General features: G+C 50.0%; 1 protein-coding gene and 1 pseudogene across 1 annotated transcript; one reads left to right on the forward strand and one right to left on the reverse strand.

Annotated features, from left to right (window-relative positions):
- The first annotated feature begins 26,648 nt into the window (after window positions 1–26,648).
- On the forward strand, window positions 26,649–67,727 carry FA2H (fatty acid 2-hydroxylase). Its single transcript, XM_075326198.1, has 7 exons — window positions 26,649–26,936; window positions 55,797–55,883; window positions 59,513–59,655; window positions 64,106–64,212; window positions 65,333–65,505; window positions 65,788–66,040; window positions 67,266–67,727. The coding sequence occupies exons 1-7, from the start codon at window positions 26,679–26,681 to the stop codon at window positions 67,340–67,342; spliced, it is 1,098 nt and encodes a 365-aa protein (XP_075182313.1). The 5' UTR covers window positions 26,649–26,678; the 3' UTR covers window positions 67,343–67,727.
- A 29,093-nt stretch (window positions 67,728–96,820) lies between these two features.
- The window catches only part of LOC142254857 (fatty acyl-CoA hydrolase precursor, medium chain-like), a 47,769-nt pseudogene continuing 410 nt past the window's right edge, over window positions 96,821–144,179 (reverse strand).

Consider the following 144,179-nt stretch of genomic DNA (forward strand, 5'->3'; position numbering starts at 1 on the left):
GTGGCACCCGTGGAGATGAGCGGCGCCCCTGAAGATGAGCGGTACCCGTGGAGATGAGTGATGCCCATGGAGATGAGTGGCACCCGTGGAGATGAGCGGCGCCCCTGAAGATGAGCGGTACCCGTGGAGATGAGTGATGCCCATGGAGATGAGTGGCACCCGTGGAGATGAGCGGCGCCACTGAAGATGAGCGGTACCCGTGGAGATGAGCGAGGCAGTGGCCGTGGAGATGAGCGCTGCCCGTGGAGATGAGCGGTACCCCTGGAGATGAATGGCGCCCGTGGAGATGAGTGATGCCCATGGAGATGAGCGGCGCCCCTGAAGATGAGCGGTACCCGTGGAGATGAGCAAGGCAGTGGCCGTGGAGATGAGTGATGCCCCTGGAGATGAGTGATGCCCCTGGAGATGAGTGATGCCCGTGGAGATGAGCGATGCCCGTGGAGATGAGCGACGCCCCTGCAGATGAGCGACGCCCCTGGAGATGAGTGATGCCCCTGGAGATGAGCGGCGCCCGTGGAGATGAGTGATGCCCCTGGAGATGAGCGATGTCCCTGGAGATGAGCGATGCCCCTGGAGATGAGCGATGCCCCTGGAGATGAGTGATGCCCGTGGAGATGAGCGATGCCCCTGGAGATGAGCGATGCCCCTGGAGATGAGCGATGCCCCTGGAGATGAGCGATGCCCCTGGAGATGAGTGACGCCCCTGGAGATGAGTGATGCCCCTGGAGATGAGTGACGCCCCTGCAGATGAGCGACGCGACGCCCTTGGAGATGAGTGATGCCCCTGGAGATGAGCGATGCCCCTGGAGATGAGCGATGCCCCTGGAGATGAGCGATGCCCCTGGAGATGAGCGATGCCCCTGGAGATGAGCGACGCCCCTGCAGATGAGCGACGCCCCTGCAGATGAGCGACGCCCCTGCAGATGAGCGACGCCCCTGGAGATGAGCGGCGCCCCTGGAGATGAGCGACGCCCCTGGAGATGAGCGACGCCCCTGGAGATGAGCGACGCCCCTGGAGATGAGCGACGCCCCTGGAGATGAGCGACGCCCCTGGAGATGAGCGACGCCCCTGGAGATGAGCGACGCCCCTGGAGATGAGCGACGCCCCTGGAGATGAGCGACGCCCCTGGAGATGAGCGACGCCCCTGGAGATGAGCGGCGCCCCTGGAGATGAGCGGCGCCCCTGGAGATGAGCGACGCCCCTGGAGATGAGCGACGCCCCTGGAGATGAGCGGCGCCCGTGGAGATGAGTGATGCCCCTGCAGATGAGCGATGCCCCTGGAGATGAGCGACGCCCCTGCAGATGAGCAACGCGACGCCCTTGGAGATGAGCGGCACCCGTGGAGATGGGCGGCACCCGTGGAGATGAGCGGCACCCGTGGAGATGAGCGGCACCCGTGGAGATGAGCGGCACCCGTGATGCCGCTGCGCTGGAACAAACGGAGTGGTGCGTGGACTTTATTGAGGTTCAGGTCCGGTTTCCGCTCTCAGGCGGTATTTTTCTTTCTGTCCTGCTGGGATCATCTCTCAGCGCAGCGTTATGATTTACGCTCTGCAGTTCCTCAGTTTCCCATCCCCCCCTGTATCTTCCTGGGGACGGCGGCCGCACTCCGGACTGTTCATCGCTGTCTCCACAACTTGTGATATTGGGAAATTCACGTCCTGAGTGACGGAGGCAGCAAGAATCACAGCGTCACCAGCAGAAGGCGGCAGCCACTGCTCTGCTGAAGGGTTCATTATAAAGACACCGGCCTCATCCGGCTCCCGATCCCGAACACAGAGGAAAAAGCGGAGGCCAAAGATCTCAGGATGACAGAAAGGAGAAACGTCTCCAACCGCTCTGCAATCACAGAAGACAGAAGGTGAAAGATACTGCTGCCTACAGTGCGCAGAACAGTGAGCGCAGCTCTGGAGTATAATACAGGAGGTAACTCAGGATCAGTAATGTAATGTATGTACACAGTGACTGCAGCAGCAGAATAGTGAGTGCAGCTCTGGAGTATAATACAGGAGGTAACTCAGGATCAATAATGTATGTGTGAAGCCCCACAGGTGTAGTGTCGGTGCATTACCTTCAGGGACTCCACTCGGCTGGATCTGGTCACAGGTAGGAGTTCTTCTTCTTGTCGTGACGCCACTCTCAGAATTGCGGTCAGTGGGGACCGCCACTGCAGATTTTAGGGACGCCTGGGGCTGATGATATGTGCAGTTAGTTGGAATAGCCTCCTGAGAGTGAGGCAAGCCCCAGGGCCCTGTGTAGGTGCGTAGTACCACAAGGCGCAGAATAACTCCACACAGGCAGAATGTCTTTCAGGGTTTTTACTCACTTCAGGTGGCAGGGTGAGTAACCCGGGCGTAGCTGGGATGAACCAGGCGGGAACCAGGTGTCCTTCAGGCTGACTTGTGAGGGTGACTACTAACTCGCCTTCCTTAGCCCTTGGTGGTTTGGGGTAACCCCGACTTTTAGTCCCTATGGGGGTCACCCAGGGAAGTTGCTGAAGCCTCACTCCCCTTCGTTTGCCGTGTGCTTGTTGCCTGGGCCAGATCACTCCAGCTTCTTGCCTCCTGTGAGCTATGGGCCCTAACTGTGGCTACGTGGCTGCGGCTTTTGTGGTGTTGTGGCGTGGGCTTTGAGAGCCCCACACCGGCAGGTTTAGCAAAAGAAAGCTGGATCTATCTCCGCTTCGGGATCTGCCGCCCGTTTGGGCCTGGTGCTCTCTAGCAGTCTCCTTACTTCCCACTCCGTTGCTCTCTCTCTAGCTGAAGATGGATTTCGGGTAGCACTCCTAGTTGACCGTTCTCCCCCGTCAGTAGCCACTGCGCGGGCGCTGTTAGACAGCAACAGCCCCACAGGTCTGCTCCTCACTGAGCCCTATGGAGTTCTGCTCTAACTGACTCACTGCCCCTCCTCTCCTGTTCTTGCCTACGCCACCTAGCAACCAGACTCTCTTACCACACCCCTTGAGAGGAGATGGAGGCTCTACCCCCTCCACTATTCCAGTGAAGGTCAAGGCTTTTCCCCCTCCTGGGATCCCCAGGGGTCCTCTCATGGGTACATGTGTGAGAGCTGATTACTATGCGCCTGTGTACCACACCCCTGTCAGCCTTCTGGATTACCTGTATTGTACTGTCCCCAGCATGGGTGCAGTACTCAGTGGTGCCTGACCAGGTCAGGGGCGCCACATTCCCCCTTAGTTATCACCAGCACGTCCTCGGGCTGCAAGACAACATTTTAAAATGCATAAAACATTAAAACATGTAAAACATTTTAAAAGCACCAGGTACCATACATCACCACCCTCCACCCACAAGTCCGTTAACCCACCCAAAACCCTTTCACGTTGGCCGCGGCTTCAGCCACTTCTGGCAGGATGTAGAGGCGGCTTACATGGGCTGGTGGTTTCAGGGTATACCTGGCCTGGTGGATCCGCGCCTTCAGCCTCTTCTGGCAGGATGCAGAGGCGGCCTCCACAGTTGGTGCTGACCAGGTACCCTCTTTGTGGTGGAGAGCCAGGCCCCATAAACAGGCATGCTCTCTGGTCGCAGGTGAGCCAAGGCCCTATATACGGACGGGCTCCTCCTGGTTGCAGACGAGCCAAGCCCCTAAACAGGCTGACTCTGGTGGTGGTGGTGCCCCCTGGTGTAACTATTTACACTGCGAGAGTTTGTGGCTATAGCCAGTTCATAGCCTTAAGGTTTATGGTTTTCTCACAATAGTTTTTGTGGGCACATTACTTGAACTTGAGAACGTTGCAAAACAAACTTTTTCAAAACTTTAACTGATAACTTCTTTCTTTACTTTACTCCTCCATTTCACCAGGGCTTGGGCCTGTAGGGCTGCGGCACCTGTTGCTTTCTTGGCCTCTTTCTTCATCTGTTGTTGTCTCATCTGCAGGTTCCTTGTCTCTGCTTTCTCTATCTTCATCTGTTTCCTTTCCTGTATCTGTTTCTCTTTCCTGTAGCATGGGGTGGCTGTAAGGTTTGCTGGTACATAGTGCTACGTCAAGCGCGTACAGTCCTCTTTCGCCTTGATGCATGGTAAACTGTACTGAATCCCCCATCTTTAGGTTTCTGCCAGGGTGTCCTCTAGGCAGATGAGCGCTCACATCTCTTCGGTTGACAAATATCCCTTCCTTCACACCAGGTGCTACAATGAATCCATATCCACTTTTCAAATTGAAATCCTCCACTACTCCTCTGCAAAGGGGTCCTCTGACCTGGGCTTTGGCTCTTCTCAGGAACCTTTTCTCCTGTAGGTCTCTGGCTGTGACTTCTCTCTGCTCTGGAGACTGTGGTGCAGGGGACAGCGTTGTTCTGTTGCGACGCCTGGTCTTGCGGGCTGGGTTCTGCTGGGCTGTTACCTCAATGCCTGCAGGGCCCCAGGTGAGGTTTCTGGGCTGGTCTTCATCAGCAGACGGTGTCAAGTCCTCCTCATCCCAACGGGAATAGGGCAACATCTCCGGCTCTGAGTATTGCTCCACTGCCGGTGGCTCCGGAGTCAGCTCCTCAGCTTCCTGGCCTCCTCTCCCCCTTAGTTCTTCTTGGCACTCCTTTGGTGGCAGTGCTGGGGATGGGCTTTCTTCAGCAGGCCCAGGCGGGGGACTCTTTGGCGTGGTTGCTGCAGGGGTTGCCGGAACCCTCTTGGGGGTATGCGGAGGGAGCAGATACCGATCCACCATCTCTTGTGGGAACTGGGCCTCTAGGTCAGCCTTCAGCTTCCAGTATTCGGGGTCCTCTCCTATCAGGGACTTCCTAGCAGGGACCTCTTTGGACTGGGGAGCGGTGTCTGCTCTGGCCTTGCAGGCCGGGGTAAATGGTGATGCAATCTCTTTGCGGGCCGCGCCCTGTATGGCGGCGGCCTGGTCTTGGCGGGCCGCGCCCGGCATGGCGGCGGCCTGGTCTTGGCGGGCCGCGCCCGGCATGGCGGCGGCCTGGTCTTGGCGGGCCGCGCCCTGTATGGCGGCGGCCTGGATCGGCGTCGCAGCTGCGATGGGATCTGTGCAGGCTGGGCTGGGCGTCGCTGCAGGGACCGGGTCTTGGTGGGCCGAGCAGGGCATCGCTGCGGCGGCCGGGGCTTGGCGGGCCGAGCAGGGCATCGCTGCGGCGGCCGGGGCTTGACGGGCCGAGCAGGGCATCGCTGCGGCGGCCGGGGCTTGGCGGGCCGAGCAGGGCATCGCTGCGGCGGCCGGGGCTTGGCGGGCCGAGCAGGGCATTGCTGCGGCGGCCGGGGCTTGACGGGCCGAGCAGGGCATCGCTGCGGCGGCCTGGGCTTGGCGGGCCGCACCTGGCGTGGCTGCGGCCTGGCTCAGCGTCGCCGCGCCGGGCGCCTCTTCAGGGACCGCGGGCGTGGCAGCAGGGGTCGGGGCATCCGGGCCGGCAGGGGTAATACTGGACTCACCCATCGGTGGCAGCATCGGGGTCTGAGTCGTCGCCGTCCGGTCTGGCACTCGTCGTGCGGTTCCCCTCTCATAGGCCTGAACCGCGGCAGCCATCTCCAGAAGTTCCATGCGTTCTTCTCTGATCTGCTCCACGACCCGAGTCTCCAGTCGGTCGCAGAACTGGGCCAGCTCCCGATACCACCAGGCAGCGGAGCCCGGTTCTGGGTTTCTGCGGTCAGACGCCATTTCTTCTGCGCCGTCTTCTGCACGATTTCCCAGCTGTGGACTCGTCGTTGCCTCTAGTAGCAAGCTGTTCAGTTTCTGCTCTGCCTCTTTCAGCAGCTCCTCTCCCAGCAGCAGGCTTGTGGCTTCCTTTCTGTCCCGACGTCTCTAGACGCTTCCGCTCTCTTCACAAGCGAGGTCAGAACTCTGCAGGGGATCTCTGGGTAGCCACACCTCTTCGTGGGCGGTAACTTCTCCCAGCGCGGGCTGCTGTTGTTTTTCAGCGCTCTTTTCATGGTGGCAATATGGCGGCGCTTCCAATTTTTCAAGCGGACCGCCCAGGCACATGGTCACCTGTCTGAACAGGTCTAGTCCTTATCCTGTTCGTGACGCCAGATGTGAAGCCCCACAGGTGTAGTGTCGGTGCATTACCTTCAGGGACTCCACTCGGCTGGATCTGGTCACAGGTAGGAGATCTTCTTCTTGTCGTGACGCCACTCTCAGTATTGCGGCCAGTAGGGACCGCCACTGCAGGTTAGGGGACGCCTGGGGCTGATGGTGAGTGCAGTTAGTTGGAATAGCCTCCTGAGAGTGAGGCAAGCCCCAGGGCCCTGTGTAGGTGCGTAGTACCACAAGGCGCAGAATAACTCCACACAGGCAGAATGTCTTTCAGGGTTTTACTCACTTCAGGTGGCAGGGTGAGTAACCCGGGCGTAGCTGGGATGAACCAGGCGGGAACCAGGTGTCCTTCAGGCTGACTTGTGAGGGTGACTACTGACTCGCCTTCCTTAGCCCTTGGTGGTTTGGGGTAACCCCGACTTTTAGTCCCTATGGGGGTCACCCAGGGAAGTTGCTGAAGCCTCACTCCCCTTCGTTTGCCGTGTGCTTGTTGCCTGGGCCAGATCACTCCAGCTTCTTGCCTCCTGTGAGCTATGGGCCCTAACTGTGGCTACGTGGCTGCGGCTTTTGTGGTGTTGTGGCGTGGGCTTTGAGAGCCCCACACCGGCAGGTTTAGCAAAAGAAAGCTGGATCTATCTCCGCTTCGGGATCTGCCGCCCGGTTGGGCCTGGTGCTCTCTAGCAGTCTCCTTACTTCCCACTCCGTTGCTCTCTCTCTAGCTGAAGCTGGCTTTCAGGTAGCACTCCTAGTTGACCGTTCTCCCCCGTCAGTAGCCACTGCGCGGGCGCTGTTAGACAGCATCAACCCCACAGGTCTGCTCCTCACTGAGCCCTATGGAGTAGTGATGTGTCGTTCGCGAACGAGCCGATTCTTTGAGCCGGCTCTTTGAAGTGAACGATATGAGCCGAATCATCAAAGTGAACGAGCCATAAAGAGCCGCTTTTTTTTTTTTTTTTTCACTGCTTCAGGGGGAAGCAGGAGATAAGGAGAAGAGTAAAGTAAACACAAGCTCTGGGCAGGAGCTGACACTTAAAGCTATACACACATAGTGGTTCTTCCTTTCAGTGCCGGAGGCAGGAGGTAATGACCTGGGGTACGGCGGCCGGGCTGCCCCTCCACAGCGGGGCTGTATACTGTGAGCTGGTGCTGTATACTGTGAGCTGGTGCTGTATACTGTGAGCTGGTGCTGTTTGGTACTGTATACTTACTGTGAGCTGGTGCTGTATACTGTGAGCTGGTGCTGTATACTGTGAGCTGGTGCTGTATACTGTGAGCTGGTGCTGTTTGGTACTGTATATACTGTGAGCCGGGGCTGTATACTGTGAGCCGGGGCTGTATACTATGAGCCGGGGCTGTATACTGTGAGCCGGGGCTGTATACTGTGAGCCGGGGCTGTATACTGTGTTCAGTCCCTTTTTTCTATTTCTGTTAACAAATCCTGGTATTTTTAGATGTAAATAGATCTGACATCTGCACACAACCTCTATACATTTGTTTTATGTGCAATACTACCTCAATGACATTTATTGTCACTTAACTGTTAAAAAAGTTGGTATGTAACTAGTGTTGCATTGCCATATTGTGTTCCACTTGCTGGGATTTGTAGTGCTGTGCACCACCAGCAGAGGTTGGACCCATGCTATGTTAGCATTTAAACATTTCTGTTCCAGGTTGTGTTGAAATAAACTGATTTTGCTATTCAGTATCCTATGCTTCCATATTTTGGTGTGCGTACAGTATGTGTGTACAATGTGTGTATGTGTGTGTGTCCTTTGTGTTCAGTATGTACAGTGTGTGTACAATGTGTGTATGTGTGTCCTTTGTGTTCAGTATGTACAGTATGTGTGTACAATGTGTGTATGTGTGTGTGTGTCCTTTGTGTTCAGTATGTACAGTATGTGTACAATGTGTATATGTATGTGTGTCCTTTGTGTTCAGTATGTACAGTGTGTGTACAATGTGTGTATGTGTGTCCTTTGTGTTCAGTATGTACAGTATGTGTGTACAATGTGTGTATGTGTGTGTGTCCTTTGTGTTCAGTATGTACAGTATGTGTACAATGTGTGTATGTATGTGTGTCCTTTGTGTTCAGTATGTACAGTGTTTGTGTACAATGTGTGTATGTATGTGTGTCCTTTGTGTTCAGTATGTACAGTATGTGTGTACAATGTGTGTATGTATGTGTGTCCTTTGTGTTCAGTATGTACAGTGTTTGTGTACAATGTGTGTATGTATGTGTGTCCTTTGTGTTCAGTATGTACAGTGTTTGTGTACAATGTGTGTATGTATGTGTGTCCTTTGTGTTCAGTATGTACAGTATGTGTGTACAATGTGTGTATGTATGTGTGTCCTTTGTGTTCAGTATGTACAGTGTTTGTGTACAATGTGTGTATGTATGTGTGTCCTTTGTGTTCAGTATGTACAGTGTGTGTGTACAATGTGTGTATGTATGTGTGTCCTTTGTGTTCAGTATGTACAGTGTTTGTGTACAATGTGTGTATGTATGTATGTCCTTTGTGTTCAGTATGTACAGTGTGTGTGTACAATGTGTGTATGTATGTGTGTCCTTTGTGTTCAGTATGTACAGTATGTATGTATGTCCTTTGTGTTCAGTATGTACAGTGTGTGTGTACAATGTGTGTATGTGTGTCCTTTGTGTTCAGTATGTACAGTGTGTGTGTACAATGTGTGTATGTATGTGTGTCCTTTGTGTTCAGTATGTACAGTGTGTGTACAATGTGTGTATGTATGTGTGTCCTTTGTGTTCAGTATGTACAGTATGTGTGTACAATGTGTGTATGTATGTGTGTCCTTTGTGTTCAGTATGTACAGTGTGTGTACAATGTGTGTATGTATGTGTGTCCTTTGTGTTCAGTATGTACAGTATGTGTGTACAATGTGTGTACAATGTGTGTATGTGTGTCCTTTGTGTTCAGTATGTACAGTGTGTGTACAATGTGTGTATGTATGTGTGTCCAGTATGTACAGTGTGTGTGTACAATGTGTGTCCTTTGTGTTCAGTATGTACAGTGTGTGTACAATGTGTATGTATGTGTGTCCTTTGTGTTCAGTATGTCCAGTGTGTGTACAATGTGTGTATGTATGTGTGTCCTTTGTGTTCAGTATGTACAGTGTGTGTACAATGTGTGTATGTATGTGTGTCCAGTATGTACAGTGTGTGTACAATGTGTGTATGTATGTGTGTCCTTTGTGTTCAGTATGTACAGTATGTGTACAATGTGTGTATGTGTGTATGTATGTGTGTCCAGTATGTACAGTGTGTGTGTACAATGTGTGTATGTATGTGTGTCCTTTGTGTTCAGTATGTACAGTGTGTGTGTACAATGTGTGTATGTATGTGTGTCCAGTATGTACAGTGTGTGTACAATGTGTGTATGTATGTGTGTCCTTTGTGTTCAGTATGTACAGTATGTGTACAATGTGTGTATGTGTGTATGTATGTGTGTTCAGTATGTACAGTGTGTGTGTACAATGTGTGTATGTATGTATGTCCTTTGTGTTCAGTATGTACAGTGTGTGTGTACAATGTGTGTATGTATGTGTGTCCTTTGTGTTCAGTATGTACAGTATGTATGTATGTCCTTTGTGTTCAGTATGTACAGTGTGTGTGTACAATGTGTGTATGTGTGTCCTTTGTGTTCAGTATGTACAGTGTGTGTGTACAATGTGTGTATGTATGTGTGTCCTTTGTGTTCAGTATGTACAGTGTGTGTACAATGTGTGTCCTTTGTGTTCAGTATGTACAGTGTGTGTGTACAATGTGTGTATGTATGTGTGTCCTTTGTGTTCAGTATGTACAGTGTGTGTGTACAATGTGTGTATGTATGTGTGTCCTTTGTGTTCAGTATGTACAGTGTGTGTGTACAATGTGTGTATGTATGTGTGTCCTTTGTGTTCAGTATGTACAGTATGTGTGTACAATGTGTGTATGTATGTGTCCTTTGTGTTCAGTATGTACAGTGTGTGTGTACAATGTGTGTATGTGTGTCCTTTGTGTTCAGTATGTACAGTGTGTGTACAATGTGTGTCCTTTGTGTTCAGTATGTACAGTGTGTGTGTACAATGTGTGTATGTATGTATGTCCTTTGTGTTCAGTATGTACAGTGTGTGTGTACAATGTGTGTATGTATGTGTGTCCTTTGTGTTCAGTATGTACAGTGTGTGTGTACAATGTGTGTATGTATGTATGTCCTTTGTGTTCAGTATGTACAGTGTGTGTGTACAATGTGTGTATGTATGTGTGTCCTTTGTGTTCAGTATGTCCAGTGTGTGTACAATGTGTGTATGTATGTGTGTCCTTTGTGTTCAGTATGTACAGTGTGTGTACAATGTGTGTATGTATGTGTGTCCAGTATGTACAGTGTGTGTGTACAATGTGTGTATGTGTGTCCTTTGTGTTCAGTATGTACAGTGTGTGTGTACAATGTGTGTATGTATGTGTGTCCTTTGTGTTCAGTATGTACAGTGTGTGTGTACAATGTGTGTATGTATGTGTGTCCTTTGTGTTCAGTATGTACAGTGTGTGTGTACAATGTGTGTATGTATGTGTGTCCTTTGTGTTCAGTATGTACAGTATGTGTGTACAATGTGTGTATGTATGTGTCCTTTGTGTTCAGTATGTACAGTGTGTGTGTACAATGTGTGTATGTATGTATGTCCTTTGTGTTCAGTATGTACAGTGTGTGTACAATGTGTGTATGTATGTGTGTCCAGTATGTACAGTGTGTGTGTACAATGTGTGTATGTGTGTCCTTTGTGTTCAGTATGTACAGTGTGTGTACAATGTGTGTCCTTTGTGTTCAGTATGTACAGTGTGTGTGTACAATGTGTGTATGTATGTATGTCCTTTGTGTTCAGTATGTACAGTGTGTGTGTGTACAATGTGTGTATGTATGTGTGTCCTTTGTGTTCAGTATGTACAGTGTGTGTGTACAATGTGTGTGTGTATGTATGTATGTCCTTTGTGTTCAGTATGTACAGTGTGTGTGTACAATGTGTGTATGTATGTGTGTCCTTTGTGTTCAGTATGTCCAGTGTGTGTACAATGTGTGTATGTATGTGTGTCCTTTGTGTTCAGTATGTACAGTGTGTGTACAATGTGTGTATGTATGTGTGTCCAGTATGTACAGTGTGTGTGTACAATGTGTGTATGTGTGTCCTTTGTGTTCAGTATGTACAGTGTGTGTGTACAATGTGTGTATGTATGTGTGTCCTTTGTGTTCAGTATGTACAGTGTGTGTACAATGTGTGTCCTTTGTGTTCAGTATGTACAGTGTGTGTGTACAATGTGTGTATGTATGTGTGTCCTTTGTGTTCAGTATGTACAGTATGTGTGTACAATGTGTGTATGTATGTGTCCTTTGTGTTCAGTATGTACAGTGTGTGTACAATGTGTGTATGTATGTGTGTCCAGTATGTACAGTGTGTGTGTACAATGTGTGTATGTGTGTCCTTTGTGTTCAGTATGTACAGTGTGTGTACAATGTGTGTCCTTTGTGTTCAGTATGTACAGTGTGTGTGTACAATGTGTGTATGTATGTATGTCCTTTGTGTTCAGTATGTACAGTGTGTGTGTACAATGTGTGTATGTATGTGTGTCCTTTGTGTTCAGTATGTACAGTGTGTGTGTACAATGTGTGTATGTATGTGTGTCCTTTGTGTTCAGTATGTCCAGTGTGTGTACAATGTGTGTATGTATGTGTGTCCTTTGTGTTCAGTATGTACAGTGTGTGTACAATGTGTGTATGTATGTGTGTCCAGTATGTACAGTGTGTGTGTACAATGTGTGTATGTGTGTCCTTTGTGTTCAGTATGTACAGTGTGTGTGTACAATGTGTGTATGTATGTGTGTCCTTTGTGTTCAGTATGTACAGTGTGTGTACAATGTGTGTCCTTTGTGTTCAGTATGTACAGTGTGTGTGTACAATGTGTGTATGTATGTGTGTCCTTTGTGTTCAGTATGTACAGTGTGTGTGTACAATGTGTGTATGTATGTGTGTCCTTTGTGTTCAGTATGTACAGTATGTGTGTACAATGTGTGTATGTATGTGTCCTTTGTGTTCAGTATGTACAGTGTGTGTACAATGTGTGTATGTATGTGTGTCCAGTATGTACAGTGTGTGTGTACAATGTGTGTATGTGTGTCCTTTGTGTTCAGTATGTACAGTGTGTGTACAATGTGTGTCCTTTGTGTTCAGTATGTACAGTGTGTGTGTACAATGTGTGTATGTATGTGTGTCCTTTGTGTTCAGTATGTACAGTGTGTGTGTACAATGTGTGTATGTATGTGTGTCCTTTGTGTTCAGTATGTACAGTGTGTGTGTACAATGTGTGTATGTATGTGTGTCCTTTGTGTTCAGTATGTACAGTGTGTGTGTACAATGTGTGTATGTATGTGTGTCCTTTGTGTTCAGTATGTACAGTATGTGTACAATGTGTGTATGTATGTGTGTCCTTTGTGTTCAGTATGTACAGTGTGTGTACAATGTGTGTATGTATGTGTGTCCTTTGTGTTCAGTATGTACAGTGTGTGTGTACAATGTGTGTATGTATGTGTGTCCTTTGTGTTCAGTATGTACAGTGTGTGTGTACAATGTGTGTATGTATGTGTGTCCTTTGTGTTCAGTATGTACAGTATGTATGTATGTCCTTTGTGTTCAGTATGTACAGTATGTGTACAATGTGTGTATGTGTGTCCTTTGTGTTCAGTATGTACAGTATGTGTGTACAATGTGTGTATGTATGTGTGTCCTTTGTGTTCAGTATGTACAGTGTGTGTGTACAATGTGTGTATGTATGTGTGTCCTTTGTGTTCAGTATGTACAGTGTGTGTGTACAATGTGTGTATGTATGTGTCCTTTGTGTTCAGTATGTACAGTGTGTGTACAATGTGTGTATGTATGTGTGTCCAGTATGTACAGTGTGTGTGTACAATGTGTGTATGTGTGTCCTTTGTGTTCAGTATGTACAGTGTGTGTACAATGTGTGTCCTTTGTGTTCAGTATGTACAGTGTGTGTGTACAATGTGTGTATGTATGTATGTCCTTTGTGTTCAGTATGTACAGTGTGTGTGTACAATGTGTGTATGTATGTGTGTCCTTTGTGTTCAGTATGTACAGTGTGTGTGTACAATGTGTGTATGTATGTGTGTCCTTTGTGTTCAGTATGTCCAGTGTGTGTACAATGTGTGTATGTATGTGTGTCCTTTGTGTTCAGTATGTACAGTGTGTGTACAATGTGTGTATGTATGTGTGTCCAGTATGTACAGTGTGTGTGTACAATGTGTGTATGTGTGTCCTTTGTGTTCAGTATGTACAGTGTGTGTGTACAATGTGTGTATGTATGTGTGTCCTTTGTGTTCAGTATGTACAGTGTGTGTACAATGTGTGTCCTTTGTGTTCAGTATGTACAGTGTGTGTGTACAATGTGTGTATGTATGTGTGTCCTTTGTGTTCAGTATGTACAGTGTGTGTGTACAATGTGTGTATGTATGTGTGTCCTTTGTGTTCAGTATGTACAGTGTGTGTGTACAATGTGTGTATGTATGTGTGTCCTTTGTGTTCAGTATGTACAGTGTGTGTGTACAATGTGTGTATGTATGTGTGTCCTTTGTGTTCAGTATGTCCAGTGTGTGTACAATGTGTGTATGTATGTGTGTCCTTTGTGTTCAGTATGTACAGTGTGTGTACAATGTGTGTATGTATGTGTGTCCAGTATGTACAGTGTGTGTGTACAATGTGTGTATGTGTGTCCTTTGTGTTCAGTATGTACAGTGTGTGTGTACAATGTGTGTATGTATGTGTGTCCTTTGTGTTCAGTATGTACAATGTGTGTACAATGTGTGTCCTTTGTGTTCAGTATGTACAGTGTGTGTGTACAATGTGTGTATGTATGTGTGTCCTTTGTGTTCAGTATGTACAGTATGTGTGTACAATGTGTGTATGTATGTGTCCTTTGTGTTCAGTATGTACAGTGTGTGTACAATGTGTGTATGTATGTGTGTCCAGTATGTACAGTGTGTGTGTACAATGTGTGTATGTGTGTCCTTTGTGTTCAGTATGTACAGTGTGTGTACAATGTGTGTCCTTTGTGTTCAGTATGTACAGTGTGTGTGTACAATGTGTGTATGTATGTGTGTCCTTTGTGTTCAGTATGTACAGTGTGTGTGTACAATGTGTGTATGTATGTGTGTCCTTTGTGTTCAGTATGTACAGTGTGTGTGTACAATGTGTGTATGTATGTGTGTCCTTTGTGTTCAGTATGTACAGTATGTGTACAATGTGTGTATGTATGTGTGTCCTTTGTGTTCAGTATGTACAGTGTGTGTGTACAATGTGTGTATGTATGTGTGTCCTTTGTGTTCAGTATGTACAGTGTGTGTGTACAATGTGTGTATGTATGTGTGTCCTTTGTGTTCAGTATGTACAGTGTGTGTGTACAATGTGTGTATGTATGTGTGTCCTTTGTGTTCAGTATGTACAGTGTGTGTGTACAATGTGTGTATGTATGTGTGTCCTTTGTGTTCAGTATGTACAGTATGTGTACAATGTGTGTATGTATGTGTGTCCTTTGTGTTCAGTATGTACAGTGTGTGTGTTGCACATATAGTGACAGGCAGCACAGTAATTGCAACTCGCCTTTATTTTCAGGAATTATAATCTTTTGTAGGAGCGACACATATCAGAGCACTGACTAATGTAGAAAGGACATGTACAAAAAACACCACATAAAAGAGGAGCGAGGGCCCTGTCCAGAAGAGCTGACAATCTGAGGAAACGGAAACAATAATGCTAAAAACTGTTTTTACTGCTTCACTAGATACATACAAGGCTGTAGAATGAGGTTCCCAATGTACAGGGGAGGTTCTGTATCATCACAAGGTGCAGCAGAGGTTTTTTTTAAAAAAAAGAGCCGTTTTTTGAGCCGAAAGAGCCGATTCTTTTTGGTGAGCCGAGCCGAATGAGCCGGCTCATCAAAAAGAGCCGGACTGCCCATCACTACTATGGAGTTCTGCTCTAACTGACTCACTGCCCCTCCTCTCCTGTTCTTGCCTACGCCACCTAGCAACCAGATTCTCTTACCACACCCCTTGAGAGGAGATGGAGGCTTTTGGCCCCCTCCACTATTCCAGTGAAGGTCAAGGCTTTTCCCCCTCCTGGGATCCCCAGGGGTCCTCTCATGGGTACATGTGTGAGACCTGATTACTATGCGCCTGTGTACCACACCCCGGTCAGCCTTCTGGATTACCTGTATTGTACTGTCCCCAGCATGGGTGCAGTACTCAGTGGTGCCTGACCAGGTCAGGGGCGCCACATATGTACACAGTGACTGCACCAGCAGAATAGTGAGTGCAGCTCTGGAGTATAATACAGGAGGTAACTCAGGATCAGTAATGTATGTACACAGTGACTGCACCAGCAGAATAGTGAGTGCAGCTCTGGAGTATAATACAGGAGGTAACTCAGGATCAGTAATGTATGTACACAGTGACTGCACCAGCAGAATAGTGAGTGCAGCTCTGGAGTATAATACAGGAGGTAACTCAGGATCAGTAATGTATGTACACAGTGACTGCACCAGCAGAATAGTGAGTGCAGCTCTGGAGTATAATACAGGAGGTAACTCAGGATCAGTAATGTATGTACACAGTGACTGCACCAGCAGAATAGTGAGTGCAGCTCTGGAGTATAATGCAGGAGGTAACTCAGGATCAGTAATGTAATGTATGTACACAGTGACTGCACCAGCAGAATAGTGAGTGCAGCTCTGGAGTATAATACAGGAGGTAACTCAGGATCAGTAATGTATGTACACAGTGACTGCACCAGCAGAATAGTGAGTGCAGCTCTGGAGTATAATACAGGATCAGTAATGTATGTACACAGTGACTGCACCAGCAGAATAGTGAGTGCAGCTCTGGAGTATAATACAGGATCAGTAATGTATGTACACAGTGACTGCACCAGCAGAATAGCGAGTGCAGCTCTGGAGTATAATACAGGATATAATATAACTACAGGCTTGGTCCCACCCCTCGGTTCATTTCCGGGGGTCTCACCTGCCGGCTCGGCCGCTCGCAGCCCCCTCTGCGCTCCCTCGGTTGGGCTGTTGCTGGAGAACTTTGATCAGTTGTGTGAGTTGGGTCAGGGTCAGTTCAGTAGTGGGTTTCTCTGCTCGTCGGCGTCGGTTCATCAGACATGGAGGGGTCCCCAGGAATGAAACCCTCCTGTTCTGGGCCAGGGCTTGCCGCTTATTACCATAGCAGGAGGCGTACTGCGGAGAAAGACAATATTGGGCGCTGTGCACACGGGACCCCCGCACCTCAGCACCGCTCAGAATGGATACTGTATTTTTTTGGTCTTTATTGTCACTTGATTACCTGTAATTAGTAATAATAAAGACAGTGGCTCCGGATTTATGAGAAACAGATCACCTTATCTAAGAAAGTCAAGTACGAGAGGGGTCCGATCCATCGCCCCCTGAACTTCAGCCCCCCTTCAGCACCGCGGTCGTGAGGAGTAAACCTGGGCGCCGTTTTAGCCGAACTCCTAAAATGTTCCTTTTCATTGTAATATTCTAGTATTTTGTATCTCCAGAGTAAGTCCACCCGCCTCATCAGGGCTGAATCAGTGCAGGGTCCGGCTCGAGCAGAGCCCATTACTGCTGCCTGAAGCTGCACCACATCCACCACCGCGGAGCCCGGGGGGATCGATGGGAGGAAGGTGGATACTTTATACCACAAATGTGAACCCAAAATAACTGGTTCACGGCAAAAATACATTTGTTACTTTGGAAACAGAGAATTTGTACAAAAACCAAGAGTCGGCGCCGTCCTGTGTCCTCTGCACACAATAACACTTCATTGTTTGGTTTCTCTATTGTTCTGGATTTATTGCTGATCATTTGTTTCCCTCTTCTTTTCTTTTCTCATCTCTTTTGCCAATTGTAGGTGATAATGGACAATCCCTCTAAATGTCTTCATCTCTATGGGCTCCAAAAAGTTGCAAACTTTTGGCCCCTCAGTGATAGATGGGGACTTGGGGATGGGGGGGGAAATGATGGGGATGAGCACCAGGCAGGACGGACCCCTCGTGTCTTTGCTGTAGACTCCCCTCAACTCTGTGTCTCTGATCCCTAAAGTCTGTGCCCTTCTGCCGCACCCGTCTCTGACCCACGATGGCCACCCTTCTGACGCACCCGTCTCTGACCCACGATGGCCACCCTTCTGACGCACCCGTCTCTGACCCACGATGGCCACCCCTCTGCCGCACCCGTCTCTGACCCACGATGGCCACCCTTCTGCCGCACCCGTCTCTGACACCTGGTGTCGCCCTTCTTCAGCACCCATCTCTGACCCACGATGGCCACCCTTCTGCCGCACCCGTCTCTGACACCTGGTGTCGCCCTTCTTCAGCACCCATCTCTGACCCACGATGGCCACCCTTCTGCCGCACCCGTCTCTGACCCACGATGGCCACCCCTCTGCCGCACCCGTCTCTGACACCTGGTATCGCCCTTCTGCCGCACCCGTCTCTGGCCCCTGATGTCGCTCCTCTGCCGTACCAGTCTCCAGCCCTGATTGCCACCCCTCTGCCGAACTTTTATTAAGGCCCTTGATTGTCGCCCCTCTGCCATACCCTCTTATGGCCACTGATGTCGCCCCTCTGCCACACCAGTCTCCGGCCCCCGATGTTGCCCCTCTATGGCACTTGTCTCCAGCCCCCAATGCCCACCCCTCTACCACACCCTCACTGGCCCCTGATGTTGCCCCTCTGTCGCACCCATCTCCAGCCCCCTCTGCCGCACCCGTCTCCGGCCCCTGATGTCGCCCCTCTGCCGCATCCGTCTCTAGGCCCTAATGGCCACCCCTCTGCCGCACCTGACTCCGGCCCCCCAATGTCACCCCTCTGCAACATCTGCCTCTGGCACATGATGTCGCCCCTCATACAAGTCTCTGGCCCCCTATGGCCACCCCTCTCTGGCCCCTGACGTCGCCCCTCTGCCTTACCTGTCTCCAGTCCCTGATTTTGCCCCTCTGCCGCACCCGTCTCCAGCCCCCCTCTGCCGCACCCGTCTCTGGCCCCCTCTGCCGCACCCGTCTCCGGCCCCTGATGTCGTCCCTCTGCCGCACCCGTCTCCGGCTCCTGATGTCGTCCCTCTGCCGCACCCGTCTCCGGCCCCCTCTGCCGCCTCCATCTTTTGCGCTCCCCCACGTGTCGCTGTACACGAGGTCTTTACTCACAGGCAGGAAGGTGGCCATTCAGCTCCGGAGGGGCCGCATCTCGTCTGGTGTGCGGACCTCCCCGTCCCGGGGTTATATATGGAGCCCCCCACCCCGGGCTGTATCAGGTGTCCACTGACATCACTCGCCCGAGATGTGGAAATCTCACCTTACACTGAATGAAGCTGGTGAATTATACAGCGGGGGGGGGGCGCACACCTGGGACCGCCGGGAGGAAACGGGGCATGATGGGGGTCACCGGAGACCGGCTGAGATACAGCAGCTGAGGACATGGTATCACAAAGGAGAGGATTAGATACACGGCTCAGGAGACAATATCACACAGGACAGGATTAGATACACGGCTCAGCAGACAGTATCACACAGGAGAGGATTAGATACACGGCTCAGCAGACAGTATCACACAGGAGAGGATTAGATACACGACTCAGCAGACAGTATCACACAGGAGAGGATTAGATACACGGCTCAGCAGACAGTATCACACAGGATAGGATTAGATACGCAGCTCAGCAGACAGTATCACACAGGAGAGGATTAGATACACAGCTCAGCAGACAGTATCACACAGGAGAGGATTAGATACACGGCTCAGCAGACAGTATCACACAGGAGAGGATTAGATACGCAGCTCAGAAGACAGTATCACACAGGATAGGATTAGATACGCAGCTCAGCAGACTATCACACAGGAGAGGATTAGATACACAGCTCAGCAGACCGTATCACACAGGAGAGGATTAGATACGGCTCAGCAGACAGTATCACACAGGAGAGGATTAGATACACGGCTCAGCAGACAGTATCACACAGGAGAGGATTAGATACGCGGCTCAGCAGACAGTATCACACAGGAGAGGATTAGATACGCGGCTCAGCAGACAGTATCACACAGGAGAGGATTAGATACACGGCTCAGCAGACAGTATCACACAGGAGAGGATTAGATACACGACTCAGCAGACAGTATCACACAGGAGAGGATTAGATACACGGCTCAGCAGACAGTATCACACAGGATAGGATTAGATACGCAGCTCAGCAGACAGTATCACACAGGAGAGGATTAGATACACAGCTCAGCAGACAGTATCACACAGGAGAGGATTAGATACACGGCTCAGCAGACAGTATCACACAGGAGAGGATTAGATACGCAGCTCAGAAGACAGTATCACACAGGATAGGATTAGATACGCAGCTCAGAAGACAGTATCACACAGGATAGGATTAGATACGCAGCTCAGCAGACAGTATCACACAGGAGAGGATTAGATACACAGCTCAGCAGACCGTATCACACAGGAGAGGATTAGATACGGCTCAGCAGACAGTATCACACAGGAGAGGATTAGATACGCGGCTCAGCAGACAGTATCACACAGGAGAGGATTAGATACGCGGCTCAGCAGACAGTATCACACAGGAGAGGATTAGATACACGGCTCAGCAGACAGTATCACACAGGAGAGGATTAGATACGCGGCTCAGCAGACAGTATCACACAGGAGAGGATTAGATACGCGGCTCAGCAGACAGTATCACACAGGAGAGGATTAGATACGCGGCTCAGCAGACAGTATCACACAGGAGAGGATTAGATACGCGGCTCAGCAGACAGTATCACACAGGAGAGGATTAGATACGTGGCTCAGCAGACAGTATCACACAGGAGAGGATTAGATACGCGGCTCAGCAGACAGTATCACACAGGAGAGGATTAGATACGCGGCTCAGCAGACAGTATCACACAGGAGAGGATTAGATACGCGGCTCAGCAGACAGTATCACACAGGAGAGGATTAGATACGCGGCTCAGCAGACAGTATCACACAGGAGAGGATTAGATACACGGCTCAGCAGACAGTATCACACAGGAGAGGATTAGATACACGGCTCAGCAGACAGTATCACACAGGAGAGGATTAGATACGCAGCTCAGCAGACTGTATCACATTGTGACCCATCGCGTCAATGAAGAACAATGGAAATCATCACTCGCTGCCTGCAGAACTTGTGCTTATAGGCTGCTGTCTATCTAAGCAAACAGTGCTGCAGTGTAAAGCATGGTGAAGTGACAAGTGTGAGCCTGTGATTGGTAGAAAGTGTCACTGATCAAAACTTTGCAGAGTAATACTGCAGTGTAAAGCAAGAGGGATGGACAGCATGCTTATGCTGGTGACAATAGTGTCTTTCAGAGGTTTCTATAAAGAGAGTACAATTATGGACTGAATGATAATGGAGTCACATGCAGCATCCGGATGAGCGGATCTGTGACCGCGGCGGGCAAGCGATGAGCGGATCTGTGACCGCGGCGGGCGAGCGATGAGCGGATCTGTGACCGCGGCGGGCGAGCGATGAGTGGATCTGTGACCGCGGCGGGTGAGCGATGAGCGGATCCGTGACAGTGGCGGGCGAGCGATGAGCGGATCCGTGACAGCGGCGGGCGAGCGATGAGCAGATCCGTGACAGCAGCGGGCTAGCGATGAGCGGATCTGTGACAGCAGCGGGCGAGCGATGAGCGGATCCGTGACAGCAGCGGGCTAGCGATGAGCGGATCTGTGACAGCAGCGGGCGAGCGATGAGCGGATCTGTGACAGCGGCGGGTGAGCGATGAGCGGATCTGTGACAGCGGCGGGTGAGCGATGAGCGGATCTGTGACAGCAGCGGGCGAGCGATGAGCGGATCTGTGACAGCGGCGGGTGAGCGATGAGCGGATCTGTGATGGCGGCTGCAGGCAAGCGATGAGCGGCTGGCGGTTACATCATCCAGTAATCCAGAAGATCCCGGAATCTCCCACTGATCGGACCCATTGATGCCGGATTGCTGGACTTTTGCTGATCCATGGACCCGGAGGCCGCGCACTCAGAGGCTTCTTTTTCCTTCGCGCAGAGGAAGGTCACAGCCCACAAAGCCTGGAGAATGGCGGCCTTGTTGGGCTATTTATAAGGAGGAGATCTGGACAATAGACCCCAGTAAAGGTGCCCCCCGCGTCCTGGGCGCCAGCTGGGACTGGCAAGACCATACCCGCATTGTCCTGACAGTACACTGGCCGAGTGTCTCCCCCATCCAGCTCTGTGCTGAGAATACAGGAACCTGCGCCAAAGAGTGGGGTGATCACGGGGCGACGGAACATGAGCCGGGACGGGGGGCAGGAGGGACAAGGGGCAGGAGGGACAGGAGGATGGGGGGCAGGAGGGACAAGGGGCAGGAGCATGGGGGGCAGGAGGGACAAGGGGCAGGAGGGACAGGAGGATGGCGGGCAGGAGGGACAGGAGGATGGGGGGCAGGAGGGACAAGGGGCAGAATAGACAGGAACAAGGGGCAGGATGGACAAGGGGCAGGAGGGACAAGGGGCAGGAGGGACAAGGGGCAGGAGGGACAGGGAGCAGGAGGGACAGGAGGATGGGGGGCAGGAGGGACAAGGGGCAGAATAGACAGGAACAAGGGGCAGGAGGGACAAAGGGCAGGATGGACAAGGGGCAGGAAGGACAAGGGGCAGGAGGGACAGGGGGCAGGAGGGACAAGGGACAGGAGGATGGGGGGCTGGAGGTACAAGGAACAGAGGGAAGGAGGGACAGGGGTCAGGAGGACGGGGAGCAGGAGGGATAAGGGGCAGGAGGGATAGGGGGCAAGAGGGACAAGGGGCAGGAGGACGGGGAGCAGGTGGGACGGGGGATAGGAGGGACAAGGGGCAGAAGGGATGGGGCAGAATAGATAGGGGGCAAGAGGAACGGGGGCAGGAGGGATGGGGATAGGATGGACAAGGGGCAGGACGAATGGGGGCAGAATATATAGGGGACAGGAGCGACGGCAGGATGGAGAGGCGGCAGAATAGACAGGGACAGGAGGGACAAAGGGACAGGAGACATAAGAGATCAGGAGCCACAAGGGGCAGAAGGGACAAAGGGGAAGTAGAGGCAAGGGGTAGGAGTTATGGGACAAGGGGTCAGGAGGGACAAGGGGAGGGAGGGACAAAGGCACAGGAGGGATAGTGGGCAGGATGGACAAGGGGGTAAGAGGGACAAGGGACAGTGGGCAGGAGACATAAGAGAACAGGCGGTACAAAGGGGCAGGAGACATAAGAGAACAGGCGGTACAAAGGGGCAGGAGACATAAGAGGGCAGTAGGGACATGGGGGCAGGAGACAAGAGGGCAGTAGAGACAAAGGGGCTGGAGAGATAAAGGGGAAGGAGGGACAAGAGGCAGGAGGCACAAGGGGTCAGGAGTGACAGGGGACAGGTGGCAGGAGGCACTAGAGGCAGGAGGAACAAAGGTCAGGAGGGAAGGGGGGCAGGAGACACAAAGGGGCAGGAGGGACAAGAGGGCAAGAGGAACAAGGGAGCAGGAGGAACAAGGGAGCAGGAGTTGACAAGGGGGCAGAAGAGACAAGGGGCAGGAGTGACAGGAGGCAGGAGAGACAAGGGGCCAGGAGGGACAAGGCAGCAGGAGACATAAGAGTGCAGTAGGAATGGGGGGCAGGAGGGACAAAGGGGCAGGAGGGACAAGGGGACAGCAGGCACAAGGGTCTGGACGGACAAAAGGGAAGGAGGAACAGGAGGCACAAGGGACAGGAGGGAGTGGAGGGACAAGAGTAAGAAGGCACAAGGGGCAGGAAGGACAAGAGGACAGGAGGCACAATGGGCAAGAGGGACAAGAAGCACAAGGGGCAGGAGGGTCAGGGGGTAAGAGGGACAAATGGGCAAGAGGGACAGGGGGCAAGAGGGACAGTGGGCAGAAGGGACAAGGGGGCAGGAGACACCAGTGAGCTGGAGGAACAGGGGGCAGGGTGGACAGTGGGCACAAGGGGGCAGGAGACACAAGAGGGCAGGAGGGACAGGGTAGGAGGGACAAAGAGGCAGCAGGGACAAGAGGGCAGGAGGGACAAGAGAGCAGGAGGGATAAAGGGGCAGGAGGCACAAAAGGCTGGAGGCACAAGGGGCAGGAGGGACGGGGCAAGAGGCACAAAAGGCAGGAGGGATAGGAGGCACAAGGGGCAAAATTGGCAGGAGGCGCAAGAGGCAGGAGGCACAAGGGGCAGGATGGGCAAGAGACAGGAGGGACAAAAGGGAAGGAGGAGCAGATGGCACAAGGGACAGGAAGGAGTGGAGGGACAAAAGGCAGGGGGTACAAGAGTAAGGAGGCACAAGGGGCAGGAAGGACAGGGGGCAGGAGACACAAAGGGCAAGAGGGACAAGAAGCACAAGGGGCAGGAGGCACAAGTGGCAGGAGAGACAAGGGGACAGCAGGCACAAGAGGAAGAGGGTCCAGGGGGCAGGAAGGACAAAGGGACAGGAAGGGAAGAGACAGGAGACAAAAGGGGTCAAGAGGGACAGAGTCCAGGAGACACAAGAGGGCAGGAGACACAAGAGGGCATGAGGGACAAGGGGCAGGAGGGAAAGGAGGCAGGAGACAAAAGTAGGCAGGAGACATAAAGGGGCATGAGGTACAAGGGGACAGGAGACACAAGGGGTCAGGAGGCACAAGGTGTCAGGAGACAAAAGGGATCAGGAGACAAAAGGGGGCAGGAGGCACAAAGGGGCAGGAGACAAAAGGGGGCATAAGGTACAAGGGGGCAGTAGACACAAGGGGGCAGGAGGGAAGAGGGGGCAGGAGGGACGAGGGGACAGGAGGGACGAGGGGGCAGGAGGGAAGAGGGGGCAGGAGGAACAAGGGGGCAGGAGGAACGAGGGGGCAGGAGGGACGAGGGGGCAGGAGGGACGAGGGGGCAGGAGGGACGAGGGGGCAGGAGGAACGAGGGGGCAGGAGGAACGAGGGGGCAGGAGGGACGAGGGGGCAGGAGGCACAAGGGGCAGGAGACACAAGGGGCAGGAGACACAAGGGGCAGGAGGCACAAGGGGCAGGAGGCACAAGGGGCAGGAGGCACGAGGTGTGTCGAGCCCTGCAGACCCCATAGGAACTAAACACTCTGCTGCTGTCAGTGAATTGGAACTTTCCCATCCTACGTGATCCGAGCAGCAGAAATTACAGACTGAGGCCGTAGCAGAAATGCTGCACACTTCAAGCACAGTGGATGGGATTTTGCGCACACTCCTCCTGAACTGTGTGTTTTTTGTTGCATTTTTTTCCTTTAGGTTTCTATGGGGAGCACGAAAAAATTCTGTTGTGTTTTTAGGTGCAGAATCCGACTGTTTCTGCACTTAAAAAAAAAACAAAAAAAAACCGCAATACTATGTATTTGGTGCAGATAAAAAAAGACACGTGGAAATTACAAGAAATGCGCAGAACGTTTAAGTCTATGTTCAGATTGAGTTTTTTGGAGGGGACAAAAGCAACACTTTTTTCTACAGAATCCTCTTCCGTTTTTGGGGAGTTTTTCTTATCCTGAAGCGAACTTAGAAAAGTTTTTGAATTTTTTGTTTCTTTTCCAGTTTAAATCCAATCATCTTTTCTTTTTGTAGCTTTGTTTTGCAGCTTTTGGATTGGACGGTGCTTTGTTCGGAGCAGGTTGTGATCCAGGCGTTTTCCAGGTGTTTATGATGCCCATGGATCAGGATCACCTGCAGGTTCCTCTATTCTCCACTAGGTGGCGCCACCTGCAGATACATTGTCACGGCTGCTCCAGCTCTGGAAGAACCACAAGTCTCAGACTTCCTATAGGAATGATGGGAGTTTTCTGGCCTGCTGGGCCGAGCTTTCCCGGTGAATCATTACATGACCCAGGTCGGGGCGGTGGGTTTGGCTCCTGTGGCCCCCACCCGGCCCCTCCGGTCAATAGCTGGGCCTTGATCAATTCACGGGGACTTTGGCCACCAGACCACAGATGAGCAGTCACCGCCGCTCCCAACTTTTATTGACTTTTCAGATTTTTTTTTTGTAATAGGGAAAGAAAATCCTGACAATGAACAGTCATCTGCGCTCCAACTACAACCCCCGGCTGTGCTGTGACCGCTGCAGGCTGGGAGTTGTGGTCACCAGCTTGCTGCCCCCGGCACTCGGGCCCCAGTGTATTATTGCTGCCCCCGGCACTCCGCCCCCAGTGTATTGTTGGTGTCCCCAGCACTCGGGCCCCAGTGTATTGTTGCTGCCCCCGGCACTCGGCCCCCAGTGTATTGTTGCTGCCCCCGGCACTCCGCCCCCAGTGTATTGTTGCTGCCCCCGGCACTCGGCCCCCAGTGTATTGTTGCTGCCCCCGGCACTCGGCCCCCAGCGTGTTGTTGCTGCCCCCGGCACTCGGCCCCCAGTGTGTTGTTGCTGCCCCCGGCACTCGGCCCCCAGTGTATTGTTGCTGCCCCCAGCACTCGGCCCCCAGTGTATTGTTGCTGCCCCCGGCACTCGGCCCCCAGTGTATTGTTTGTGCCCCCTCTCACTCGGCCCCCAGTGTATTGTTGCTGCCCCCGGCACTCGGCCCCCAGTGTATTGTTGCTGCCCCCGGCACTCGGCCCCCAGTGTGTTGTTGCTGCCCCCAGCACTCGGCCCCCAGTGTGTTGTTGCTGCCCCCGGCACTCGGCCCCAGTGTGTTGTTGCTGCCCCCAGCACTCGGCCCCCAGTGTATTGTTGCTGCCCCCTGCACTCTGCCCCCAGTATATTGTTTGTGCCCCCTGGCACTCGTCCCCCAGTGTACTGTAGGTGCCCTCTGGCACTCGGCCCCCAGTGTACTGTAGGTGCCCTCTGGCACTCGGCCCCCAGTGTATTGTTGGTGCCCTCTGGCACTCGGCCCCCAGTGTATTGTTGGTGCCCTCTCACTCGGCCCCCAGTGTATTGTTGCTGCCCCCGGCACTCGGCCCCCAGTGTACTGTAGGTGCCCCCTGGTACTCGGCCCCCAGTGTATTGTTGCTGCCCCCTGCACTCGGCCCCCAGTGTACTGTAGGTGCCCCCTGGTACTCGGCCCCCAGAGTATTGTTGGTGCCCCCTGCACTCAGTCCCCAGTATATTGTTTGTGCCCCCTGGCACTCGGCCCCCAGTGTATTGTTGGTGCCCCCCCTGCACTCAGTCCCCAGTATATTGTTTGTGCCCCCTGGCACTCGGCCCCCAGTGTATTGTTGGTGTCCCCCTCTCACTCAGCCCCCAGTGTGTTGTTGGTGCCCCCTGCAATCAGCCCCCGGTATATTGTTGGTGTCCCCCTGGCACTCAGTCCCCAGTATATTGTTGGTGTCCCCCTACTACTAAGCCCCCAGTATATTGTTGGTGCCCCCTGGCACTCGGCCCCCAGTGTGTTGTTGGTGCCCCCTGGCACTTGCCCCTCCAGTCACAGGAGATTCCAGTAGGGGCTTATTGTAGGCAGCTGCAGTGCTTGTCGCGGCCGCCAGAGGGCAATGCTGAGCTGGGTGCGCTTCCCTCAGCCGCCTCATTATGTATTCTGCGCGGCCCCGCCCCCTGCTGAATATTCAGTGTATGCAGATGAGGCGGCGCGGGGTTTGCCGGCGGCTCGGGCGGAGGGGCACTCTGCACGGTCTATGGCTGAGCGCCGGGTAACAGCCGCCGAGCTCCGGGACAAGTGCTCCGCGGGCGCCTGCTGGCTCCTCCGGGGGAGCAGCGTCTACGATGTCTCCAGCTTCGTCAAGCTCCATCCCGGGGGAGAGCGGCTGCTGCAGGACCGGGCCGGCACCGACATCCAGCGGGAGCTGGACGGACCCCCGCACCGGCACTCGGACAACGCGCTGCGCTGGCTACAGCAGTATTATGTGGGGGAGATGGAGGAGCCGGTACCGGAGGTGAGGAGACGGCTGTGTGCACAGGCGGCATCTGTGTATCGCGATAGACCTGTGAGATCTGTCACTCCGGTGTATCGCGATAGACCTGTGAGATCTGTCACTCCGGTGTATCGCGATAGACCTGGGCGTATATGGATATATCACACCTGTGTATCGCGATAGACCTGGGCGTATATGGATATATCACACCTGTGTATCGCGATAGACTTATAGGCATATATGGATATATCACACCTGTGTATCGCGATAGACCTGTGAGATCTGTCACTCCGATGTATTGCGATAGACCTGGGCGTATATGGATATATCACACCTGTGTATCGGGATAGACCTGGGCATATATGGATATATCACACCTGTGTATCGCGATAGACTTATAGGCATATATGGATATATCACACCTGTGTATCGGGATAGACCTGGGCATATATGGATATATCACACCTGTGTATCGGGATAGACCTGGGCGTATATGGATATATCACACCTGTGTATCGCGATAGACTTATAGGCATATATGGATATATCACACCTGTGTATCGGGATAGACCTGGGCGTATATGGATATATCACACCTGTGTATCAGGATAGACCTGGGCATATATGGATATATCACACCTGTGTATCGGGATAGACCTGGGCATATATGGATATATCACACCTGTGTATCGGGATAGACCTGGGCGTATATGGATATATCACACCTGTGTATCGCGATAGACTTATAGGCCTATATGGATATATCACACCTGTGTATCGGGATAGACTTATAGGCATATATGGATATATCACACCTGTGTATCGGGATACTTATAGGCATATATGGATATATCACACCTGTGTATCGGGATAGACCTGGGCGTAGATGGATATATCACACCTGTGTATCGGGATAGACCTGGGCGTAGATGGATATATCACACCTGTGTATCGGGATAGACTTATAGGCATATATGGATATATCACACCTGTGTATCGGGATAGACCTGGACGTAGATGGATATATCACACCTGTGTATCGGGATAGACCTGGGCGTAGATGGATATATCACACCTGTGTATCGGGATAGACCTGGGCGTAGATGGATATATCACACCTGTGTATCGCGATACACCTGGGCGTATATGGATATATCACACCTGTGTATCGGGATAGACCTGGGCGTATATGGATATATCACACCTGTGTATCGGGATAGACCTGGGCGTAGATGGATATATCACACCTGTGTATCGGGATAGACCTGGGCGTAGATGGATATATCACACCTGTGTATCGCGATACACCTGGGCGTATATGGATATATCACACCTGTGTATCGGAATAGACCTGGGCGTATATGGATATATCACACCTGTGTATCGGGATAGACCTGGGCATATATGGATATCACACCTGTGTATCGGGATACTTATAGGCATATATGGATATATCACACCTGTGTATCGGGATAGACCTGGGCATATATGGATATATCACACCTGTGTATCGGGATAGACCTGGGCGTAGATGGATATATCACACCTGTGTATCGGGATAGACCTGGGCGTAGATGGATATATCACACCTGTGTATCGGGATAGACCTGGGCGTAGATGGATATATCACACCTGTGTATCGGGATAGACCTGGGCGTAGATGGATATATCACACCTGTGTATCGGGATAGACCTGGGCGTAGATGGATATATCACACCTGTGTATCGGGATAGACCTGGGCGTAGATGGATATATCACACCTGTGTATCGGGATAGACCTGGGCGTAGATGGATATATCACACCTGTGTATCGGGATAGACCTGGGCGTAGATGGATATATCACACCTGTGTATCGGGATAGACCTGGGCGTATATGGATATATCACACCTGTGTATCGGGATAGACCTGGGCGTAGATGGATATATCACACCTGTGTATCGGGATAGACCTGGGCGTAGATGGATATATCACACCTGTGTATCGGGATAGACCTGGGCGTAGATGGATATATCACACCTGTGTATCGGGATAGACCTGGGCGTATATGGATATATCACACCTGTGTATCGGGATAGACCTGGGCATATATGGATATCACACCTGTGTATCGGGATACTTATAGGCATATATGGATATATCACACCTGTGTATCGGGATAGACCTGGGCATATATGGATATATCACACCTGTGTATCGGGATAGACCTGGGCGTATATGGATATATCACACCTGTGTATCGGGATAGACCTGGGCGTAGATGGATATATCACACCTGTGTATCGGGATAGACCTGGGCGTAGATGGATATATCACACCTGTGTATCGGGATAGACCTGGGCGTAGATGGATATATCACACCTGTGTATCGGGATAGACCTGGGCGTATATGGATATATCACACCTGTGTATCGGGATAGACCTGGGCGTAGATGGATATATCACACCTGTGTATCGGGATAGACCTGGGCGTAGATGGATATATCACACCTGTGTATCGCGATAGACCTGGGCGTATATGGATATATCACACCTGTGTATCGGGATAGACCTGGGCGTATATGGATATATCACACCTGTGTATCGGGATAGACCTGGGCGTATATGGATATATCACACCTGTGTATCGGGATAGACCTGGGCGTATATGGATATATCACACCTGTGTATCGGGATAGACCTGGGCGTATATGGATATATCACACCTGTGTATCGGGATAGACCTGGGCGTATATGGATATATCACACCTGTGTAGAGCGAGAAGTGGGGACCTGTGTGTATGTGTACATCTGTATATATCACACCTGTGTATATAGCTAGAACGCTGGTTACAGCAGTATTATGTGGGGGAGGTGAGCACCTGTATATAGGGGCACCCTGTATATGGGGAGAGGCTCCTGACGTGTGTGTATATATAATTTCTCCCTTGGGCTCCTGCGGTCCTGTCTGGGGGGGCTTGTACCCCCATCCTCTGTGTGTGTGTGTGTGTGGGGGGGGGGTCCTCTTGAGAAGTTTCTGTTTCGGCAGTGACAGGCGTCCCCAGTTGTAGGGCAGGGGTTTATCTGCCGCCCTGGGGTGTAACTGACAGAGCCCAGATTATGGTGATTGTGTCTGTACCCAGCCCTGCATCTAATGGTCGCGTGCATCTCAGCCGCTGCCGCCTCCTGTATCCGGGAACTCGGCTGATTCTCACCTGCGGGGGGAGAGAAGAGGCTACCTATACTGTAAATGGCTCCAACCAATGGGGGGTAACACTTGGGGGAGCTCCGGGGTGGGACACCAGTGGGGGGTAATACTTGAGGGAGCTCTGGGGTGGGACACCAGTGGGGGGTAATACTTGGGGGGGAAGCTCTGGGGTGGGACACCAGTGGGGGGTAACACTTGGGGGAGCTCTGGGGTGGGACACCAGTGGGGGGTAACACTTGGGGGAGCTCTGGGGTGGGTGTAGTTTGGGAGGACTCTACAGTGGACACTGGGGGGCCGGCAGGATATAATAGTAAATCTGTGGAGGGGGGATGCAGCAGACATTGCAGTAATGGAGGTGACGGGTGCGGCTGCGCAGGACGGTGCAGGACTTTGCGCTGTGCACATCAGGGTGGAGCCGTGTCAAGGACAAACGCACCAGATCATGATATGGAGCGCGGAGATCGCCGCGGTCACCGGCCGCCTAAGGCCTCGTTCAGACGCGGCTTTTCTCGTATTGTCGCAGCTTTTATGGAGAGAGCTTCTATCTGTTACAATCTATGGCGCTGTTCACACATCTCTGGGGGGGTCTGGACTGAGTGCTCCGCACCCAAACAATAAATGTCCGGGGAAAATCTGTGCGGTTGCGTATGAGAAAAATCACCCATGTCTGAGAGACATTTCTGAACTGTTTGTGTTTATTGTCAGCAGATTAGATTGTCAGCAGATTAGATTGTCAGCAGATTAGATTGTCAGCAGATTAGATTGTCAGCTCTGCGGTCCGGAGGGGACGAGGCGGCAGCTTTTCTCCTGTGACCTCTTTGTCTCCAGGACACCGTTTCTTCGTTGCCTTTCGATCAGTTTTCCTTCCCTCGTGTCTCCGGTTTTCCCTGTTTTTTCTGGTTCCCGCCTGAGTTTTGCTCCAGAGGAAAGGTTTTCTGTTTGTGGACAAAGGTCGTCCCTCTGATTAGTCACCGCAGTGCCCAGCGCCTCCGCCCAGGACCGTGGCCGCGCCTCCGCCCAGGACCGTGGCCGCGCCTCCGCCCAGGACCGTGGCCGCGCCTCCGCCCAGGACCGTGGCCGCGCCTCCGCCCAGGACCGTGGCCGCGCCTCCGTCACTATTGACCCTTCACCCATGGCAGCGGCGTTGTATCACGGACGTGTTGGGTTCTTGATGGTGACCGCGCTCGGCTCCTCTGATCAGCAGGGGGAGAAGTGATCGGTGCCGCAGGTGCTGGTATCACATGATTCAGGCCGGGTTATGCTGGGACTTGTAGTTGTACAGTGATCCCGGGGGGCAGGGCTCCAGCTCCTGGGCTCCTGTCTGCGGTTTGGGTTCCTGGCTCCGTCCTGTTCAGTCGGGATCGTGTTACTATTATGTGTAAACCTGAAGATTCCCCGGCGCTCGCTCCACATTTCTGCTCATCCTTCTGTTTAGCAAACAATAAAAGTGACAACTTTCTGTCAGATGTCGCTCCGCTGCGGTCACGGCTCATCCCCGGGGGAGAAGGTGCTGCTCAGCTACAGGGGCCGCCGGGGTGCAATAATGGGCCGCCGGGGGAGCAATAATGGGCCGCAGGGGGAGCAATAATGGGCCGCAGGGGGAGCAATAATGGGCCGCAGGGGGTGCAATAATGGGCCGCAGGGGGGGGCACACTAATGGGCCGCAGGGGGAGCAATAAGGGGCCGCAAGGGGAGCAATAAGGGGCTGCAAGGGGAGCAATAAAGGGCCGCAGGGGGAGCAATAATGGGCCGCAGGGGGTGCAATAATGGGCCGCAGGGGGAGCAATAATGGGCCGCAGGGGGAGCAATAAAGGGCCGCAGGGGGAGCAATAATGGGCCGCAGGGGGTGCAATAATGGGCCGCCGGGGTGCAATAATGGGCCGCAGGGGGAGCAATAATGGGCCGCAGGGGGAGCAATAATGGGCCGCAGGGGGAGCAATAATGGGCCGCCGGGGGAGCAATAATGGGCCGCAGGGGGAGCAATAATGGGCCGCAGGGGGAGCAATAAAGGGCCGCAGGGGGAGCAATAATGGGCCGCAGGGGGTGCAATAATGGGCCGCCGGGGTGCAATAATGGGCCGCAGGGGGAGCAATAATGGGCCGCAGGGGGAGCAATAATGGGCCGCAGGGGGAGCAATAATGGGCCGCCGGGGGAGCAATAATGGGCCGCCGGGGTGCAATAATGGGCCGCAGGGGGAGCAATAATGGGCCGCAGGGGGAGCAATAATGGGCCGCAGGGGGAGCAATAATGGGCCGCAGGGGGAGCAATAATGGGCCGCAGGGGGAGCAATAATGGGCCGCAGGGGGAGCAATAATGGGCCATGGTGGACTCACCTGCTCCATTCTGTATATACAAGCAGGCGTCCTCTATATACGGTGTACAGAGCCTGAGTGATGTCACCGCATCCAGTGATGGTCGAAGCAAGAACCTTGTGCCGCCTTCTGCAAACTCCAACCGGTGCTACACGGAAGCGTCGATCGGAGAAGTGCCCACAACAAATAACCATGTAACCCCCTCCCCCCCTGTATTGGGCACCGTCCCAGGGTTTTGTGGGTTCAGTAATTGGAATGTTTAACTCATTCATTGAAACCTGGAGCAGAGGAACCAGAATATCCGGACGAGCGGCCGCTGCCAGGTATCACAAGGCTGCGCCCTCCGCAGGCTCCATTCTGGGGTCAGGGTGTAATTTTGGACCCTTCAAGAAAACAATCAGTGTAGGAGTGGATGGCGGCCCCCGTGTGATGGGGGGGGCCCCCGTGTAATGGGGTCAGGGGAGAAGTGATGGGGGGCCCCGTGTAATGGGGTCAGGGGGAGAAGTGATGGGGGGTCCCGTGTAATGGGGTCAGGGGGAGAAGTGATGGGGGGTCCCGTGTAATGGGGTCAGGGGGAGAAGTGATGGGGGGGCCCCCGTGTAATGGGGTCAGGGGGAGAAGTGATGGGGGGGCCCCCGTGTAATGGGATCAGAGGGAGAAGTGATGGGGGGCCCTGTGTAATGGGGGCTGCACGGAGGCTTAGAGGACATCTCCATTATCGGTGCTTTCCTTTTGGAGGTGACTGGAGTTTGGGACTTGATGTATTTGCCTCGTCCCATCCTGCGGGAGAGGATTATATTCCCAGTGCCCAGTGTTGGTGGTGACTGTTACTGGTGACACCGCGGTGAGCGCTGCCGAGCGTCTGCTTCCAGGATCCCTGATCTCAGCCACATAACCGGCCGGACACCGACCCTGGGGTCACTATGTGACCGGGCGGCCGCTCAGGTGGCACTCGCTCAGGTGGCACTCGCTCAGGTGGCACTCGCTCAGGTGGCACTCGCTCAGGTGGCACTCGCTCAGGTGGCACTCGCTCAGGTGGCACACACACTTGGCATTTAATCAGGCAGCACTCACTGAGATGACGTGCACACTTGGTACATTCTCAGATGGTACTCACTGAGATGTCACTCGCTCAGATGGCGCACTTTGGTGGCACTCACTCACATGATGTGCACACTTGGTACACAGGCGGCAGTCACTGAAATGGCGCGTACAGACGGCACTCGCAGAGGCAGCACACGCATCTTCTCTGGGGATTTTCCCTTTTGCATTATACTTTATAGTATGTCTGTGTCTTCTCCCCTGAATCTGTGTCCTCCGCGCTCCGTCCTTCCGGAGTCTCTGAAAAACGAAGGATCGTCTGCCCTCCAATCTCCGTCGTCCGCTCTGTCCGTCGCCCGCTCTGTCCGTCGCCCGCTCTGTCCGTCGCCCGCTCTGTCCGTCGCCCGCTCTGTCCGTCGCCCGCTCTGTCCGTCCGCCCGCTCTGTCCGTCCGCCCGCTCTGTCCGTCCGCCCGCTCTGTCCGTCCGCCCGCCCTGTCCGTCCGCCCGCCCTGTCCGTCCGCCCGCCCTGTCCGTCCGCCCGCCCTGTCCGTCCGCCCGCCCTGTCCGTCCGCCCGCCCTGTCCGTCCGCCCGCCCTGTCCGTCCGCCCGCCCTGTCCGTCCGCCCGCCCTGTCTGTCCGCCCGCCCTGTCCGTCCGCCCGCCCTGTCCGTCCGCCCGCCCCTGTCCGTCCGCCCCGCCCTGTCCGTCCGCCCGCCCTGTTCGTCCGCCCGCTCTGTCCGTCCGCCCGCTCTGTCCGTCCGTCCGCCCGCTCTGTCCGTCCGTCCGCCCGCTCTGTCCGTCCGTCCGCCCGCTCTGTCCGTCCGCCCGCTCTGTCCGTCCGCCCGCTCTGTCCGTCCGTCCGCCCGCTCCGTCCGTCCGCCCGCTCTGTCCGTCCGCCCGCTCTGTCCGTCCGTCCGCCCGCTCCGTCCGTCCGCCCGCTCTGTCCGTCCGCCCGCTCTGTCCGTCCGCCCGCTCTGTCCGTCCGTCCGCCCGCTCTGTCCGTCCGCCCGCTCTGTCCGTCCGCCCGCTCTGTCCGTCCGCCCGCTCTGTCCGTCCGTCCGCCCGCTCTGTCCGTCCGCCCGCTCTGTCCGTCCGCCCGCTCTGTCCGTCCGCCCGCTCTGTCCGTCCCCCGCTCTCTCCGTCCTCCGCTCTCTCCTCCGTCGTCCGCACGTCTCCACCTTGTGATCACATTCTGGTTCCTCTTACGCTGCGGATCGTGTGACTGCAAAACAGGAACATAAACACCGAATCAGAAAGTGCGGGGGGATCGCTACTTCCCTTCATTTAGCGTCTGTAAAGCGCCGTGGAAACGATTGGCCCCGTGTGACCAAGCCACATATATAAATGTAGGGTCCGCAGTCACCAGATGACGGGACGTGACCACCTCCAATATCTCTGGGGGGACGGAGGGGACTGATGGTGACAATTACATGAGGAGAAGTGACGGGAGTCTCTGGTTTGGCTCGTGGAGCTCCATGATCAGCAGCGCCTACAGGTGGACGGGCAGCTCCTCACCTCCACGGGGCGACGCTGGCGCTGAGACGTCTGTAGAAATGTCACATGAGAGAGACTTCTGTTGGTGCTGTCATTGACTGGCACTGTGGGGGGAAACTTTTGGTTCTTTTGATGATGCTGCTCTAGCACTGTATAGATTGCGCTCTTGTGGTGGCACTCTGGCGCTATATTGATGATGCCACTCTGGCGCACTCGGGGCGGTGCTCTTGGGGGTGGCGCTCTGGCGCTGTAGTGATGATGCCGCTCTGGCGCACTCATGGCGGTGCTTTTGGGGGTGGCGCTCTGGCGCACTCAGGGCGGTGCTCTTGGGGGTGGCGCTCTGGCGCTGTAGCGATGATGCCGCTCTGGCGCTGTAGTGATGATGCCGCTCTGGCGCACTCAGGGCGGTGCTCTTGGGGGTGGCGCTCTGGCGCTGTAGTGATGATGCCGCTCTGGCGCACTCAGGGCGGTGCTCTTGGGGGTGGCGCTCTGGCGCTGTAGTGATGATGCCGCTCTGGCTTACTCAGGGCGGTGCTTTTGGGGGTGGCGCTCTGGCGCTGTAGCGATGATGCCGCTCTGGCGCACTCAGGGCGGTGCTCTTGGGGGTGGCGCTCTGGCGCTGTAGTGATGCCTCCGCTCTGGCGCACTCGGGGCGGTGCTCTTGGGGGTGGCGCTCTGGCGCTGTAGCGATGATGCCGCTCTGGCGCACTCAGGGCGGTGCTCTTGGGGGTGGCGCTCTGGCGCTGTAGTGATGCCGCCGCTTCTGGCGCACTCGGGGCGGCGCTCTTGGGGGTGGCGCTCTGGCGCTGTAGCGATGATGCCGCTCTGGCGCACTCAGGGCGGTGCTCTTGGGGGTGGCGCTCTGGCGTTGTAGCGATGATGCCGCTCTGGCGCACTCAGGGCGGTGCTCTTGGGGGGTGGCGCTCTGGCGCTGTAGTGATGCCGCCGCTCTGGCGCACTCGGGGCGGCGCTCTTGGGGGTGGCGCTCTGGCGCTGTAGCGATGATGCCGCTCTGGCGCACTCAGGGCGGTGCTCTTGGGGGTGGCGCTCTGGCGCTGTAGTGATGCCTCCGCTCTGGCGCACTCGGGGCGGCGCTCTTGGGGGTGGCGCTCTGGCGCTGTAGCGATGATGCCGCTCTGGCGCACTCAGGGCGGTGCTCTTGGGGGTGGCGCTCTGGCGCTGTAGTGATGCCGCCGCTCTGGCGCACTCGGGGCGGCGCTCTTGCACACATTGTAAAATCTCGGTTGCATTTAACCCTTTGCTCTGAATCCTTCATGAGCGAGATGCTGAGAGGCGGTTGGACCGTCACCCGCCCGGCTTAGCGCAGCAGAGTGGATGGGATTAGCGGTGTCGCTGGGTGGAGCTGCGCGGTGCTATGCTGCAGAGCTCGTCAGACCGCCGTGTGGAGGAGATAAGGCGCTCGCTCTTCAGTCCACGGGCAAAGGTTGCAGGTGTGTACGTGATGGGGAGATAAGCGCCCCTAGGTGCGCTCCTGAGGTCACTGCCGGTGCCATCGCTCCGCTCTCAGTGTTTTTCTAATTAACAGTCGACTCCACCCGGACCATTGTATTATTCACATTCCACTTATTCACCTGCACAGGGCAGGTGTCTATTGCTCCCTGTTATCAGCCACGTCAGAAAGCGTCTTCTCTCAGGCTCGCTGGCTGCAGGAATATTTTTGGGGTTCATGTCTTGTCCCTAGATAGGGGTGTTCTCCTCTGGGGCTTTACGACGTCTTTGGCCGTGGCACGGGTCACTCTTCCAATGATTGCCGTACGCCGCTGTTGCATTGCGGCCCGCGAGGTTCCGAGACGGTGCCCGGTGTCTTTCATTGTGACTCGCGGGTCACAATCCATCTCTATTCGCTTGCGTTACGCTGCAATGTAGCGGTGACATGCTGCAATATCTGGCGCATGCGCTGCGTCCGGGTCTCCATTACCGTGTAACCGCGGCCTTGTGAATAGCCCATGGCACAATTATCCGATCCGGACATTTCACTGTTGTGACTCGTTGTCTCCAGAATGGGCCCCGTTGTGCTGATGGAGACGTCTCTGCGCATGCGCAGCGCTCTGCATTTGCTTCTATAGGGGCCGCACGCCTCGTGCCTCTCTCCGCTGTTGCCCTCTCCCTTCTTTCTTGTTTTTTGCCTCCGTCCGCAGAGCGTCTCTCACTTTCCATTATTCGGGTCTATTTTATCATCATTGCTCCTCTCCTGAAATACTCTGTTCTGCTGCCGCTTCCTTTTTCGCAGTAATAATGGCTGCTGTGTCATGTGACTGCGCCCCGCTAAATGACTGCGGAAGGACGTGTCCCGAGGAGCGGAAGGGCCACAATGAATGCCGGATTGTGTTCTCCTGCCGCGGTCTGGGAGACGTCCAGGCCTGTGAGCCCGCCGTTGCCTCCGCTCGCACCGCAGCCGCAGGAACCGCTATTTCCAGTTTCTGTTAGAAATGTCCCCAAACAGATCCCGGGCGATCCAGATCTGCAGAATCCTCAATGCGGGAGTCCACGCGGATCCTGGAAACGCCACCATCCCCCCGAAATGTGCACAGACCCTGGGGGCAAGCGGCTGGATATGGCAATCTGTATAAAGCGGGGTCCTCTGTGGCAGGCGTGTAGTGGGGTGCTCTGTAGCAAGGTCCTCTGTGGCAGGTGTGTAGTGGGGCGCTCTGTAGCAAGGCGCTCTGTGGCAGGCATGTAGTGGGGCGCTCTGTAGCAAGGTCCTCTGTGGCAGGCGTGTAGTGGGGTGCTCTGTAGCAAGGTCCTCTGTGGCAGGCGTGTAGTGGGGTGCTCTGCAGCAAGGCGCCCTGTGGCAGGCATGTAGTGGGGTGCTCTGCAGCAAGGCGCTCTGTGGCAGGTATGTAGTGGGGTGCTCTGTGGCAGGCATGTAGTGGGGCGCTCTGTGGCAGGCGTTCAGTGGGGCTTCTGTAGCAAGGTGCTCTGTGGCAGGTGTGTAGTGGGGTGCTCTGTAGCAAGGTGCCCTGTGGCAGGCGTGTAGTGGGGTGCTCTGTAGCAAGGCGCTCTGTGGCAGGCATGTAGTGGGGTGCTCTGTAGCAAGGCGCCCTGTGGCAGGCATGTAGTGGGGTGCTCTGTAGCAAGGCGCCCTGTGGCAGGCGTGTAGTGGGGTGCTCTGTAGCAAGGCGCTCTGTGGCAGGCATGTAGTGGGGTGCTCTGTAGCAAGGCGCCCTGTGGCAGGCATGTAGTGGGATGCTCTGTAGCAAGGCGCTCTGTGGCAGGCATGTAGTGGGGTGCTCTGTAGCAAGGCGCCCTGTGGCAGGCATGTAGTGGGGTGCTCTGTAGCAAGGTGCCCTGTGGCAGGCGTGTAGTGGGGTGCTCTGTAGCAAGGCGCTCTGTGGCAGGCATGTAGTGGGGTGCTCTGTAGCAAGGCGCCCTGTGGCAGGCATGTAGTGGGGTGCTCTGTAGCAAGGTGCCCTGTGGCAGGCGTGTAGTGGGGTGCTCTGTAGCAAGGCGCTCTGTGGCAGGTATGTAGTGGGGCGCTCTGTAGCAAGGCGCTCTGTGGCAGGCATGTAGTGGGATGCTCTGTAGCAAGGCGCTCTGTGGCAGGCATGTAGTGGGGCGCTCTGTAGCAAGGGACCCTGGGTCAGGCGTGTAGTGGGGTGCTCTGTAGCAAGGCGCTCTGTGGCAGGCGTGTAGTGGGGCGCTCTGTAGCAAGGCGCTCTGTGGCAGGTGTGTAGTGGGGTGCTCTGTAGCAAGGCGCTCTGTGGCAGGTGTGTAGTGCGGCGCTCTGTAGCAAGGTGCCCTGTGGCAGGTGTGTAGTAGGGCGCTCTGTAGCAAGGTGCCCTGTGGCAGGCATGTAGTGGGGCGCTCTGTGGCAGGTGTGTAGTGGGGCGCTCTGTAGCAACGCGCTCTATGGCAGGCATGTAGTGGGGCACTCTGTGGCAGGTGTGTAGTGGGGCGCTCTGTAGCAAGGTGCCCTGTGGCAGGCGTTTAGTGGGGTGCTCTGTAGCAAGGCGCTCTGTGGCAGGTTTGTAGTGGGGCGCTCTGTAGCAAGGCGCTCTGTGGCAGGTGTGTAGTGGGGCGCTCTGTAGCAAGGCGCTCTGTGGCAGGTGTGTAGTGGGGCGCTCTGTAGCAAGGCGCTCTGTGGCAGGTGTGTAGTGGGGCGCTCTGTAGCAAGGCGTTCTATGGCAGGCGTGTAGTGGGGCGCTCTGTAGCAAGGTGCCCTGTGGCAGGTGTGTAGTGGGGCGCTCTGTAGCAAGGTGCCCTGTGGCAGGTGTGTAGTGGGGCGCTCTGTAGCAAGGTGCCCTGTGGCAGGTGTGTAGTGGGGCGCTCTGTAGCAAGGCGCCCTGTGGCAGGTGTGTAGTGGGGCGCTCTGTAGCAAGGCGCTCTATGGCAGGCGTGTAGTGGGGCGCTCTGTAGCAAGGTGCCCTGTGGCAGGTATGTAGTGGGGCGCTCTGTAGCAAGGCGCTCTGTGGCAGGTGTGTAGTGGGGCGCTCTGTAGCAAGGCGCTCTGTGGCAGGCGTGTAGTGGGGCGCTCTGTAGCAAGGCGCCCTGTGGCAGGTGTGTAGTGGGGCGCTCTGTAGCAAGGCGCTCTGTGGCAGGCGTGTAGTGGGGCGCTCTGTAGCAAGGCGCTCTGTGGCAGGTGTGTAGTGGGGCGCTCTGTAGCAAGGCGCCCTGTGGCAGGCGTGTAGTGGGGCGCTCTGTAGCAAGGTGCCCTGTGGCAGGTGTGTAGTGGGGCGCTCTGTAGCAAGGCGCTCTGTGGCAGGTGTGTAGTGGGGCGCTCTGTAGCAAGGCGCTCTGTGGCAGGCGTGTAGTGGGGCGCTCTGTAGCAAGGCGCTCTGTGGCAGGTGTGTAGTGGGGCGCTCTGTAGCAAGGCGCCCTGTGGCAGGCGTGTAGTGGGGCGCTCTGTAGCAAGGCGCCCTGTGGCAGGCGTGTAGTGGGGCGCTCTGTAGCAAGGTGCCCTGTGGCAGGTGTGTAGTGGGGCGCTCTGTAGCAAGGCGCTCTGTGGCAGGTGTGTAGTGGGGCGCTCTGTAGCAAGGCGCTCTGTGGCAGGCGTGTAGTGGGGCGCTCTGTAGCAAGGCGCTCTGTGGCAGGTGTGTAGTGGGGCGCTCTGTAGCAAGGCGCCCTGTGGCAGGCGTGTAGTGGGGCGCTCTGTAGCAAGGTGCCCTGTGGCAGGTGTGTAGTGGGGCGCTCTGTAGCAAGGCGCTCTGTGGCAGGTGTGTAGTGGGGCGCTCTGTAGCAAGGCGCCCTGTGGCAGGTGTGTAGTGGGGCGCTCTGTAGCAAGGCGCTCTGTAGTGTTGGTCTGTGGCAGGTGTACTACAGGATGCTCAGTAGCAAGGCGCTCTGTGGCGCTGTACACAGCAGCATTGCATGGCGCGCGGGTGGGCATGGCGCCGTTATTACATGGGGCACAGGTGGGCATGGCGCCGTTATTACATGGGGCGTGGGTGGGCATGGCGCCGTTATTACATGGGGCACAGGTGGGCATGGCGCCGTTATTACATGGGGCACAGGTGGGCATGGCACCGTTATTACATGGGGCTTAAGTGGGCATGGCACCGTTATTACATGGGGCACAGGTGGGTATGGCACTATTATTACATGGGGCGCAGGTGGGCATGGCACCGTTATTACATGGGGCGCAGGTGGGCATGGCGCCGTTATTACATGGGGCGCAGGTGGGCATGGCGCCGTTATTACATGGGGCGCAGGTGGGCATGGTGCCGTTATTACATGGGGCGCAGGTGGACATGGTGCCGTTATTACATGGGGCGCAGGTGGGCATGGTGCCGTTATTACATGGGGCGCAGGTGGGCATGGTGCCGTTATTACATGGGGCGCAGGTGGGCATGGTGCCGTTATTACATGGGGCGCAGGTGGGCATGGTGCCGTTATTACATGGGGCGCAGGTGGGCATGGCGCCGTTATTACATGGGGCGCAGGTGGGCATGGCGCCGTTATTACATGGGGCGCAGGTGGGCATGGTGCCGTATGGGGCGCAGGTGGGCATGGCGCCGTTATTACATGGGGCGCAGGTGGGCATGGCGCCGTTATTACATGGGACACAGGTGGGCATGGCACCGTTATTACATGGGGCATGGGTGGGCATGGCGCCGTTATTACATGGGGCACAGGTGGGCATGGCACCGTTATTACATGGGGTGTGGGTGGGCATGGCGCCGTTATTACATGGGGCACAGGTGGGCATGGCACCGTTATTACATGGGGCGTGGGTGGGCATGGCGCCGTTATTACATGGGGCATGGGTGGGCATGGCGCCGGTATTACATGGGGCACAGGTGGGCATGACGCCGTTATTACATGGGGCGTGGGTGGGCATGGCACCATTACATGGGGCACAGGTGGGCATGGCGCCGTTATTACATGGGGCTTAGGTGGGCATGGCACCATTATTACATGGGGCACAGGTGGGCATGGCATCGTTAGTACATGGGGCTTAGGTGGGCATGGCACCGTTATTACATGGGGCACAGGTGGGCATGGCACCGTTATTACATGGGGCGCAGGTGGGCATGGCGCCGTTATTACATGGGGCGCAGGTGGGCATGGCGCCGTTATTACATGGGGCGCAGGTGGGCATGGCACCGTTATTACATGGGGCGCAGGTGGGCATGGTGCCGTTATTACATGGGGCGCAGATGGGCATGGCGCCGTTATTACATGGGGCGCAGGTGGGCATGGTGCCGTTATTACATGGGGCGCAGGTGGGCATGGCGCCGTTATTACATGGGGCGCAGGTGGGCATGGTGCCGTTATTACATGGGGCGCAGGTGGGCATGGCACCGTTATTACATGGGGCGCAGGTGGGCATGGTGCCGTTATTACATGGGGCGCAGGTGGGCATGGCGCTGTTATTACATGGGGCGCAGGTGGGCATGGCGACATTATTACATGGGGCGCAGGTGGGCATGGCGACATTATTACATGGGGCGCAGGTGGGCATGCCGATATTATGTGGGACGCTGGTGGGCATGCCGCTGTTGTGCCGACCCTCTTCCCCCAGTGACATGGCATCCGCAGCGGGCGTAGATGGTTAACTATTGATTGCAGAGTAAATAGTCGGTTCTCATCGGCTCCTGGTACAAGGATCACCGGGGCACGTGGCGCTTATCTTCCACAGTCGCTGTTAACCCTTTACACTGGGTCAGGTTCATTAGTGACAGCCATAATAGTGTCCATTAGCCTAAGTGTGCGCGCCGGGGCCTGAGGTAGAGGGATATTCACAGTCAGGCCGGACACCGCACCGCTAAATGTGGAGGGCGATGACCGGGGGGCGCCGGGTGCCGCTTCCTCATCGCGGCATCTTCAGGTTCCCGTCTCCTGGATTTTTTGGTGTATCCATAAAATGAATGTTTGGCCGCCATCCCCGCGCTGACCACCCTGCGCAGCGCGACTCTGCTCTGCCTCCGCGGTGCTCATGTAGATTGTCAGCTCCGGTGCCGCGGAGTCTGAGGTTGGTTGTCGCTCTGGACCCCAGCCCCTTCCGGTGCTATAGCGGTAGTGTGCGCAGTGTGGCCGTCACATATCGGGAGTCCGCCATACATAAGTCATGAAGACAGCGACATCGCGGCTTCATTACACCCAGACGCCGACGACGACAAGGCCCGCACGAGAAATCACAAGTCACCTTGGAGGTCGCGAACCAACAAGAAAGCGCAAAACGTCACCACTGATAATGTAATCTCCGAGCCGGCGGCGGGGTGACACCGGCCATTGTGTGCCAGCGACATTCCCTAATGGTACACGATGGGGGATAGTGCTCAGAGGACTCGCAGCGGAGGCTTAGATACAGCTCAGAGGACGGTATCACTCCTGACCGGATAGGGTACAGCAGCTCAGCACCTGGCACCCGAATCTGGTATTGATTGCCAGGAGGAGCAATTGTGTCACATCATCAATAAAGCAACAGCCGATAAACTGAGTAATGACACATCCCCACTGCACGTCATAACCGTTATATTGGTACATATGGGGCGGTATTATAGCGGTTATATTCTTGTATATAGGAGCAGTATTATAGTAGTTATATTCTTGTACATAGGGGCAGTATTATAGTAGTTATATTCTTGTACATAGGAGCAGTATTATAGTAGTTATATTCTTGTACATAGGGGCAGTATTATAGTAGTTATATTCTTGTACATAGGGGGCAGTATTATAGTAGTTATATTCTTGTACATAGGGGGGCAGTATTATAGTAGTTATATTCTTGTATATAGGAGCAGTATTATAGTAGTTATATTCTTGTACATAGGGGGCAGTATTATAGCAGTTATATTCTTGTACATAGGGGCAGTATTATAGTAGTTATATTCTTGTATATAGGAGCAGTATTATAGTAGTTATATTCTTGTACATAGGGGGCAGTATTATAGCAGTTATATTCTTGTATATAGGAGCAGTATTATAGTAGTTATATTCTTGTACATAGGGGGCAGTATTATAGTAGTTATATTCTTGCACATAGGGGCAGTATTATAGCAGTTATATTCTTGTATATAGGAGCAGTATTATAGTAGTTATATTCTTGTACATAGGGGGCAGTATTATAGCAGTTATATTCTTGTACATAGGGGCAGTATTATAGTAGTTATATTCTTGTACATAGGAGCAGTATTATAGCAGTTATATTCTTGTACATAGGGGCAGTATTATAGCAGTTATATTCTTGTATATAGGAGCAGTATTATAGTAGTTATATTCTTGTACATAGGAGCAGTATTATAGTAGTTATATTCTTGTACATAGGGGCAGTATTATAGCAGTTATATTCTTGTATATAGGAGCAGTATTATAGTAGTTATATTCTTGTACATAGGGGGCAGTATTATAGCAGTTATATTCTTGTACATAGGGGCAGTATTATAGTAGTTATATTCTTGTATATAGGAGCAGTATTATAGTAGTTATATTCTTGTACATAGGGGGCAGTATTATAGTAGTTATATTCTTGTACATAGGGGGCAGTATTATAGTAGTTATATTCTTGTACATAGGGGGCAGTATTATAGTAGTTATATTCTTGTATATAGGAGCAGTATTATAGTAGTTATATTCTTGTACATAGGGGCAGTATTATAGTAGTTATATTCTTGTACATAGGGGGCAGTATTATAGCAGTTATATTCTTGTACATAGGGGCAGTATTATAGCAGTTATATTCTTGTATATAGGAGCAGTATTATAGTAGTTATATTCTTGTACATAGGAGCAGTATTATAGTAGTTATATTCTTGTACATAGGGGCAGTATTATAGCAGTTATATTCTTGTATATAGGAGCAGTATTATAGTAGTTATATTCTTGTACATAGGGGGCAGTATTATAGCAGTTATATTCTTGTACATAGGGGCAGTATTATAGTAGTTATATTCTTGTATATAGGAGCAGTATTATAGTAGTTATATTCTTGTACATAGGGGGCAGTATTATAGTAGTTATATTCTTGTACATAGGGGGCAGTATTATAGTAGTTATATTCTTGTACATAGGGGGCAGTATTATAGTTGTTATATTCTTGTACATAGGGGCAGTATTATAGTAGTTATATTCTTGTGCATAGGGAGCAGTATTATAGTAGTTATATTCTTGTACATAGGAGCAGTATTATAGTAGTTATATTCTTGTATATAGGAGCAGTATTATAGTAGTTATATTCTTGTACATAGGGGCAGTATTATAGTAGTTATATTCTTGTATATAGGAGCAGTATTATAGTAGTTATATTCTTGTACATAGGGGCAGTATTATAGTAGTTATATTCTTGTACATAGGGGCAGTATTATAGTAGATATATTCTTGTACATAGGAGCAGTATTATAGAACAAAAAGATAAGGTGACAGATGGAAAATCAATGCAAGATAGAGGGCCACTCAAAATAGCAATGAATAAATATAGAGAACTGAGTTTTATATGGCCAAGCATAATTCCAGAAGGAAAATTAATAACTAGTACACCCATATAGATAAACAGGTATTTATTACAAAATTCCACATACAAAGCAGGGGTACTGTTAATAAAAAACAGGTTATCAAATATAAGAAGGTGAAGGGTTAAAGAACAATCAGAGATCACCCTTCCAAGGGCCCGGACAGCGTTAATCAAGTATTCTGCATAGGTGAATGTACCGCACACCCCAAAGGGAAAAGTCACATTGTCGGGGCATTTCTCCCCCTCTTTACTGGACCCTGGACACGGCTACTGCATAGGAACCTGATATGGGTAAGCTGTTGCTCTAACCCCTGCACAACCCATGGGCTTTTCCCTGTGCCTCTAGACATAATTGGTAGGCCATACAATGTGACTTTTCCCTTTGGGGTGTGCGGTACATTCACCTATGCAGAATACTTGATTAACGCTGTCCGGGCCCTTGGAAGGGTGATCTCTGATTGTTCTTTAACCCTTCACCTTCTTATATTTGATAACCTGTTTTTTATTAACAGTACCCCTGCTTTGTATGTGGAATTTTGTAATAAATACCTGTTTATCTATATGGGTGTACTAGTTATTAATTTTCCTTCTGGAATTATGCTTGGCCATATAAAACTCAGTTCTCTATATTTATTCATAGGAGCAGTATTATAGTAGATATATTCTTGTATATAGGTGGCAGTATTATAGTAGTTATGTTCTTGTATATAGAGGGCAGTATTATAGTAGTTATATTCTTGTACATAGGGGCAGTATTATAGTAGTTATATTCCTGTACATAGGGGCAGTATTATAGTAGTTATATTCTTGTACATAGGGGCAGTATTATAGTAGTTATATTCTTGTATATAGGGGCAGTATTATAGTAGTTATATTCTTGTATATAGGGGCAGTATTATAGTAGTTATATTCTTGTATATAGGGGCAGTATTATAGTAGTTATATTCTTGTACATAGGAGCAGTATTATAGTAGTTATATTCTTGTACATAGGAGCAGTATTATAGTAGTTATATTTCTGTATATAGGGGGCAGTATTATAGTAGTTATATTCTTGTATATAGGGGCAGTATTATAGTAGTTATATTTCTGTATATAGGGGGGCAGTATTATAGTAGTTATATTCTTGTACATAGGGGCAGTATTATAGTAGTTATATTCTTGTACATAGGAGCAGTATTATAGTAGTTATATTTCTGTATATAGGGGGCAGTATTATAGTAGTTATATTCTTGTATATAGGGGCAGTATTATAGTAGTTATATTTCTGTATATAGGGGGGCAGTATTATAGTAGTTATATTCTTGTATATAGGAGCAGTATTATAGTAGTTATATTCTTGTACATAGGGGCAGTATTATAGTAGTTATATTCTTGTATATAGGGGCAGTATTATAGTAGTTATATTCTTGTACATAGGAGCAGTATTATAGTAGTTATATTCTTGTATATAGGGGCAGTATTATAGTAGTTATATTCTTGTACATAGGGGCAGTATTATAGTAGTTATATTCTTGTACACAGGGGCAGTATTATAGTAGTTATATGCTTGTACATAGGGGCAGTATTATAGTAGTTATATTCTTGTACATAGGAGCAGTATTATAGTAGTTATATTTCTGTACATAGGGGCGGTATTATAGTAGTTATATTCTTGTACATAGGGGGCAGTATTATAGTAGTTATATTCTTGTATATAGGGGCAGTATTATAGTAGTTATATTTCTGTATATAGGGGGGCAGTATTATAGTAGTTATATTCTTGTATATAGGAGCAGTATTATAGTTTTTATATTCTTGTACATAGGGGCAGTATTATAGTAGTTATATTCTTGTACATAGGGGCAGTATTATAGTAGTTATATGCTTGTACATAGGGGCAGTATTATAGTAGTTATATTCTTGTACATAGGGGCAGTATTATAGTAGTTATATTCTTGTATATAGGGGCAGTATTATAGTAGTTATATTTCTGTATATAGGGGGGCAGTATTATAGTAGTTATATTCTTGTATATAGGAGCAGTATTATAGTTTTTATATTCTTGTACATAGGGGCAGTATTATAGTAGTTATATTCTTGTACACAGGGGCAGTATTATAGTAGTTATATGCTTGTACATAGGGGGCAGTATTATAGTAGTTATATTCTTGTACATAGGGGGCAGTATTATAGTAGTTATATTCTTGTATATAGGGGCAGTATTATAGTAGTTATATTTCTGTATATAGGGGGGCAGTATTATAGTAGTTATATTCTTGTATATAGGAGCAGTATTATAGTTTTTATATTCTTGTACATAGGGGCAGTATTATAGTAGTTATATTCTTGTACATAGGGGCAGTATTATAGTAGTTATATTCTTGTATATAGGGGCAGTATTATAGTAGTTATATTCTTGTACATAGGAGCAGTATTATAGTAGTTATATTCTTGTACATAGGGGCAGTATTATAGTAGTTATATTCTTGTATATAGGGGCAGTATTATAGTAGTTATATTCTTGTACATAGGGACAGTATTATAGTAGTTATATTCTTGTATATAGGGGCAGTATTAAAGTAGTTATATTCTTGTACATAGGGACAGTATTATAGTAGTTATATTCTTGTATATAGGGGCAGTATTATAGTAGTTATATTCTTGTACATAGGGACAGTATTCTAGTAGTTATATTCTTGTATATAGGGGCAGTATTATAGTAGTTATATTCTTGTACATAGGGACAGTATTATAGTAGTTATATTCTTGTATATAGGGGCAGTATTATAGTAGTTATATTCTTGTACATAGGAGCAGTATTATAGTAGTTATATTCTTGTACATAGGGGCAGTATTATAGTAGTTATATTCTTGTATATAGGGGCAGTATTATAGTAGTTATATTCTTGTACATAGGGACAGTATTATAGTAGTTATATTCTTGTATATAGGGGCAGTATTATAGTAGTTATATTCCTGTACATAGGGGCAGTATTATAGTAGTTATATTCTTGTACACAGGGGCAGTATTATAGTAGTTATATGCTTGTACATAGGGGCAGTATTATAGTAGTTATATTCTTGTACATAGGAGCAGTATTATAGTAGTTATATTTCTGTATATAGGGGGCAGTATTATAGTAGTTATATTCTTGTATATAGGGGCAGTATTATAGTAGTTATATTTCTGTATATAGGGGGGCAGTATTATAGTAGTTATATTCTTGTATATAGGAGCAGTATTATAGTAGTTATATTCTTGTACATAGGGGCAGTATTATAGTAGTTATATTCTTGTACATAGGGGCAGTATTATAGTAGTTATATTCTTGTACATAGGGGCAGTATTATAGTAGTTATGTTCTTGTATATAGGGGCAGTATTATAGTAGTTATATTCTTGTACATAGGGGCAGTATTATAGTAGTTATATTCTTGTACATAGGAGCAGTATTATAGTAGTTATATTCTTGTACATAGGAGCAGTATTATAGTAGTTATATTCCTGTACATGGGGTATTATTATAGTGTTTCTCCCACAGTGGACATTATGAGTTTGGTGTTTTATCCGGTGACACTCGGGGTCTTTCAGAATAACGTTGTGTCCCTTTTTCCTGTGGACTCCTCTGGTGACAGTGGGGTGAGATGACTGTGATCTGTGTGGTGGACACCGGTGGTCTGGCTCCGCGTCTCTCCCCACGTACGCTCTGGGATGTGAATGTCCGTGGGCCGCAGTCATTAGCGCTCTCTGTGCCGCTCTGTGCTCGGGGACTCGCGGGTGGGAGCAGGAATCTTATGAATGCCAGGACTGAGGGCAGAGCGAGTGGAGGGGACGCACATTGCTGACCGCGTCATTGCATTAACCATTCTGCTTGCGGTTCCTGTGTGTCCCGCTCGCTGCTCCGGTGCTGACGGTCTATTGGACTCTGGGTCTCCCTCCACAAACATTTGTGCTCTGATAAACTTTCATTCAGAAGCAGATACAAAATATTTCTCCCCATGTCCCCGGGTGTAAGATCAATGCCAGGAGGCTGCAGCAGCTGAAGACACAAACGCATAATGGCTGTCACCAGCCTCCTGCGAGACCTCGCCGAGAGCACGGGTCATTATTCCTCGGTCCTGCCTCGGTTGCCCCCGCCTCGGTCGTGCCTCGGTTGCCCCTGCCTCGGTCCTGCCTCTGTTGCCCCCGTCTCAGTCCTACCTCGGTCGTGCCTCGGTTGCCCCTTCCTCGGTCGTTCCTCGGTTGCCCCTTCCTCGGTCGTTCCTCGGTTGCCCCTTCCTCGGTCGTTCCTCGGTTGCCCCTTCCTCGGTCGTTCCTCGGTTGCCCCTTCCTCGGTCGTTCCTCGGTTGCCCCTTCCTCGGTCGTTCCTCGGTTGCCCCTTCCTCGGTCGTTCCTCGGTTGCCCCTTCCTCGGTCGTTCCTCGGTTGCCCCTTCCTCGGTCGTTCCTCGGTTGCCCCTTCCTCGGTCGTTCCTCGGTTGCCCCTTCCTCGGTCGTTCCTCGGTTGCCCCTTCCTCGGTCGTTCCTCGGTTGCCCCTTCCTCGGTCGTTCCTCGGTTGCCCCTTCCTCGGTCGTTCCTCGGTTGCCCCTTCCTCGGTCGTTCCTCGGTTGCCCCTTCCTCGGTCGTTCCTCGGTTGCCCCTTCCTCGGTCGTTCCTCGGTTGCCCCTTCCTCGGTCGTTCCTCGGTTGCCCCTTCCTCGGTCGTTCCTCGGTTGCCCCTTCCTCGGTCCTTCCTCGGTTGCCCCTTCCTCGGTCCTTCCTCGGTTGCCCCTTCCTCGGTCCTTCCTCGGTTGCCCCTTCCTCGGTCCTTCCTCGGTTGCCCCTTCCTCGGTCCTTCCTCGGTTGCCCCTTCCTCGGTCCTTCCTCGGTTGCCCCTTCCTCGGTCCTTCCTCGGTTGCCCCTTCCTCGGTCCTTCCTCGGTTGCCCCTTCCTCGGTCCTTCCTCGGTTGCCCCTTCCTCGGTCCTTCCTCGGTTGCCCCTTCCTCGGTCCTTCCTCGGTTGCCCCTTCCTCGGTCCTTCCTCGGTTGCCCCTTCCTCGGTCCTTCCTCGGTTGCCCCTTCCTCGGTTGCCCCTTCCTCGGTTGCCCCTTCCTCGGTTGCCCCTTCCTCGGTTGCCCCTTCCTCGGTTGCCCCTTCCTCGGTTGCCCCTTCCTCGGTTGCCCCTTCCTCGGTTGCCCCTTCCTCGGTTGCCCCTTCCTCGGTTGCCCCTTCCTCGGTTGCCCCTTCCTCGGTTGCCCCTTCCTCGGTTGCCCCTTCCTCGGTCCTTCCTCGGTTGCCCCTTCCTCGGTCCTTCCTCGGTTGCCCCTTCCTCGGTCCTTCCTCGGTTGCCCCTTCCTCGGTCCTTCCTCGGTTGCCCCTTCCTCGGTCCTTCCTCGGTTGCCCCTTCCTCGGTCCTTCCTCGGTTGCCCCTTCCTCGGTCCTTCCTCGGTTGCCCCTTCCTCGGTCCTTCCTCGGTTGCCCCTTCCTCGGTCCTTCCTCGGTTGCCCCTTCCTCGGTCCTTCCTCGGTTGCCCCTTCCTCGGTCCTTCCTCGGTTGCCCCTTCCTCGGTCCTTCCTCGGTTGCCCCTTCCTCGGTCCTTCCTCGGTTGCCCCCTCCTCGGTCATGCCTCGGTTGCCCCCGTCTCGGTCCTGCCACGGTCCTTCCTCGGTTGCCCCTTTCCACGGTCCTTCCTCGGTTGCCCCTTTCCTCGGTCCTTCCTCGGTTGCCCCTTTCCTCGGTCCTTCCTCGGTTGCCCCTTTCCTCGGTCCTTCCTCGGTCCTTCCTCGGTTGCCCCTGCCTCGGTCCTTCCTCGGTTGCCCTGCTTCAGTTGGGCCTCATGGAGAAGGAAAAGATTCTGGTCTGAACAGATAAGGCAGAATAGGCCGGACTCCGGGTCCTGCTCTTTATTTCTGCCTTGGTGCAGCGCCACCTTGTGGCTGCAATATCATGAAGATGGCTGTAGTGTGTTTCGATAAATCACTGCACATGTTGGAGGTTGTTGTCCCGGCCGTCTTACACTCCCCACGCCGAGGATTGGCGGTGGTTTTGGCCTCTCCCTCATCCTCCGATCGCTGTGATTCTGCAGCTGCAGTTTTGCTGCCAGAGCTGTCGTTCCCCATCAGGTGAGTGCAGCTCTGGATGAGACTTCAGACCTGATCTCCTTTATGATCACCGGTAATCTGGGAATTGTATTATAGATTTGTCTTTTTCCCGTGGATCGTGTCTGGACATTTTCGTGTTGTCCGTCAGTGTGAACGATGACAAGCGGGACATTGTCTGTGTCGGGGTCGGGCTCATGTGAATTCTCCCCGTTTTGAGGCTGCTCCAGTCGGTTCCCGTACGGAACAAGTGTCCATGTGCAGAACAGATTGGTACAAAGACAAGACTCCTACTGTTCAGCGCACAGTATCCGTCACAGCGCGTGCCAGCACCGCACACCACCGCGTGGAGAGGGAGAGCGCACCCGCACAGAGCGTGGAGAGGGAGAGCGCACCCGCACAGAGCGTGGAGAGGGAGAGTGCACCCGCACAGAGCGTGGAGAGGGAGAGCGCACCCGCACAGAGCGTGGAGAGGGAGAGTGCACCCGCACAGAGCGTGGAGAGGGAGAGTGCACCCGCACAGAGCGTGGAGAGGGAGAGTGCACCCGCACAGAGCGTGGAGAGGGAGAGTGCACCCGCACAGAGCGTGGAGAGGGAGAGCGCACCCGCACAGAGCGTGGAGAGGGAGAGCGCACCCGCACAGAGCGTGGAGAGGGAGAGCGCACCCGCACAGAGCGTGGAGAGGGAGAGCGCACCCGCACAGAGCGTGGAGAGGGAGAGCGCACCCGCACAGAGCGTGGAGAGGGAGAGCGCACCCGCACAGAGCGTGGAGAGGGAGAGCGCACCCGCACAGAGCGTGGAGAGGGAGAGCGCACCCGCACAGAGCGTGGAGAGGGAGAGCGCACCCGCACAGAGCGTGGAGAGGGAGAGCGCACCCGCACAGAGCGTGGAGAGGGAGAGCGCACCCGCACAGAGCGTGGAGAGGGAGAGCGCACCCGCACAGAGCGTGGAGAGGGAGAGCGCACCCGCACAGAGCGTGGAGAGGGAGAGGGAGAGCGCACCCGCACAGAGCGTGGAGAGGGAGAGCGCACCCGCACAGAGCGTGGAGAGGGAGAGCGCACCCGCACAGAGCGTGGAGAGGGAGAGCGCACCCGCACAGAGCGTGGAGAGGGAGAGCGCACCCGCACAGAGCGTGGAGAGGGAGAGCGCACCCGCACAGAGCGTGGAGAGGGAGAGCGCACCCGCACAGAGCGTGGAGAGGGAGAGCGCACCCGCACAGAGCGTGGAGAGGGAGAGCGCACCCGCACAGAGCGTGGAGAGGGAGAGCGCACCCGCACAGAGCGTGGAGAGGGAGAGCGCACCAGCACAGAGCGTGGAGAGGGAGAGCGCACCCGCACAGAGCGTGGAGAGGGAGAGCGCACCCGCACAGAGCGTGGAGAGGGAGAGCGCACCCGCACAGAGCGTGGAGAGGGAGAGCGCACCCGCACAGAGCGTGGAGAGGGAGAGCGCACCCGCACAGAGCGTGGAGAGGGAGAGCGCACCCGCACAGAGCGTGGAGAGGGAGAGCGCACCCGCACAGAGCGTGGAGAGGGAGAGCGCACCCGCACAGAGCGTGGAGAGGGAGAGCGCACCCGCACAGAGCGTGGAGAGGGAGAGCGCACCCGCACAGAGCGTGGAGAGGGAGAGCGCACCCGCACAGAGCGTGGAGAGGGAGAGCGCACCCGCACAGAGCGTGGAGAGGGAGAGCGCACCCGCACAGAGCGTGGAGAGGGAGAGGGAGAGCGCACCCAGAGAGGGAGAGTGCCGCCCGCCCGGAGCGTGGAGAGGGAGGGTGCCGCCTGCCCGGAGCGTGGAGAGGGAGAGTGCCTGCCGCCCGCCCGCCCGGAGCGTGGAGAGGGAGAGGGAGAGTGCCGCCCGCCCGGAGCGTGGAGAGGGAGAGGGAGAGTGCCGCCCGCCCGGAGCGTGGAGAGGGAGAGTGCCGCCCGCCCGGAGCGTGGAGAGGGAGAGTGCCGCCCGCCCGGAGCGTGGAGAGGGAGAGTGCCGCCCGGAGCGTGGAGAGGGAGAGTGCCGCCCGCCCGCCCGGAGCGTGGAGAGGAAGAGTGCCGCCCGCCCGGAGCGTGGAGAGGGAGAGTGCCGCCCGCCCGGAGCGTGGAGAGGGAGAGTGCCGCCCGGAGCGTGGAGAGGGAGAGTGCCGCCCGGAGCGTGGAGAGGGAGAGTGCCGCCCGCCCGCCCGGAGCGTGGAGAGGGAGAGTGCCGTCCGCCCGGAGCGTGGAGAGGGAGAGTGCCGCCCGGAGCGTGGAGAGGGAGAGTGCCGCCCGCCCGCCCGGAGCGTGGAGAGGAAGAGTGCCGCCCGGAGCGTGGAGAGGGAGAGTGCCGCCCGCCCGCCCGGAGCGTGGAGAGGGAGAGTGCCGCCCGCCCGGAGCAGGTTTATGTCATATATAGATTTTATTATTCTGATTGCGTCAAAAATCAGATTATTAATTTGATGCAAATTAAACGGCAGAAACTCGTATAATGAAAAAGTGCAAATGTGCAAGAAACCAGAGCGTACAGCAGAATAGTGAGCACAGCTCTGGAGTGTAATACAGGAGGTAACTGAGGATTAGTAATGTAATGTATGTACACAGTGACTGCACCAGCAGAATAGTGAGTGCAGCTCTGGAGTATAATACAGGAGGTAGCTCAGGATCAGTAATGTAATGTACACAGTGACTGCACCAGCAGAATAGTGAGTGCAGCTCTGGAGTATAATACAGGAGGTAGCTCAGGATCAGTAGTGTAATGTATGTACACAGTGACTGCACCAGCAGAATAGTGAGTGCAGCTCTGGAGTATAATACATTACATTACATTACTGATCCTGAGTTACCTCCTGTATTATACTCCAGAGCTGCACTCACTATTCTGCTGGTGCAGTCACTGTGTACATACATTACATTACTAATCCTGAGTTACCTCCTGTATTATACTCCAGAGCTGCACTCACTATTCTGCTGGTGCAGTCACTGTGTACATACATTACATTACTGATCCTGCGTTACCTCCTGTATGTACACAGTGACTGCACCAGCAGAATAGTGAGCGCAGCTCTGGAGTATAATACAGAAGGTAACTCCGGATCAGTAATGTATGTACACAGTGACTGCACCAGCAGAAAACACAGTAATGTGTTTTCTGTATGAAGCTGATGCTCCCTATACTCTGTAGTGCGGGGCTTCTTGTGGTCCTGTAATTCCGGGGTCCTTAGTGATCTTTTGTGTAGCTGTTTTTCACCTGCCGGAGCTGCATTCTGTGCAGTATACGCTCAGTACAGTCGTTGTCCGTTCTCCTGCTCGGTGGCGTCGTCGTCTCCTGCTCGGTGGCGTCGTCGTCTCCTGCTCGGTGGCGTCGTCGTCTCCTGCTCGGTGGCGTCGTCGTCTCCTGCTCGGTGGCGTCGTCGTCTCCTGCTCGGTGGCGTCGTCGTCTCCTGCTCGGTGGCGTCGTCGTCTCCTGCTCGGTGGCGTCGTCGTCTCCTGCTCGGTGGCGTCGTCGTCTCCTGCTCGGTGGCGTCGTCGTCTCCTGCTCGGTGGCGTCGTCGTCTCCTGCTCGGTGGCGTCGTCGTCTCCTGCTCGGTGGCGTCGTCGTCTCCTGCTCGGTGGCGTCGTCGTCTCCTGCTCGGTGGCGTCGTCGTCTCCTGCTCGGTGGCGTCGTCGTCTCCTGCTCGTGGGCGTCGTCGTCTCCTGCTCGTGGGCGGCGTCGTCTCCTGCTCGTGGGCGGCGTCGTCTCCTGCTCGGCGGCGGCGTCGTCTCCTGCTCGGCGGCGGCGTCGTCTCCTGCTCGGCGGCGGCGTCGTCTCCTGCTCGGCGGCGGCGTCGTCTCCTGCTCGGCGGCGGCGTCGTCTCCTGCTCGGCGTCGTCGTCGTCTCCTGCTCGGCGGCGTCGTCGTCTCCTGCTCGGCGGCGTCGTCGTCTCCTGCTCGTGGGCGTCGTCGTCTCCTGCTCGGCGGCGTCGTCGTCTCCTGCTCGGCGGCGGCGTCTCCTGCTCGGCGGCGGCGTCGTCTCCTGCTCGGCGGCGTCGTCGTCTCCTGCTCGGCGGCGTCGTCGTCTCCTGCTCGGCGGCGGCGTCGTCTCCTGCTCGGCGGCGTCGTCGTCTCCTGCTCGGCGGCGGCGTCGTCTCCTGCTCGGCGGCGGCGTCGTCTCCTGCTCGGCGGCGGCGTCGTCTCCTGCTCGGCGGCGGCGTCGTCTCCTGCTCGGCGGCGGCGTCGTCTCCTGCTCGGCGGCGTCGTCGTCTCCTGCTCGGCGGCGGCGTCGTCTCCTGCTCGGCGGCGGCGGCGTCTCCTGCTCGGCGGCGTCGTCGTCTCCTGCTCGGCGGCGGCGTCGTCTCCTGCTCGGCGGCGTCGTCGTCTCCTGCTCGGCGTCGTCGTCGTCTCCTGCTCGGCGGCGTCGTCGTCTCCTGCTCGGCGGCGTCGTCGTCTCCTGCTCGGCGGCGTCGTCGTCTCCTGCTCGGCGGCGTCGTCGTCTCCTGCTCGGCGGTGTCGTCGTCTCCTGCTCGGCGGCGAACAAAAGCCGCAGCATCAGAATACTATGGAGGCTCGGGCTACAAGCAGGCTGATAGCGACCTATTCGTCTTCTGCTGGATCGCTGTGACGTTCTTTGTTCCGGTCAAATTTCGATGCAGGCTCCAATGTCTGGTCTGAGGCCACCACTAGAGGGCGCTCACTACATACAAGTCCATTGGGAGATGCATGAGTCCATGCAGAGAGCTCCCCCTAGTGGTGGCTGCAAACACACACAATTCATGATGCTCTGTACCAGAAAAAATGAGATCTATACAGTGACGAGGACCATAAAGCGAAAACACACGTCAGGAGGTGAACCATGGGGACTCTCCGTCCATTCTACCAGTGCAGGTGACGCCCCAACTATTATTAATACTTCAACATTTTGTTTTATTCTTCTTTTCCAGGAGTTGAGAGAGCGAAGGAATCACTACACCAAGAAGACGCCTCACTACTCGGACGGGATTCAGTTCACAACATTCAACCCAGAAACGGTGAGAAATCCCATAAATGTAGATATCTGTCGGCTCATTCTATAGTTTTCTATAAGTGTCTTTTTTTTTTTTTTTTTTTTTACCCGGTGTAAACGCCGCCGTTCTCCTGAATCCGGCGATGTTTTTCTTTTCTTTTTGCGCCTCTGCGTTCCTGAGATATGGCCGCCTCTTCTCTGTAGATGAATCTAGTCTCTTTTGACAACTGGGTGTGGTGTCTTAGGGTCACGCCTACTTGGCTAAAAAAAAAAAGCCTAGATTCGTATCCAGGGAAGACGAGACTGTATCTCAGGAACGGAGAGGAGCAGGAATAAAAGAAAGATATCGCCGGATTCAGGAGAACGGTGGCGTTTACATCACGTACTGTAACCGTCGCTGCAGATTTAACCTTTTACAATCCATAGGGTGAAATACGCTGCATTTATTGATATTGGGGAGGGGGGACCTTGGCGTGGGAGCGAAGCCATCAACATCTGACGTCTGGGCTGTCGGGAAGTTGCCGTCCGGGCAGCAGAGCGGCAGCGATCATCACAGGACATGTGAGAACTGATCCTCAGACTCACCTGCCGATAACGGGAAGGGTTAATGTCGCCTGCGCCCGGCAGATGGTTCCTGTGGAGTCTAAGGGTCAGGATGGAGGATTAGATACGAGGCGGCTGCAGACGAGGTGTATAGGGTTACGGGCACGTCAGAGCATCACAGGGGAACACACAGATTTGCTCTGCAGCCTGCAAATGTCTTACCGAATACAGAATCCCAGGTATTGTCCGCTGTTATCAGCCAAATATAAGGCTTGTGCTCCCTCTGCCTGCCCAGGAGGCGGGCACTGTGCACGAGACACCCGGGCATTGTACGTGCCTCACCTGCCGCTCCCAGGGTTTGTCGGGCGGCTCCCCATTCACGTGATTGTATCATCGGACGCTGAACTGAACCCAGAGTATTCATCACCCTCGAGAATCCGGATTCTGCAGCTTAAGAGCTGAAATCTCCCAGCATCCTCTGCTCGACTGCACCAGCAGAATAGTGAGTGCAGCTCTGGAGTATAATACAGGAGGTAACTCAGGATCAGTAATGTATGTACACAGTGACTGCACCAGCAGAATAGTGAGTGCAGCTCTGGAGTATAATACAGGAGGTAACTCAGGATCAGTAATGTATGTACACAGTGACTGCACCAGCAGAATAGTGAGTGCAGCTCTGGGGTATAATACAGGAAGTAACTCAGGATCAGTAATGTAATGTATGTACACAGTGACTGCACCAGCAGAATAGTGAGTGCAGCTCTGGAGTATAATACAGGAGGTAACTCAGGATCAGTAATGTATGTACACAGTGACTGCACCAGCAGAATAGTGAGTGCAGCTCTGGAGTATAATACAGGAGGTAACTCAGATCAGTAATGTAATGTATGTACACAGTGACTGCACCAGCAGAATAGTGAGTGCAGCTCTGGAGTATAATACAGGAAGTAACTCAGGATCAGTAATGTATGTACACAGTGACTGCACCAGCAGAATAGTGAGTGCAGCTCTGGAGTATAATACAGGAGGTAACTCAGATCAGTAATGTAATGTATGTACACAGTGACTGCACCAGCAGAATAGTGAGTGCAGCTCTGGAGTATAATACAGGAGGTAACTCAGGATCAGTAATGTATGTACACAGTGACTGCACCAGCAGAATAGTGAGTGCAGCTCTGGAGTATAATACAGGAGGTAACTCAGATCAGTAATGTAATGTATGTACACAGTGACTGCACCAGCAGAATATTCATCACCCTCCTGTTCTGTGTCGCTCCCGAACTTGTTGTTTATGTCCCTGAAAAGCCCAAAGATGAAAAAAATCTTCATTATTGTATATGGGAATATTTTCTCTTAAAGCTTCTCTCAGTCCGGATTCTGCAGCTTAAGGCCATGTGTCCACGCTGTGGAAAATGCGCGGATTTTGCCGCGGATTTCTCGCGGAAAAGCCGCGGATTTCCCGAAAATGTGCAGCAGCGGCACTTCCCAGCCATTTCTATGGCATTTTGGAAATGCTGTGCCCATGCTGCGGATTTTTCCGCAGCGGATTTGGTGCAGATTTTGATCCGGAAAAATCTGCAACATGTCAATTATTGTTGCGGATTTTGATCCGGATTTTGGCTTTAAAATTGGGGGGAAAAAAATAAAAAATCTGCGGCAAATCCGCACCTTTGAAAAGGTGCGGATTTTGCGGGAAAGCCGCGGATTTTGATGCAGAAAAATCCGCAACAACATTCTCCCGTGGACACATAGCCTAAGAGCTGAAATCTCCCAGCATCCTCTGCTCGACTGCACTAGCAGAATAGTGAGTACAGCTCTGGAGGATAATACAGGAGGTAACTCAGGATCAGTAATGTATGTACACAGTGACTGCACCAGCAGAATAGTGAGTGCAGCTCTGGAGGATAATACAGGAGGTAACTCAGGATCAGTAATGTATGTATGTACACAGTGACTGCACCAGCAGAATAGTGAGTGCAGCTCTGGAGTATAATACAGGAGGTAACTCAGGATCAGTAATGTATGTACACAGTGACTGCACCAGCAGAATAGTGAGTGCAGCTCTGGAGGATAATACAGGAGGTAACTCAGGATCAGTAATGTATGTACACAGTGACTGCACCAGCAGAATAGTGAGTGCAGCTCTGGAGTATAATACAGGAGGTAACTCAGGATCAGTAATGTAATGTATGTACACAGTGACTGCACCAGCAGAATAGTGAGTGCAGCTCTGGAGTATAATACAGGAGGTAACTCAGGATCAGTAATGTAATGTATGTACACAGTGACTGCACCAGCAGAATAGTGAGTGCAGCTCTGGGGTATAATACAGGAGGTAACTCAGGATCAGTAATGTAATGTATGTACACAGTGACTGCACCAGCAGAATAGTGAGTGCAGCTCTGGGGTATAATACAGGAGGTAACTCAGGATCAGTAATGTAATGTATGTACACAGTGACTGCACCAGCAGAATAGTGAGTGCAGCTCTGGAGTATAATACAGGAGGTAACTCAGGATCAGTAATGTAATGTATGTACACAGTGACTGCACCAGCAGAATAGTGAGTGCAGCTCTGGGGTATAATACAGGAGGTAACTCAGGATCAGTAATGTAATGTATGTACACAGTGACTGCACCAGCAGAATAGTGAGTGCAGCTCTGGGGTATAATACAGGAGGTAACTCAGGATCAGTAATGTAATGTATGTACACAGTGACTGCACCAGCAGAATAGTGAGTGCAGCTCTGGAGTATAATGCAGGAGGTAACTCAGGATCAGTAATGTATGTACACAATGACTGCACCAGCAGAATAGTGAGTGCAGCTCTGGAGTACAGGATGTAGCTCCGGCTGAGTAACTTGCATTGGATGCTATTAATTCTGTCACGTTGCTGCCATTATGAGGGAGCAGTCATGAATGACTGTAATTGTCACTTGCTGGCTATAAATGGAGTGATACTTGGCAGGGGCAGGCGGATGTTGGGCTGGTCCCTGCAGGGTGTAGCAGTCTCCTCCGTGCGGTTCCTCCTGCAGATGACACAATCCCGCTTTTCCCGCTGTCGTTTCTCGGCCTCTGACGTGTGAGTGACCGGAGCCTCTTTCTCTTTCAGGACCCGGTGGATTGGGAGAAGCCGCTGCTGTGGCAGGTCGGGCACCTGCGGGAGAAGTATGACGAGTGGGTCCATCAGCCGGTGGACCGGCCCATCCGACTCTTCCAATCAGACTTTGTGGAGTGGTGTTCAAAGACGTCCTGGTGAGCGCTGCTCCTGCACGGGCTCCTCCCCGAATTACAGTACAGACCAAATGTTTGGACACACCTTCTCATTCAAAGAGTTTTCTTTATTTTCATGACTCTGAAAATTGTAGATTCACATTGAAGGCATCAAGACTGTGAATTATCACATGTGGAATGAAATACTTAACAAAAAAGTGTGAAACAACTGACAATATAGCTTATATTCTAGGTTCTTCACAGTCGCCACCTTTTGCTTTGATTACTGCTTTGCACACTCTTGGCGTTCTCTTGATGATCTTCAGGAGGTAGTCACCGGAAATGGTTTTCCAACAGTCTTGAAGGAGTTCCCAGAGATGCTTAGCACTTCTTGGCCCTTTTGCCTTCACTCTGGGTCCAGCTCACCCCAAACCATCTCGATTGGGTTCAGGTTTGGTGAGTGTGGAGGCCAGGTCATCTGGCGTAGCACCCCATCACTCTCCTTCTTAGTCACATAGCCCGTACACAGCCTGGAGGTGTGTTTGGGGTCATTGTCCTGTTGAGAAATAAATGATGGTCCATCTAAACGCAAACCGGATGGAACAGCACGCCGCTGCAAGATGCTGTGGTAGCCATGCTGGTTCTGTATGCCTTCAATTTTGAATAACTCCCCAACAGTGTCAGCAGCAAAGCCCCCCACACCATCACACCTCCTCCTCCATGCTTCACGGTGGGAACCAGCCATGTAGAGTCCATCCGTTCACCTTTTCTACAAAGACACGGTGATTGGATCCAAAGATCTCAAATTTGGACTCATCAGACCAAAGCACAGATTTCCACTGGTCTAATGTCCATTCCTTGTGTTCTTTAGCCCAAACAAGTCTCTTCTCCTTGTTGCCTGTCCTTAGCAGTGGTTTCCTAGCAGCTATTTTACCATGAAGGCTGCTGCACAAAGTCTCCTCTTAACAGTTGTTCTAGAGATGTGTCTGCTGCTAGACCTCTGTGTGGCATTGACCTGGTCTCTAATCTGAGCTGCTGTTAACCTGCGATTTCTGAGGCTGGTGACTCGGATAAACTTATCCTCCGCAGCAGAGGTGACTCTTGGTCTTCCTTTCCTGGGGCGGTCCTCATGTGAGCCAGTTTCTTTGTAGCGTTTGATGGTTTTGCCACTGCACTTGTGGACACTTTCAAAGTTTTCCCAATTGTTCGGACTGACTGACCTTCATTTCTTTAAGTAATGATGGCCACTTGATTTTCTTTACTTAGCTGCTTTTTTCTTGCCATAATACAAATTCTAACAGTGTATTCATTAGGACTATCAGCTGTATCCACCAGACTCCTGCACAACACAACTGATGGTCCCAACCCCATTTATAAGAAATCCCACTTATTAAGCCTGACAGGGCACACCTGTGAAGTGAAGACCATTTCCGGTGACAAGAGAATGCCAAGAGTGTGCAAAGCAGTAATCAAAGCAAAAGGCGGCGACTGTGAAGAACCTAGAATATAAGACAGATTGTCAGTTGTTTCACACTTTTTTGTTACGTATTTCATTCCACATGTGATAATTCATAGTTTTGATGCCTTCAATGTGAAGTCATGGAAATAAAGAAAACTCTTTGAATGAGACGATGTGTCCAAACCTTTGGTCTGTACTGTATATTGGGCGATATTTACACATACCAGGTTTTTACTACAGGCAAAGCCTGCTCTGTGGGGTGAAGAAGCTGCTGACAAACAGGTTTTGCTGCAGATTATATCGCTCATTTGTCCTCAGCACAGGCTACGTAAGGTGGGATTTATTCACCAAAAACACAAAGTTGTGGGGGTGTTTTTCTTTCTATGGGTGAAAAAAAACCTAAACACCGAACGAAATAACGTGCTGCAGATTTATAACACCCCCTGTCTTCAGATTGTCAGGAAAAAGTGTGTGTGTGTGTGTACTGCTGTGTGTGTGTGTACTGCTGTGTGTGTGTGTACTGCTGTGTGTGTGTACTGCTGTGTGTGTGTGTACTGCTGTGTGTGTGTACTGCTGTGTGTGTGTGTGTGTGTGTACTGCTGTGTGTGTGTGTGTGTACTGCTGTGTGTGTGTGTACTGCTGTGTGTGTGTGTGTGTACTGCTGTGTGTGTGTGTGTGTGTACTGCTGTGTGTGTGTGTGTGTGTGTGTACTGCTGTGTGTGTGTACTGCTGTGTGTGTGTACTGCTGTGTGTGTGTGTGTGTACTGCTGTGTGTGTGTGTACTGCTGTGTGTGTGTGTGTGTGTACTGCTGTGTGTGTGTGTGTGTGTGTGTGTGTGTGTGTGTACTGCTGTGTGTGTGTGTGTGTACTGCTGTGTGTGTGTGTGTGTGTGTACTGCTGTGTGTGTGTGTGTACTGCTGTGTGTGTGTGTGTGTGTGTGTACTGCTGTGTGTGTACTGCTGTGTGTGTGTGTGTGTACTGCTCTGTGTGTGTGTGTGTGTGTACTGCTGTGTGTGTGTGTACTGCTGTGTGTGTGTGTACTGCTGTGTGTGTGTGTACTGCTGTGTGTGTGTACTGCTGTGTGTGTGTGTGTGTACTGCTGTGTGTGTGTGTGTGTGTGTGTGTGTGTACTGCTGTGTGTGTGTGTGTGTGTGTACTGCTGTGTGTGTGTGTACTGCTGTGTGTGTGTGTACTGCTGTGTGTGTGTGTACTGCTGTGTGTGTGTGTACTGCTGTGTGTGTGTACTGCTGTGTGTGTGTGTGTGTACTGCTGTGTGTGTGTGTACTGCTGTGTGTGTGTGTGTGTGTACTGCTGTGTGTGTGTGTGTGTGTGTGTGTGTGTGTGTGTACTGCTGTGTGTGTGTGTGTGTACTGCTGTGTGTGTGTGTGTACTGCTGTGTGTGTGTGTGTGTGTGTGTACTGCTGTGTGTGTACTGCTGTGTGTGTGTGTGTGTACTGCTCTGTGTGTGTGTGTGTGTGTACTGCTGTGTGTGTGTGTACTGCTGTGTGTGTGTGTACTGCTGTGTGTGTGTGTACTGCTGTGTGTGTGTACTGCTGTGTGTGTGTGTGTGTACTGCTGTGTGTGTGTGTGTGTGTGTGTGTGTGTACTGCTGTGTGTGTGTGTGTGTGTGTACTGCTGTGTGTGTGTGTACTGCTGTGTGTGTGTGTACTGCTGTGTGTGTGTGTACTGCTGTGTGTGTGTGTACTGCTGTGTGTGTGTGTGTGTACTGCTGTGTGTGTGTGTGTGTGTGTGTGTGTGTGTACTGCTGTGTGTGTGTGTGTGTGTACTGCTGTGTGTGTGTGTGTGTGTACTGCTGTGTGTGTGTGTGTGTGTACTGCTGTGTGTGTGTGTGTGTGTACTGCTGTGTGTGTGTGTGTACTGCTGTGTGTGTGTGTACTGCTGTGTGTGTGTGTGTGTGTGTACTGCTGTGTGTGTGTGTGTGTGTGTACTGCTGTGTGTGTGTGTGTGTACTGCTGTGTGTGTGTGTGTGTGTGTGTACTGCTGTGTGTGTGTGTGTGTGTACTGCTGTGTGTGTACTGCTGTGTGTGTGTACTGCTGTGTGTGTGTGTGTGTGTGTACTGCTGTGTGTGTGTGTACTGCTGTGTGTGTGTGTACTGCTGTGTGTGTGTACTGCTGTGTGTGTGTGTGTGTACTGCTGTGTGTGTGTGTGTGTGTACTGCTGTGTGTGTGTGTGTGTGTACTGCTGTGTGTGTGTGTGTGTGTGTACTGCTGTGTGTGTGTGTGTGTGTGTGTACTGCTGTGTGTGTGTGTGTGTGTACTGCTGTGTGTGTGTGTGTACTGCTGTGTGTGTGTGTGTGTGTGTGTGTGTACTGCTGTGTGTGTGTGTGTGTGTGTACTGCTGTGTGTGTGTGTGTGTGTGTACTGCTGTGTGTGTGTGTGTGTGTGTGTGTGTACTGCTGTGTGTGTGTGTGTGTGTGTGTGTGTGTACTGCTGTGTGTGTGTGTGTGTGTGTGTGTGTGTGTGTGTGTACTGCTGTGTGTGTGTGTGTGCTGCTGTGTGTTTGTTTAGGGGTCCTCCGTGTGTGTGCAGGAGTCCGGGCACCAGTGAGGAGTGATATCTGATGCTCCCTGTATAAACTTTGTAGTGTAAATGTCACGGATCTGACAGAGATTAATTACTGAGCTGTTGTGTGACAAACAGAGACCTGAGACAGCAGAGACGCTTCACGGCCGAGTAACTCTGTCACTTCCGCTGCTTATTTTCCCATAGACACTGTCCTGATCTGGCGCTCCCTAGTGCCCCCCGAGCGGTGCAGGGGCGGCCCGTTACCTGTCCCCGAGCGGTGCAGGGGCGGCCCGTTACCTGTCCCCGAGCGGTGCAGGGGCGGCCCGTTACCTGTCCCCGAGCGGTGCAGAGGCGGCCCGTTACCTGTCCCCGAGCGGTGCAGAGGCGGCCCCCGCAGTGTCCGCACCATTATTTCTGTTTATGTTCTGCATGTTGCAATGGTGGCGCGGTGCTGCAGGTACTGGGTATGTGGCGATTGATGTAATAATTGCTTTTGCTCTCCTTCAGGTACATTGTCTTGGCCGTGTGGGCGCCGGTCGTTGTATATTTAACCTGGTATTGTCTGACAGAGCTCGCACAAGGCGAAACCCAGCTCTTCTCTACATTCACACAAGGTACGAAATGCAGATGCCAACCTGCACGTTACTATAATGGCCAGATTTACAGATTATACTCAAGTGACCCGATCCCCAGAGAACGGCCGGATTATAGACAGGACACACAAAATACAGTCACTGATAATATAGAAGATATACCCCAGAGCTGCACTCACTATTCTGCTGGTGCAGTCACTGTGTATATACATTACATTACTGATCCTGAGTTACCTCCTGTATTATACTCCAGAGCTGCACTCACTATTCTTCTGGTGCAGTCACTGTGTACATACATTATATTACTGATCCTGAGTTACCTCCTGTATTATACTCCAGAGCTGCACTCACTATTCTGCTGGTGCAGTCACTGTGTATATACATTACATTACTGATCCTGAGTTACCTCCTGTATTATACCCCAGAGCTGCACTCACTATTCTGCTGGTGCAGTCACTGTGTACATACATTATATTACTGATCCTGAATTACCTCCTGTATTATACTCCAGAGCTGCACTCACTATTCTGCTGGTGTAGTCACTGTGTACATACATTATATTACTGATCCTGAGTTACCTCCTGTATTATACTCCAGAGCTGCACTCACTATTCTGCTGGTGCAGTCACTGTGTACATACATTATATTTACTGATCCTGAGTTACCTCCAGTATTATACTCCAGAGCTGCAGTCACTATTCTGCTGTGTACATACATTACTAATCCTGAGTCACCTCCTGTATTCTACTCCAGAGCTGCACTCACTATTCTGCTGGAGCAGTCAGTGTATATACATTACATTACTGATCCTGAGTTACCTCCTGTATTATACTCCAGAGCTGCACTCACTATTCTGCTGGAGCAGTCACTGTGTACATACATCACACCAGCAGAATAGTGAGTGCAGCTCTGGAGTATAATACAAGATAAGTAATTGTGTTCGGTGACTTTTTTTCATGTGTGTTGTGCAGTGTGAAAAGAAAGCGCCATAGATAAATGTGTGAGATTCATGTTGTGTTTCTTTAAAATATAAGTAAGTGATGAATTTCCAGTGTAGATTGTTTGCTTGCTTGTTTGCTTGCTTGTTTTTTGCTCAGCGCTGCAGGATCTGATACTGTTGCCGCCATCTTTGTTTTGTCAGATTACTCCATCCCCGTCCCCACTGTCACCTTCTTCCCGCTCTTCGCGGTGGGGGCGCTGGTGTGGACGCTCATGGAATATGGAATCCACCGGTATATATTCCACATGAACCCCCCCGCCAGCAACTACTTCCTCATCACCCTGCATTTTATGCTTCACGGACAGCACCATAAGGTGAGAAGGGCGGGGGTGACGCCGGGCTCCATCGCTGGGGGTCTGCATGGCATGTACTCAGGGGGATTCTAGTTGCAGGAAACCTGGTGGGGGGGGGCTGTACAATTTTCACAATACTTCCTATATTAACGCTTCATTTTTTTAATATCTCTGCTTGTTGTCATTTAAAGGGATATTCCCATATCGTACATTTGCCAGCTGGGCGGCCCGGCCCTGTGGCGGCTGGCCCGGCCCGCGGTGGTCTCCTGGCACATCCTGACGGCTCTCTCTCCTCTCTTCCAGTCGCCCTTCGACAGCTCGCGTCTGGTCTTCCCGCCGCTGCCGGCCTCGTTTGTCATCATCCCGCTGTACCTGGTCCTGCAGGTGGTCCTACCCCCGGTGGTGGGGCTCTCCCTCTTTGTCGGGGGGCTGTTTGGATACGTGGCCTATGACATGACCCACTACTATCTGCACTACGGCTCCCCCTCTAAGGGCTCCTACCTTGCCTGGCTCAAGTCCTACCACGTGCGCCATCACTTCGAGCACCAGAAATCAGGTGAGGACCCGTGCACTGCGCCAAACTACCGCAATATGGAGGGTTTAAGAAACCGGATCCTCTGCAAACAAAAGACGTTACCAGCAGATAGACGTGTGCAGAGTATTGTGGGGCGATGGCGGCCACCGGGGCGCGGCTGCGACAACAACGTGGGCATCAATTAAGTGGTTGTTACCAGGAGACACAATCAGAGGCGCGGGACGGTTTACCCAGCGCTAATCCGGGGATTGTACAGACGGATCACTAAATATCGGGTCATAGAAATAAGTAGTATAACAGGTGCCAGCCCCGCGGATAGAGGGGCGAGCTTCCAACACACCAATAAACTAACCTCTTACCCTGCTGTCACATGCTGAGATACACCCTGTATTATACCCAGAGCTGCACTCACTATTCTCCTGGTGCACTCACTGTGTACATACATTACATTACTGATCCTGAGTTACCTCCTGTATTATACCCAGAGCTGCACTCACTATTCTCCTGGTGCACTCACTGTGTACATACATTACTCATCCTGAGTTACCTCCTGCATTATACTCCAGAGCTGCACTCACTATTCTGCTGGTGCAGTCACTGTGTACATACATTACTGATCCTGAGTTACCTCCTGTATTATCCTCCAGAGCTGCACTCACTATTCTGCTGGTGCAGTCACTGTCTACATACATTACATTACTGATCCTGAGTTACCTCCTGTATTATACTCCAGAGCTGCACTCACTATTCTGCTGGTGCAGTCACTGTGTACATACATTACATTACTGATCCTGAGTTACCTCCTGTATTATCCTCCAGAGCTGCACTCACTATTCTGCTGGTGCAGTCACTGTGTACACACATTACTGATCCTGTATTATACTCCAGAGCTGCACTCACTATTCTGCTGATGCAGTCACTGTGTACACACATTACTGATCCTGTATTATACTCCAGAGCTGCACTCACTATTCTGCTGGTGCAGTCACTGTGTACATACATTACATTACTGATCCTGAGTTACCTCCTGTATTATACTCCAGAGCTGCACTCACTATTCTGCTGGTACAGTCACTGTACATACATTACATTACTGATCCTGTATTATACTCCAGAGCTGCACTCACTATTCTGCTGATGCAGTCACTGTGTACACACATTACTGATCCTGTATTATACTCCAGAGCTGCACTCCGTATTCTGCACTGACTTTTCCTCGCTCACCGTCCGTTTTCTTCCCCTCTAGGATTCGGCATCACCAGTACCTTATGGGATCGTCCATTTAACACCCTGATCCCGGAAGACGCCATTAAAGATTACTAGTGTCTGCAGAGCATCGCGTTCGCCGTGTCGCCTGCTGACCGCGGAGGACCTCGCTGGGGGAGGAGAAAACTCTTCTATTTCACTCATTTATATATTTTGTAATTATTTTCGTCTCCGTTTTTCTCGTTTTTTTTCCTTTGATCCCGTGGAAGCGTTTCAGCAGGAATTTAATTATTTATTTAAGTCTAAACTTAAAAAAACAAATCTGAAAAAGCGGGAAAGTGACCGGTTACCGGACGTCCGACCTCCTCCGGCGGTCACCACGCGGCAAAACAATGGACTCCTGACCAAAATGGCGCTGACCGTTATCATGTGACACGTCCGCTGTAAAATCTGTAATATGTACAAATGCCTGAAAAATAAACTAACTACTTTTTTAAAGAAATGCAAAAAAACCCCATTTTCTTACTGTTTTTAGCTTCAGTTCGGCCAAATATTGGTGTCAGGAGGAGGCAGCGCTGCAGTGTAAAGCATGGCACATTCAGTCTCCGGTCTCCTCAGACTTTAAGAGACGACGCTGCTCAGTTTAGTCACTGATCAATTATATTCTGAGCAGAGATCTGATGGAGCTGAGCAGCAGTGTAAAGCATGGGGAATGTAAAGCAGCTCAAACCTTTAAAAAGACAAAAGGTGTTTTTGTTTTCTTGTTCTGGTTTTTATTTTTTAATTCAAAGACACCTTACAGCTGAGAACAAAAGAAAATTAACAAGACGAAAAGGAAGACGTTAATCAGACAATGAGGGATTCTCCAAACCAGAATTTCTGGATATGGAGGTGAGAGGCGGGTTTATTTATATTCCTGAGAACAGTAACAACATGGATACTAGAACCGCCGGTATGTTTACGTGGTGTAGACTGGATAATACTGCCCCTATATACAAGAATATAACTATTATAATACTGCCCCTATGTACAAGAATATAACTACTATAATACTGCCCCCTATATACAAGAATATAACTACTATAATACTGCCCCCTATGTACAAGAATATAACTATTTTATAATACTGCTCCTATGTACAGGAATATATCTACTATAAAACTGCCCCCTATGTACAAGAATATAACTACTATAATACTGCCCCCTATGTACAAGAATATAACTACTATAATACTGCCCCTATGTACAAGAATATATCTACTATAATACTGCCCCTATGTACAAAAATATAACTACTATAATACTGCCCCTATGTACAAGAATATAACTACTATAATACTGCCCCTATGTACAAGAATATAACTACTATAATACTGCTTCCTATATACAAGAATATAATTACTATAATACTGCCCCCTATGTACAAGAATATAACTACTATAATACTGCCCCTATGTACAGGAATATAACTACTATAATACTGCCCCTATGTACAAGAATATAATTACTATAATACTGCCCCTATGTACAAGAATATAACTACTATAATACTGCTTCCTATATACAAGAATATAATTACTATAATACTGCCCCCTATGTACAAGAATATAACTACTATAATACTGCCCCTATGTACAGGAATATAACTACTATAATACTGCCCCTATGTACAAGAATATAATTACTATAATACTGCCCCTATGTACAAGAATATAACTGCTATAATACTGCCCCTATATACAAGAATATATCTACTATAATACTGCTCCTATGTACAAGAATATAACTACTATAATACTGCTCCTATGTACAAGAATATAACTACTATAATACTGCCCCCTATGTACAAGAATATAACTACTATAATACTGCCCCTATGTACAAGAATATAACTACTATAATACTGCCCCCTATGTACAAGAATATAACTACTATAATACTGCTTCCTATATACAAGAATATAACTACTATAATTCTGCCCCTATGTACAAGAATATATCTACTATAATACTGCCCCTATGTACAAGAATATAACTACTATAATACTGCCCCTATGTACAAGAATATAACTACTATAATACTGCCCCCTATGTACAAGAATATAACTACTATAATACTGCCCCCTATGTACAAGAATATAACTACTATAATACTGCCCCTATGTACAAGAATATAATTACTATAATACTGCCCCTATGTACAAGAATATAACTGCTATAATACTGCCCCTATATACAAGAATATATCTACTATAATACTGCCCCTATGTACAGGAATATAACTACTATAATACTGCTTCCTATATACAAGAATATATCTACTATAATACTGCCCCCTATGTACAAGAATATAACTACTATAATACTGCCCCCTATGTACAAGAATATAACTACTATAATACTGCCCCTATGTACAAGAATATAATTACTATAATACTGCCCCTATGTACAAGAATATAACTGCTATAATACTGCCCCTATATACAAGAATATATCTACTATAATACTACCCCCTATGTACAGGAATATAACTACTATAATACTGCTTCCTATATACAAGAATATAACTACTATAATACTGCTCCTATGTACAAGAATATAACTACTATAATACTGCCCCCTATGTACAAGAATATAACTACTATAATACTGCCCCCTATGTACAGGAATATAACTACTATAATACTGCTTCCTATGTACAAGAATATATCTACTATAATACTGACCCCTATGTACAAGAATATAACTACTATAATACTGCCCCCTATGTACAGGAATATAACTACTATAATACTGCTCCTATGTACAGGAATATAACCGCTATAATACTGCCCCCTATGTACAGGAATATAGCCGCTATAATGCTGCCCCTATGTACAGGAATATAACCGCTATAATACTGCCCCCTATGTACAGGAATATAGCCGCTATAATGCTGCCCCTATGTACAGGAATATAACCGCTATAATACTGCCCCCTATGTACAGGAATATAGCCGCTATAATGCTGCCCCTATGTACAGGAATATAGCCGCTATAATGCTGCCCCTATGTACAGGAATATAACCGCTATAACACTGGCTCGTGGTGAATGATCAGTGCTCGCTCGGGTTATCGGGTCACTCCAGTTCGCAGTTCACTTTGTTTTCTCTGTAGATAAAGTGTAAACTTTGTGCAGGAAGAGAACAGGTTGGAGCCGGTGATATAATGGTTGTCGGACTGGTTTGCGGTCCCCTGTTGTCAGGCACTCTGCTGCTGGATCTGCACCAACCGGTCACACTTAATAGTAAATTGCTTGTGACCTGTAGAGCATTGCGGGTCATTGTGTCCAGTAATGGGTCGTGGCATGAGCAGAATGTTACATGGAGAATTGGGGGTCCACCAGACCACAGACCACCCCCAGTTTGGCTCAGGACGGGTGGAGGTGCCCTTTCATGCAATTTTAATAAACCTGTATATATGGCAGTAAAGACCTAGCCGCCATGATTGCTCCTGACTTTACACTGCAGCTTTGCTCCCCGATCTGTGTAATATTCCTCGGCTGCTCCTGGTTTATGGCCGCAGTCGCTCGGTGATCACCGGCGGTGACGACGATTCCGGGGACTCTTGTGCATGTTGTAAGCTGCAGATTAGATAGAAGAACGCCGAGGTCATCACTTCTGGTTTATGATTGTACAGAATTAATGTCTCATTATAAACATGGATCACTATTTAGTAATAAATACCAAACTAATCTCCCCCCTCCTCCAGAGCGAAATTCATAAAGCTGGATCTGACTCAGAAACACTTATACTCTGACCTTCGATATGTGAGCCTCCAACCAAAGTGCGAGATCTGGCTCCGGGGGCATCATCTGTGTCTCTGCGGGACCGAGGGCATAGTCTGTGGCTCTGGGGGACTGGAGGCATAGTCGGTGGCTCTGGGGGACTGGAGGCATAGTCGGTGGCTCTGGGGGACTGGAGGCATAGTCGGTGGCTCTGGGGGACCGGGGGCAGAGTCGGTGGCTCTGGGGGACCGGGGGCAGAGTCGGTGGCTCTGGGGGACCGGGGGCAGAGTCGGTGGCTCTGGGGGACTGGAGGCATACTCGGTGGCTCTGCTGGACGGGGGGCATAGTCGGTGGCTCTGCTGGACGGGGGGCATAGTCGGTGGCTCTGGGGGACCGGGGGCATAGTCGGTGGCTCTGGGGGACCGGGGGCAGAGTCGGTGGCTCTGGGGGACCGGGGGCAGAGTCGGTGGCTCTGGGGGACCGGGGGCAGAGTCGGTGGCTCTGGGGGACCGGGGGCAGAGTCGGTGGCTCTGGGGGACCGGGGGCAGAGTCGGTGGCTCTGGGGGACCGGGGGCAGAGTCGGTGGCTCTGGGGGACCGGGGGCAGAGTCGGTGGCTCTGGGGGACCGGGGGCAGAGTCGGTGGCTCTGGGGGACCGGGGGCAGAGTCGGTGGCTCTGGGGGACCGGGGGCAGAGTCGGTGGCTCTGGGGGACCGGGGGCAGAGTCGGTGGCTCTGGGGGGACCGGGGGCAGAGTCGGTGGCTCTGGGGGACCGGGGGCAGAGTCGGTGGCTCTGCTGGATCGGGGGCTCTGGGGGACCAGCCGTGTCATCACACAGATGCAATGACCTCAGTTATAGGGACCCTGACAGCTCACCTTCACATATGGAAGAGGTAGATAAGCAGCGCATGAAATCTGTGCAAAAAATCAGAATATAACTAGTATTGAAGTCAAATGTAAATCAGGCTTTACAAGCACTCGGGGGTCCACGCATGCGGTCGCTTCATCAACTACATTGACCCCCCCAGTGCACTTAAAGCCTGATTTCCATTTGGCTTCTATGTTAGCATTTTCTACATGAAGGGATTTCTAGTGCTGCTTAGGGCTGGAGGGATTTCCAGAAATCACAAATCATATCCATGGAGAACTTTCCGGTGGATGTTGGTTTGACCTTTTGGGCGCCTCGGTGATGCTTATGGCTCTTAGTTTGACCTTTTGGGCGCCTCGGTGATGCTGATGGCTCTTAGTTTGACCTTTTGGGCGCCTCGGTGATGCTGATGGCTCTTAGTTTGACCTTTTGGGCGCCTCGGTGATGCTGATGGATCTTAGTTTGACCTTTGGGCGCCTGGTGCTGGTGGCTCTGCAGAGCTCCATCCTGAAGAGAGCAGTGACCTCCACTCCATTCATTGTCTATGAGACTGCTGCAGTCCCATAGACAATGAATGTGGGGGTCGAGCATTGCGCCTCGACTACATTCCAGATGAGGCTGGTGGGGGCAGCTGTTCCTGATGTAATATTGTATGCACGGTTCCTGGAGTTGTGGATTCGTCTTCCGTCAATCTTATCCTGTAGATCTAATTGGATCTTTTGATTGATCCATTCTAGTCGGATTTTCATCACTGATCATTAGCGCCCACCAGGGGTTATAATGGCCATGCTTGGCCCCACTGCGCCCAGCCGCCAATCTCTGCATTCACGGGTGCACAATGGAGACGGCACCGGATTTGCGATATTTCGGGCTCCATCTGATGGAGAATGGGAAAGAACAAGCCTCAAGCTGTGCTGGGATGTTTGGCGCATCGTTCAAGGTCGGCGGCCCGGCCATTGCTCCGGGGACTCATAAATCTCGGCAGCGAGAGATGGTAAATAATTAGCCGGCGCTGTCACCTGCTCAGCCCATTACCGGTGGAGGGAGAGAACTTCGAACGTTTGCAGGTAAAATCCTTCCAGTTTATGGAGACGGCAGCTATAAAGTCCTGAGCCGCATACCTGAGCGCGGAGAGACCTCGCCACCGCCTAATAACCCCTTAAATACCAAAAACACAACTATAATATTCAGCAAATCCTATCCGTTCCTGGGAAAGCTGAGTGACCACCTGTAACGCCAGCATTACAGCACCCGAGACCCCTGTATGACTGGAGCAGCAGTGAGCATGTGCGACCACCATGGCTGTGGGCGGGGAATGGAGCAGTGGTCGCACATGCTCAGTACTGCTGCACTCACACAGAGGACTTTAAGACTCCCTGTGCTCGTGAGTGATGAGGGTCTCACTGGTCAGACCCCTGTGATTATGGATCCAGATTATAGATGGTTAATATTTGGGAGCTCCTGCACGGGTCAAAAGGTTGAAATAAATATAGCAGTTTGTATGTTACCGCAATAATGGCCGCACCGGCTGATAGAACCGCTGCAGCCGATCACTCCGTGCCCGTACTGCCTCCCTGCTCACCTATGGACACGAGCACTCTCCGTGGAAAGAAGGCCACGGGTTACGTGTATGGACTATCGCCTGAGCCATAAATACGGCTTATCTCGTCACATGATTATCACCACCATCATCCACTCAATAACCCCCAATAAAACGCAGCTCTGATCAATAGGAGACCGGGAAATGCAACCTCACGGTTACATCATTTTTATCCACTTTTTTTTTTTTGTGACTTTTCAGTCTTTTTTTTTTATATTTATTTATATATATATATATATATATATATATATATATATATATATATAAAAAAAACAAAACGTTTGCAGTTTTCATTCCAAGAAGTCACAATCAGCCGTTATATTCCCGGCTTTGCCGTATAGACAGGGACAGAATAATAGGTGTCATGTCACAGGGTAAGGGAGCTAATGGCCGGTGTATTGTACTGCTGGGGAATAGATAAGGGAGGATAACGCTATATACTGTATACACAAGGCTCCATGGGCAACTCCCTGACCTGCACCCCATCCCAGCGCCCCCTGACACACACCCCCACAGCCGAGGACGTGACATTGAAATAGCAACAACATCCTGCAGGTTTTGTGACATTACAGTCAAGTCCTATCACTACAATGGAGCTGAGCTGCAATACCGGCCCTGACCCATGCACAGGGATGGCGCTGTCATCTGGACTCTACAATGAGAAGTTCCAGCAGAAATCAGAGCGCAGCTCTGGATGGGGCCGGAGAAGAAGATGACTGAATAAAGATCAGTGTAAAATAATAGAAAAGCGGTTATCACCGGCCGTGTGCGAATGCCAGTGCGGTGAAAATAGGGGATTTATGCCTTACCATGGGGCGGTTAATATTGATCCGTGGGCGATCACCGCACAACCCACGGAGCTACGAGGGGCGAGTGATTCACTGACCAAACACCGGTGATGAAACCCTGCGACACGACACTACCTGTCATCAGCCGAGTCACTGATGACTGTACACCTTGCCATTGATCCAGGTGGCTCAGTGAGGTGTGCACACCGCTAAAAGGACAAGGGAAAAAAAAACAAAACACACCCCCTATGAGTAAATGTGACGGAGTGACCGGCTTGTGTCCCTTTCTCCATAGTCACAATCTACAGGCGAGGTTACAGCCCTATGAGGCCCGGGCTCCGGGGAGTGCCGGGATTTTCCACTTATGTAAATACATAATGAAAATCCATCCGGACCTGACACCGACAGCTGAGGGTTTGTGACAGTTGTATCCAGTTTACACAATCCTCCGCCTGCTGCTATTAGATACATTGTTAATGGTAATGACTGTTTACAGCATGAGCGAAACTGACCGGAGGCCACGAAAGTGAACAGGGGCCGCCAAAGTGGACACGGGACTGCCAAAGTGGACACGGGACTGCCAAAGTGGACACGGGACTGCCAAAGTGGACACGGGGCCGCCAAAGTGGACAAGGGGCCGCCAAAGTGGACAAGGGGCCGCCAAAGTGGACAAGGGGCCGCACAACTGGACAAGGGGCCGCCAAAGTGGACAAGGGGCCGCACAACTGGACAAGGGGCCGCACAACTGGACAAGGGGCCGCACAACTGGGCAAGGGGCCGCACAACTGGGCAAGGGGCCGCACAACTGGACAAGGGGCCGCACAACTGGACAAGGGGCCGCACAACTGGACAAGGGGCCGCACAACTGGACAAGGGGCCGCACAACTGGACAAGGGGCCGCACAACTGGACAAGGGGCCGCACAACTGGACAAGGGGCCGCACAACTGGACAAGGGGCCGCACAACTGGACAAGGGGCCGCACAACTGGACAAGGGGCCGCACAACTGGACAAGAGGCAGCCAAACTGGACAAGAGGCAGCCAAACTGGATAAAAGCAAGCCAAACTGTCCTGGGGCCAAGAAACTGTCCAGGGGAAGTTAAACTGGTCAGGGGACAGCAAAACTGGTCATGGGACAGCGAAAATGGTCAAGGGATGTGATCCCGCCAGCGTCAGAGCAGCGCTTGCAACAACATAGCAAAGAGCTTGTAAGCGCTCCTCCTTCTACTGACCACCTCTGATTACTGCTCGTTGCCTAGGTATACAGCGCTCAGCTATATCCGTCAGTCCCATAGACAATGAATGGTGCAGATGTTGAGCATGCGCACCCCTCTACATTCAGGACAGGGCCAATTCCTCAGGTGCAAAGCCCCATTCTCAAGATCGTTGGGGGTCCCAGCAGTCAGACCACCAGCACCCAGTGCATTTTCCCATATCTCACGCGCTGTTCTGCTCTTTGGACCAACAGGTATTGTAAATGACTGATGACGGGCTAAAAAAAAAACCATATAATAAACTCTGATGACTTTTAGGAATATGAGGATATAAATAGAAACCACCCGCACCCCGCACCCCGCACCCCCACCCAGGACGATCCCAGGATAAGTATAGCTGGGTGTCACTACATGGCGGCCCCGTGCTGTGCTGGAGGCTGCTGGTCGGGGCTGAATCACACACGGCTCCAGCACCTTCAGCTCAATAGCGAAACTGCTAATTATTTACCAGGAAAACAGCAAAGTCTTCATAAAATGATTCATTAGTTCGGGTCATATATAACTACAGCCGGTCCCTTCCACAAATAGAGGATCGCAGGAAAATACACAAACTAATGTCAGTCTGCTGCATGGAAAGCCAGAGAAAATTATCATGGCGCAGATCCAAGAGAGCAACGGGCTCCGTCAGTCAGAATGAGGCCTGGTCTCTGGTAGGGAACCCCGGAGGCACAGGTAAGATTCGGTACACCGCCCGAGCCCTGTGCCTCACAATCCAGGAGACGGGCAGATATCCAATATCTGCTCCAGCAACACTCAGGCCTGATGGTGACTGACAGCCCCCGGCCGCCAGCAGCATCGTACATCCAATGCGTAGGATATAAGCTCATCCACTACGCTGGCTCTATACATACATACATACAGTGAGGTCTAGATATACAGTGCCTTGCAAAAGTATTCAGCCCCCTAGAATTTTTCAACCTTTTCCCACATTTCAGGCTTTAAACATAAAGATATAAATTTAAATTTTTTGCTGAAGAATCAACAACAAGTGACACAATTGTGAAGTTGAACGATATTTACTACTTATTTTAAACTTTTGTAAAAAAATAAATAACTGAAAATTGGGGCGTGCAATATTATTCATCCCCTTTACTTTCAGTGCAGCAAACTCACTCCAGAAGGTGATTGAGGATCTGTGAATGATGCAATGTTGTCCTAAATGACTGATGATGATAAATATAAGCCCCTGTGTGTAATCAAGTCTCCGTATAAATGCCCCTGCTCTGTGATAGTCTCAGCACAGAGAGCATCATGAAGACCAAGGAACACAACAGGCAGGTCCGTGATACTGTTGTGGAGAAGATTAAAGCTGGATTTGGTTACAAAAAGATTTCCACAACTTTAACCATCCCAAGAAGCCCTGTGCAAGCGATCATATTGAAATGGAAGGAGCATCATACCACTGCAAATCTACCAAGACCCGGCCGTCCATCCAAACTATCTCACACAAGGAGAAGACTGATCAGAGATGCAGCCAAGAGGCCCATGATCACTCTGGATGATCTGCAGAGATCTACAGCTGAGGGGGGAGAGTCTGTCCATAGCACAACAATCAGCCGTACACTGCACAAATCTGGCCTTTATGGAGGAGTGGCAAGGAGAAAGCCATTTCTCAAACATATCCATAAAGACTGTCGTTTAAAGTTTGCCACAAGCCACCTGGAGACAACAAACATGTGGAAGAAGGGGCTCTGCTCAGAGGAAACCAAAATCTAACTATTTGGACACAAAGCCAAATAATATGTTTGGTGTAAAAGCAACACAGCTCATCACCCTGGACACACCATCCCCACTGTCAAACATGGTGGAGGCAGCATCATGGTTTGGGCCTGCTTTTCTTCAGCAGGGACAGGGAAAATGGTTAAAATTGATGGGAAGATGGATGGAGCCAAATACAGGACCATTCTAGAGGAAAACCTGTTGGAGTCTGCAAAAGACCTGAGACTGGGACGGAGATTTGTCTTCCAACAAGACAATGATCCCAAACATAAAGCAAAATCTACAATGGAATGGTTCACAAATAACCGTATCCAGGTGTTAGAATGGCCAAGTCACAATCCAGACCTGAACCCAATCGAGAACCTGTGGAAAGAGCTGAAAACTGCTGTTCACAAACGCCTCCATCCAACCTCACTCAGCTCCAGCTGTTTACAAAGGAAGAATGGGCGAGAATTTCACCTCTCCATGTGCAAAACTGATAGCCACAAACCCCAAGAGACTGCAGCTGTAATCGCAGCAAAAGGGGGCGCTACAAAGGATTCACTTACAGGGGGTGAATAATATTGCACGCCACAATTTTCAGTTTATTATGTTTTATAAAAGTTTAAAATAAGCAATAAATTTCCTTCCTCTTCACAATTGTGTCACTTGTTGTTGATTCTTCACCAGAACATTCACATTTTATCTATATGTTTGATGCCTGAAATGTGGGAAAAGGTTGAAAAATTCAAGGGGGGCGAATACTTTCGCAAGGCACTGTATTCAGACAGTGACCGAATCTTCATGATTTCAGCTCTGCAGGCCACTATTGTGGTGACCCCTCTATACAGATATTTCTGGACCTGACTCTATAGGGAATATCAGGTATTTCCACTGTCAGTTACGGCTCCGGCCGGCCGGGGTGGCAGGGACGGGTCATATTCGCCCGGCAGGCTCCGGGCAGGGACGGGTCATATTCGCCCGGCAGGCTCCGGGCAGGGACGGGTCATATTCGCCCGGCAGGCTCCGGGCAGGGACGGGTCATATTCGCCCGGCAGGCTTCGGGCCCAGTTTTGGTAGTTTTTCCACCACAGTACCAGGACAGGACTCTGAGATCCGGTCTGACCGCTGATATGTGACATCTGAGTTGTGAAAACTGGGTGATAACCGGTATCTGCACCACCACAACGGCCGCTATGATCCAGCTTTACCAGGCCCCTGAGAGGCAGCCCCATCCACTGCCTGTCTATCAAAAATGATCTATGAGTTCACGGAGGCCGGAGATATCACGTCCCGTCCTTTCGCTCCTGACAATTACACGTCAGATACACTGTATCTGCTCCGTCATGCTGATATCATCCCCTCCTGCTGCTGATTGTCCCAGCCACAGCCATGAATGACGTAACAGCGTGTAACGGCAGAGCAGGAAAGATCCAGCGGCCGGACCCTAAACCAGAGCCCACGGGGCAGATAGACCGCGAGGATTCACCAACAGAGCGCCCCCTACTGGGAAGATATCACCCCAGAAATGTCATCAGCTCAGCAGACAGTATCACACAGGAGAGGATTAGATACACAGCTCAGCAGACAGTATCACACAGGAGAGGATTAGATACACAGCTCAGCAGACAGTATCACACAGGAGAGGATTAGATACACAGCTCAGCAGACAGGATAGGATTAGATACACGGCTCAGCAGACAGTATCACACAGAAGAGGATTAGATACACAGCTCAGCAGACAGTATCACACAGGAGAGGATTAGATACACAGCTCAGCAGACAGTATCACACAGGAGAAGATTAGATACACAGCTCAGCAGACAGTATCACACAGGAGAAGATTAGATACACAGCTCAGCAGACAGTATCACACAGGAGAGGATTAGATACACAGCTCAGCAGACAGTATCACACAGGAGAAGATTAGATACACAGCTCAGCAGACAGTATCACACAGGAGAGGATTAGATACACAGCTCAGCAGACAGTATCACACAGGATAGGATCAGATACACAGCTCAGCACAGTATCACACAGGATAGGATTAGATACACAGCTCAGCAGACAGTATCACACAGGAGAGGATTATATACACAGCTCAGCAGACAGTATCACACAGGATAGGATCAGATACACAGCTCAGCACAATATCACACAGGATAGGATTAGATACACAGCTCAGCAGACAGTATCACACAGGAAAGGATTATATACACAGCTCAGCAGACAGTATCACACAGGAGAGGATTAGATACACAGATCAGCAGACAGTATCACACAGGAGATTAGATACACAGCTCAGCAGACAGTATCACACAGGATAGGATTAGATACACAGCTCAGCAGACAGTATCACACAGGAGAGGATTAGATACACGGCTCAGCAGACAGTATCACACAGGAGAGGATTAGATACACAGCTCAGCAGACAGTATCACACAGGAGAGGATTAGATACACAGCTCAGCAGACAGTATCACACAGGAAAGGATTAGATACACGGCTCAGCAGACAGGATAGGATTAGATACACGGCTCAGCAGACAGTATCACACATGATAGGATTAGATACACTGCTCAGCAGACAGTATCACACAGGAGAGGACTAGATACACAGCTCAGCAGACAGTATCACACAGGAGAGGATTAGATACACAGCTCAGCAGACAGTATCACACAGGAGAGGATTAGATACACAGCTCAGCAGACAGGATAGGATTAGATACACGGCTCAGCAGACAGTATCACACAGGAGAGGATTAGATACACGGCTCAGCAGACAGTATCACACAGGAGAGGATTAGAAACACGGCTCAGCAGACAGGAGAGGAATAGATACACGGCTCAGCAGACAGTATCACACAGGAGAGGATTAGATACACAGCTCAGCAGACAGTATCACACAGGAGAAGATTAGATACACAGCTCAGCAGACAGTATCACACAGGAGAGGATTAGATACACAGCTCAGCAGACAGTATCACACAGGATAGGATCAGATACACAGCTCAGCACAGTATCACACAGGATAGGATTAGATACACAGCTCAGCAGACAGTATCACACAGGAGAGGATTAGATACACAGATCAGCAGACAGTATCACACAGGAGAGGATTAGATACACGGCTCAGCAGACAGTATCACACAGGAGAGGATTAGATACACAGCTCAGCAGACAGTATCACACAGGAGAGGATTAGATACACAGCTCAGCAGACAGTATCACACAGGAAAGGATTAGATACACGGCTCAGCAGACAGGATAGGATTAGATACACGGCTCAGCAGACAGTATCACACAGGATAGGATTAGATACACAGCTCAGCAGACAGTATCACACAGGAGAGGATGAGATACACAGCTCAGCAGACAGTATCACACAGGAGAGGATGAGATACACAGCTCAGCAGACAGTATCACACAGGAGAGGATGAGATACACAGCTCAGCAGACAGTATCACACAGGAGAAGATTAGATACACAGCTCAGCAGACAGTATCACACAGGAGAGGATTAGATACACAGCTCAGCAGACAGTATCACACAGGAGAAGATTAGATACACAGCTCAGCAGACAGTATCACACAGGAGAGGATTAGATACACAGCTCAGCAGACAGTATCACACAGGATAGGATCAGATACACAGCTCAGCACAGTATCACACAGGATAGGATTAGATACACAGCTCAGCAGACAGTATCACACAGGAGAGGATTATATACACAGCTCAGCAGACAGTATCACACAGGATAGGATCAGATACACAGCTCAGCACAATATCACACAGGATAGGATTAGATACACAGCTCAGCAGACAGTATCACACAGGAAAGGATTATATACACAGCTCAGCAGACAGTATCACACAGGAGAGGATTAGATACACAGATCAGCAGACAGTATCACACAGGAGATTAGATACACAGCTCAGCAGACAGTATCACACAGGATAGGATTAGATACACAGCTCAGCAGACAGTATCACACAGGAGAGGATTAGATACACGGCTCAGCAGACAGTATCACACAGGAGAGGATTAGATACACAGCTCAGCAGACAGTATCACACAGGAGAGGATTAGATACACAGCTCAGCAGACAGGATAGGATTAGATACACGGCTCAGCAGACAGTATCACACAGGAGAGGATTAGATACACGGCTCAGCAGACAGTATCACACAGGAGAGGATTAGATACACGGCTCTGCAGACAGTATCACACAGGAGAGGATTAGATACACGGCTCAGCAGACAGTATAAAACAGGAGAGGATTAGATTCACGGCTCAGCAGACAGGATAGGATTAGATGCACAGCTCAGCACAGTATCACATAGGAGAGGATAAGATGCACAGCTCAGCACAGTATCACACAGGAGAGAATTAGATACACAGCTCAGCAGACAGTATCACACAGGAGAGGATTAGATACACAGCTCAGCAGACAGTATCACACAGGAGAGGATTAGATACACAGCTCAGCAGACAGTATCACACAGGATAGGATTAAATACACAGCTCAGCAGACAGTATCACACAGGAGAGGATTAGATACACAGCTCAGCAGACAGTATCACACAGGAGAGGATTAGATACACAGCTCAGCAGACAGTATCACACAGGAGAGGATTAGATACACGGCTCAGCAGACAGTATCACACAGGAGAGGATTAGATACACAGCTCAGCAGACAGTATCACACGAGAGGATTAGATACACAGCTCAGCAGACAGTATCACACAGGAGAGGATTAGATACACAGCTCAGCAGACAGTATCACACGAGAGGATTAGATACACAGCTCAGCAGACAGTATCACACAGGAGAGGACTAGATACACAGCTCAGCAGACAGTATCACACAGGAGAGGATTAGATACACAGCTCAGCAGACAGTATCACACAGGATAGGATTAGATACACAGCTCAGCAGACAGTATCACACAGGAGAGGATTAGATACACAGCTCAGCAGACAGTATCACACAGGAGAGGATTAGATACACAGCTCAGCAGACAGTATCACACAGGATAGGATTAGATACACAGCTCAGCAGACAGTATCACACAGGAGAGGACTAGATACACAGCTCAGCAGACAGTATCACACAGGATAGGATTAGATACACGGCTCAGCAGACAGTATCACACAGGAGAGGATTAGATACACGGCTCAGCAGACAGTATCACACAAGAGAGGATTAGATACACAGCTCAGCACAGTATCACACAGGACAGGATTAGATACACGGCTCAGCAGACAGTATCACACAGGAGAGGATTGGATACACAGCTCAGCAGACAGTATCACACAGGATAGGATTAGATACACGGCTCAGCAGACAGTATCACACAGGATAGGATTAGATACACGGCTCAGCAGACAGTATCACACAGGAGAGGATTAGATACACAGCTCAGCAGACAGTATCACACAGGATAGGATTAGATACACGGCTCAGCAGACAGTATCACACAGGATAGGATTAGATACACGGCTCAGCAGACAGTATCACACAGGAGATGATTAGATACACAGCTCAGCAGACAGTATCACACAGGAGATGATTAGATATACAGCTCAGCAGACAGTATCACACAGGATAGGATTAGATACACGGCTCAGCAGACAGTATCACACAGGAGATGATTAGATACACAGCTCAGCAGACAGTATCACACAGGAGATGATTAGATACACAGCTCAGCAGACAGTATCACACAGGAGATGATTAGATACACAGCTCAGCAGACAGTATCACACAGGAGAGGATTAGATATACAGCTCAGCAGACAGTATCACACATGATAACTTTGGACACATAAAAAGACAGGTTGCCTACACAGGTGGATGCGGGATACGCATTGGTGTGTACGCAGCTTAGATACAGAGGTTCAATCATAATACACAAAGGTGAGATGAGTTTAGAACAGGTCGGTTTGGTTTGATCCAGAATTATTTTACAATTCTCGGGCTGAACCTGGGAGGAATCAGGGGACAATCAGCAAAGAGCGACGCTCCCAGGTGAAGTCATGACAGCTGAGCAGCCGTGACAGTGTGTCGCTCTGAGATCATCTGTCATAATGTCACCTGCAGCAGCAGCGCCACCTTGTGCATAATAATGTCACCTGCAGCAGCAGCGCCACCTTGTGCATAATAATGTCACCTGCAGCAGCAGCGCCACCTTGTGGGTAATAATGTCACCTGCAGACGGCAGCGCCACCTTGTGCATAATAATGTCACCTGCAGCAGCAGCGCCACCTTGTGCATAATAATGTCACCTGCAGCAGCAGCGCCACCTTGTGGGTAATAATGTCACCTGCAGACGGCAGCGCCACCTTGTGCATAATAATGTCACCTGCAGCAGCAGCGCCACCTTGTGGGTAATAATGTTACCTGCAGCAGCAGCGCCACCTTGTGGGTAATAATGTTACCTGCAGCAGCAGCGCCACCTTGTGGGTAATAATGTTACCTGCAGCAGCAGCGCCACCTTGTGCATAATAATGTCACCTGCAGCAGCAGCGCCACCTTGTGCATAATAATGTTACCTGCAGCAGCAGCGCCACCTTGTGCATAATAATGTCACCTGCAGCAGCAGCGCCACCTTGTGGGTAATAATGTCACCTGCAGCAGCAGCGCCACCTTGTGGGTAATAATGTCACCTGCAGCAGCAGCGCCACCTTGTGGGTAATAATGTCACCTGCAGCAGCAGCGCCACCTTGTGGGTAATAATGTCACCTGCAGCAGCAGCGCCACCTTGTGGGTAATAATGTCACCTGAGGAAAGCAGCACCAATAAAATACATATATTTCTACCCCACAATCACATTGAGAGCTGCAGGAAACACATTAGTTTTACAGATGGGGTCTTTACTGCACCGAAGCAGCAGGGTAACCCCTTAGATGCTGCTGATAATAATCACAGTACCATGTATGACCCTACAATCACACAGAGCGGGGGTCAGTATACACCATGTATGACCCTACAATCACACAGAGCGGGGGGTCAGTATACACCATGTGTGACCCTACAATCACACAGAGCGGGGGTCAGTATACACCATGTGTGACCCTACAATCACACAGAGCGGGGGTCAGTATACACCATGTGTGACCCTACAATCACACAGAGCGGGGGTCAGTATACCCCATGTGTGACCCTACAATCACACAGAGCGGGGGGTCAGTATACACCATGTGTGACCCTACAATCACACAGAGCGGGGGTCAGCATACACCATGTGTGACCCTACAATCACACAGAGCGGGGGTCAGTATACACCATGTGTGACCCTACAATCACACAGAGCGGGGGTCAGTATACACCATGTGTGACCCTACAATCACACAGAGCGGGGGTCAGTATACCCCATGTGTGACCCTACAATCACACAGAGCGGGGGGTCAGTATACACCATGTGTGACCCTACAATCACACAGAGCGGGGGTCAGCATACACCATGTGTGACCCTACAATCACACAGAGCGGGGGTCAGTATACACCATGTGTGACCCTACAATCACACAGAGCGGGGGGTCAGTATACACCATGTGTGACCCTACAATCACACAGAGCGGGGGGTCAGTATACACCATGTGTGACCCTACAATCACACAGAGCGGGGGTCAGCATACACCATGTGTGACCCTACAATCACACAGAGCGGGGGTCAGTATACACCATGTGTGACCCTACAATCACACAGAGCGGGGGGTCAGTATACACCATGTGTGACCCTACAATCACACAGAGCGGGGGTCAGTATACACCATGTGTGACCTTACAATCACACAGAGCGGGGGTCAGTATACACCATGTGTGACCCTACAATCACACAGAGCGGGGGGTCAGTATACACCATGTGTGACCCTACAATCACACAGAGCGGGGGGTCAGTATACACCATGTGTGACCCTACAATCACACAGAGCGGGGGGGTCAGTATAGATCATGTGTGACCCTACAATCACACAGAGCGGGGGGTCAGTATACACCATGTGTGACCCTACAATCACACAGAGCAGGGGGTCAGTATACACCATGTGTGACCCTACAATCACACAGAGCAGGGGTCAGTATACACCATGTGTGACCCTACAATCACACAGAGCGGGGGTCAGTATACACCATGTGTGACCCTACAATCACACAGAGCGGGGGTCAGTATACATCATGTGTGACACTATAATCACACAGAGCGGGGGTCAGTATACATCATGTGTGACCCTACAATCACACAGAGCAGGGGTCAGTATACACCATGTATGACCCTACAATCACACAGAGCGGGGGTCAGTATACACCATGTATGACCCTACAATCACACAGAGCGGGGGTCAGTATACACCATGTGTGACCCTACAATCACACAGAGCAGGGGGTCAGTATACACCATGTGTGACCCTACAATCACACAGAGCGGGGGTCAGTATACACCATGTATGACCCTACAATCACACAGAGCGGGGGTCAGTATACACCATGTGTGACCCTACAATCACACAGAGCGGGGGTCAGTATACACCATGTGTGACCCTACAATCACACAGAGCGGGGGTCAGTATACACCATGTGTGACCCTACAATCACACAGAGCGGGGGTCAGTATACACCATGTGTGACCCTACAATCACACAGAGCGGGGGTCAGTATACACCATGTATGACCCTACAATCACACAGAGCGGGGGTCAGTATACACCATGTGTGACCCTACAATCACACAGAGCAGGGGGTCAGTATACACCATGTGTGACCCTACAGTCACACAGAGCGGGGGTCAGTATACACCATGTGTGACCCTACAATCACACAGAGCGGGGGTCAGTATACACCATGTGTGACCCTACAATCACACAGAGCGGGGGTCAGTATACACCATGTGTGACCCTACAATCACACAGAGCGGGGGTCAGTATACACCATGTGTGACCCTACAATCACACAGAGCGGGGGTCAGTATACACCATGTGTGACCCTACAATCACACAGAGCGGTGGTCAGTATACACCATGTGTGACCCTACAATCACACAGAGCGGTGGTCAGTATACACCATGTGTGACCCTACAATCACACAGAGCGGTGGTCAGTATACACCATGTGTGACCCTACAATCACACAGAGCGGGGGGTCAGTATACACCATGTATGACCCTACAATCACACAGAGCGGGGGTCAGTATACACCATGTGTGACCCTACAATCACACAGAGCAGGGGGTCAGTATACACCATGTGTGACCCTACAATCACACAGAGCGGGGGTCAGTATACACCATGTGTGACCCTACAATCACACAGAGCGGGGGTCAGTATACACCATGTGTGACCCTACAATCACACAGAGCGGGGGTCAGTATACACCATGTGTGACCCTACAATCACACAGAGCGGGGGTCAGTATACACCATGTATGACCCTACAATCACACAGAGCAGGGGGTCAGTATACACCATGTGTGACTGTGACGGGGTGTACAGCAGAGCAAGGAGAGACAACAGGCCGAGGAACGATCCAACAGGTTTATTCACAAGAACACTGGAACAGCACACGATAAGTCCACGTAAAACAGATTCGGGGGCCCTTCCCGACAATCCTCGGACCGGATTACAAAGCAATCGCCCTTACAGTAGTCCAAAGAGTTCCACACAATCCCACGGGCCGCCACACAGGCCTAGCTCCGTCCGTGTCCACAGCCACACAGGCTGGAGCTCCTGCTCCCTTCAAGTTTCAGCTCACTCTGCCTGAATCTCCCAGGTAAGCAGAGTTTACACTAGTTGGACTCTAGGCCCACCTCCCCCTACTCCCAGGGATGGAAGTGCCTCAAGAGGATATAACCTTGCATTTTAGGGGGGTGATTACCTACAACAATAGAAATGTACACAGAAGTAGTTCAAATAAGACAATGAACCCAGCTTGAAATAGGAATCTGTACAGCATATACAGTGAGAGGGTAAATTACATCTTCACAATCCCTCCCCCTCCCAACTTGTGTACGTACTAGGGACCTCTACAGGTCACTGGTTAAGTACACACAGGCAGAGCGTTACTTACATGTGGCTTCATGCAGCCACGAATTGGCATCGTAGCTCTCCCACATCATTGCCCAGGAGAACAGCTGCAGGCAGACCACCCATCACCCCAACCACGCATCGCCTGACCCCAAAACCAAAGTTCAGATCCACAGTGGCTGTGGGAATAGTCCTCCATTGTCCACCAGCCAGTTCAATAACAATCCCAGGTCCTCTATGGATTGCCTCAGGCCGAACCACTCGGGGATCAGCCAGTGTGAGGAAAGCACCCGAGTCACAGAATCCAACAAGTCTCTGTCCATCCAGCACAACCTCCTGCAAGTGCTTACCTCGATGAGCAGAAGTCGTCATAACTGCGGGTCGCACCCCGTAAACTCCTGGTGGTGCAACATGGGGGGCTGGGTCACTAGGCCAGTCCTCACATAGCGGTGCCACATCTTCCTCCATGGCGCTGGGCTGTAAATAATTAACAATCCGATTGGGCGCAGGATCAGTCCTCATTTGAACAGCTGGGCAGGAGACTTGCCGATGCCCTGGCTGTCCACATTGATAGCATCTGAGCTGGGTCTCCCTACATCCAAGGCGTCCTCTTGGGTAAGGGGTAGGGGAACTTGGAGGCCGGCTCCCATCTGAAGGTGCTGTAGGGGTTTGAGGATGATTCCTCCATGGCCTGGCTGGGCATGAGGCCTGCAAATGCCCGGGATGCCTACAAACATAACACCTGCGCTCTGTTACTTCCTCTCCCCGGCGTATTCCAGAAAGTGCAGTAGAAGCAACTGGAGGCACATTAACACGGGTATCAACATGTGGTGGCTTAGAGCAGGGGTGGGGAACCTTTTTACTGCCGGGGGCCATTTGGAATTTCCTACTAACCTTTGGGGGCCGCACAACATTATCAACCTGAAAAATAACCCTGCTATATTTGGTCAAACGATTAATTAACTCACCCCTATTGTGGTGGCCGGAGCTGCTTCTCTTTGGTGCGATTGTGATGTTCGGTGATATTGATCATCTTGTTTCTCACAGCTGCTTTTCCAGGTTTGTCTCTGTCTGGAGATGATGGGGGCATACACATCACAGGAGGGGCCAGGGCGCATAAATTACAGGAGACACTGGGAGTACACATCACAGGAGGGGCTGGGGCATATACATCACAGGAGGGGCTGGGGCATATACATCACAGGAGGGGCTGGGGCATATACATCACAGGAGGGGCTGGGGCATATACATCACAGGAGGGGCTGGGGCATATACATCACAGGAGGGGCTGGGGCATATACATCACAGGAGGGGCTGGGGCATATACATCACAGGAGGGGCTGGGGCATATACATCACAGGAGGGGCTGGGGCATATACATCAGTAGGGGGCATGGACAGCCCTGGCGGTGGCACAGACATGACTGGGGACACGCACAGCACTGGGTGGCAGCACGCACTGCACTGGGTGGCAGCACGGACTGCACTGGGTGGCAGCACGGACTGCACTGGGTGGCAGCACGGACTGCACTGGGTGGCAGCACGGACTGCACTGGGTGGCAGCACACACTGCACTGGGTGGCAGCACACACTGCACTGGGTGGCAGCACTAGGGAGACAGACAGGTCTGGGGGAACATAGACATCAATAGGAGAGCACGGACTGGGGAGCATAGAAAGCAGTGGGAGGGTACAGACAGCAGTAGCGAGTTAAGAGCACTGAGGGGAGGCACACAGCACTGGGGAGCATGGACAGCATAAGGGGGTCTCAGGCAGCACTCACCGTGGCATGGACAGCAATGGTGGCAGCATGGACAGCATTAGGTGGTGCGGACAGCACTGGTGGGGGGGGCATAGACATCACCCAGGGGGTACAGACAGCACTAGGGGGGGCACGGACAGCAGTGAGGGGTTACACCGCGCTGAGGGGGTACACAGCACTGGGGTGTACACAGCATTAGGGGGTACACACAGCACTAGGGGGTACACACAGCACTAGGGGGTACACACAGCACCTGGGGGTACACAGCACTGGGGGGTACACACTGTACTAGGAGGTACACAGCATGAGGGGGTACACACAGCACGAGGGGGTACACACAGCACGAGGGGGTACACACAGCACGAGGGGGTACACACAGCACGAGGGGGTACACAGCACTAGGGGGTACACACAGCATTAAGGGGTACACACAGCATTAAGGGGTACACACAGCATTAGGGGGTACACACAGCATTAGGGGGTACACACAGCATTAGGGGGTACTCACTGTACTAGGGGGTACTCACTGCACTAGGGGGTACACACTGCACTAGGGGGTACACACTGCACTAGGGGGTACACACTGCACTAGGGGGTACATAGCACGAGGGGGTACACACAGCATTGGGGGGCACATACAGCACGAGTGGGTACACACAGCATTGGGGGGTACATACAGCACTGGGGGGTACACACTGTACTAGGAGGTACACAGCATGAGGGGGTACACAGCATGAGGGGGTACACACAGCACGAGGGGGTACACACAGCACGAGGGGGTACACACAGCACGAGGGGGTACACAGCACGAGGGGGTACACAGCACGAGGGGGTACACACAGCATTAAGGGGTACACACAGCATTAAGGGGTACACACAACATTAAGGGGTACACAGCATTAGGGGGTACTCACTGTACTAGGGGGTACTCACTGTACTAGGGGGTACACACTGCACTAGGGGGTACATACAGCACAAGGGGGTACATACAGCACAAGGGGGTACACACAGCATTGGGGGGTACATACAGCATTGGGGGGTACACACAGTACGAGGGGGTACACAGCACTGAGCGGGGGGGGGGCAGCGATGGGTTGAGTACTCGCAGTGAGGGGGAGGGAGAGTCACACACACAGCACAGTTTCGGGAGGCTGGTAAACCTGCTGCAGCTCTTCTGTGTGACTTTATCGCAGCTTGCTGCTTACCCGCCCACCAGAGCACACAGGCCGGGGATAAGCCTAGAATGTATGGGCTGCAGTCAGGTCCTGGAAGTCAGGATCTGGAGAGAGCCCGTACATTCTAGCATCTACCCACAGGGCATCAGGCAGTGGGATTTAAAGGGCCGGCAGCCGGAAAAGCGCGGCTGCCACCAAAGCACAATGGTCCCCGGGAATGTGCCCGGGGGCCGCATAAAAAGTCGTCACGGGCCGTATACGGCCCGCGGGCCGGAGGTTCCCCACCCCTGGCTTAGAGGAACGGGGAACAATGGGGACAGAATAACTGGGGGCATCCGGTGTTGTGGAGCTGTTAGGCGTCTCTCCATCCTCCAACAGAACCCTCCACTGAGGCTTGATGGTGAGAGCCTCATCAGCGAGAGCAGCAGCTTCCTCCACTGTCGCTGGTTTTCTCTCACGCACCCATTCCCGGATCTCAGCGGGGCACTGGGCAAAGAATTGTTCTTTTAGGATGACCTGCAGGAAGGTCTCCCAAGATAAGGCCTCCTCTGCCTCCAGCCAGCGATTACATATTTGTTTGAGTCTATGAGCATATATCTTAAAAGACACTTCCCCATCACAGGCTAAAGCACGGAACTGAGTCCTGTAAGTGTCTGGGGTCACAGCATAATGTTCTAGAATAGTCTGTTTAATCTCCGCATACTCACAGTTCCACCGAGGGTCCATAGCTCTATAGGCTTCAGCAGCTCCCCCCTCTAGGAGCCCAACCAGATGCCGGACACGCTCCCTGTCCGGGACTTCCATTAATCGACACTGATGCTCAAAGTCCTGGAAGAAGCCCTCAATGTCGCCTGCAGCCTCATTGAACGGCTTAAAGTCTTTGCGGGACACCCTGGAAAGTTCCCTTATGATGGGTGCTGGGGTTACAGTCTGTCTGGAACCTCTCGCGGCTTCCACAGCGAGCTGCTTATCCAGCAATGCCATCTCCTCCATCCTGCGCTCCTTCTCTTCAGCTCCACGCATGGCCTCCCTCTTATCTTCTATGGTGGCCTCATCTCCAAGCAGTGCCATCTTTTCCTTGTACCACACAATCCACTGACTTTTTTGGGTATTCACCTCCGGCTCCCGTCTTTCCTCCCTTTGCTGTGAGGATCCTTCCTCCACGTCATTTTGCGAGCAGACTCCTTCTAGCGCCTCAATCAGCTGCTCCTTGGAGAGTCCTTTGAAACGAACTCCTACTTCACGGGCCTTTGATTGCAGGCTCCCCAAAGTCCAGGTCTTGTACTCTGCAGTGCTGGTTCCTGATGTTGAGCCATTGTCCTCCATTCCTTCTGCTCTGATCCCACCGCTGCCACCAGTTTGTGACGGGGTGTACAGCAGAGCAAGGAGAGACAACAGGCCGAGGAACGATCCAACAGGTTTATTCACAAGAACACTGGAACAGCACACGATAAGTCCACGTAAAACAGATTCGGGGGCCCTTCCCGACAATCCTCGGACCGGATTACAAAGCAATCGTCCTTACAGTAGTCCAAAGAGTTCCACACAATCCCACGGGCCGCCACACAGGCCTAGCTCCGTCCGTGTCCACAGCCACACAGGCTGGAGCTCCTGCTCCCTTCAAGTTTCAGCTCACTCTGCCTGAATCTCCCAGGTAAGCAGAGTTTACACTAGTTGGACTCTAGGCCCACCTCCCCCTACTCCCAGGGATGGAAGTGCCTCAAGAGGATATAACCTTGCATTTTAGGGGGGTGATTACCTACAACAATAGAAATGTACACAGAAGTAGTTCAAATCACACAGAGCGGGGGTCAGTATACACCATGTGTGACCCTACAATCACACAGAGCGGGGGTCAGTATACACCATGTGTGACCCTACAATCACACAGAGTGGGGGTCAGTATACACCATGTGTGACCCTACAATCACACAGAGCGGGGGTCAGTATACACCATGTATGACCCTACAATCACACAGAGCGGGGGTCAGTATACACCATGTGTGACCCTACAATCACACAGAGCGGGGGTCAGTATACACCATGTATGACCCTACAATCACACAGAGCGGGGGTCAGTATACACCATGTGTGACCCTACAATCACACAGAGCGGGGGTCAGTATACACCATGTATGACCCTACAATCACACAGAGCGGGGGTCAGTATACACCATGTGTGACCCTACAATCACACAGAGCGGGGGTCAGTATACACCATGTATGACCCTACAATCACACAGAGCGGGGGTCAGTATACACCATGTGTGACCCTACAATCACACAGAGCAGGGGTCAGTATACACCATGTGTGACCCTACAATCACACAGAGCGGGGGTCAGTATACACCATGTATGACCCTACAATCACACAGAGCGGGGGTCAGTATACACCATGTATGACCCTACAATCACACAGAGCGGGGGTCAGTATACACCATGTGTGACCCTACAATCACACAGAGCGGGGGTCAGTATACACCATGTATGACCCTACAATCACACAGAGCGGGGGACAGTATACACCATGTATGACCCTACAATCACACAGAGCGGGGGGACAGTATACACCATGTGTGACCCTACAATCACACAGAGCGGGGGTCAGTATACACCATGTGTGACCCTACAATCACACAGAGCGGGGGTCAGTATACACCATGTATGACCCTACAATCACACAGAGCGGGGGTCAGTATACACCATGTGTGACCCTACAATCACACAGAGCAGGGGTCAGTATACACCATGTGTGACCCTACAATCACACAGAGCGGGGGTCAGTATACACCATGTATGACCCTACAATCACACAGAGCGGGGGTCAGTATACACCATGTGTGACCCTACAATCACACAGAGCGGGGGGTCAGTATACACCATGTATGACCCTACAATCACACAGAGCGGGGGATCAGTATACACCATGTGTGACCCTACAATCACACAGAGCGGGGGTCAGTATACACCATGTGTGACCCTACAATCACACAGAGCGGGGGTCAGTATACACCATGTATGACCCTACAATCACACAGAGCGGGGGGTCAGTATACACCATGTATGACCCTACAATCACACAGAGCGGGGGTCAGTATACACCATGTATGACCCTACAATCACACAGAGCGGGGGTCAGTATACACCATGTGTGACCCTACAATCACACAGAGCAGGGGGTCATTATACACCATGTGTGACCCTACAATCACACAGAGCGGGGGTCAGTATACACCATGTGTGACCCTACAATCACACAGAGCGGGGGTCAGTATACACCATGTGTGACCCTACAATCACACAGAGCGGGGGTCAGTATACACCATGTGTGACCCTACAATCACACAGAGCGGGGGTCAGTATACACCAGTCGTGCAGTCGTCCCATTACCAGTCATTTGCTGCCATCTAGTGGACATATCAGGTAACAGCGGTCTTTGCCTGCACAGGTCGCACAATCTCATGCTTTGCAGGACGCAGCAGCCCCTGATGAAGGTGGAGGCAGCGCAGGTGCAAAATACTGATGAGACAACGACTCTGAACCTTCCAGTCTATGGAGGGGGGATTGTTTAGTGTTCAAATTGCACAGAAATAACGCTTGTGTAGGGCGCTGGTCACACATGCTGTATATAGTGCATAGTAACCCCCATAATATTACATTAGGCGGCTGTCTTGCAGTATATCAGTGCACCCCGCAGCACAGGCACCCCAGTTACAGGCCACCCCCGATGGTATCGGCTGCACCCTGCATATAAAGAAATATAATGTGCAGATTAATATTTATAATGGAGGATATTTTGCCCCCGTTACGGGTTCCTCATTGTCTTTTGCGAGTCTCTATTTTTTGGGGGGATTTTAATTCCTTTTTCTGTGTTTGCTTTTAATTTCATCTATAGGATACAATAGAAAACTGCTGTCATCTGGAGGTGATCACTAAGAAGGGGAATAAGACGTCTTCTCCGGCGCCGGAGGCTTTCCCGCTCCTCACTGGCACCAAATAATCAACAGGTCGAGGCAAGAGGAAGGGAAAGGGGCAGACGAAGGCCAGAAACACGCGTCAGCCCCCACTAATGAGCCCCCGGCAGAGCAACACTGGGACGGCGCTGTGCACCCCGGTAAAGACCACGAGAGAGAGTTAATGGTGGGCACCAAAACTCGTATCATCTGCCGCTTCATCCTAAAGCAGATCCTGCGGGCGGAGCAGAGTGAGCAAGACGTCAGACATAGGGCTGCAGACGTCAGACATAGGGCTGCAGACGTCAGACATAGGGCTGCAGATGTCAGACATAGGGCTGCAGACGTCAGACATAGGGCTGCAGACGTCAGACATAGGGCTGCAGACGTCAGACATAGGGCTGCAGACATCAGACTGCAGACGTCAGACATAGGGCTGCAGACATCACACATAGGGCTGCAGACATCACACATAGGGCTGCAGACGTCAGACATAGGGCTGCAGACATCAGACTGCAGACGTCAGACATAGGGCTGCAGACGTCAGACATAGGGCTGCAGACGTCAGACATAGGGCTGCAGACGTCAGACATAGGGCTGCAGACGTCAGACATAGGGCTGCAGACATCACACATAGGGCTGCAGACGTCAGACATAGGGCTGCAGACATCAGACTGCAGACGTCAGACATAGGGCTGCAGACGTCAGACATAGGGCTGCAGACGTCAGACATAGGGCTGCAGACATCAGACTGCAGACGTCAGACATAGGGCTGCAGACGTCAGACATAGGGCTGCAGACATCAGACATAGGGCTACAGACATAGGGCTGCAGACGTCAGACATAGGGCTGCAGACATCAGACATAGGGCTGCAGACGTCACACATAGGGCTGCAGACATCAGACATAGCGCTGCAGACATCAGACATAGGGCTGCAGACGTCAGGCATAGGGCTGCAGACGTCAGACATAGGGCTGCAGACGTCAGACATAGGGCTGCAGACGTCAGACATAGGGCTGCAGACGTCAGACATAGGGCTGCAGACGTCAGACATAGGGCTGCAGACGTCAGACATAGGGCTGCAGACGTCAGACATAGGGCTGCAGACGTCAGACATAGGGCTGCAGACGTCAGACATAGGGCTGCAGACATCAGACATAGGGCTGCAGACGTCACACATAGGGCTGCAGACGTCAGACATAGCGCTGCAGACATCAGACATAGGGCTGCAGACATCAGACATAGGGCTGCAGACGTCAGACATAGGGCTGCAGACATCAGACATAGAGCTGCAGACATTAGACATAGCGCTGCAGACATCAGACATAGGGCTGCAGACATCAGACATAGGGCTGCAGACGTCACACATAGGGCTGCAGACATCAGACATAGAGCTGCAGACATTAGACATAGGGCTGCAGACGTCACACATAGGGCTGCAGACATCAGACATAGAGCTGCAGACATTAGACATAGGGCTGCAGACGTCAGACATAGGGCTGCAGACATCAGACATAGGGCTGCAGACATCAGACATAGGGCTGCAGACGTCAGACATAGGGCTGCAGACATCAGACATAGGGCTGCAGACGTCAGACATAGCGCTGCAGACGTCAGACATAGGGCTGCAGACGTCAGACATAGGGCTGCAGACGTCAGACATAGGGTTGCAGACATCACACATAGGGCTGCAGACATCACACATAGGGCTGCAGACATCACACATAGCGCTGCAGACATCAGACATAGGGCTGCAGACGTCAGACATAGGGTTGCAGACATCACACATAGGGCTGCAGACATCACACATAGGGCTGCAGACGTCAGACATAGGGCTGCAGACATCACACATAGGGCTGTAGACATCAGACATAGGGCTGCAGACATCAGACATAGAGCTGCAGACATCAGACATAGGGCTGCAGGCATCAGACCTAGGGCTGCAGACGTCAGACATAGGGCTGCAGACATCAGACATAGGGCTGCAGACATCAGACATAGGGCTGCAGACATCAGACATAGGGCTGCAGACGTCAGACATAGGGCTGCAGACGTTAGACATAGGGCTGCAGACATCACACATAGGGCTGCAGACATCACACATAGGGCTGCAGACATCAGACATAGAGCTGCAGACATCAGACATAGGGCTGCAGACATCAGACATAGGGCTGCAGACATCACACATAGGGCTGCAGACATCAGACATAGGGCTCTAGACATCAGACTACAGACATCAGACCACAGGCTACAGACTGCAGGCTACAGACATCAGGCTACAGGCTATAGGCTACAGACTACAGACCACAGCCATCAGGCTACAGACTACAGGTTACAGACTACAGACTGCAGACGTCAGGCTACAGAAAACAGGCTACAGACTACAGACGTCAGGCTACAGACTTCAGAGTACAGACTACAGACATCAGGCTACAGACTACAGACATCAGACCACAGACATCAGACATCAGGCTACAGGTTTACTTTTTTCTTGTGGAGGAACCACCTTCTTCTGACGGTTGGAGAAATGGCAAAAAGGCCCAAATTTGTGTGAATTATGGAAAAAACCCTCACATATTATGGAGGCGCCAGATCTGCGGATGGAGCACACAGCAGCACAGAGTATTTTAGGGGATCACTTTATGGGGTTCAGTGACACTTCTATTATAGAGGACAGAAATCAATGAGCAATAAAATAAAAATAAAATTTGACAAAAGTAAAATTTATTAAGTAGAAAATATTACAGCGCGGCTGTGATTTGTGGATATGTCGCGTTTCGGCCCCTCACATTGTGCGTTTTCTTCTCTCGGATTCTACAGCTCGCTGCGATCACCGCCATCCACCGTCTTGGAGCGGATTTTCTTTGGAAGGATCTCGGTCCAGAATCTGAACTTTTCCTCCTTCAGTTTTGAAGACGTTTTTTGCTTCAAATTGATCTGTAGGTAGCGCTCGTCTGCGCCGTACTCCGGCCATGTTGTCAGACCAGGACTATTGGGGTCCCTGCAGAAATCAATATGGCGTTATTATTATCATTGGGCGGGATGATAAGGGCAATGTGCGGTCAATCTGGTTTAGTGCATGGTCTTACCCGGTACGAGCAAAGTTTGCCCAGTATTTCATTATGGTTCTGGACAGAACTTTCTCTTCTTGGGTCGCAGGTCCTGAAAAAGAAAACGACATCAGTATCAGACCATGGTCACTTTTCATGCTTGTGGCCGCATCAGAAGAACCAAAACATCAGAGTCGGGCAGAACCCCTGATGAAGCCATGTGTTTCATGCAGTCAGTTGGCGTCACGTCGGGCATGTCTGCTCTGCAGGGATCCGTCTGACGGTGACACAGACTAGCTGGAAGCGGTAGATTGTGCACTATATGGCCATATTGGAAACAACCAATGAGAACCATACAGTATACACTATTTGTACAGGAGGTATAACATACACCGGCTTCATCAGGAGCTTCATCCTGACACCAAGGACCGAAACGCGCTGACACAGTAGAGCACCGAGTTGTTATTTTTATTGACTCACCAGAGTATACGACGCCATCTCTCAGGAAGGGTCCTCCAGACACTAAGATGAGCTCGTCGGTGTGATCGGCCTTCACAAAGTTCGGCCTCGAGTGGGCTAGTAAGCTCGGCGGGTGCTGGTACTCGTAGAAATACACAGGGAGCCCCATATCTAATGAGTAACAATGATAATGTATAATCTGTGATGGCTTCTATTATTCCAGAGCCTCCGCGCTGCACGGTCTATTGCTGGCTGCAGAGTGAGTTAACTGAGGATCTCACAGTGAGCTCATCCTGACCGGAGACTTCTCAGATCATTCGGCTGCCAGTAACAGAAGGCAAAATGAGTAGCTGTGAACTATAATGTGACCGGCTCGTACCTCGGTGATATTTTGCAGTCTTTAGAGCCGGCATAACGAACATTATATCGGCACACAAGTCCTGGAAGCGGTTGCGAATCTCCACCGGATCAGTGGTGTCACCAATATACTCGTCCATGAGGGGAGTGGTGGCTTCTGGGATCAGACCCTAAAATATAACGGCAAATATAATAGATGTAAAAAACGAATTGGATAATAAGGACGTGAATGCGCCACGTGCATCTGCTCACCAGCAGAAGAAGGTTTTGCAGCTTCATCTCCGCGGTCTCCCGGGTCATGCCGCCTGCCACCTCCTTCATATTCAGAAGCTAAACACAAAGATATACCGGGTATTATAATACATTAATATCCTACTGTTGAGGATAAAGAATTGAGTATCCAAAAATACTTAATTCAGCCATTTCATAGACTCAGTTATATAGTTCAGTAGATGTGAACTAACACACATATTTGTGAATGCTTTTGTTTCTTACTAACATGTATATATGTATATTGCATATTCAGTGTATTTTCCTTAAACTCAGTATATACTAGGATATATATGTATAGCTTGAATATGGCCACCATTTCCTGGTTTACACCCAAGACATGGACAAAAGAAATTCCTGAAGCCTTGGATTGACCAATCAACGGAGAATATGCAGATCTCTCTACGTCATGAAGCCCTGACTTACGATACTTGATTGGACTAAAACTTTTGTTCACACCCCCTTACTGTTTGGTCTAGAGTCTCTTTCAAACAATAAAGAACACACTTGGTTAAGAGCCCGTCATGGAGATAGATGTAACTGACTTGCTGTGCAGTTATTTTTCATTCTCGTGTGCACCCATGACATTTTAATTAGAAGCAGCAGCCGGATATCAAGAGATCCTTTGAGTCTCATCATCATCGTCATTCTGACCTTGACAGTTGGCGCACCAAGTGTGGGGCAACCGAGAAGAGTGAGTCAGAGCTTCCACTTTCCGGACGTCTGGGGCTACTCCACAAGTATCCAGGTGTTGCTCAATATCGAGGACTTGATCACCCTCCGTTTCACGGTAAGAACATCATATACATTGTGTGTGCTGTTTTACCTGTGGATCGAGACACCTGGCGAAAGTGGGTGGTCACTAGTCCGGAGAATGGTAGTGCACCGGAGACCTAACGGTGTGACTGTCACTCGCCGGTGGGCTAGAAGGACCCAGCTCCCATAGGGGCTAGGGGTAGGTTGTAAAGTATCCGGCTGTCTGTAATTAGAAATGGGGTGTTTTCTTGAGTAGCTGTTTTTATCTGTATATAAGTGTATGGTTAATCAAGCTTGTGATTTCTCTGTTTGGTTCTCGGAGAGTTAATTGCCTGTAGTTTTTTCTTCTTCGCTGTGAACAAAGGGAGAAGGGGGGTCTGGTTAAGCCCAGGGATATCCATGACAGTCTTTCTATTGAGAACAAAGAATGCGAGAGGGGGGGAGCAGAAGCCCACTGAAGCAGCTACATCTTTACATTCTTACATTCAGAGGAAGCAAAAAGGTGGGGGCTATATGTCCACCAGCTGCTTGAGGCAGAGCGGAGATCAAGTTACACAGCTCAGTCTCTGCTGTCTTTTAGTTAAGAAGCAAGGGGGGTGGAGGGTGAAGAGGCAGACGCTGGGTGTTACAACAGCGCAGCTCTTTGGAGAGAGGAGGGGTCAGTGGAGGTTGCTGCAGCCTTTGTATTACAGCAAGTTGTAATGATTTGAAAGAAAGACAAGTGTTATCTTGGTTTGGATTTGAGAGAAATTAACTAGTTCATGCGTTTTTCAGCATTTTGTAATCGTTGGTTTGTTTTTGGAACAGAGAGATAAGGGAATTGGCGTGTCCCCCAGTGTTTTATATATATATATAAAATACATCGATTCTTGTGTTAATAGCCGGAAATAGGAACACGTGGAGAACGGTATTAGTATCCACGTGTTGGACGCTGAAAAAGTGCGTCCGCTTACACGGGAAAGAGGGGGAGGGATTCCGGTGGTGGAGAAAAGTGTTTTGAACCAGCGTATTCCCCTGAGTATTAACTCATGCACTGCTATGTGAGACGCCGGAAAAATAGGAACGTACGAGGAACGGTATTGTATTCGTACGTTGGACGTCGCAGTATGTCCTTATTGCATAGTAGGGAAGCGGGAAGAGGGTTCAGTTGGATGTGGCCAATCCAGCTAGAGCACTGTATACTCTGTTCAAGAAGAGATTGTTTTTTAGTAGGAGCTGAGAACGCTGTCGCCCTAGTTACAAAAAACGGAAAAAATATAAAAGATTGCAAAAAGTTGTGTAATATCGTTGGACTACCACTAGATGGCGGGCTGCAACCCATGTATTGAAGTTCAGATTAATCTGTAGTGAGTTTATAATGAAGAACAAAGACCTCATTCACTGTCTGTTGCTGTTTGTAGAATCACTAAATGTGTTTCTCTAGCGGTAAACTCATTGTTCTGCTCTAGAAGTCATTATATCTGGTGCTAATCAAATCTCTCCTTTGTATGCTGGAATGCAAATTTACAGGCACTAAAGTATCCCTGGTTTACTACGTAGTTCCAGCCACTCCCAGTACACCCAGGGAGTCACAACATGGATGCTACACCCGGAAGTCAGGTGCCTGGAACTTCCTGTGGCAGCCGTCTTGCTACACCCACTGATGGCAGTACACCTCATAAGCCACACCCCTCGAAATGGCTCTTTGTTCAAAGCTCTCCACCCATCCCCGGTGGGAGGTGTTCTGTGGTATAAATGACTAACACATTTGAATAAGCATAAATAGTATATTTGTTTACTCAGTTATCCCATAAGTGCAAGTCAAAGATAAGTAAGTGAAACTTTTACAGAAATGATGTGGAAATAGATCTGTTCACATAAAATTAATTGGTATTTTAAAAGTCCTGCAGCATTATATCATAAAATAAAATAGAGGAAGGTAAATATATATATCTTTGTATTATGTTAGTTAATTTAAAACAAAAATTGTAAACGACTTACCCCTACTGATGTCAAAATGTATCAAATCCATTTGTAAAAAGGAATTAGGAAAAATGTATAATGCATTCAATGTAGATTTTGCTAATGGATGTGTTCACTGCTACGTCTTTGTTATAACAAAGGATGAGTTTTTTTCCTTCTTCCTCTCTCGCTTTTAAGAAGTAAGAGACAGGGATGGAATGTGTCTTGATGGAATGTGTCTCTCTCCAATAGTGACGTGAGTTTGGTTTAACCCTTAGAGTTCAGGATTTCACATTTTTAGTTTGCTGTTTATACCTGAATAGGGAATATTAAATTTTATGGGATGTGCGATATAATTTGTGTTGTTTTATGTTTAATGGCGATTTATTTAAACAATATATTTTTATTTTGTGACTCTATCACCTTTTCTGTTTTTACGATTATTTCTAAACAATTTTATATATTTTTGCAGGTTAGTCGCCTAGTCACAGCTGTCATTTAATCATGTCTCAGTTGTTTCTACTATGAAAGGTTTTTCTTTTCTTTATGGATACAGTGTTTATTGTAAGGTTTTTAAAATTTTCCAGTAATGTATATTGTTGTGAGATATACGTTATTTTCTGTGTTTGTTCATTTTAGGTTTTAGTATGTGGCTAATTTATTACCTGCTGTTTTATCTTTTCTTTTAGGGAATACCAGTATAAAAATGCTGAATTTTGCCATATTGGTAAATAAACAATTAAACAAGGGGGGAATAAGGTATTAATTATATTCTCCAGTTTCTTGGAGGGCGCAGCAGGCATATTAGATAGGTTTTGAAGTTGACCTTGGTTTTGAAGCTGACCTGTTTCCCATAGGTTATGTTTATTAGATTACTATGGGGTATATCTGTTAACTGAAATAGGAAAGTCTTGTCTTATATGTTTATTTGTTTATTTATTTGTTTGTTTATTTATTTAGTATTCTCAGTCATGTGAGGTATAGATGACCACTAACTGTATTATGATCAGAGATGAAGTTATAAGAATGATCTAATGTATATTTTTTAGTTTTTGTTTTTATAGATGAAACCAGATGGTGGTCGATTCTGCACTGGATATGCTGCTGTTTACACCACATGAGGTAGATCTAAATTCGACCACTCCCTCCGATCCTATTGATACAGGAGACAGTGATGCATTAATGCCTCTCTTGATGGGTAGAACAGGAGTGGGTAAGAGTCTTTAGAGGTGTATGTAGGTTGTAGATTTCTTCCTGTTGTCAAATGAATTAGGTATGCCGAAAAGAAAGTCTAGATCTGAGCTGATGGATTCGGATGGAGATCCTTGCACAGGTGCAGCTGACCAAGAAGCAGTGAACGGGCCTAGAGTTGAGAGTCTTTCACCAATACCGACCATGCCTTGGTGACACCGGTCACGTCAGTGACTTCTGTTACTCCTTGTGTTCTTAAATCCCTACAGGAACAAGCGATACAACAAGGAATGGAGTGTGACATGCAGGGAGCCAGCTGACTGAGGAAGGTCTGTGGACAAAGGGTGGTAAGCTTTCTCTGCCATGAGAGCTCTTCTTAATGATGGCCCAGGTAACATCTGTGAAAGACAATTGTCAGTGTGTGCTTTGGTGACACCGGGTTCAGTACCCAGGTGGGCAGATTCACCCAGTCTTGTGAGACAAGTGCCTAGAACGAAGTGAGAAAAAACTGTAAAGAGTCCGTAGAAACACCCTGCACCTACTCTACCCATTCTTAGAGACTGCAAACTGATTATAGATGTATATCATGAGCACGTTGTATGCAAGTCTGTGCGTGTTGTGTAAATTTCTCTCCAGGTTTGGTCAGAGGTATTCCAGTGCAGAAAAACGACATTATTGTTGAGAAGCACATGAAGGTGGTATGTAAAGGAAAATGTGTTTACAAAAAGTGTATATTTTATAGAAAAGTGGAAACTAGTAAATCGTGTATAAAATGTATATGTTTTGTTTTCTTTTTGCAATAAACAGGTTTTTATGTAAGATGTTTTTTGGTTTAGCATAGACATGTATATTTTTATATAATTGACTGAATAGTGTGCTAAACAGATGTATTCTCCAATTCCAGATCTTAAATCAGAGCTATTAGCATATGGTCTCCAGTCAGGAGACTGATTGATCCTAAAGGACAAGCGAGAAAGAGCCATGAGTCAACACTAGAGGAGCTGATCCAACCACAGAAACATCTATGGATCCACACCTCGCATTGCAGAAGGGTTAATCAACCAGAGCTGCACTGAGCGTTCTGCTCATACTTATCCTTTTCAGAAAACCCTGTACAGTTTTAGACCAGCATTGCCAGAACAGTTAGAAGAGAGGACTTAGAGAACCTTGAGACATGGGAAAGTCCAACTACAAAGGGTGAGGACTCGCCTAGGAGTCCTTGGTCTCAAACTGGTGAAGAAAACCCCTTTCCCCTTTCCGCCCATGTTTCAACGTTCAGTTAGGCAGGTTTTTCAACAGATCTTTCTACCTCTCTTCCTAAGGGAACACAGTACCCTTAGTTTTTAGAAATGGCAGAAGTAAGTCTTTAGGGGGGACTGTTGAGGATAAAGAATTGAGTATCCAAAAATACTTAATTCAGCCATTTCATAGACTCAGTTATATAGTTCAGTAGATGTGAACTAACTCACATATTTGTGAATGCTTTTGTTTCTTACTAACATGTATATATGTATATTGCATATTCAGTGTATTTTCCTTAAACTCAGTATATACTAGGATATATATGTATAGCTTGAATATGGCCACCATTTCCTGGTTTACACCCAAGACATGGACAAAAGAAATTCCTGAAGCCTTGGATTGACCAATCAACGGAGAATATGCAGATCTCTCTACGTCATGAAGCCCTGACTTACGATACTTGATTGGACTAAAACTTTTGTTCACACCCCCTTACTGTTTGGTCTAGAGTCTCTTTCAAACAATAAAGAACACACTTGGTTAAGAGCCCGTCATGGAGATAGATGTAACTGACTTGCTGTGCAGTTATTTTTCATTCTCGTGTGCACCCATGACATTTTAATTAGAAGCAGCAGCCGGATATCAAGAGATCCTTTGAGTCTCATCATCATCGTCATTCTGACCTTGACACTACAAAGCGCCGCTCCTTGTTGGTGCTCCTGTTCTCCTTCTCTGCACAGTATATGGAGCAGCAGTTTGTGCTCCAGAGCTGTTCTTCCTGCTGTAAATTAAGGCAGGAAGTTGCACTGATTGATGCCAAAATGATGGGAGAGCGGTCACCTGGCCACCGACCCGCAAACAATTATACATGGACCGTCTCATACTTTAAAAATTGCCCCGAATTATCCAGAAAATGATGGACGTCCCCGAGTCAAGGAGGAGCCACCAAATCTACTGACCGGCAGCAAATCTGGAAGATACCTTCCAGATCCCTCCAGAATGCTCCTGGCATCAAGACGAATATTCGGCTGTGTATGGGCCACAATCACCCGTGACCGGCACACAATCACCCGTGACCGGCACACAATCACCCGTGACCGGCACACAATCACCCGTGACCGGCACACAATCACCCGTGACCGGCACACAATCACCCGTGACCGGCACACAATCACCCGTGACCGCCTCCAGCAGGTAAACGTCCTAGAAGAAATTTTCTGACGACCAAAATGGAACGACCTCCTTATGGCACAAATAATCCGGGAAGATTTAGAAACGCGAAGAACAAGGGTATTAATAAGTCAAAGTCTCACGGAGCCGCCACTTGTTTGGATGTCTCTGTACTTGTCCAAGACGCCCTCGAGCTGCGAAACGCGCTGCATTCATCAGGATGAGGGAAAGACGCTGCACTCCGGGGATTTACGCATCTTTTGTGCCATAAGGAGGTGGCTGCACCTTGCTCAGCCTGGACATGTAGCCAAATTGTCTATTTGGTTGGCACTAGCTCCGGCAATTCCTACAGGATCCCACTATAGCGTGAGCCCCCCATCTGTCTGACCCGCTGATTCCCACCCAGACGCACTGTCCCGACGAGCAACATTTTTATGCTTATTGCTATACATTGTAGGGGGCGACGTAAGCAACCACCTACCAATAGGAATATCCAGCCGAACTCCTGATTGTTCATTCCAATAATGAACGGGACCCGGTTACTTTCCTTGTCAGCCATTATCATCACCGCTGGTTTGGGTAGGAAAACGCCGTCCACACAGGAAGGAATATACACCATGCCCTGCAGAGACAGGCGGCACGTCAGGCCGGACACAGCGAGGCACAGAAATACTGCTGTAGATATATACACACTGCTGGTGGATCAGTGGCTACAAGCTCACATGTGTAACAAATACACAATGTTCATGGATCAGTGGGTACAAGCACACATATATAACAAATAGACAGTGCTGATGGATCAGTGGGTATGAGCACACATACTGTATGTAAAAAATACACACTGCTGGTGGATCAGTGGGTACGAGCACACATATGTAACAAATAGTGCTGATGGATCAGTGGGTATGAGCACACATATGTAACAAATACACAATGGTGATGGATCAGTGGCTACAAACACACATATGGAACAAATAGATGATGATGGATCAGTGGGTACAATCACATATATGTAACAAATTTAAAGTTTTGATGGATCAGTGTGTACAAGCACAAATGTAACAAATAAACAGTGATGATGGATCAGTGGTTGCGAGCACATCTATGTAACAAATAGACAGTGCTGATGGATCAATAGGTACAAGCACACATGTAACAAATAGAAAGTGTTGATGGATGAGTGGGTATAAGCACCCATATGTAACAAATACCGTGCTAGTGGATAGGTCGGTACGAGCACACATATTTAAAAATCGACAGTGCTGATGGATCGGTGGGTACAAATGCACATGTGTTGATGGATCAGTGGGTACAAGCACACATGTAACAAAAACAATGCTGATGGATCAGTGGGTACAAGAAAGCATTTAACAAATAGACAATGCTGGTGGATCAGTGGGTATGAGTACACATATGTAACAAATAGACAGTGTTGATGGATCAGTGGGTACGGGAACACATATGCAACACATGCATGTGTGGTGAATCAGTGGGTAAGAGAACACATATGTAATAAATAGATAACGCTGATGTGAAATCATTCCTTACAGAAGAACATATTACACTGCACAGTCAGAGGTGCCAGCAGAGAAGAGCAGGTTATTTTGTCCATTTCTAGTGACTTTTGTTTCCAAACTGATTTATAGATCACATTATAGCACATTTTTTTCTGTGGAATTTGAGAGCAGCATGATGTAGGGGCTGGGAGCCTGATTCCAGCGATGTATCACTTACTGGACTGCTTGATAGAATCACTGTTTTCACAGATATAGCAGTGCTCAGAATGCTGAGCTGTCTGCTTGCTGTGAACACTGTGCATGGTCAGCAAGCTTCTAATCAGTGGTGGGGCGGGCTACACAGATTAGCCTGACTGGTTTGGATGAGACCTAATCCTGCAGTGATAATCCCCTGCTGATAAAACACTGATTGTATTGAAACTACAGCACACAGCCTAATGAGTGACACATCCCTAGAATCAGGATCTCCTGCCCAATATTACCCAAGCAAAACCTGCTGACTAATTCTCTTTTGTAAAGTGGACAAATAAAAGAAATTGTGCAATTGATGTAATATGTAACCAGATACCGGGCGGCGGTGCTGCTGTGATGTTTCACGGCACCTACCACTTTTTTGATAATATTGTACATTTCCTCCTCGGATTTCTTCTTCAGACAGTCGGCTATGGAGGCCGGATCACAGCCCGATGCCCCCGATACGATCTGCAGAGAGGAATGGATTGATAGTCAGATATCACATACACTCAGCTCAGACCTTGCGGGGGGTTACACTTACATTTTGGACGTGGCGGAGGTCTTCAGACGCGCTGATCACCATGCTGGACATGGCCGCAGTCCCGCTCTCTGCGATGGCGCGGTGGAACAGACCTTTGGATAACGGAGAGACCACCTAGAAGGGGAGACGTCCGGGTTATTGGGGTCTTTATCACGAGGGTCAGACACATTTATCATTAATGTTTCTGCTGAAAACATTTTCAGTTTTTGAGACTTGAACAATCACAGAAATAATGTAACATATCTCTATAATAACAGGGACGATTCCCCCAGTGGCTCCATTATCAGAAGAAGGACGAGGCGTGAAAAAACACAGAACTCACGAGAGCGGAGACGCTGATCCCTCCGGCAGATTCACCGAATATAGTGACACACGAGGGATCCCCCCCAAAATCCGCAATGTTTTCCTGTATCCATTGGAGGGCGGCAACTTGGTCCAGAAATCCATAATTGCCGGGTAATCGTCTGTCACCAGTACTGGAAAATAGAATTACACATAGAATAAAGCCAGATAATTACATCTACTCATCCTGTACTGTATAATACCTCCTGTATCATACTCCAGAGCTGCACTCACTATTCTGCTGGTGCAGTCACTGTGTACATACATTACTGATCCTGTATTATACTCCAGAGCTGCACTCACTATTCTGCTGGTGCAGTCACTGTGTACATACATTACTGATCCTGAGTTACCTCCTGTATTATACTCCAGAGCTGCACTCACTATTCTGCTGGTGCAGTCACTGTGTACATTACATTACTGATCCTGAGTTACCTCCTGTATTATACTCCAGAGCTGCACTCACTATTCTGCTGGTGCAGTCACTGTGTACATACATTACATTACTGATCCTGAGTCACCTCCTGTATTCTCCTCCAGAGCTGCACTCACTATTCTGCTGGTGCAGTCACTGTGTGCATACATTACTGATACTGATCCTGAGTTACCTCCTGTATTATACTCCAGAGCTGCACTCACTGTTCTGCTGATGCAGTCACTGTGTACATACATTACATTACTGATCCTGAGCTACCTCCTGTATTATACTCCAGAGCTGCACTCACTATTCTGCTGATGCAGTCACTGTGTACATACATTACTGATCCTGAGTTACCTTCTGTATTATACTCCTTAGCTGCACTCACTATTCTGTTTGTGGAGATTTACAAAGTAATTTGAGTGTTTTTGTAAATTCTTCCTATAAGTAAAATGGTAAATGATGAATAAGGGAGGATATAAATTATGGAGGAGCGGGAATATCTTTACCTGAAGAATCCTGGGATCCCCAGCCTGTAATTAATGCTCACAAGCACCACGTTCTCAAAGGCGCTAAGTGCAGAACCATCAAACATGGTGGAGAACCCGAACAGCAGCCCCCCACCATGTATAAAGACCATGACCTGGGGAAAGAAGGGAACAGAATAACATTTATGATGGAAGTGGTTATAGGAGAACTTTCAGAAGATCGTCTGTGCTTTCTCCTGCTCTTCAATTCTCCATAGAACCTGTTGAGCACCAACTGTCATCTCCTATCTCAATAATAAGAGCGTCTGTATTCACTGAAGATACTACGGCGGTCGTCTGAGCTGTAGTTTGTTTGTTTAAACGTAATAAAAATATCTGTATCTATGTATGTAAATAATCAATACCAGAGAACAGTAGAGATAGGTGATAAAGCCGCGCCACAGATCACTTCAGGAACAGTAAGATTAACGTATCTTTATTGGCATAGGTCTACGCGTTTCAGGAGCCCCGCTCCCTTCCTCAGGACCGTGAAGAACCAAGAGACATCAAATCTAAAATGGTGTCCACTGACATACATTAAATAACCCCAATGACGTCACAGGGACCATCCCTCATGAAAAAAACGAGCGGGAAGAACACGTTGCATCAAAAAACATGACATCATATAAGCATTTGCATATACTAATCAAAAAACACTGTGTGCAAAAAACATTAAAGATATTAAAAACATGAAACATATCTACAGATCAACAATGTAAAAAAGAACAATCATCAAAGTTTAGTCTTTGTTGACCCAGAATATATGAAGAAAATGCGTTAAAAGATAGAATAAAACACCGATAAAAGAATGATGTGTAAATAAAAAAGTGTGTTAAATATGTGTGAAATATGTGTAAATAAAAAAAGTGTGTTAAATATGTGTGATGATGGTCTGTATCACTCATGAAACTAGGGGTTAGAACCCCCTCGATGTAAGCAAAAAACAGAACAGGACATGAAAAAACCCTCACGATTCATTGTGGCCATCGCGGCATAAGTGAAGGTTTTTTCATGTCCTGTTCTGTTTTTTGCTTACATCGAGGGGGTTCTAACCCCTAGTTTCATGAGTGATACAGACCATCATCACACATATTTAACACACTTTTTTTATTTACACATATTTCACACATATTTAACACACTTTTTGTGTGTTAAACAAAGAATGTACAAGAAACAATGTGCTGGGAGAAAATAGGGAGTGAAACACTCCTTACTCCCTTTTTCTAGCTTCAAGGTTAGAGATGCAAACTGTATAATTAAGTTTCTTCCAATACACGAGCTCAGTGGATGACACTGGCTGAAAGAGACAACATATGTGTTCATTGTCTTATACATTGATATATCGGCACTGATATACAGCTAATACGGCACAGTCTTTGTTATCCCGAAAGAAGACTCCGTTAGCAGTCTTCACCCAAATTCCTCCCTTGACAATACATGTTACCAATGAGATGAGGATATTGGGATAGATCAGTCCCCGCAGCGGTGAGGACGTCAGGAGAAGTAAACCCCGCAGATACTTACAGGTAACTTAGATTTCGTGTCTCTGTCGGCCGGAGTAAACACGTTCAGGTACAGGCAATCTTCAGAGGGACGCGGCAGCTTAAAAGGGGTCTGGTAATAGTCTCCTAAACCACTCATGAACTCCTCTATCTGCAAACACCTGAAATCAACAGCATCAATAATAGAAAAAATCATTGTAAATATATATATATACATACACACACACACACAGTATATCACAAAGTGAGACAGCGCTGCAGATCTGACAGTGTGATACAATGTGCAGTGTCAGTGTGCAGCTTGTATAACAGTGTAAACTGCTGGCAGAAAATTTGAGTACACCCCATAAGTGAGAATATCCACATTGTGCCGAATTACCCATTCTCTATCTAGACTGTATCTAGACTATACTCCATTTAATGTATACGCAGTTATAGGATTACTCCGTCCTAGGTGCATTACTTTACATTTATCAACATTAAATCTCATTTGCCAAGTAGCTGCCCATTCTGACATCTTATCCAGATCTTTTTGTAATATTGTACTATCAAGGTCAGTGTGAGGAAAATCCTGGGATATGAAGAGGAATTATGATTTCCAGTCATAATCGCTCTCATCACTCCATGGTAGCGCCCCCTGCCTTCTTGTTATCAGATGTCCAACATCTGGGAAGGTGTCACATCCCAGCAACACATCCAATGGCCATCTCCTTTGATATGGAGATTAGATGAGCTGGGAACAGTGGACACAGGATGCCCCCCTGCCGTGACTCTGTAACAAGAGTTTGTATCTCATTATAAGGCTATGGAAGCCACCAGACAGAACGGCTCCGGTAAAATATGGTTAATATCTCGTGAACCATATTTCCCATAAATATGGCAAGCATAAAAATGACGTCCCCGCATGCGGACGGTGCTGGCCCATATTTTATATGGGAGTAGGACCTTGGGAAATACCCCAAACGTGATATCGGCCGGTGGGGAACTAGCAGACAAGTCATGAGTCCTCTCGTTTTGCAGCTAAATTCATAACTATCACAATGAGAGCGTTGACGTCCGCCCAGGCAAAGTTATGGCCAATATCCCCTTTCTGGATATCTGACTCAAAGCGGGGGGAGTGGCAGTGCTTCCCCCTGAGGTCACGAAGGTAGGAGGGGACGGGGATTCCACAAGATTGATAAACTCAGTTCGGACATTTTACCTTGTTCTTTCGCCGGGGGTAACGTGTAGGAAACATCTGTGGGAAAGATCCTAGAAACCTGGTCTACAGCGCCCCCCTGTGGCCAGACGCACAAGGTAACTGATTGAATTGTATACCTGTTTGTAATCCATATCTTGCTTGTAACTGTACTCTGACCTATGTATATTCTGTAGATTCCCTATTATATATATTGTAGTTTCTAGTGTGGCTTAGGCCGATTAAATTATATAATTAATCTTGGGTTGTTCTGTTATCTCGATCGTGAATCCCACGCCTGTGTGTTCAGCTAATAGTTACCGTAAGTCGGTTGGTGGCAGCGAGTTTGTGCCAAGGATTATTGTGGGGCAGCCGGGGAGATTGGAGGAGGTTTTTGTATATTCCGTCTGCTGGAGAAAAGTTAATTTCTATTACTGTATTGGCTATGTCATATGTAACTCCCTATTTCAATTTTGTATAAAAAGGCTGCTCCGGCAATATGGAGTCAGTTCTGTGATCCAATCAGAGCTCTTGCATATGCAATAAATCTTTCTTTCTTTCACCCTAAGAAAGTCTGACGTCTGATCCTTGGGAGACTGAGATCGTTATTTCTGTAACAACTCTCACCGGGAGCCCTTCAATCATCAGCACAGGAGAATAGCGGCCTCCTTGCTTATTTTCGGGCAATTCCATAATTGGCCTGACTATAAGAGGTGCGCTAGAGAGCGCGTCACGTGCTCTGTCTGTCGGTCGGGAGGTATAAAGGAGGGGTGACCCCCACTTGTTACCCCCCGATTGTGACATTGGTGGCCAGCACGGGGGATTTCTGAGTGACTCCCCCCGGCTGTTCGTGACATATTGGTGGCAGCGGTGGGATCGAGATAATAGTGTGTGTGAATGTGAGACGCATACTCCCAGACACTAAAGACTGCCTGCAGCAGCTGTGGCTGCTGGGGTCTTCAGACCAGACCAACACTAGAGTGTCAGAGTGCAGATACTGTAAGGTGTGTGGGCGCATCAGGTGGCAGTTCTGTGTCAGTGACCAAAGTCTGCAATAATGGCCGAGGGTACCAGAAGCTACAAAGCTAAAGAAATGGCCGATGCTCTGGCCAGAGGCGCAGAGGTGGAGGACAGTGCTGTGGACAGCAATGAGGAGGTTGTCCACGAGCCCTCCAGCTGCCCGATGCCAGAGAACAGCTTTGCAGAGGACATCGCACAACCTGGTGGGCAGTGTAGTGCATAATGAAACTGCCCCAGACTGGGCAGCAAGGGGTTAACCCCAATGCTGTTTTTGTCCAGCCCCCTCTCCCGTCCAGGCCCTGCTCTTCCTGTGTTTGGGAGGGGAGTCCGTCCTGGCCCCTCCCGAATTCCCAATCCCACCTATAGGGTGTAATTTCTACCTATATATTGGGGTCTGGGCCGGTGTCCGGCCTCTTCCCCTGGTATCCCTCCCAGGATCCGGAGCAGCTCTGCCTGGTGGAAGCAGGAGAAACCCGATGGACCTTCACATCCTTGAGACGCTGCAGGCCCATGCGTGGCATGAAGGTTAGGGATGACTGGCTCATTTATTTGCAGAGCTCAGCTCTCCTCAGTCACAAATAGGGGCTATGTTGCAGACAGCTGCAGCACCTGCCGGGGAAGTGTTTCTTCTCCTAGGTGCTTCCCTCGGGCCCCCTGCTCCACGTGCATCCCTGTTTTTTCCTGCCCCTGCCTTTAGCACGGCAGGCAGGCTTTAATAAACACCTCACAACTGTTGCTCCCTCAGCCCCCTCCCTGTTGTTTTCACACAGCACAGTTTGCTCCACGCCCCCTTCATCTCCCCTGCAGCTCCCAGCATGTCTAGTGCATTAGCATCACAGCAGTATTACTTTAACCCCTCATATACTGCCATGGACAATGACACCACTTCCTCTTCTGCAGGTTTTGGGCAGTGTGTCTGCTCACCAGCCTGCATCCCTGGCCCCCCCTCCCCTAAATCCCCTCCTGTGCTGCATACCTGTGATGGTCTGCCACGTTCTCAATTAACCCTTGATGCCCAAGCTGTCCCCTTCTTCACATCCACTGCTACTTTCACAATGTCTAAATCCTTGCAGACCACAGGGGTCCTGCTTAAGTCCTACCAGTTATCGGTCCCGCTTCCCCTCTGCGTTGGGCTATGTGCCCACGTGGCGTGTTTTCATGCAGTTACGCTGCGTTCTGCACCGCAGCGTGGCTGCATGCGTCCTGCGTCCCCAGCACAAGCTATGAAGATTGTGCATAATTCATGCCCACTTGGCGTATTGGAGCGCAGCGCTTCGGCTACTGCTGGGGCGCTGCGTTCTGAGAAGTGATATGTCGCTTCTTTGGTGCGCTCTGCATGCAGCCCCTGCTCTGTCTATGGGGGGGGCTGCGTGCGGAGCGCATGAAATCGGCTTTCCAGTACGGACTGTTTCTGCGGCGGTTTGGGGCGCACGTGTGCTGTTCGGATCGCTGCGGAAATTTCTGTAGGGATAGAACGCAGCGTGGGCACATAGCCTTGCATCGGTCGGATCTGCACGATCAGCATCACTCGCCGGATCGGTGCAGGAGGCGCTTGAGGCATTCTTCACGGAACTTCTCCCGTACACACAGAAGCCGGCGTTCACACTCATCTGGTAGAAGTCGCCTTTTGAATTCCTTTTGAGGGCTCAAGCGTCTCGAGGGTGACTGATGAGTGTGCACGAACATCTATGGTGCAGCCTACGAGGACACAGAGGAATTGGTCTGCTACTGAACAGCCCGGGGATGTGAGGTATGCCCCTTCCCACGTCAGCGGTGGTGTATCTACGGCGAATTCCCCAGAGATGGCATCCACATCAACATCCGGTGTGTTCACGGAGGCTTGGGGGATTAAGGCATTACAGCTCCTTAAGGTGGCATTCTCCATCTTCATTGTTTGAGAGATCGAGCGCTTCGAGGATGCCTGGCGGTCTTGTGCTGTCACGTCAGCGGTGGTGTTTTGATGGATACTCCCCCTGTGATAGCATCATGTCGACTAAGTCACGTTTATATTAGTCTCAGTACTTATGATAAGAAACCCAGGGTCACGAGAACGATTAGTAGTTGGCTACAGGTTTTTCAGTCCTGGGTCAGAAACATCCCGACTGTGGTCCTGAAATGTTCATTTATCAATACCTAATTTATAGTTCCTATAAACTCACGGTGGTTATGGGTGTAGTTGGTATTATGAGGATTTTCAGCGTCGGCTTGTCCCTACACCCTGGCATTGGTTTGAGTGTCCAAGCCATGGATTTCTGGCTTAGGTTAATGACTGTACAGAAGCCAGTATACCACTTTTCAATCCACGGCCACTGTGCCGGGAGCTTCACAAGGTTCAGCCATGGTGGCCGTGCGCCGCCCAGGAGCGTGTTGGTTGTTTAATGATTGACACTTCCGGTTCTTTGGGTTATGCAATACTAGCACGAGTGTTCTGCTTGCTGTGGAGCCACTTGGCTGTTAGATGTCCTCACTCTCCTTCCAAGGTCCTCGGTAAAATGGTACAAATGTCTCAGACGACCCCGGTAAAGGTATCAGAGATGCCCCTTGTGGCTTGACAACTATCCCAATAAGGATGTGGCTGGTCATATCAGTTTTGCATTTTTCTTTCACTTTATTTATTCTACTTAATTTTTCTAATCGCTCCCTTATTGTCGCTAAAAGGAACGGAACCGGTTAAATTTCAATTGATACACCACCTACTGTATCTCACCCACACGGCGGGTCTGTTAATCATGGTATCCCCCCTGAGTAAGCTTTGATTTCTGTGTCTTTTTACAGTGTAATTTCTCTTATACGGGAGTTCGGACGTAGTGCACTTTTGCTTAATCTGATATTGAATCTGTGTTTTGTCCGTTACCTGTTCATCCGTACTGTTCCATAGTTTGGGTTGTTGCATGTATGGCAATTTTTATTACGATTCTTTACTTCCCATGGGATGCTTTATGTCATTCCATTATTTTGAACTCTTCAGTTCATTTCTTAAATGGGTGCGGTGGTGTGAGACGGTCGCAAAATTTGTCACTCACTACTTGATGATTTTCTTTAATTGCTCTAGTGACTTCGATGAATGCAAACAATTTTGACATTTTTTCAGTTGATATTGAGTTTGTTGTCCCTTTGCCCCCAAACAAACGTAGGGCACGAAAGATTCAGACCCTGTTTCAATTGAGTGTGGGTTTTGTTTTTGTACGGTGCAGTCTTAAAGGGATTTTCTACATACCATGAAAATACATTCACTTTGTCTAATTGGTAATTCTGTTGGACAATTTTGTTGCTTATGTGATGTTATATTACTGAACCGCAGCATTAGAGAGGTCAGAATTACAGCCCGAGCTAATTAGAATTACAGGCATAGTATAGTTATAAGTATTTGTGTCTTTACAGGAAAGCTACATTGCGCCAAATGCAGTTCACCGCCTCTCATTGTCCACTAGGGGCGCTTCACCCTGACCACAGGATTCATAAGTCCACCAGAGGGGCGCTTCACCCTGACCACAGGATTCATAAGTCCACCAGAGGGGCGCTTCACCCTGACCACAGGATTCATAAGTCCACCAGAGGGGCGCTTCACCCTGACCACAGGATTCATAAGTCCACCAGAGGGGCGCTTCACCCTGGCCACAGGATTACGTATTACTTCTGACTTACTGATTTGGTCTCAATTCCTTTTCACCTTTAATGAGTGCATGTTCAACATGTGTTCTGTGGTGTCTAACCAGGTTTTAGTTTTGCTCGCCAATGCGTCTTTTTTCTGATGGTTTTAGCGCTGTTTTTGGCAATCTGTGGTGCTGGGGCACCTGGCCCTCACCTTGTTAACTTTTTGTTTTACTGCTAATTTTTCCCTTTCAGAATCGTTCCCTATTGTCATTGCTGTGGAGTTTTGCCACAAGTCACTAGCCAACTGTAATATTTTGTTTGCTGTTACTCTGCATACAATACACATTTGGATCCGAGCATGGGCTATGGGTTCTCAGAGTAATGCTCCATATTGATTGTCTCGTTTCTGTTTGCAGGATTTTTCAGCTGGTACCCAATGCCAGCCTGGTGGGTTGCCATTGCCACACCGATGCGAGATCTTGTCGGGACCAACTCCTGACAGAGATTAGGACTTCAGATCCCCCTTCAAAGTGGCAACTTTATGGATAGGCGTGAAACAGTGGTTAGGTATAGGTAGGCTGGTAGCTGGTCCCTCGGTTCTGATAACTTTACCTGTTCGGAGGTTACCCTCTAATATTTGATGCACCTTTATAACTTTGGTTCTTCCGCCTCTGTAGCCCAGAAGCATTTATTTGTATTTTGTTTCATTTTTTGATGGGATGTTCTACGTTACTAAATCTTGTTATTTGCAAATCCCTTTAATGGCTGGTTTAAGTCCCACCAATCCATAGATAAGAGGCATCCCGATTTTTTTACTTGATGCTTCTTCAGTTAATCGACTATTCAGGCTGTTTGTTCAATCCTACGGGAGATATCCCTGTTGTCCACAACCTTTAACTTGGCCTTTTCTGGGCCCTCAGAGTCAGCGAACTCGCCACACCGTCCAAGAATAGTTTTGTTGCCTTCAATTGTGTGCCATACTACTTATTGACCCTTCATGGGTATCCGCATTCAGGAGCCCAAACTGACCAAGTGGCCAGAGATTCTGGGATTAGACTGTTCCTTCCCCTGGCTCTACCTGCCCTTTGCGTTTGATGGAATTTTCGTTTGTCGGTCTACTGGTACCTCACTGTTAGATTATTAGGATGGTTCCCCCCTTACTAGGTACCAGTTTACCGCTCCTTTTTTCGGTGCTGCCTCATCGCTTGCGGTTTTTTCACCCCCTGATCACTTTGGGACTCATTCCTTTTCATTGTGGCAGCCACTAAGGCTGCCAGGGCGGGCTTTATCAGACTCTGATATACAGTGCATATTGGTAAATTGCGCTCTGCTTTTTTTGTCAGATATGCATCGCACGATTTATTGCAGGAAGTAACCAATTTTATAGCACATTTACTTTAATTTCTTTAAAGGTTCGGCATTGCTATAAAAAAAAAAAAAAAAAAAAAAAAAAAAAGATTTTTGGATTGTTGGCAATTTCTACGTGTTTTGGGCTGTTCAGAGAGCTGGTAACAGTCGCAATCTTGGATTCTACTCTGTCGAACTGCTTAGTGGTTGGGTTCGAGGCCTGAGATGGCTCAGGTCTTGTTGGAGGTGGTTGCCATCAGCAGGCAGTTGTCTGCTCCGATGATTTTAGTTGGAAGGTGACAACCGAAGGTTAATGCTTCAAGATGGTGTGCTCTTGGCAGATATCGGTCTGGATACAATTTTATCTATGATCCAGGGCGGCCTGGAGCAAGCCTTTTTTCCAAATGGTGGGGGTCGGAGTTCAGTTTGAGACTGGTCTCCTCCTTGGCATGTGTCAACAGCATTCTGGTGAGAGAGCGGAAGTCCTTGGTCCTGTGGTAGAGTGTCCCTTCTCACCTGGAGTCAAGTTATGTTTTACAAGTTCTAAAGAGTTTGGAAAAAGTTTATAAAATATGTTTTACAAGTTTTAATGAGTTTGGAAAAGTTTGTAAAATAATAATATATCAGTAAAGCTGTGACCGATATCTGCCAACAAAATGGTGTCTGTCTTTATTTCATTAGGACGGGCCTTTATTTGGATGCAATGGTTCTTTGTTTTTGTCTGTGCAGTCTGGTGGGCAGTGTAGTGCATAATGAAACTGCCCCAGACTGGGCAGCAAGGGGTTAACCCCAATGCTGTTTTTGTCCAGCCCCCTCTCCCGTCCAGGCCCTGCTCTTCCTGTGTTTGGGAGGGGAGTCCGTCCTGGCCCCTCCCGAATTCCCAATCCCACCTATAGGGTGTAATTTCTACCTATATATTGGGGTCTGGGCCGGTGTCCGGCCTCTTCCCCTGGTATCCCTCCCAGGATCCGGAGCAGCTCTCCCTCCCTCCCTCCCTATTGTTAATGCTTGTTTTTTACTTGTTTTTCTTTTTTGGTAACAGTTTCGAAATGTTTGTACAGTGAAGTCACAGCAGCATGTGTCAACAGCATTCTGGTGAGAGAGCGGAAGTCCTTGGTCCTGTGGTAGAGTGTCCCTTCTCACCTGGAGTCAAGTTATGTTTTACAAGTTCTAAAGAGTTTGGAAAAAGTTTATAAAATATGTTTTACAAGTTTTAATGAGTTTGGAAAAGTTTGTAAAATAATAATATATCAGTAAAGCTGTGACCGATATCTGCCAACAAAATGGTGTCTGTCTTTATTTCATTAGGACGGGCCTTTATTTGGATGCAATGGTTCTTTGTTTTTGTCTGTGCAGTCTGGCACTTCCGGACAAGATGAGGAGCAGCTCACCCAAGGGTCCTCAACGAGCCAGATGCCAGTCTTCCGCTCTGAAAGGGACAGTGAATCGCCTGGCTCTGCAGCGTGCCGCAGATCACCACGTGCCATTCCACTGACCCTGGCAGGCTCGGATGGCCTTCTACAAATGGCTATGGCCCTACTCCAGGCTGGAGACCGGGAGGGCTACAAGGAACTCATGGCAGAGCGCAGGGCAGCGTGTGAGGTTGAGGCTGCGGAGCGGCAGGCAGTGCGTGAGGCTGCGGAGCGGAAAGCAGCGCGTGAAGAGCGACAGCAACAGGCAGAGCGTAACCACCAGCTGCAGCTAGCTCAGCTCCGGCCCTCATCAGCCACCCGTGACCTTCAAGACACCAAACTTCCAAAGGTCCGTGTTGAGGACTTCTCAGTGCTGGAGAAGGATGGAGACTTGGACTCTTTCCTGACTGCTTTTGAACGGACTTGCCTGCAGCACCATCTGGACAAGGACCAGTGGGCCAAATACCTGACCCCCCGTTTAAGGGGTAAGGCCCTGGATATCCTTGGGGACTTGCCTGCTGAGGCAGATCAGGGCTATGACACCATCAAGCGGGCCCTGATCCAACAGTACAACCTCACTCCGGAGTCCTACCGCAAGAAGTTCCGGACCCTGCAGAAGGGACCAAAGGACTCCTGGGCTGACCACCGACGGGCACTTGCCCGAGCTGCCGACCACTGGACCCAAGCCCTGCAGCTTACCACCGGACCGGAGATCCTGGACTTGTTCATCACGGAGCAACTCTTGTGGAACTGCCCTGAGGATCTCCGCCAGTTCATCCGAGACCAGAAGCCAAAGGGGTCCACGGCTACAGCTGCCCTGGCCGATGACTACACCAACAATCGGGCCCCTGAGGCCAGGAGAGCGGCCACCAGCAGCACCTGGAGAGGGGGTAAGATGAATTCTGTGACTGCCCCACCTGCCCCTAGACCGCAGGGGGTGTCCCCCTCAACTCCCCTCTCCAGGCCCGTGGCAGAACCAAGACGGTGCCACCAGTGCAACCAACCTGGACACTTCAAGGCCATGTGCCCTCAGCGTCCCAAGGCCCCGTCCCAAGGGCCGCCCAAGGTGTATTGTGTGGGTGGGGGTGGTGGTAGGTCCCTGGACAGCTTCCAACCTGTCACCGTCGGCCGGTCTACGACCATAGGACTGCGAGACAGCGCCTCGGAGGTGACTCTGGTGCGGCCTGAGATGGTGTCCCCCCAAGACTTGGTACCTGGAAAAACCCTCGCTGTCTCCGGAATTGGTGGCACTGACCCAGCGCTGTCCGTCGCCAAGCTTTTTTTGGACTGGGGTGCAGGACGAGGGGTGAGGGAGGTGGGGGTAACTGATCGGATCCCCGCAAACCTGCTACTTGAAACAGATTTGGGGCAGATAACCTCCCAGTTTGGGCCCCCCCAAGGGCTGAACCTTCAGCCAGTACTGACATGCCTCCTGACAATGTTAATGTATTATTGTCGCGGGCGGAGGAGGGGACGCTGCGCTCTCCCACTGCTCGGGTCCGGCCGCTGCTGCTGCCGCTGCTCGGTGGTGGCTCGAGCGGTGGGCCGGATCTCAGTGACTCGAGCGGCGCTCCTCGCCCATGAGTGAAAAGGGGGGTTGATTGTGGGGATTTATTGTCCCTGACGCCACCCACGGTTGTGGTGATAATGGTGACACCACCGCTGCTCTGGACGGGGATCCCGGGAGCGGTGACAGGGAGCAGCTTTGTTGTTAGTTCTCCCCTCCGTGGGTAGGGGGTTGGTTGTCCCGGGGCCCGGTGATGGGGTAGGGATGGATGGCAGGCGGGTTACGGGGCCTGGTGAGGTGCAGGGTCGCAGGGGCAGCGCTGTGCCGCACGGCACAGTGGTACTCACTCAGCCCAATGATGAGGACACAGTTCTCGGTAAAACACTCGGCCGGATGGACGGGTCCCACAGATGGCTGCGATGTTGTTTCTCCCGGCAGGTTGATGGTGACTGCCTTTCCCTGCACCTATGTATGGTTGATGGTTCCGATGGGTTCCCACCGGTAACCCGCTCCCCCAGCTTGCATGTGGGCTGGAGGAGCCCTTTTTGTTTGCCTGCAGGCTCTGGCCCTGAGAAACGGTTGCCTTGGCGGTGGCGGTGTCTCTATCTTCTGGTTGGACTGTTGCCTTCTGTCGGGACTTGGCTGTTGGGAAACCCAGGAGGTTCCCTTCACTAACGAATTCGGCAAATTCACGGCGACTCCTAGCCTTGCCGGGGTCCGTAAGCCCCTGCCAGATGGTGCTGACTTCTCTTTGTGTACCGGTCCGGTACCGCCGGGCCACCGCCCGTCCACGGTCCTTACGGTAACTCCGATAGGCCACTCCTGCAGACGGTCACCACCGTCTGCCAACCTTGCTGTTCCGCCCGGGCCACACACCCGGACGCTGTCAGTTAGTTGCTCCACTCCTACTTCTCCTTCCTTTCACTTCCACTTCCAAAACTAAACTGTCTGCTTTTCCCGCCTCCAGGACTGTGAACTCCTCGGTGGGCGGGACCAACCGCCTGGCCCACCCCCTGGTGTGATCATCAGCCCCTGGAGGAAGGCAACAAGGGTTTTGTGTCAGACTTCGGTGTGCCTGACCGGGAGTGTGGGGTGTGATGGTGTTGTTCTCTGTGGCCCCTGGCTGGTCCAGGGCGCCACATTATCTATGAATGATGTAAGGGAGGAGGGGGTGAACTCTGATTTTTCTGCTTGCACAGACACCATAGACACACACACAGCTGCAGCTGTGACAGGTGAGGGGGGTCAGAGAAAGGTGTGACAATGCCTCTACAAGTAATCAGCCAGTGAGCTGGGATCTGTTGCCCTCTGCAGGGATAAGCAGAGAGCAGGGTGCTGCAGGGGGAGAACCAGTGTGTGGGGTGGGGGGTACCACAGCAAATGTGGGGTCCCCAGAGATTTCACAGCGGGGTTCTGTTGCTGCAGGGGGGGAACAGGCAGGTGAGATTGGGGCCGGTCCAGGAGCGGAAGTGCTCCCAGGTAAGATCTCAGTGCATGGTTCCCCCACAATCGGGGTGTCAGGAAGCCAGGTAGGTCTGCCTGAACCGGCGACTTGGTCAGGAACGGAGGAGGAGCAGGCCCGACCCACGGTCGCAGCGGCTGTGGCCGCTGTCACCCGCAGTGGGAGTGCTGGAAGCCAAGGGGCCTCCCGGAGGTCCGATAGCTCTTCCCCTTCTGACCAAGTGGCAGCCGAGTCAGGCGGAGGCCAGGACACAGGTCCCGGGGTACTGACCGAAGATGTGACCGTCTCGTCGATTCTGGCCACATCTAGTCAGGGATTTCAGGCAGCGTTAGAAGCTGACGGCAGCCTGAAAGCTCTTAAGGAGCAGGCGGCACAGCCTCCCTCGGACTCGGACCCGGAGCGAGTGGTCTGGGACCAAGGACGGCTGTACCGGGTCACGGTCCAGCAGGGTTCACCGGAGGCGTGGCCCAGGGACCGACAGTTGGTGGTACCCTATCCGTTCCGGACGGAGTTGTTGCGGATCGCACATGAGATTCCGATGGCCGGACACCTAGGGATTGCTAAGACCAAGGCCAGGTTAAACCAGCATTTCTACTGGCCAAAAATGGGGGCCGATGTGACTGCCTACTGCCGTTCGTGTGAAACCTGTCAGAGAGGGGGGAAGGCGGGGCCACACCCCAAAGCCCCACTGGTATCTCTGCCCATCATCGATGAGCCTTTCAGGAGCGTGGCTGTGGATCTGGTCGGCCCGCTGGCCATCCCCAGCAGCTCCGGGAAACACTTCATACTGATGGTAGTGGACTATGCCACCCGGTACCCTGAAGCAGTGGCCTTGTTGTCCATTCGGACTGACAAGGTGGCCACCGCATTGCTGGAGATTTTCTTCCGAGTGGGTTTTCCCCAGGAAATGCTCACTGACCGGGGGACCCAATTCATGTCACAGCTGATGGAGGCCCTCTGTAAGCAAGTCCAGGTGCAACGTCTGGTGGCCAGCCCGTACCATCCACAGACTAATGGCCTGTGCGAGCGGTTCAATGGCACCTTAAAGCAGATACTTAAGATGTTGGTCGACTTCCAAGGGCGTGACTGGGAGCGGTATCTCCCACACCTGTTATTTGCTTAACAGGTTCCACAGGCCTCAACGGGATTCTCACCGTTTGAGCTCCTGTACGGGCGACGTGTGCGGGGCCCCCTGGCTCTGGTGAAAGAGGCTTGGGAAGGGGATTTGGCCACCCCTGGAGTGTCGGTTATCGAGTATGTCATGCGCTTCCGGGACAAAATGCAGGCCTTGACGCAGCTAGTACTCGACAATATGGCTCAAGCCCAGGCCGATCAGAAGCGTTGGTATGACCAGAACGCTTGTGAGAGGATCTACCAAGTAGGTCAAAAGGTGTGGGTACTGGTCCCCGTACCACAGGACAAGCTTCAGGCAGCCTGGGAAGGCCCATACCTCGTGTACCAGCAGCTCAACCCTGTAACGTACCTGGTAACCCTGGACCCTGCCCGTGGAAGGTGGAAGCCCTTCCATGTGAACATGATGAAGGCACATCATGAGCGGGAGGCGTGTGCGCTCCCCGTGTGCAACCTGCCCGAGGAGGGAGAAACGGAAACCCTCTTGGATATGCTAGCCCAGGTTAGGGCAGGTGGATCCATTGAGGATGTGGAGGTTGGCCACCAGCTCTTGGAGGACCAACGGTCCCAGCTGTGGGCCACCCTACACCCCTTCCGGGGGTTGTTTACCAACCAGCCCGGAAGGACTGACTTGGCCGTCCATCACGTGGACACTAGGGATCATCCCCCAATCCGGTGTTCAGCATATCGGGTCTCCCTGGAGGTGCAGCAACACATGCGCCAGGAGATTGACGAGATGCTGAAGCTGGGGGTGATCCAGGCATCCAACGTCTCGCCTGTAGTCCTCGTCCCTAAGAAGGACCGAACCACTCGGTTCTGCGTGGAGTACAGAGGGCTCAATCCTGTCACGGTCGCCGATGCGTACCCAATGCCACGCATCGATGACCTGCTCGATCAGTTGGCCGGGGCTCAGCACCTGACCATCATGGATCTGAGCCGGGGATATTGGCAGATCCCCCTGATTCGCAAGGCCAGGGAACACTCTGCCTTTATTACCCCATTTGGACTGTACGAGTCAACGGTGATGCCATTCGGGATGAGGAATGCCCCTGCCACTTTCCAGCGGATGGTCAACACCCTGCTCAAGGGACTTGAAGGGTACGCGGCCGCGTACCTGGATGACATTGCCGTCTTCAATCCCACCTGGGAGGACCACCTAGAGCATCTAGCACAGGTGCTCAGGCGGATCCACCAGGCAGGTTTGACCAACAAGCCAGGAAAGTGTCAGCTGGCCATGAGCAAGGTCCAGTACCTCGGTCACCGGGTAGGCGGGAGGACTCTGAAGCCCGAGCCTGAGAAAGTGGAGGCCATCGCATCCTGGCCCACCCCAAGGACCAAGAAGCAGGTGATGTCCTTCTTGGGGACCGCCGGGTACTATAGGAGGTTTGTTCCACACTATAGTAGCCTGGCAAAGCCCCTGACCTCACCAAGAAGAAGCTGCCCTCTGCAGTCGATTGGACAGTGGACTGCGAGACAGCCTTCCGGGCCCTAAAGGACGCCCTGTCCAGCCCGCCTGTGCTACAGGCAGCTGACTTCACGTGGCTGTTTGTACTACAGACCGACGCCAGTGACTTCGGCCTCGGTGCGGTACTCAGCCAGGTGGACTCTGCGAGCCAAGAGCACCCAGTCTTGTACCTGAGCAGGAAGCTGTTACCAAGGGAAGTGGCCTACTCCACGATGGAAAAGGAATGCCTAGCCATAGTGTGAGCTCTGCAGCGTCTGCAACCCTACCTATACGGGCGCCGCTTCATCGTGGAGACGGACCACAATCCCCTTAGCTGCTTACACACCGTCTCAGGGACGAATGGGAGGTTGTTGCGATGGAGCCTTGCGCTCCAGCAATACAACTTCACCATTCGCCACAAAAGGGGCCGTGACCACGGTAACGCCGACGGGCTGTCCAGACAAGGAAAGTTCGTGGACGGGCGCACGGGGGAACACCGGATTGTGCTGCCCCCTAGCGCCCTCAAAAGGGGGGAGGTGTGAGGAAAATCCTGGGATATGAAGAGGAATTATGATTTCCAGTCATAATCGCTCTCATCACTCCATGGTAGCGCCCCCTCCCTTCTTGTTATCAGATGTCCAACATCTGGGAAGGTGTCACATCCCAGCAACACATCCAATGGCTATCTCCTTTGATATGGAGATTAGATGAGCTGGGAACAGTGGACACAGGATGCCCCCCTGCCGTGACTCTGTAACAAGAGTTTGTATCTCATTATAAGGCTATGGAAGCCACCAGACAGAATAGCTCCGGTGAAATATGATTAATATCTCGTGAACCATATTTCCCATAAATATGGCAAGCATAAAAATAACGTCCCCGCATGCGGACGGTGCTGGCCCATATTTTATATGGGAGTAGGACCTTGGGAAATACCCCAAACGTGATATCGGCCGGTGGGGAACTAGCAGACAAGTCATGAGTCCTCTCGTTTTGCAGCTAAATTCATAACTGTCACAATGAGAGCGTTGACGTCCGCCCAGGCAAAGTTATGGCCAATATCCCCTTTCTGGATAATATCTGACTCAAAGCAGGGGGGAGTGGCAGTGCTTCCCTCTGAGGTCACGAAGGTAGGTGGGGACGGGGATTCCACAAGATTGATAAACTCAGTTCGGACATTTTACCTTGTTCTTTCGCCGGGGGTCACGTGTAGGAAACATCTGTGGGAAAGATCCTAGAAACCTGGTCTACAGCGTCCCCCTGTGGCCAGACGCACAAGGTAACTGATTGAATTGTATACCTGTTTGTAATCCATATCTTGCTTGTAACTGTACTCTGACCCATGTATATTCTGTAGATTCCCTATTATATATATTGTAGTTTCTAGTGTGGCTTAGGCCGATTAAATTATATAATTAATCTTGGGCTGTTCTGTTATCTCGATCTTGAATCCCACGTCTGTGTGTTCAGCTAATAGTTACCGTAAGTCGGATGGTGGCAGCGAGTTTGTGCCAAGGATTATTGTGGGGCAGCCGGGGAGATTGGAGGAGGTTTTTGTATATTCCGTCTGCTGGAGTCGGTGGAATATACACCTCACTCTCACCGGGAGCCCTTCAATCATCGGCACAGGAGAATAGCGGCCTCCTTGCTTATTTTCGGGCAATTCCATAGTTGGCCTGACTATAAGAGGGGCGCTAGAGAGCGCGTCACGTGCTCTGTCTGTCGGTCGGGAGGTATAAAGGAGGGGTGACTCCCGCTTGTTACCCCCCGATCGTGACATTGGTGGCCAGCACGGGGGATTTCTGAGTGACTCCCCCCGGCTGTTCGTGACAGTCAGTTTTTAATATCCTACATAGTTTGGTGTCATCAGCAAAGACTGATACTTTACTATCAATCCCATCCACAAGGTCATTAATAAAGAGATTAAAAAGAATCGGTCCTAGCACAGATCCCTGCGGTCCCCACTTCTCCCAGTACAGTGTAAGGGGTGGGTAGACCCCTCACCAGGAAGCCTAGTTAACCCGGAAACGTTATTAATAAAAATGTTTTATATTGTATGCATGTATGTTGTTGTCAGGGTACCCCCTAGTGGCCGGGTGGGATGGCTGTCACCACAGTAGGGAGGAGGAGCCGGCAGGTTAGGAGGGAAGAAAGTGTGTAAGACGGGCAGTGGTCTCTGGGACAGAAAAGAGGAAGGAACAGCCAGGGGCAGAGTGTGGCAGCTGAAGTACAGGGAAGCCGGAGAAGACAGGAGCGGGCGGAACCTCGTAGGGTGAAGCAGTCCGGTGTGGGTCCGGGCTGTGGGTAACCAGAAGTGGGAGCCGGGCGAAGTGAAGTAGTCAGGCAAGTCGCCCACTTGAGGGAACGCTATAGTAGACTTCCCCTCAGCTGAAGGAAGCGCCATAGCATTGTGCTTTATTACTGCCAAGTGTGAAGAACTGCGGAGAATAAAAGATGTTTGTTGTTTGCATTGACCCACGCCTGAAGAGTATTTGTGCGCCGGACAACACCTGCACCACCACACTCTGCCCCACAAAGGCACCTCCTGTCCCCCCAGTGACGGCGACGCCGGGGGTAAGCCTGCCAGCAAGGGCCACGACTACAAGCCTGGAGGCGCCCCTGGCACCCCGTTACATTTGGCGTAGTCGGCAGGATCCGGATCATATGCAAGGGGACCCGCTCCAAGAAGATGGAGACCAAGTGGTGCCAAGGGCCCCTGATCCGGACTTTCAGCGAAGATTTACAGTCCCATGGTGGGAAGAAGAAACAGTGCCTGAGGTGAAGGACCGGGCACAAGATGGCAGCAAGGTGGCCGTCGTCTGTGAAGAAACAGAAAGCACGCGGAGAATTGGCGCCAAAAGAAGAGCCTGGGGCTGGCCGGTGCCGAAAAAGAAGTTCGGAGTACTCCGCCCAAAGAGGGGAGGTGCCGGTCCCAGGGCACGAACAGAGACATGTACAGTGGGCGGTGTTGTAAGAAGAAAGAAGTGCCGTCGCGGAGGGGTCGATCTGTGGTGCGAGGCTAAGGGTGGAGTATCCTCAAGAGCGGGAAAAGTGAGCCCGCCTCCACTTCCTCTAGTCTCGCCACTGACCCTGACGCCATTACTGAGAACTAGTGTTGCCAAGAATATGGAGAAATTGGACGAGAGCCGTCTGAAGCAGGTGGTGTCTGCGGAGGGATTCCCTACCTACTTGCCGGCTGTACCCGGAGGACCGGGGCAAGCCAGTAGGGTGACTTGGCTCACAACGTGGGACGCGGAGACCGGTGCGACCACAACCGAGGTCCGGGCGACCTACGCCGCCCAACTGCCGTCGGGGAGCTGGATGTTGGGAGCCCCATATCCCTGCCCAGAGAGACCCCCGCCAGCCGCGGTGGGGTCTGGAGCACCTAGCCAAACAAGGAGAATCCCGGCACACAGTATGAAAAGAGGAAAATAGTCGATGATTCTTGTTGTATGTTGTAGTTTTATTCAAGAAAAAGTTCTCATAGCAAGTTGTAATAAAGTCTTTTCATGATAACAGGAAATTGCATAAAAGTCCGACGTTTCGGCTCTTGATTAAGCCTTCATCAGGGACCAAAAGATACCGTACTGATGTTATCATAAAAGAGTCCTATTAGCAACGCTAGAGACTAAAGCGATTCAGAAAAATATGAATATTCCAAAAATGGAGAGCTTCGGTTATCAGGTGTAGGTCACTATAGGGTGCGGCTATGGAAACCACCTTATCCTATGAGGAGGTGTCGGCCCCTATATCATTGAGGAATAGAGTGTATTCCTGGTACGTATATGTAGTGGCGCTGTAAAAGGAGGAATTATCTCAGGGTAAACGTAGGAGGACGCTTGTTATGATTAGGCAATGGGAAAAATGCCCAATGAAGGAAGAGGAAGGCTAAAATGTCCGTGAGACATCTAAAAGGCCGAGCTGAAATCCACCAGTCATATAGATGTGTGGTTTGCCATATATAACGTGTAAGGACAAATATATGTGTGTTATGCCGCGCAGTATGACAGAACACTGTTTCAAAGTTGGAGCTCCATGTCCGTGTGGTAAGATGGCTAGGCTGGCAGTGAAACGGTTGAGACCGGAGGAGAAAGCCAATGCCCTGACGTTTCGGCTCTTAATTAAGCCTTCATCAGGGACCAAAAGATACTGGATATAAACAGATAAAATCACAAACGACATAATTACAATAATATCATGTTCTGAATAGAAACATAACAACAGAGTTTTATCAGGTGATGTGATATACAAACGTGAAAACAGTGTACGTGAGGCTAAGTGAGTCAGATGAACATCCGATGGAAGGGAGGGTAGGGAAAAAGGGAAAAAGGGGGGAGGGGGGGAGAGAGTAGACATAAAACAAAGAAAGAGGGGAAAGGGGAATAGAGAGAGAAGGAAGGAAGCAACGGAGGAGAAAGAAGGGAGAATGAAACATACCCGTACTGATGTTATCATAAAAGAGTCCTATTAGCAACGCTAGAGACTAAAGCGCTGATGGAAGAGAAAAAGGAAATTGTAAAAACCCAGATTCATATTGAACCCATAACTTGTTTTTTAGTTAGCCTATTAAACAAAACAATGGCCAGTGGACTTACATTCAGAAAAATATGAATATTCCAAAAATGGAGAGCTTCGGTTATCAGGTGTAGGTCACTATAGGGTGCGGCTACTTGATAGAAGGAGAGGGGGGGAGAAGAGGGAAGGAGAGATTATAACAAAGGGCATTATACGTTAAGGTTGGTAAAAACGGAAAATGAGAATTAAGGGACACATACCTATGGAAACCACCTTATCCTATGAGGAGGTGTCGGCCCCTATATCATTGAGGAATAGAGTGTATTCCTGGTACGTATATGTAGTGGCTAAAATAGAGTAAAGATCAGGGAGATGAAAGAAATTGTACTGTAATAGAACCATATGAGACAGAATGTAACAAACTGCAGACATACCGCTGTAAAAGGAGGAATTATCTCAGGGTAAACGTAGGAGGACGCTTGTTATGATTAGGCAATGGGAAAAATGCCCAATGAAGGAAGAGGAAGGCTAGAATATAACATGACACTATTAGAATCACATGAATCGATTGGCATATAGTATGGGCACCAGTGGTCACATACCTAAAATGTCCGTGAGACATCTAAAAGGCCGAGCTGAAATCCACCAGTCATATAGATGTGTGGTTTGCCATATATAACGTGTAAGGACAAATATATGTGTGTTATGCCGCTATAGAGAGTAAGGGGAATAGAAGAGAATTAGTATCACTAGTGAAAAGCGAGCCCTAATGTACACAGGAGGGTGAAAAAGACAACATACCGCAGTATGACAGAACACTGTTTCAAAGTTGGAGCTCCATGTCCGTGTGGTAAGATGGCTATACAGTAAAATGACAGAAAAAGGGGAAAACTATAATAAAACATAGCAAAAATAGTGGCCTAGTCAATTGAGACATAATACAATATGGGGCCATGATCACATACCTAGGCTGGCAGTGAAACGGTTGAGACCGGAGGAGAAAGCCAATGCCCTAAGGAGATGTAAGTATACATAAGAGAAAAGAGGGAAACATGGGTAAAAGATATCACAGAGGGTACAGACAGGACGTTACCTTAAACCGCCTATGGATCAGAGTGTGGGAGCCCAGGGGTAAGGTGTAAGGACCCGGTATATAAAGGGGATGTGTGAGACGGCGTCTGACGTCATATCCGGGTCAGGGAATGCTGGGAGGTGATGACGTGGGGGCGCATGCGCATTGCGCCGTACTCGCTCTGCCATCCAGACTGGGGAAAAACAGATGAGCGATGCGCAATGTACGCATGCGCAGTGCATGCGGTGACAGGCAGTTCAGCGTCCGGGTGTAGGATCCGAAGTTACGTAGAAGCAGTGGTGCAGCTCTTTGGTAACAACTGATGTTGACCACATTCTCAATGAGATACATCAGGGCAAATTTCACCTGAAACATAACTGCACTCCTGATGAGTCGCGTGCCATCAATGATTTGAAAAATAATCCCCAAATAATCGTTAAACCAGCCGATAAAGGTGGGGCAATTGTAGTTTTGGATAAAGCTTACTATCTTTCAGAAATCCATAATCAACTCCATGATACCGCTACATATACACCGATTAGTAGCGATCCTACCCCCAAAATACGTCAGTTGATTTCCTCCACCATCAGCTACCACCTCCAGATCGGCACTATCGATAAAAAATTATCTGAGTTTTTACAGAAATCAAATCCCATTACACCAGTCTTTTATATACTCCCCAAAATCCATAAAAACCTGACGCGACCACCAGGTCGCCCGATCGTGGCATCCACAGACTCAATTCTCTCTCCCTTAGCAATCACCCTCGATAAAATCCTGTCCCCTTTGGTCCCCAGTATCACTTCCTATCTAAAGGACACCACTGATTTTTTGACCCACATTCGCTCTTTGGGTTCTATACCGGCCAACTGTTTACTAGTGACACTGGATGTCAACAGCCTCTATACCAGTATAGACCATCACCTTGGTATAGAGGCTGTCAACTGGTTCCTTGAAAACTTTAGCAATCTCTCTGACCCTCAACACACTTTTTGTCAGGACCTCCTGCACATTGTCCTTGAGCAGAACTTTTTCTTATTCAGGGACCAGTTCTACGTGCAACGAAGAGGCACAGCAATGGGGTCTAATATGGCACCCCCTTATGCCAATATTTTCATGGCCTGGTTTGAACAGCATTACATCTATGACTCTTCACTTTTCCGCACACATGTCCTCACCTGGAAACGTTACATAGATGATGTTTTTGTGATATGGCAAGGCGACAGTGAAACTTTACAAAAATTTCTAATCTTTCTTAACAGCTGTATACCTAACGTGACCTTCACCCTCCACTATGATCCTACCTCTATCCATTTCTTAGATACCACTGTAATCCAGGATGATGCAGGTACTATTTCCATTGACCTTTTCACCAAAGATACAGACAAAAACAGCCTTTTACACTATACCAGTTGCCACCCTCGACATGTCAAGGACTCCCTACCACTCTCGCAACATCACAGAATCGCCCGGATCGTAACTGACCCTGTCACTCGCACAGCCCGCCATGATGAAATGTCTCGTAAATTTCAAGAAAGGGGGTATCCCCCTCATATCTCCCGACACTCTACGTCTCCCATACATCATTCCCAAACGAATAAAGAGGTCTCCAGAATTCCGTTTGTCTCCACTTACCACCCGTTTAATACACCCATTAGGGATACTATACGCAAATACTGGCCTCTGTTATCACAATCCTATCCTTCTATTCCTTCTTTTAGTCAACCACCACTCTTTTGTCATAAAAGACCTCAAAATCTTAGGGACCGTCTAGTGCGAGCAGATATCGGATCAGCCACCTCCATCTCCACTCAACTTACTCTAACAACTCAACGCAGGGGTACTTTCCCCTGTCTAAGCTGTACTCAATGCTCAAACATTACCAAGGGTGATTCCTTTACACATCCCCACTCAGGCCAACGTTTTCCCATTAAGGGTTTTTTTACCTGTGAATCCTCCTTTGTCATTTATCTCATCAAGTGTCCGTGCGGTCTCGGATATGTCGGGGAGACTACCCAGCATATCCGAGACCGCATTAGCAAACATAAGTCCACAATTCGCTGCCAACAAACTCTTTTACCCATACCATCCCACTTCATCTTCCATAACCATTCTATATCCCAATTACGTTTTCAGGTCATTGAACATGTTCCCCCTATCAGGAGAGGGGGAGACAGGATCACTAGGCTTAAGACACGAGAAGCCTACTGGATTCATACTCTCAAAACACTGGAACCCTCGGGTCTCAATAGAGAGTATGAGGTCTTATGTTAAACTTTACTTATACCTCTCCATGACTGTATTGTAATTTCCATCGGGTACTGTCTATTAGGTTTATTGCATTTTATTCCTTGATACTTTTTAAATACTTGTTACTTCAACTCCAATGTCTATTCATCATACAAGCACTCCTCGCGGGGACTCCCTGCCCCTATTGTTATTCTCCCAATACTAAGATGATGCCTATTTGTATACCATATGATTTATCAATAATTCCTTGATCTATCACATTACTTGTGTGTACAATGGTTTATAATGTTCTAACTATGTCTGCTTTCATATTGCGTTGGTAACCCCTACTTACCAATATTCCTCTTATTGTACTATACCCATGATTATGATTCTAATATTTTTCTCTTTCTTTCCCCAGATAACCTAGAACACCCCTCCACTGGGCCTATAGCGTGCACACACTTCCCTAGACCATTTGCACGCTGCACCACTGCTTCTACGTAACTTCGGATCCTACACCCGGACGCTGAACTGCCTGTCACCGCATGCACTGCGCATGCGTACATTGCGCATCGCTCATCTGTTTTTCCCCAGTCTGGATGGCAGAGCGAGTACGGCGCAATGCGCATGCGCCCCCACGTCATCACCTCCCAGCATTCCCTGACCCGGATATGACGTCAGACGCCGTCTCACACATCCCCTTTATATACCGGGTCCTTACACCTTACCCCTGGGCTCCCACACTCTGATCCATAGGCGGTTTAAGGTAACGTCCTGTCTGTACCCTCTGTGATATCTTTTACCCATGTTTCCCTCTTTTCTCTTATGTATACTTACATCTCCTTAGGGCATTGGCTTTCTCCTCCGGTCTCAACCGTTTCACTGCCAGCCTAGGTATGTGATCATGGCCCCATATTGTATTATGTCTCAATTGACTAGGCCACTATTTTTGCTATGTTTTATTATAGTTTTCCCCTTTTTCTGTCATTTTACTGTATAGCCATCTTACCACACGGACATGGAGCTCCAACTTTGAAACAGTGTTCTGTCATACTGCGGTATGTTGTCTTTTTCACCCTCCTGTGTACATTAGGGCTCGCTTTTCACTAGTGATACTAATTCTCTTCTATTCCCCTTACTCTCTATAGCGGCATAACACACATATATTTGTCCTTACACGTTATATATGGCAAACCACACATCTATATGACTGGTGGATTTCAGCTCGGCCTTTTAGATGTCTCACGGACATTTTAGGTATGTGACCACTGGTGCCCATACTATATGCCAATCGATTCATGTGATTCTAATAGTGTCATGTTATATTCTAGCCTTCCTCTTCCTTCATTGGGCATTTTTCCCATTGCCTAATCATAACAAGCGTCCTCCTACGTTTACCCTGAGATAATTCCTCCTTTTACAGCGGTATGTCTGCAGTTTGTTACATTCTGTCTCATATGGTTCTATTACAGTACAATTTCTTTCATCTCCCTGATCTTTACTCTATTTTAGCCACTACATATACGTACCAGGAATACACTCTATTCCTCAATGATATAGGGGCCGACACCTCCTCATAGGATAAGGTGGTTTCCATAGGTATGTGTCCCTTAATTCTCATTTTCCGTTTTTACCAACCTTAACGTATAATGCCCTTTGTTATAATCTCTCCTTCCCTCTTCTCCCCCCCTCTCCTTCTATCAAGTTGCCGCACCCTATAGTGACCTACACCTGATAACCGAAGCTCTCCATTTTTGGAATATTCATATTTTTCTGAATGTAAGTCCACTGGCCATTGTTTTGTTTAATAGGCTAACTAAAAAACAAGTTATGGGTTCAATATGAATCTGGGTTTTTACAATTTCCTTTTTCTCTTCCATCAGCGCTTTAGTCTCTAGCGTTGCTAATAGGACTCTTTTATGATAACATCAGTACGGGTATGTTTCATTCTCCCTTCTTTCTCCTCCGTTGCTTCCTTCCTTCTCTCTCTATTCCCCTTTCCCCTCTTTCTTTGTTTTATGTCTACTCTCCCCCCCCCCTCCCCCCTTTTTCCCTTTTTCCCTACCCTCCCTTCCATCGGATGTTCATCTGACTCACTTAGCCTCACGTACACTGTTTTCACGTTTGTATATCACATCACCTGATAAAACTCTGTTGTTATGTTTCTATTCAGAACATGATATTATTGTAATTATGTCGTTTGTGATTTTATCTGTTTATATCCAGTATCTTTTGGTCCCTGATGAAGGCTTAATTAAGAGCCGAAACGTCAGGGCATTGGCTTTCTCCTCCGGTCTCAACCGTTTCACTGCCAGCCTAGCCATCTTACCACACGGACATGGAGCTCCAACTTTGAAACAGTGTTCTGTCATACTGCGCGGCATAACACACATATATTTGTCCTTACACGTTATATATAATAATAATAATAATAATTTATTCATTTATATAGCGCTATTAATTCCATAGCACTTTACATACATTGACAACACTGTCCCCATTGGGGCTCACAATCTAAGGTCCCTCACTGTATGTTTTTGGAGTGTGGGAGGAAACCGGAGAACCCGGAGGAAACCCACGCAAACACGGGAAGAACATACAAACTCCTTGCAGATGGTGTCCTTGGTGGGAATTGAACCCAGGACCTCAGCGCTGCATGACTGCAGTGCTAACCACTGAGCCAAACCACACATCTATATGACTGGTGGATTTCAGCTCGGCCTTTTAGATGTCTCACGGACATTTTAGCCTTCCTCTTCCTTCATTGGGCATTTTTCCCATTGCCTAATCATAACAAGCGTCCTCCTACGTTTACCCTGAGATAATTCCTCCTTTTACAGCGCCACTACATATACGTACCAGGAATACACTCTATTCCTCAATGATATAGGGGCCGACACCTCCTCATAGGATAAGGTGGTTTCCATAGCCGCACCCTATAGTGACCTACACCTGATAACCGAAGCTCTCCATTTTTGGAATATTCATATTTTTCTGAATCGCTTTAGTCTCTAGCGTTGCTAATAGGACTCTTTTATGATAACATCAGTACGGTATCTTTTGGTCCCTGATGAAGGCTTAATCAAGAGCCGAAACGTCGGACTTTTATGCAATTTCCTGTTATCATGAAAAGACTTTATTACAACTTGCTATGAGAACTTTTTCTTGAATAAAACTACAACATACAACAAGAATCATCGACTATTTTCCTCTTTTCATACTGTGTGCCGGGATTCTCCTTGTTTGTATGGACTTTTTTTCTCCTGAGCACCAGGTATACAGTAGTGAGCCCAGCATACTCCTCACTGGAGCACCTAGCCAAACTCCGGCAGAAACCTACGCCCCGAAATTAGAGAGAGACGACTGGGGTTTCTATTGGGACCCGGTGCTGCTGTCTCCCCTACCAACCCGAAGATCCCCGTCACCCGAGCCGGACCCAGTGCAAGAGCGGCTGCTTGTTGAAACCGTCGCCCGGGAGATCATGGCGGGTCCCCACGGCGAAGAGCTTGAGCGTCAGTATACCACCGGAGTGGTCGTCAAGTTCAACCAGAGAGAAGGGTATGGCTTCATCCGGGATGGCGAAACCGGCGACGACTACTTTTATAATCGCGTCAACTTGGATACAGAAGGCCTCCCGCAGCGGCTGCATACCCTATACCCAGGGGAAAAGGTACGATTCCTGAGGGAAGTGGGCTGCCGGGGCTTGTTTGCGGTGGGGGTGCATCGTACGCCTACCGAGCAGGAGGCTGCCCAATGGCAGCAGGAGGTAGAATGGGAAGAACACCAGGCCCGGCGACAAGTGCAACGAAGACCGGTGCTGGCTGAAGCCTCCCGACCCCGACATACCGTAGCTGTAGCTCCGGCAGTCATGCCCGTGCAAAGTACCGACCCGGAGAAGGGAACCTCGCCGGTACTGGCGATTAACCAGAACATTATTACTCACCCGACGATTGTTATGGGCAGTCCGCCACCGTCCCGCACAGCGACCCCCTCACCTCCGTCAGAGACTGAGGAGCCCAAGCCGGGGGCTGCAGCAGCGGAGCAGCTCATCAGTCAGGAGCCTTTCCGGCGGCTGCGCCGACTACCCGGGCAGTCCCTATCGGAATACATCCAGGCTCAGAGGGCTGAGTGGCAACGGGCCTTCCACCCGGAATAAGTATCGAGACCGGAGGATGGCGGGACTGTTTTGTTTGAAGCCGGCGTGTTTAAGCCGGAGAAAGTTTTATGTTTGAGTTGCATATTCCGGAGTGAGCCTGCTTGCTGGACTGAGCCAGGGGCTCCTTCGTGTTATTGAGAGAAAAGCTTCCGTGTTCCTGCGGTGATCGCCAAAGACCGGGAGCGCTGCCAAGCCTCCGGGCACACCAAAGACCGGGAGTGCTGCTAAGCCTCCGGGCACACCACAGACCGGGAGCGCTGCCAAGCCTCCGGGCGCTGGACAGGTTCGCAGTTGATTGAACATGTTTTATGTGGTTTTAACAGTTTTAATTTTAGATTGGAGCCTTGCCGGGAGGCTCAGGTTAAAGAGGGGAGGAGTGTAAGGGGTGGGTAGACCCCTCACCAGGAAGCCTAGTTAACCCGGAAACGTTATTAATAAAAATGTTTTATATTGTATGCATGTATGTTGTTGTCAGGGTACCCCCTAGTGGCCGGGTGGGACGGCTGTCACCACAGTAGGGAGGACGAGCCGGCAGGTTAGGAGGGAAGAAAGTGTGTAAGACGGGCAGTGGTCTATGGGACAGAAAAGAGGAAGGAACAGCCAGGGGCAGAGTGTGGCAGCTGAAGTACAGGGAAGCCGGAGAAGACAGGAGCGGGCGGAACCTCGTAGGGTGAAGCAGTCCGGTGTGGGTCCGGGCTGTGGGTAGCCAGAAGTGGGAGCCGGGCGAAGTGAAGTAGTCAGGCAAGTCGCCCACTTGAGGGAACGCTATAGTAGACTTCCCCTCAGCTGAAGGAAGCGCCATAGCATTGTGCTTTATTACTGCCAAGTGTGAAGAACTGCGGAGAATAAAACATGTTTGTTGTTTGCATTGACCCACGCCTGAAGAGTATTTGTGCGCCGGACAACACCTGCACCACCACACTCTGCCCCACCAAGGCACCTCCTGTCCCCCCAGTGACGGCGACGCCGGGGGTAAGCCTGTCAGCAAGGGCCACGACTACAAGCCTGGAGGCGCCCCTGGCACCCCGTTACAACAGATCCCTGCGGTCCCCACTTCTCCCAGTACAGATCCCTGTGGTCCCCACTTCTCCCAGTACAGATCCCTGCGGCCCCCACTGCTCCCAGGACAGATCCCTGTGGTCCTCACTGCTCCCAGTACAGATCCCTGCGGTCCCTACTGCTCCCAGCACAGATCCCTGCGGTCCCCACTGCTCCCAGTACAGATCCCTGCGGTCCCCACTGCTCCCAGCACAGATCCCTGCGGTCCCCACTTCTCCCAGCACAGATCCCTGCGGTCCCCACTGCTCCCAGTACAGATCCCTGCAGTCCCCACTGCTCCCAGCACAGACCCCTGCGGCCCCCACTGCTGACTTTAGCCCATTTAGAGAATGTACCATTTATGACGACTATTATGTGGTACAGTATCAAATGCCTTTGCAAAGTCCAAATAAATCCCCTCAGCTGCATTACCAATATCCAGGTTTGCACTTACCCCCTCATAGAACCCCTCATAGAACCCCAGATTGGTTAGACACGACTTATCTTTCATGAATCCATGCTGTCTGTCAGTTGTTATATTATTTTCTGCAATATATTTGTGCATGTCATCCCTTAAAATACCGTCAAAAACTTTGCATACTACTGATGTCAGGCTTACTGGACAGTAGTTGCCTGGATCTACCCGCTTACCTTTCTTAAATATCGGAATAACATCAGCAATCCTCCGATCCTGAGGCACCAACCCTGTTACAAGAGAGTCTAAAAAGATGAGATACAGCGCTCTGTCGATTACGGAGCTCAATTCCCTCAATATTTGTGGATGAATGCCATCTGGCCCTGGGGATTTGTCAATGTTTAATTTACTCAGATGTAGGCGTACTTCTTGTGTTAAATTAATTATATCAGGTGGTGAACTTTGATTTTTTTACTTGTTGAATGATCCCTGGAACAGTTAGTTCCTTGGTGAACACTGATGAGAAGTGCCTGTTTAAGATCTCAGTCTTTTGTTTGTCCTCTATAACTAACTTATTATATTTTAAGGGGCCAATATTATCCTTTGTTTTCCTTTTGGCATTAATGTATTTATAAAAGATTTTGGGATTTATTTACATATCATTGGCGATTCGTGTTTCAGTAGCTAATTTTGCTTGCTTGATTTCTTTTTTACATTTCCTATTGATATTGTTATACTTCTGAAATGCTATTTCTGTATTCTCAGCCTTTAAGATTTTAAACGCCCTTTGTTTTTGTCTTATTATACTTTGTACAGATTTATTTATCCATAGTGGGGGTTTTTTTTATTCCTGGACATTTTATTACAAGAGGGTATAAGTTTTTTTTACAAGACTCTAGTAGTATATCCTTAAACTTAACCCCATTTCTGTTCGGTATCCCCAGTTACCATGACTTTGTCCCAATCTACACATTTAAGCTCTTCCCTTAATTTGTTGAAATCAGCTTTCCTAAAATTCCAGGTTTTAGCATTCCCCCAGTCAAATGCTCTATTGGATATTACTTTGAAGCTTACCATATTATGATCGCTGGTGCCCAAGTGTTTCTGGACCTGTCAAGTGCTCCTGGACCTGTCAAATGCTCCTGGCCCTGTAGATCTGAAATTGTATCTGGTCTTTGTGACAGGACCAGATCCTGCAGATTATCTCTCCTGGTCGGCTCATCTACCACCTGAGAGAGGTAATAGTCTTGAATAGTAGATAAGAAATTACAGATTTAAGCACAACCAGAAGATTCAATGTCCCACTGTATGTCTGGATAGCTGAAATCCACCATAATAAGAACCCAATTATTATTATTATTATTATTGCAGTTCCCCCAATGTCATCATTCAACACAGGTTTTAGGTTAAATTTGATAAATATACACACCCCTCCACCTTTTTGTCTTTTCTGTCCTTCCTGAATGTAGTATAACCCTCTATGTTTGTCACCCAGTCATGGCTTTCATCCAGCCAGGTTTCCGTAATACCCACCACATCATATTCCATGGTCGACATAAGAGTCTCCAATTCATTAATTTTTTTTGCAAGACTTCTTGCATTTGCCAGTAGACATTTAATACTATTAACACCTTTATTACTCCTAGCCTACCTACGTTCCTTGCATGTCCCAGCCCCCCTAAACCTTCATTGACCCCTACCATCTCCCTGTCTCTATCTGCTCTATCTATCCCCTTATTTGCTCTACTACCCTCCCCCAGATCCTAGCTTAAATGCTCCTCCTTCCGTCTGACCATTTTCTCCCTCAGCATAGCTGCACCCTCCCCATTGAGGTGCAGCCCGTCCCTACCGTAGAGCGTGTAGCCGACTGAGAAGTTGGCCCTGTTCTCCATGAACCCGAACCCTTCCTTCCTGCACCAATTTCTAAGCCACGTATTTATCTCCCTAAACTCCCGCTGTCTTTCTAGTGATGCTCGTGCCACCGGTAGTATTTCTGAAAACACCACCTTGGAGGTCCTGGACTTCAGCTTCTCTCCTAGTTCCCTGTAATCATTTTTAAGGACCTTCCACCTGCCTCTAACTTTGTCATTAGTACCAATGTGCACCATGACCGCTGGGTTTTCCCCAGTCCCACCCAGCAATCTGTCTATCGGATCCGCAATATGCCCTAACCCGAGCACCCGGCAGACAACATACTGTTCGGCATTCACGGTCTCGGTGACAGATGACCCTGTCTGTCCACCTGCCCCGAGGTATCCACAATAAACAGGGGGATGATGAGGTGAATGTTTGTCATGACGTCACTTGTGGTACGCAGCCTGGGATTAGCCACCGCTGCTGTCACTGTCCTCCGGCGCAGAGATGGTGTCGCTCCCCACAGGTGGAGCGGACCCCGGGGAGGATAATGGAGGGAGTAGTAATGGTGAGCGCCTAGGCGCGGGGCGTCGGCGCCGGCAAGAACAGACGGACACAGTCTCTGAGGGTTCCAGGTGTCTTTACTCACAGTTCTAGAAGTAGCCCGGTTGCTGCTACAGAAGCACTGGTCACCGCTGTGATGGGCCCCGTCAAATCTGGATCTCTTTGGAGATCAGTCCAGTGTAGTGGTTGGTGGACCCCTTCCTCCTAGCGCCGTGTGAGTTGGATCTCTTTGGCTTAAAGCTACTTGGGGACCCCAGTCCATCCCGCGTAAAGGTCTTGTCTCTTCTGCAGGTGTCGCGGCTCCGCAATGGCGCCTGACTGTGATCAAGGCCCCGGATCCTATATGGCACTGTGCTTTCAGGCTCTGTGTTGGCCAGGGAGACGTGCAATCTCCCCGTGATGGCAAATTCTGGAAAACCAACTTGGAGAATGATCTTCCCTAGGGTCCTGCACCCTGTGTGGCGCCAGTCCCGAGAGAGCAATGAAGCTGCCCCCTCGGCAACAATATGAACTCCTGTGTCCCACCAGAGCCGCCGGTGGGACCATCCGCTCCCTTCCTCTCCTGCTGAAGAACTCTTTAACTGTTGTGTTGGCTTCTAATCTCCCCTGCTGGCTGCTTCTCCCCAGGTCCCTGTCACTAGTGGGTGGCTGCCCCCCATGTTTGGAGACTGCCTTAGGACCCAACCCTAGTCCGGTCCCCAGTGGGGAGGGCAACCTGATTGTGTGTTTGAGTTGTGCAAGTGTTCAAACCAGTACCGACCTCCTCTGGATCCCGGGTTGAGCACCGCACCCTAAGTGTGGTGCAGTACCCTGTGGCGACTGAGGCCTCAGGGGCGCCACATATTCACTCTCGAACGGCTGTTCAAGGCATGCATACATCTGACAAGATACACACCTGGTAGCATTGTCCATGGAGCCCCTATTAAATGGAGATAAACAGTACGGATAAAAGTAGAAAAACAAAGAAAAAAACAATGGCAAACTTATAAGGATAACTTCAACCTATGCTCTTGTGTCAAACTATGATATTGTGCTTAAACTATGCACTTACCTGCAACCCCACACCTCACTGGACCCCCGCAAGCTCAGTGACCCTCGCTTGCTGGCTGAAATATGTAATTCCACAAAAAGTACCAGTAGTTCTAGAAGATTCTAGAAAAAGATGTGGTTACTACTACTAATTAATTCACAGGATTGATAAGTAGCATGCAGTAAAGTCAGGAGTGGGTACATATAGCAGAAGGGAGCGATGATAATAGGCTACAGCTGTGATTAGGGCTATACATAATCTCAGTCAGAAGGGAAAGCGTCCTTAACCCCTCCAACATTAAATGAAAGTAAATCTACTCTAATTGAGATATCAGCAAAGTGGGCTCACATAGGACATGTGATTAATTAAGTGTTGGGACCTCCTGATCCCAGATACCCCAGACGTAACCTGTGGGCTTGAAACACTTGTGACAGGGGTCTCCTAAAACAGAAGCAGAAGGAGTGAAAGATCTCAAACATCCACCAGTTCCATAATCTCGTCATGGAGAATGGAAGAGGATCCAGCGGCTCCTGTGAAGATCTAGTGACCTCCAGGCCCAAGAGAGGTAAGGCCGTGCGGGAAAATAATGGGGGCTACACAAAAGATTTACACCAAGGACACAATTGAGCCATTTACACTTAGGGGTGTACTCATTTTTGTTACACGCTGCATACTGACTACTGTACATTGTATCAAAGAGTCCGATCTTCAGTGTTGTCCAATAAAAAAGATATAATAAAATATTTACAAAAATATAAAGGGGTGTAGTCACTTTTGTGATATATACATATACACACACACAGACACATATACACAATGATTCACTACGACCTCATCACAAATACATGAGACTCACATTGGAGGAGGCTCGGAGGCGTCTCTTACAGATTTCCACGGCTCAGGAGGTTCTGGATGAGCAAATCTCAGTTTTCCCACAGGAGGTTTTGCAAAAGGGATTCCATAAAATACATCAACGGCTCTAGATGTCTCCTTCACTGGCACCGAAACGCCCCGCAGCTCTCCATATTTGGTGGCTACTAAAGGTCTTACATCTTCACACATAGAAATCAAAAATATTTTAGGGACAATTAACAATACAATTAATGTTTCACATTCTCTTGTCCTTAATGGCTCCTCCTGCTCCTGCATACAGCGTGTGCTACTGCAATATATTTACTAACCCTACTGTACAAATATAAGTACTGACCCCTTCCCCATCGGACAAGAACTTTTATATTACTACTGCTGTGGATGAGCGAATATCTATTGCCCTTATATGTAAGAATATAACTACTATAATACTGCCCCTATGTAGAAGAATATAACTACTATAATACTGCCCCATATATACAAGAATATAACTACTATAATACTGCCCCTATGTACAAGAATATAAAAACTATAATACTGCCCCTATGTACAAGAATATAACTACTATAATACTGCCCCTATGTAGAAGAATATAACTACTATAATACTGCCCCTATGTAGAAGAATATAACTACTATAATACTGCCCCTATGTACAAGAATATATCTACTATAATACTGCCTCCTATGTACAAGAATATAACTACTATAATACTGCCCCCTATGTACAAGAATATAACTACTATAATACTGCCCCCTATGTACCAGAATATAACTACTATAATACTGCCCCCTATATACAAGAATATAACTACTATAATACTGCCCATATAGACAAGAATATAACTACTATAATACTGCTCCCTATGTACAAGAATATAACTACTATAATACTGCCCCCTATGTACAAGAATATAACTACTATAATACTGCCCCCTATGTACAAGAATATAACTACTATAATACTGCCCCCTATGTACAAGAATATAACTACTATAATACTGCCCCCTATATACAAGAATATAAATACTATAATACTGCCCCTATATACAAGAATATAACTACTATAATACTGCTCCCTATATACAAGAATATAACTACTATAATACTGCCCCCTATGTACAAGAATATAACTACTATAATACTGCCCCCTATGTACAAGAATATAACTACTATAATACTGCCCCCTATGTACAAGAATATAACTACTATAATACTGCCTCCTATGTACAAGAATATAACTACTATAATACTGCCCCCTATGTACAAGAATATAACTACTATAATACTGCCCCCTATGTACCAGAATATAACTACTATAATACTGCCCCCTATATACAAGAATATAACTACTATAATACTGCCCATATAGACAAGAATATAACTACTATAATACTGCCCCCTATGTACAAGAATATAACTACTATAATACTGCCCCCTATGTACCAGAATATAACTACTATAATACTGCCCCCTATATACAAGAATATAACTACTATAATACTGCCCATATAGACAAGAATATAACTACTATAATACTGCTCCTATGTACAAGAATATAACTACTATAATACTGCCCCCTATGTACCAGAATATAACTACTATAATACTGCCCCTATGTACAAGAATATAACTACTATAATACTGCTCCTATGTACAAGAATATAACTACTATAATACTGCCCCTATGTACAAGAATATAACTACTATAATACTGCCCCTATGTACAAGAATATAACTACTATAATACTGCCTCCTATGTACAAGAATATAACTACTATAATACTGCCCCTATGTACAAGAATATAACTACTATAATACTGCTCCTATGTACAAGAATATAACTACTATAATACTGCCCCCTATGTACAAGAATATAACTACTATAATACTGCCCCTATGTACAAGAATATAACTACTATAATACTGCCCCTATGTACAAGAATATAAAAACTATAATACTGCATCTATGTACAAGAATATAACTACTATAATACTGCCTCCTATATACAAGAATATAACTGCTATAATACTGCCCCTATGTACAAGAATATAACTACTATAATACTGCTCCTATGTACAAGAATATAACTACTATAATACTGCTCCTATGTACAAGAATATAACTACTATAATACTGCCCCTATGTACAAGAATATAACTACTATAATACTGCCCCTATGTACAAGAATATAACTGCTATAATACTGCCCCTATATACAAGAATATAACTACTATAATACTGCCCCTATGTACAAGAATATAACTACTATAATACTGCTCCTATGTACAAGAATATAACTACTATAATACTGCTCCTATGTACAAGAATATAACTACTATAATACTGCTCCTATGTACAAGAATATAACTACTATAATACTGCCCCTATGTACAAGAATATAACTACTATAATACTGCCCCTATGTACAAGAATATAACTACTATAATACTGCCCTCTATGTACAAGAATATAACTACTATAATACTGCCTCCTATATACAAGAATATAACTACTATAATACTGCCCCGATATAAAAGAATATAACTACTATAATACTGCCCCCTATGTAGAAGAATATAACTACCATAATACTGCCCCCTATGTACAAGAATATAACTACTATAGTACTGCCTCTATGTGTAAGAATATAGCTACTATAATACTGCCCCTATGTACAAGAATATAACTACTATAATACTGC

Source organism: Anomaloglossus baeobatrachus, chromosome 10 (genome assembly GCF_048569485.1).
Source record: "Anomaloglossus baeobatrachus isolate aAnoBae1 chromosome 10, aAnoBae1.hap1, whole genome shotgun sequence".
In the NCBI taxonomy this organism is placed as follows: domain Eukaryota; kingdom Metazoa; phylum Chordata; class Amphibia; order Anura; family Aromobatidae; genus Anomaloglossus; species Anomaloglossus baeobatrachus.

What these genes read in the sequence shown, in the direction of transcription:
- FA2H (XM_075326198.1), top strand. Translation starts at nt 26,679, where the DNA reads ATGGCTGAGCGCCGGGTAACAGCCGCCGAGCTCCGGGACAAGTGCTCC. An exon ending in CAACATTCAACCCAGAAACG is followed by an intron (nt 55,884 to 59,512) that starts GTGAGAAATCCC and finishes TTTCTCTTTCAG; the next exon opens with GACCCGGTGGATTGGGAGAA. An exon ending in CTTCTCTACATTCACACAAG is followed by an intron (nt 64,213 to 65,332) that starts GTACGAAATGCA and finishes TTGTTTTGTCAG; the next exon opens with ATTACTCCATCCCCGTCCCC.